The sequence below is a fragment of the Silurus meridionalis genome, chromosome 15, assembly GCF_014805685.1.
Source record: "Silurus meridionalis isolate SWU-2019-XX chromosome 15, ASM1480568v1, whole genome shotgun sequence".
In the NCBI taxonomy this organism is placed as follows: domain Eukaryota; kingdom Metazoa; phylum Chordata; class Actinopteri; order Siluriformes; family Siluridae; genus Silurus; species Silurus meridionalis.
This window is the reverse complement of record NC_060898.1, coordinates 22,367,776-22,511,954: the sequence shown is the minus strand read 5'-3', so window position 1 is coordinate 22,511,954 and position 144,179 is coordinate 22,367,776. Positions and strand designations below refer to the sequence as shown.

General features: G+C 40.3%; 6 protein-coding genes across 10 annotated transcripts; 3 read left to right on the top strand and 3 right to left on the bottom strand.

The window, feature by feature from the left end:
* Nucleotides 1-14,021: 14,021 nt before the first annotated feature.
* fgfr4 (fibroblast growth factor receptor 4) lies at nucleotides 14,022-23,799 on the bottom strand. The gene is made up of 21 exons (XM_046868035.1): nucleotides 23,048-23,799; nucleotides 21,760-21,940; nucleotides 20,072-20,253; nucleotides 19,844-19,982; nucleotides 19,719-19,757; nucleotides 19,317-19,580; nucleotides 19,124-19,222; nucleotides 18,869-19,035; nucleotides 18,645-18,768; nucleotides 17,821-18,011; nucleotides 17,549-17,687; nucleotides 17,265-17,458; nucleotides 17,024-17,169; nucleotides 16,818-16,939; nucleotides 16,608-16,718; nucleotides 16,314-16,504; nucleotides 15,574-15,696; nucleotides 15,255-15,325; nucleotides 14,915-15,052; nucleotides 14,732-14,837; nucleotides 14,022-14,636 (listed from the first exon to the last, which is right to left on the bottom strand). Exons 2-21 carry the CDS (start codon nucleotides 21,848-21,850, stop codon nucleotides 14,460-14,462), a joined length of 2,814 nt encoding a protein of 937 aa, XP_046723991.1. The 5' UTR covers nucleotides 21,851-21,940; nucleotides 23,048-23,799; the 3' UTR covers nucleotides 14,022-14,459.
* Nucleotides 23,800-77,888: 54,089 nt separating this feature from the next.
* On the top strand, nucleotides 77,889-104,842 carry nsd1b (nuclear receptor binding SET domain protein 1b). Of its 4 annotated transcripts, none has more exons than XM_046867878.1 (23): nucleotides 77,889-78,177; nucleotides 79,974-80,638; nucleotides 82,393-82,534; nucleotides 83,179-83,318; nucleotides 83,443-85,339; nucleotides 85,424-85,536; nucleotides 85,621-85,909; nucleotides 88,202-88,302; nucleotides 88,398-88,446; nucleotides 89,224-89,384; nucleotides 89,529-89,636; nucleotides 90,504-90,627; nucleotides 90,733-90,933; nucleotides 91,708-91,887; nucleotides 91,989-92,145; nucleotides 92,818-93,023; nucleotides 94,305-94,417; nucleotides 94,504-94,773; nucleotides 94,859-94,975; nucleotides 95,063-95,204; nucleotides 97,338-97,444; nucleotides 98,970-99,171; nucleotides 100,547-104,842. In XM_046867878.1, exons 2-23 carry the CDS (start codon nucleotides 80,273-80,275, stop codon nucleotides 101,062-101,064), a joined length of 5,703 nt encoding a protein of 1,900 aa, XP_046723834.1. In that variant the 5' UTR covers nucleotides 77,889-78,177; nucleotides 79,974-80,272; the 3' UTR covers nucleotides 101,065-104,842. The 4 variants fall into 4 exon arrangements, with proteins under 4 accessions (XP_046723834.1, XP_046723833.1, XP_046723832.1 ...); XM_046867877.1 differs by lacking the exon at nucleotides 77,889-78,177 and adding an exon at nucleotides 78,412-78,518; XM_046867876.1 differs by lacking the exon at nucleotides 77,889-78,177 and adding an exon at nucleotides 78,528-78,775.
* On the bottom strand, nucleotides 104,779-110,564 carry rab24 (RAB24, member RAS oncogene family). Its single transcript, XM_046867885.1, has 9 exons — nucleotides 110,428-110,564; nucleotides 110,039-110,185; nucleotides 108,040-108,108; nucleotides 107,859-107,937; nucleotides 107,660-107,727; nucleotides 107,156-107,255; nucleotides 106,703-106,753; nucleotides 106,042-106,101; nucleotides 104,779-105,954 (listed from the first exon to the last, which is right to left on the bottom strand). The coding sequence occupies exons 2-9, from the start codon at nucleotides 110,153-110,155 to the stop codon at nucleotides 105,890-105,892; spliced, it is 609 nt and encodes a 202-aa protein (XP_046723841.1). The 5' UTR covers nucleotides 110,156-110,185; nucleotides 110,428-110,564; the 3' UTR covers nucleotides 104,779-105,889.
* Nucleotides 110,565-110,762: 198 nt separating this feature from the next.
* On the top strand, nucleotides 110,763-116,370 carry taf9 (TAF9 RNA polymerase II, TATA box binding protein (TBP)-associated factor). Of its 2 annotated transcripts, none has more exons than XM_046867882.1 (7): nucleotides 110,763-110,893; nucleotides 112,571-112,652; nucleotides 113,511-113,647; nucleotides 113,724-113,858; nucleotides 113,933-114,014; nucleotides 115,743-115,853; nucleotides 116,014-116,370. In XM_046867882.1, exons 1-7 carry the CDS (start codon nucleotides 110,858-110,860, stop codon nucleotides 116,178-116,180), a joined length of 750 nt encoding a protein of 249 aa, XP_046723838.1. In that variant the 5' UTR covers nucleotides 110,763-110,857; the 3' UTR covers nucleotides 116,181-116,370. The 2 variants fall into 2 exon arrangements, with proteins under 2 accessions (XP_046723838.1, XP_046723839.1); XM_046867883.1 differs by lacking the exon at nucleotides 110,763-110,893 and adding an exon at nucleotides 110,936-111,160.
* A 546-nt stretch (nucleotides 116,371-116,916) lies between these two features.
* Nucleotides 116,917-136,768, top strand: siah2l (seven in absentia homolog 2 (Drosophila)-like). Its single transcript, XM_046867880.1, has 2 exons — nucleotides 116,917-118,306; nucleotides 135,574-136,768. Exons 1-2 carry the CDS (start codon nucleotides 117,863-117,865, stop codon nucleotides 136,123-136,125), a joined length of 996 nt encoding a protein of 331 aa, XP_046723836.1. The 5' UTR covers nucleotides 116,917-117,862; the 3' UTR covers nucleotides 136,126-136,768.
* A 3,454-nt stretch (nucleotides 136,769-140,222) lies between these two features.
* rbmx2 (RNA binding motif protein X-linked 2) lies at nucleotides 140,223-143,066 on the bottom strand. The gene is made up of 6 exons (XM_046867881.1): nucleotides 142,922-143,066; nucleotides 142,603-142,718; nucleotides 142,210-142,261; nucleotides 141,641-141,770; nucleotides 140,869-141,040; nucleotides 140,223-140,757 (listed from the first exon to the last, which is right to left on the bottom strand). The coding sequence occupies exons 1-6, from the start codon at nucleotides 142,924-142,926 to the stop codon at nucleotides 140,336-140,338; spliced, it is 897 nt and encodes a 298-aa protein (XP_046723837.1). The 5' UTR covers nucleotides 142,927-143,066; the 3' UTR covers nucleotides 140,223-140,335.
* Between the last annotated feature and the right edge of the window lie 1,113 nt (nucleotides 143,067-144,179).

Genomic DNA, 144,179 nt, shown 5'->3' with positions numbered 1-144,179 from the left:
GGAAGGAGGAAAAGAGGAAGGCCAGGGAGGAGCAATTTGAGCAATTTGAGCTACAGGAGCTCGTCTGTTGGATCGGATCACACAGACCAGCCTTCGCTCCTCATGTGCATCAATGAGCCTCGGCCGTCCATGACCCTGTCGCCAGTTCACCGCTGTTCCTCCTTGAAGCACTTTTGATAGATACTGACCACTGCAGACTGGGAACATCCCACAAGAGCTGCAGTTTTGGAGATGCTTTGACCCAGACGTCTATAGCACGATTTGTCAAACTCGCTCAAATCCTTACGCTCGCCCATTTTTCCTGCTTCTAACAACAACTTTGACGACATAATGTTCATTTGCTGCCTAATAAATAATTCCACCCACTAACAGGTGCCATGATGAAGAGATCATCAATGTTCTTCAACACTCATAATGTTATATTGTCAGAATGTAATGCCTGATTGGACTTAAAATATAACTTAATATGTATATTTTATTTACAATCTCTTACATTTTATATTACTTTAATCTTTGCTTTAATTTTACTGTAAGCAACTGCAGCCCAACAATTTCCCAGTGAGTATTCCAATAAAGTATTCTGATTCTGATTAGTGACTCAAAAAACCCCAAATGGGACTATAAAATTTCAAAATTGGTTCAGTAAACAAATATAATGTTGCTACAATCATTATAATATTGAGCCTAATACTTGCTTGTTAGTTCATGTTTATAAAATCTCTACCGAAATGTCTGTGGATTTTATTTTATATTTCTTATGAGATACAAAGACACAGAGCTGTGATGATGTCGCTCAAAAATGACACTCACTGCATTTTAGTAGACGCCCTTATCCAAAATAAATTTTTCTCAATCATGCAACTGAGCAGCTATGGTGTTAAGGGCCTTGCACAGGGGCCCCAGAAATGGCAACTTGGTGTGGATGGGATTTGAACCCAACCCCTTAACCAATAAGTTACCTCCTCTGCAAATTAGACCCTGGAGATTATTCTGAATTTAAAACAGAATTGCTGTAACTAAGGTGAAAAATATTTTCTCATACCGAAGCAATGCTTTTGTTCCCATTTTGAAGGGCTCGAGGGTTTTACTTTTCCTTATTTAAATCAATGCCTTGTCCTGTTCCAACACTGGCTGACCATTGTATTGGACGCTTTTTGAACCACTTGGGCTTAAACGGTTCAACGACCGTTCCGACCTTCTAAACATCTACTTCTGACTCAAGACAAATCCAACTCCAGACTGCTTTTAAAAAGATTATATCCTCTACCAGGGGTGATAGAAAGGGCAGGAGGAATTGGACGGTGCAGGAAGGATGTCGGCATTTGCCCAAGTGACTGTTAACCGATATGACCAGCAGTCCTATCCCTGAGTAGTGAGCAAGAAGCGTCGAGAATATCCGCAATTCCTTTTCATTGAAGAAAATGGTCAGTAAATCACAAATTCAGATACTGACCAGGGTGGAGGTTTGTAGAGGTTTAAAGCAGCATCCAATTACTCAGAAATCAGCAGAATCACTACTGTGTTAAGCCGAGCTTTTATGCGTTTGCTTAAAAATAGGTTTAGACGTCTGTTTTTAATGAACTGTGTTCATCTGAAATTTAGCATTAAAAAAGCCTGATTGCAGGTAATTCAGGAGGAGGTGCTGTTCACATTATTAGTGTGACATAGAGGATGGGTGAATTAAATAAGATCTTACTCAGGAGGTATGAAGGGTGTTCCGTTTAAACCGTCGGGACCCTTCTTTAAAATAGACTGGCAAGATGTAGCCTGAAGGGAGGTCAGCAAGGCAGGTTGGCACAGCCTCGGTTTAGCACGAACACTGAGGTCTGACATCTTTGGTGTAGGTTGAGGAGCATATGGTAGGCCAGCTTTTGTCTTCATGTGTAAGAGCTGGATGAACTTTTAATCTGTTTTTACTGTAATGTGTGTATTGATAATGCTGGATCTGGTTTGGACAGAATTAAATAGATAGATAGATGAATGTATGGATTGATGGATGGATGGATGGACTGATGGATGGATGGATAGATGGATGGATAGATGGATTGAAGTTTATTGTAAATATATAATGTGCAAAAGCTGATAAGTGCACTAAGTATATTTATATATACTGTCAATCGAGTAAAATATTTAATTGCTATTAATCGCGTGATTGTCATGAGTTAACTCGCAATTAATCGCAACTTAATCACACAATTGTAATAATTTCTAAATGTGCTTTAAATTAATTTTTTTCAAGTTTTTAATTCTCTAATCGTGCGCATGGACAAATATCACTTTATGCAAATGTGTCAAATGTATCGCTTTATGGAAACGTATGTTCATTGTTAGTGAAACCAAACTCAACATAGAGCATGAAGACAAAATATCATTGTAAATGTTTTAAAGTAATGATGGTGTTTTAAATCACGATAATTTATCAGGACACCAAAAGGAACCTTGGCTATGTTTCCACATGGACGGTTTTAATTGCCAGATATGTGCATCTTGTTGATTTTGGTGCTTGATCTGAGACTTGGAGCATCAGTCAAACAAATGTTTAGTAAGTTATTTTTTATTTATGTTTTCAATTTAAAAAAGTCACAGAAATGCACATTAATAAAATTTGTGCGGTTAAATTAAATTTGCATTAATTATATATATATATGTGTGTGTGTGTGTGTGTGTGTGTGTGTGTGTGTTTGTGTTCTATCTATGTAAGGCACAATAAGGAAGCGCTATGGACATATGGGACATATGTGTTGAAAACAAGCTACAAAGTCATAGCAGATCCCAGAGCACTGATTGTGTCTACTACGTTTCCTAAAGCACTCATTGTGCAGTGACTGTGCAAACTGTTTTTTTGGGTGCCATAAGCCAGGAAATCCTGGATTGGTGTGCTGACTTGGCTAACAATCTATTGTCTGGCCATGGCTTCAGTGGATCTATTGAAGCTCTCTGTCCGGCTGTAAAATTGGGAGAGACACGACTCCGACTGAAAACAAGATGCTGGCCTACTGGGCAGCCAAAGACGAAGGCTTTGCAAGTGGCGGTGGTGGGGGTGTTCCTGTTACTTCCTTCACTGGATCCCAGCTTCCTGCCTCAAGCTATTGCGTTTCATGGTGCATTTCCTTACTCTGTCTACAAACATTCTGCAGTGTTAAACATGGCCAGATTACCATAACAGTCGCTCTGTCAGCGGTGGAGACATTTCCTGAGGAAGTGATTTGCCACATAGACTTTACCTCCTACCAGTAAAGACAGAAGAAAGAAAAAAAACAGAATATCTCAGTGTGCGCACAGATTGGGAAAGATGAAAAAACTAATCTTAATTTGGGAATCTGAATCGTTTTGGGAAAGGCATGAGAAGAATTTAGCATCTTTAGCCAGATGGTTTATTTTACTGTGGACCATTTTAAATAATTTAAGAAGAACAGATTATTCCTGATATACGAGCTAAACAATCTGTTGCTTGTTTTGTCCGAGCATGCACGGTCATGTTCTAGTGTCTTGGTCCAAGGTAAATAGTGGAATTTCTTAATAAAGGTCATGAAAAGTGATATGGATTTCCAAACAGATCGCATGTTTTTGCTGATAATAGCTGTTCAAGAAGGTAATTAGGTAATGAACGTGCTGCACTGAATTTGTGTTTGCAACCTTAGAAAGGTTAAAAATGCTGGATATGAACGTATACCATGGGCCTTTTCGCTCCTTTCATTTCCCATCACCTAACTTTGATGCTGTCTCCTGCTGTGATCATCACACACAAGGACTCTTCATTCAAAATGACCGCCGTGGACTTTCACAGTATGGGGTTTTGTGAGATGCTCGGCCAAAAGGCACACCTTTCTGTCCACTTGTATAGAGACAAAGGCTGCATTGAGTCTGTTGTACTTGTCTCCGGGTCTTGACCTGCAGCCCCGAGTCTTGAAAACAACAGCTGTGTTGGAGTGGTAAGGGAGGCTTGGGACTGTGGCCACGGTCACACATGGGAGGCCTGCTGTTCTTCTGGACACAGCCGTCCACCAACAACAGGAGGTGACAGGCAGCATTATTTCTGAATTAACCCCAGGAATCTTGGGATCAGGTTGGGACAGAGTGTTGGCTTCAGCACTTCTCTAGAAATGCTCTGTTATTTGTACATGAGGTCGATTGTATGTCAGTTTATTGTCAAGTAAGAAGTCTTCTCATATCTTCTCATATCTACATTTTTACATGCTTTATTTTACCTGATAAATAATTGTATATTACATTAATTAATATTAATAATATCTCTTAAAAGAGGAGAAATAAAATAATTGATTGAACAAAATCACAATGAATAAACAAGCATGACAATTATAAGAGGCCCATTTCTCTTTCTTTTCCCTCTCTCTCTCTCTCGTTTTCTCTCTCTCTCACTCTTTTTCTCTCTCACATGTGCAGAGCCTCATTGCCACAGCCTAAGCTTAAAGATATTTTCAGCTGTCACTCCTGGCAGAATAAGTGTGTCTTTGTTTCTCAAGTGTGGTGAAAAGACTGGTTTGAGTCTCAGCCGGCGTTTCCACCCCTCCCAATTTCTCGATTCTGTGACGTGAACTCACTACTATCCCTTACCTGAATCGAGGGTCTTTGTTAGACCATGATACCTCACTAGGAACACAGAGGGAGGCCTGCAACAGGATCTCAAAGTTCCTCTGCTGTGGATTTCGCCAGGCTGTTTTTTCTGTCAACACAACACTTGAGTGAGTGAAGGAGTAAAGTACCTTTGGTATTACTGATATGGGAGGGCAAGTACAATTTAATCCCCTACAGCCTTCTGAACAGAGGCAGCATAGAACATTTGTTTATTCATCTTTAGTAAGTGCTTTATCCCATGAACACTGGGGAAAAACACTGTCTGCAAAAACACCCTGGATAGGATGCCATGTCTCAACTTAATCACACCTAATTCATTAGAACCAATAAACTGTACCTACCAGCATGTTATTTTAGAGTAGGAAGAAAACCAGAGAACCCAGAGAGAACCCACAATTCTCAAACTATTCACGCTGAGAAAAAAAAGTTTTCCCGTTCTGATGTTTTTGGCAAAACCTGATAGAATTGCTCTCACACGACTGAACATGAATGTATATTTGTATATCGGTGTTCCTAGCAAAATGTGACGTTAGATATGACAGATGATCTCTGTATATCATGTTCTTTTCTTTCTAATCCCTTTGCCACAAGAGTGTTCACATGTAGAAGGTCCATACGAACATGGCTCTGGTTTTGTCGATCCAGTCAATAGCCAGTTTCTCAGTGGAATATTCCACAGGTAATTAAATGCTCTGGTGCTAAAAAATTAAGTTTATGGCTTGTGGTGTTTGGAGTAAAACAAACACATTTGATGGTTTTCCCATTGAGCTGTGAGAGGAGAAACACTGATTGCTCTTCATAATACAAATATTCTTCACAGGCCTGCTGCCCATGACTGAAGTGTGTCCATTAATAACACAACCAGCAGTCTTTTACAAGTAAAGAAAAGAGTGTGTGTGTGTGTGAGAGAGAGAAAGAAAGAGAGAGAGATTGAGGAGAAATGTGATATGAAGAAGGATTCTGAAGCTACAGCATATAGTTTACATTAAATCAAAAGCAGTATTTTATAGCAATCACTTACTTTGCCTAGATAGATAGCTAGATAGATGAGAGCTATATAGCTAGATAGATAGCTAGATAGATAGCTAGATAGATAGATAGATAGATAGATAGATAGATAGATAGATAGATAGATAGATAGATAGATAGACTGAAGAATCATGTGAGAGAAATGAGCAGTGCATCCACATGAATGATTAGTTTTCACTTTTGATCCAAAGTGCTACATGTAAGATGTTAGATCTAGTAAATAAATGACGATAAAATGCAGAGATGGGATTTAAACCCGATTGGAAGTGAAAACGGGAAACGCATTTGATTCTGGTGGTAATGATCTAATTCTGTGGAACATTCGAAGTTTGAGTCTCCTGAGAAGATAAAGACATCCTTTTGTGTGTGTGTGTGTGTGTGTGTGTGTGTGTTTTGTCTTTTTTTATATTTATTTACTCTCAGGATCTTTGTTGAAACCCAATCCATTTTTGCTCGAACCCAAAGCTTGCACGCGAAGACCGTCATCTCTCCGAACGTACTCCTTCACTACAATAGGAGAAACCACAACAAAAACAAATAGGAAAGGGAAAAGCTTAGGTTTCTGTGCTGACCGATATACAGGCCATCATACAAAAATACAAGCCTATACAGCTTTTCCAGTCAGAGACAATGAAGCGTTTTGACAGTGAGAGAAAAAGAGAGAGAAAGGAAGAGAGAGAGAGAGGGAGCAATAGAAAGCCCAAAGCCCATGGGACATGGCGCTGGTAATGGCTTTTGACGCGCAATTCTTCCATAATTTGGCGATTAATGGGTGACAGATGCGAGTAATGCTTCTGTGCGTGTAGCCGGCCTGGGGAGGATGGAGCGGGAGTGTTCAGGGGATGAGATAATGCCTACAAGAGGAAAGGAAGCCACTCTGAACCCCATCTTCAACACACACACACACACACACACACACCCCCACACACTCACACATACGTGCCCCGGTCCTCACTTGCGGCTGCCCCTGTGCACTTCCCAACAGATGTTCATCATCTCATCAGTTGTGAGTCATTCACCAGCGAGGTCAATATCAGTGGAAAGCTGTGCTCCTGTCTATCACCCTGTCCATGCTTGCCACAAACAGACACTGTACCAACAGATCGTGCTCATCTGTGCAAGGACAGGATATAGAAAGTGTAGAAAATGAAATAAAATACGCAGGGTTTTTTTAGAAGCAATAACACGCCTCTCCTCCTGTTCATATTTACTCAGGGGGAAAAAAAGACCCTTAAAAAAAGCGAACGCTCCTCCTCACCCCTCCACAAGTGCGTCCAGTATATTCTTGGCGTGACTAATACGGCACTTAGTCGCCTTCGCCAGAGGTTATGTACACTTTATAAACCTCATTTTTATGCTCCTCAGCAGAACAGAGCGTGTTTTGTGGGGTATTCGTGTCCCGCGGTTTCGGAAAGGGTTCGCTTTGCTTGTTTCTTTTTGGGTCTTAAACGACTCAAACGTCCAAAATCTGTGTATCAGGGAAATAAAACTGAAGCATCTGCTGAAGCGTAATTCTTTTTTCTTGATATTTCCATATGACTGGTATGCTGTGTTTAAAAAAAAAATTGGTTACGAAAATTTCATCCTTCTGGGGACAGTTGGTGTTTATTAAATTTTTTTATAAACATTTTTTTGATACATTTTATTCAGCAAATGAAAAAAAAAAATTAAAGTAGGAAAAAAAGTGTTGGTTCTTCAGGTTAATATTAGATTAGATTTATGTATAGCAAAAAAAAAAAATCTGTTTATTAGAAATGGTGCATAAATAATGGAGGGTCCTCAAAAAGATAGTAAGACGAGCTATGTGTGTGTGTGTGTGTGTGTGTGTGTGTGTGTGTGTGTGTGTATACACGCTGGCAGACATGTGTCTGGTGTGCTAAATGCTGAGTAGATTTCCTGCAGTGAGTTGCAGGGCTCCGGATCTAAACCCAGCGTTCCCCACTAATCCCCTCTTCCTGTTTTGTGTAAATGCAGCACTGCAGAGGAAGAGCAGGATTTATTCGATAATTAGGCTGATAATACCTTACAGCCAATTACCTGAGATGGCGAAAGGAGGGGAGTCGTTCTGCGTGATATAATGCGTACGTGTGTACATCTGGATGTGGGTTCGTGCGCCAGTATTTGCTCTAATGCTGGATGTGGGTTTGAGGGGGTAGATTCTCCATCTCAGGGCATTTCTCACTGGAGACTTGTCACATGTACATTACAGCACGGTGAAATTCTTTCTTTGCTTATCCTTACGATATAAGAAAGCCGGGGGTCACCACACAAAAAGGTTAAGGGCCTTGCTCAAGGGCCCCAAAAGTTGTAGCTTGGCAATACTGGGGCTTGAACCCCCAACCTTCCGATCAGTAACCCAGAGAGACTTAACCACTGAGCCTCCACCTCCCATTAAATTATGTGATCGACATTGCACAAAAGATGCTTTAGGGTCTGAGTTCTGTGGCAGAAAACTGATGAATGTAACAGTGTGGAAAAACCTTGTGTGTGTGTGTGTGTGTGTGTGTGTGTGTGTGTGTGTGTGTTTTTCAAGGCAGGGCAGATTCCTGAAGATCACACACCCCTCTTCACCAGATTTATACCCTTGACACGTTTTTACTTAATGGGTAGTACTCAAGTACACAAACCAGGTAGTTGAGTGAAATTAGAGACACTCAGTAAAATGTCACTCCAGTAACAGTAAAAGTGTCCCTTTACACTTTCACTTGAGTAAAAGTACAAAGTTTTTGCCTTCAAATGTACTTAATTATCCAAAGTACTGATTTATTATAACTATAATGTTCCTGTTATTGTTTTTATCACAAGACTCTTTACTTAATCACCTCAGTTTATGTGTAAAGACTCGAATGTTACTCTCAGCACACTGATCTATTAATAGAATTATATTAATGACTCAAACACTGATTTCTATTACAATGACCATGAAAAAAAAAATCGCACAAATAAACCCACGTGTGTTGCGGCGAATTCGAGTCTGGAGTTTCTTCATCATTTATTCCTCTCTAAATGTTCTGCTTGATGTTGAACTGATGCTGAACTGTATGTTGGTGATCAGTAGATGCACCAAGCGCTGATCAGAACACGTGTAAAACAGAGAGTGAACTCGATCCTAAATGGTGACTCGCTGCGTTTCACCAGTTACGTTTTTTATCCAAATAAATAAAAAGGAATGACTGATTTCACAAAATGCGGTTGAGTAAAAAGTCAAATGTTTGATTTTGAAATGTAGTGAAGTTACAGTAAAAATGTCCCAAAATGGAAACACTTCAGTAAAGTACAGATACGTGAAAAACCTACTTAACTACATTAACAAAGATTTAATAGAAGGTAGAAAAGCCTGAAATGAAATAATTTATAGACAGCTTTCTAATGTATGCAGATATATATTTGCCTTCCAGTTCCGCACCTGGCCGAAATAGTCGAGGAAGTTGTATATTTTCAGCTGTTTTGACAGGAACTACTGCCTGGCCAACATTTGTTGTTTGTTTTGTCTTTACACCTTCAGTAAATGGTGTTTAAGGGGTGAAGTGTGCCTCCATCCCTCCCCCTTTTTAAGGTCAGATGTTTTTCTAATTATCTCCTGCTACTAACATCTGATCCACTTAACCCCAATACTGTTCATGATCTTGATTTTTTTTCCCTCTAAAAAAAACCCCTTCAGTCACAATCTTTCACAGTCACGGTCCATTGTTAGAAGATTCGGTCTAGAGCCCGGCTCCTCAACAGTCAGCTGGATGGGAAGCAACCGTGTTGCAAAGGTTTGGCTTGGATCTTGTCACCGTTCCCCATGCACGCACGAGCGCTTCATTTGTTCAGGGCTGCAAGCGAGATCATATCGTGATGTTCGGACTCGCAAGCTTTCATTTACCCCCTCATTGCCGTCTCGCTGAAGAAAAAAGAAACATTAGAGTTGGATGTGGAGGAGATGGAGGCGCCAGACCACGTCATGCTGTGGGAACACTGATAACCGGGGCGGCTGGGAAATCGTAGCAGGCCGTGAAAAGCCCTAGATCCTGGACACGTACCCTTCCTCCTCCAGTCTGTGCATGAAATCCAAGCCAAATCAATTATGCTCCCAAATTACAGAGCAATAAATAACCTCCTGAAGAACTGTTGAGTTAAAAGGGCCTACTGATGATAAAGATACACATGCTACTACAATCCCTAGCAACATACACATCATCCTCATCATCATCTCCTCTACTGCCCCCATCACCTCAGTCTCTTATTTTCCCCTTGCAGTGTAGATTATCCCTCTTCCCAGTTCTCTGGTTTCATCATGTTCTGTTGTCCATGACCTTGGGCTTAGCCTTCTGATATGTGATCCAGTTTGTAGCAGGCACCCTGCTTCGACTATGGCAGACCTGGACTGGGAAATATTTATCTCCTGGCTCTCAAATCATCGTGGACCGGGAGTGAGACGCGGACATTCCATAACCCTCTGCTTTTTCGTTTACAGATAGTGTATCCCACCGGAGTTACAAATCTGCAGCTATCACAAGTTTCCAACATATCTTGTTTTTTCCCCCCCACAGAAAATAATGAGGTAGAGTTTTTTCCCCCCTATAGCATGACATTCTGGATTATTGGGAATATTTCATTCTGAGCCGGTTCAGATTGAAAGCATGTGTTCTACGGTTATTTTCAGCTGCAGAACTGCAGAAGCTCGACGTAAAACATATCAGGGTTCTCGGCTTCGCACACCTGTGGGGTTGTTTACCTTTTGCACTTCCTGGGTCCACACACTCCAGGCATTATCTGCGAAGGAACTGTCTATTGAAAAGTGCTCAAATGCTTCCTGTGATCAGCAGATAGCGAGAAAAAGAAAACACACACAGATAAGGCATTGTGCTCTTGTCCGGTATGAGGCTCGTCCAGTCGCTACGAGGTTGAACATTAACAGCGACGTTCGCGTGAGCTGACATTTTTTAGTACAGGCAGGTAATGAAGTTTGAGTGTGTGTGCATTTAGAAAGGTCTGTGCAAGATATTGAATTTTTTAACGTTTTCAAGCCTGATACTGGTGTACATTTCTGTTTAGACATGATATTGCTCAGGGTGATGGTGTAACCTGAACCCTACTTTGCAATACATAGGAAATGAACACTACATTTCCGGACATAATTTCCCAATGTTCTCAGAGTCAGGAGCAATGTCCTCTTTTGACTTACCACTGGCAAAATCCTATGTAATCTGAGCTACAGAGCATGTTATCAGCTGTGTACACAAGATCTGCACGTTAAATTTCTTCCCGCTTCCAGGGCTTTGCACTGAAACAGGATCATGATTGATAATACAATGCTGTAATCTTAATTGGAACGGAAATAAGGGGGAAATTAAACGAGCAGCTGATGTAATGTAATAAAATGTAATGTGATGTGATGTGATGTAACCGACTCTGGCGAGTCGAGTCCAGATAAACACTTTGGGTCCTTCAGATAACCTCGCTGCTGATACGGTACCCACTTGAACAGGATATGAATAACACAAACAGACGAACGTGGAGAATATTAGGAACGGCTGCAAGCTCCGATTTGGCTCTTTAAAAAAAGAAAAAAATACTTGACGGCTTGATGTCGGAGTTTCGGTGAACTCTGCAAGTTATTACTAAGCCCAAGTGAAAACAATTTACAGCAAGTGAACCGTAGACGACTAAAATGATTTCCTGTAACCACAGACTTCCTTACAGGATTGATTTTAGTCAGGTGTGCTGTAAAAAAAAAAAGGCACTGCCTTGTCATTTTCCCTACCAACTCCACACTCTGTTAACTTTATGCTAATGACCATATGAGCACATCTTTTTGAGGGAAAACTGAATAGTCATCTTTTTTTCTTTCCTCAGAGAAGTTGACTAAATAAGAACAGTTTGGTGGTCATGCCTTATTCACAACAAGAACACCAAGAACAACAAGAAGTAGACAAAAAATGCTAGCAGCTAATCAATTCTCAGTGCTTGCAAAAAGCTTATTTTGTACAGGCGGCGCCTTATACTTATCAGGGTTTCTACAGGTTTCAAATTTAAGCTGTATTAAGACCATTAACAATTACATTTAAGACCTAGAACACATCAAAAACACAAGCAACTGGTCTTACTGACCAACTGACCACTAACTTCATTTATTTTTGTTCAAGCCAAGTATCGCTAAACTTGCACTTCCCCATAGCTGAAAAATAAAATCCAGAAAGCCGATTGGCTGTTGCATGTTGATCTCATTTCTAATCGTCATATACAGCGAATTATATTTTGACCAGCAAAACTACAACACCACGGAAACTAAGAAACAAATAGAAAAGTGCTGCATTAGCATTTCAGTGAGGTAGTGTTACATGGACATTGTAAAATGAAGACCTGTTTAAAATGATTTAAGACCTAGAACTTGGACATTTTAAGGCCCAAAAATGTTTATTTTTACATTTTAGTCTTTTTACGACTCTGCAGAAAACCTGCTTACATTAGTATTAGCCAAATTAGACCAATTAGTTTTGAAACCTGCGAAATTATTTATTCTCCAATCTTGTTTAAATGTTGCATGAACATCCATTTTTCCCTAGTGAACGTTGGCTGACCAATGACAGCCCACTCTGGCTCATAAAAAGACTTACTCTATGTTCTTATTGGTCTTCTTTCAGTCTGAGCATGGAATTTCTGTACATGTTCTCCATGTGTCTGTTTGGGATTCCTCCAAAGTTCTTAAGTTTCTTCAACCAGGTTCTTTTATGCTCACTTAGTTAGTCTACAAGTTCTGCTTTATTCTTTTAATAGATTGCTTATTAAGAGTTTTTAAGCCCTAGTGAAATTAACAAGAGGATTTGTCACATGACAGAAAATTCAGGGACTTTTTTTTGGACAGGCATATGATTTAGACAGCTGTATTTAACTAAGCTAGCTTTCTAAGATAGCCATGTCTGGTTTGAAATGTAAATAACAGATATGAAATCACTCTACATGAAGTGGTCGGGGATAAGTGTGTATTTTAGCGATAACACCCGAGGTGAGGTCTGTGCATGGACATCACGTGTGTAAGTATTAGAAATACCGAAAAAATCTAAAAATCAAACAGAGAGTTATTATTGTGTGATGTAGAATTTTCGATTGACACCAAGTAGCATGTTGTAGCACATAATCGGATGCTTGCAAGTAGTTTAAATTATCCTTTATTTAATATAAAACAAACACAATAAACAAATAAATTAGATATTTCTAAAATAATTCTCTCAATTGAAAAATGCATAAGAACATTGTTGATTGCTATAAAATTTTTATATGGAGTACATAAAATGGAATGTCATGCGGTTCATTGTTTTTCTTCTCTGCTTTCTTCATCATAAACAATTTGGGGTTATAAGGCCTCAACGTAAACGATGTGAAATTTCTTTGTTCAAGCTGCACTGTTAGGTAAATCTGAGCCTTGGTCATTGGTCATATATATATGTGTGTGTGTGTGTGTGTGTCTGTGTCTCCAATGTCATTATCATATATGTTGGTATATATATATATATATATATATATATATATATATATATATATATACCAACATATATGATAATGACATTTCACCCCTCCATATAAAAGTGAGAGGGCTGGCTGGTTGACTCACAGAAGAGCCGAATATTCCCCGAAGGATTAGGAGGAGCATCGCTAGCTTTGCATTAAAAGCAATGAGAAAATTAACTTGAGAAAGCTGCCTTATTAGCTTGCGGGTGAGGCCTCACATTCCCTGAAGAACACAGCAGAGTTTGCATCGAAAGGCCACCATTAGCATTTGTATATTTAAAAGATAGTGGAGTAGAAAGATGGGCATCTGGATCCATTACCATAATAAGGGGCCACCTCATTTGCACGCAGGCTCAGACAGCTCCCCAATCACCCTGTCCTATGGTTCCACCCATTACAGCTGCATGGGCTTATTGTCCAACTTGGCCTTAGCTTGGACCCTGCAAACAAATTCTGCTAGGTAGAAGGTTACAGCCAAACAATAGAGGATTCTCCCATTTTAAATCAATGGACCTCAAGGGTGGTTTTTACATTCAACCCGGTTCTTTTCTCTCTGTGCTGTATAGCTACGGTGGGACAAGGCCTGGCTTTTGTTACGGGAGCGAGTTGTTCTTCGAGCTGTGCTTGCAAACATGCCTACACATAAACCCGACTGAATACAGCTTTGTAACGAGCTGTAAAGATATTGTGACGTCAAAAAACATCCCAAAGTGATGTCGGATTTCTTCACCCAACACCTCAACTTCATATGCTTTCTAATAATTTATATAAAAAAAGGTACTTGTCTTATTCAATGATATGTACATAAAATATTTAAAATTTCACAGGAAATCAAAATTCAGGCACGTTGCTGCCACTGCAGCGATTTCACCAATGCGAGATCCTGAGATTTAAGACAAATCTTTAAATAGAAAAAAAAGTAGAATAATCTTTATATAGAGAGAAATTTATATGTAACAATGCTAAATCAACTTTTATATCAAAATAAATGTTCTCTTTTTTTAAACAAAAAAAAAATTATGGTTGAAACTCCTATGCTGCTCAGATACTTTTACATAATAGTTACAATAATAGTTTTTACATAATAAGCAGCATTCATTCATTACAAAAGAAACTGAGTTTAGCTTCTTTACCAGGCAGTCCTGTATTAGAAACCTGATTATTTGAGGCAGCCGTTTTTGTCACCAGGTTTTCTAGTGCCAAGCATTATGATAATGTTCTTTTTTAGCGCAGAGCAATCAAAGGCCAAAGTCCACTCCTCGTGTGACTGCTTTGTACCGCAAGTGTTTTAAAGGTGATCTCTGATATCCATAAACTGGAGTCCTCTGCCGGATGAGCCCTTATCGTAGCGGTGTCTTCATGTCTAGCCGAGAGCGAACATCGTGATAACCGAGCAGGCACGGATCGGTGGACAAGGCATCGTGGGTAAACACTGAATCATTGTCTGAAGAACAAGAGCTGGAAGTGTCCTCACAAGATGGGGAGTACTGTTCAAAAGGCGTCGACAGGTCGAGGTACTGCAAATGTGAACAAGAATAATTGAGTGACTCCCCGAAAATATATATTTTTTAAGGAATTGAATACTGTTAAGAAAAATGGTAAAGAGATTTACCTCATCTGAAATAGACAGCAGCACTCTGTCCAGCTCTTCTACCAGCTGCTTGAAGGTTGGCCTTTGTGTTGGAACCGCATGCCAGCATTCTCTCATCTTCATGTAGCTGGAAGACAGTAAACATTAGAATAATTAGCTCAATTTTTATATTATATGCTTGTCAAAGGAAATTGTGGAACTTACAGTTCATGTGTGCAGTTGGAGGGTTTGTCCATGCGATGGCCTTCTTTCAGCAGCTTGAAAAGCTCTTCGACTGGGATTCCGGGGTAAGGAGAGCCTCCTAACGTGAAAATCTCCCACATCAGGACTCCAAATGACCAACTGTGGAGGCAAAAAGTGGCAGGACAAGATTTAAGGCATGCGTCCTCTGTTTTGGTGACTGCAGACAAATCAAGCTAAAAATGTGGTGTCTTTCTGAAGGCTCCATAGAATTCAGGATTGTTTGATGACGTGGATATTCCCCGCACTGGGGATTCCGGGTCAGCTGATTACTTAGTTTTATGGTTGTTAAGATTAGACTTACACATCGCTTTGGTGTGTGTAGACTCTGTCAAACAAGGCTTCTGGTGCCATCCATTTCACTGGCAGACGTCCCTAAAATCAAACCCAAGAAGACAGTAAGCATGGCAGCCGCATACAGGACAGCTGAAACAATCCACAAAAAACATGACTTCAGTCTTTCCATAATCCTCCCCCAACTATTCAATTATCTCCCATTAAACTGCCTGCCAATCAGCAGAGACACAAAGAACATCTGTCTTTAAAAGCATCTAAACTGCAGAAGACTTGTCAAATTACTAACAAGAATCAGAATTTGCACTGGATTCGTTTTAGCTGCTTACGTTTGTGGTCTTCTTGTAGTAATCGATCTGATGCACACCTCTCGCCAAACCGAAATCGGCAATTTTCATGACATTATCCTCTGTAACGAGAACGTTCCTTGCTGCTAGATCTCGGTGAATGCACTGTAGAGGAACAGAAAGGACACAGTTCAGTGAGCAGTCTGAAAGAAAAACTACACAGAAACTAAACAAAATGTTTAATGTATATGTGAAAATGGAAGAATGTCTAAATCGACATGCAGACAGACGTGACACTTTCAGTAGATGCTCCAAAAACAAGCCTGGCTTGAAATAGATGTGGGCTTCGGAGAAAAACACCACCGGATTGTTTGCTCAACTTGAACGCATATTATTACGCGTATTTTGGTTTTCATTTTAAATAGAAGCGGCATTTGGGGATCAAAAATAAAAAGTGGGGGACGAAAAAGCCCCTGGTTTGCGGCCCTTAATGGAAGGGTTTCAGACAGCTGCATTCTTAGCAGGCCACAAAGACCTAGTAATATGATCTTGTGCACAGGCGGATCTGTGCGCCTGCATGCTAACAGATTTATGGCAGTGCTAAAAAGGACAAAGCCCACAGAGACCGGACAGACGCAGTGGTAAACACAGCACACCACCACTCCAGTGAGGAATGCCTGGCATCGTGTGTCAGACAAAGGGACGTGTTGATAAGACATAGGGAGAAAGGGTTAAGGGTTACGGGGCAGTTTTATTTGGGTATTGAATGACAAACAACTCACCCTTTTAGAAGCCAGGTACTCCATGCCTCGTGCCACCTGGTAGGCGCAAGAGAGCAGGTCCTTAAATGTGAGCTGCTCTTCGGGAACCTTGGTCACGTCAAAGGTGTAGTCCATTCCCGGAGGACGGCGTGCACGTAAGTACTCGCGCAAGCTTCCTTTAGAAGCATACTCAACCACAACATAGAGTGGACCTACGGAACCAGAATGCAAAAAGTTAATGAGGGAGTCAATGACGCATGTTGCACCTTTTCACACTTGTCTTCAAGCAGACATGAGGTCTGCGGGTAAACTGACCTTCCTGAGTGCAAACACCAAGAAGATTTATGATGTTCTTGTGCTTGTCCATGCCCTTCATGAGCTCCATTTCAGAGATAAGGTCAGCCAAGTCTTTGTCAGTCGCATCATCTGGAAAACAAGCCACCCATGTTTAGGTCAGCTCGTGTATATATACATATCGTATACATGTATGTCACATATGTGATAAGCTATTTCAGGAATATGTACCTTTCAGCATTTTGACTGCCACAGTGGTTACTTGATCTGGATTATCCTTGTTTATCCCATAAGCCTCTGCTCTCACCACCTGACCAAAGCAGCCCTCGCCAAGAGGTTTCCCTAAAGTCAAACTTAGTAATAATACACCATTGTCAGTACACCATCAAAGTTCAATGGCAAAATGATCAAAACGGATAGTGTCACTTGGCACATACTTGTCTCTTGGGAACTCCCAGTCCGGATCGTAGGGAAGCTCAAACTCCATGACTCCAGCTAACATCGGAGAGCAGCTGGAGGAAAGACGTGCCACTCTCATTAGGGAAGCGCTGGACTTCCCAGAGGAGTTGGACTCGACCGAGTACTGTGATTCCAAGATACGCAGAATTAGTGTAAATATATTCAAAATAAATATGCAATACATCACACAGAATGATTTAACACAAGTTACTATGTCACCTGTCTGCGAAGGGGAAATTTTGAAAGTTTCTGCACAGGGAGGGCATCAAAGTGTTCCCTGCTGGGGTGCGTCTGCATTCGGCACAAGACCACAATCACGATGGCCATCACCAATGCGAGGAAGCCAGAAGTGTAAATAATGATGTCTGTATACTTGGTTTCCATAAGGTCCATCTCTTTGGCCACTTCTTCCTCTGTTAATAAACACATTTGTGGTGTTAAATTCGATTAGAATGTGACTTATGAAGATAAAGAAGTTGGATAAAACATGGTAATGAACCTACCAGATAGGACAGTGAGCCATGCAGACTGGTGCGAGAAGCCGATAGAGTTACCAGCTAAACACGTGTACTCTCCAGCATCCTCCATTGTGATGTTCGTCAAATACAGGACCTCCACCTCGGACATGTTCAGGCTGCCTGTCTGTAAAGAAAAATCAAACCGTGTGAACACAGACGTTATATCATCCTCACGTGTTAATTTGAAACCACTAGACAAATGTGGCCAGCCAGAAGAGTTTTAAAGAGAAGAGTTTTAAAAGCCAGCGGTTTTGTACCTTGAGAACTTTGACGTAGGGTATACCATCAGGCCCATACCGGCTGCCGTTCAACTCAACATGCTTTAGCCATTGAATGTGTGGCTGCGCATCACTGTAGACCTTGCACTGGAACTGGGCATCCCCTCCAACCACTACTGTCATGTTGGTTGGTAAACCAGCTTGTAAAATGGGTCTGTGAGGAGAGCGTTCTGGAAGGGGAAAGATTAGGACATTGGTCAAAAGGTGCAAAACAACTATTCGGAAATTTTCCAAACCTCCCATCCTTGTTTTATAGGGTTAAACATTCTAACAGCAAATTCTATTCAGATAAGATCCAAAACAAGGAAAGAGAAAGTACTGCCTCCAAAAGCTTGAGGCATGCACTAATTGGTTCCATTAGGGAATGCCACAGCCAAGCCTATGTACTGGGATGCTTTGTACTGGGATGCTTTGAAGTCATCGATCCTCACTCCCTGCTTGCCCCTTTCTCTTGACAGAGACAGCTGTTGACCCGGCACCAAACCGCCACAGGTCAGGTAGAAACCTTGTCTTATTGCCTTGACAACTGTTTATCCAAGAACATATAATCTAAAGCTAAACCTCCTATTGTGCCAATAGTTGTTTCCCGTTTCCAGTGTGGCCCTCAACGAACCCTGTAGCTTACGCACTTTCCCTGTGGCTATATCCGAGTTGTGATTGGTGCCTGTCTTGCTGTGAGACGCCAGCACTGTGGCTCCCCAGTTTAATTCTTATTACCCCTGACAGGCACAGAGAGAAAGCCAGCTTTAGCCACTCTGCATGGAGCCAGACCACTGTCTACTTTATGCACAGAGTCGTCTTACCCAACACATCGAGGAGGTAGCTATGAGTGATGGAGCCGTATTTGTTCTCCACCACACAAGTGTAGTTCCCACGGTCTGAGGGCACCACACTCTCCATGACTAAGCTCCAGTGCTGATGCCGCAACTGTAAGCAAGAATGACACAATTAGGAACATTGTTGTTTTGGGCCGATTTCTCTGTGTGCAAATAGCTGCATTGTTCATGGACGGTCATAAATAGTTCACCTTGATTCCTCCAATCCTATGCTCTCCTCTGAATTCTCTGCCGTTCTTCATCCAGCGGATGGTGGGCAGTGGGCTTCCTGTAGCTGGACAGCGAAATTTAACCGTGTTTCCAGCTGGGACAGCGTAAAGCTTTTTCTCCATCCTCTGAACATGGGTCCAGTATGGGCCTAAAGAAGAAGCAGTTTCATGAAACCCACAGTTTTCTTTACAAATATGTGTCATTTTTAATAAAAAAACAAAAATTCCAACACGTACCTCTGGAGAAGTAGACTTGCTCATTTTCTGTCTCTGTAACCGAGTCTTCTTGACCATCATCCTCATCATCATCATCATCATCCCCTGATCCAATAGCATCTGCACGGTTGAGTGTAAATGTAATTAAACCATACTGTTAATGGCAAACATTTAAAATGCAGAATGTTAGTGTTATATGTCTAAAGTAACATACCTGCCACAGTGATGGTGAAGTTCCGCAGAGCCTCTTTGGAGCCACGGATCATGCAAACATAGACTCCCGAGTCCTCGTACGTCGCGTCTGTGATTTCCATGACTCCTGCTCTTATCTGAATTCGAGCGCTATGTTGGATTCGCGCATCACCTTTGAACCAGTGGATTGCTCCAGGACGGTTTGTGTCACAGCGCAGTTTGAGCACATCACCTGGTTCTAGCAGGAGGTGTTCTGAAGTTTCCTCACTCAGCTCCTCTGACATTTCTGAAGAACAGAGGATAGAGATGATAATTGCTCCCATGGTTGATTCTTTAACTAATGTATAGATCTGGATCTTTTTATTCATCAAGACCCAAAGCAAAGTAACTACCAAAAACTGAAAAGTTCTAGGGTTTCTCATACCTGTTGGGTTCTCAGACAACTGATCCACAGGAATGATTTCTAGAAATAAAAAGAAGCAAGGCTTAATATCTGACCTGAATGTAGTATTTACATTAGTTTTGAGTGAACGAATGAAAGGGCCTTACCTGTTAAGACTTCCAGCCATGCAGAATTACTTGTCCATCCAGCAGAGTTTTTCCCTGTGCACACATACTCTCCTGCATCATCTGGGGTGACATTTACTAAAGGAAAAACGTTGACTTTGGAAATGTTGTCTTGAAGAGGCTGCAGGGGAAACAAATCTTCAATTACACTCACTCTCTCATGTGGGGAAAAAAATAAATACAGAGGTGCTCTTTGAATCACTTCCTTACAGTGAGGGGTTTAAGAAGCGGTGATCCGTCAGGCCCCAGGCGATCCCTGTCCTTCTTAAACCACTGGAGACGTGTCATGGCTGGCCGATGGACTTTACATACCAACTTCGCCTGGCCTCCAACTAATACGGTGGTGTTCTCTGGGAAGCCTGGCTGAAGGGCTGGCCGGGATTCTCTGGAATCTGGGAGAATATAAAATATGAAGCTTTTTAAAATAAGAACATGATGTTTCTACACTGCAAAGGCGGTGTGATTTATTAAAAACAGAACTGCCTCCTGTACTCACTAAGCAAGCAATTAATGTCTGTCTGCTGACAGGTGCTCCAGCTCTAAACCCCTAAAAGGTCCAGCATGGGGTTGTTTCGGGTGTGTGTGTGGGGGGGTTGTAAAGTGACAGAAGTGAGAACCAACCTACGGTTCTCAGTGGAAGTTTGACTTCACAGCAGTGTTCCTGGCAGCCCAGCAGTGAGTCTGATAAGCATTTGTGCAAAGAATCCCTAAACCAGCAATGTCACCTCCACTGCTGAGGCACAGCATTCTCCCACCGACACACTAATGAACTTCGCTGAATGAAAACGAGGTCTGGCCTGAATCTGACCCCATGAGAGGGTGTAAATTGTCATGGGGGAAATAAAAGGCAGGCAAACACAAAACACACACAGCTTTAAAAAATAGGCTGAATGGCTGATTCTAAAGAACATGATGTTCAGGTCTTTACATCACATGGAGGGACGTGTTCTATTCTGAACATGTTGAGGAAACACCACAATATCAGTAGTATGGAACATCATCTCCTTTAGATGAAATTTACCTCTAGATTAATTGATTGATCATGATAAAGATTTGATCGACATACTTTAGCTGTAATATCGGAGAAATCACAAGATGAGAATTTTGTGAAATTCCCCGGAATATTATTTAATACCTTTCTTTGGACTTTTTTTTTATAAAATAAAATATAGAACTAGACCTTTCCTGGCTGTCCTGACCTTTCCTCTGTTCCTCTATTAAAGTAATATAGTTGTCAAATGGCTATAATTTTCTTTTGAAGGTGCTGTTAGGCTACACCACAGGGTCTGCTGGACACTATGCCCAAGGTAAACCACCCTGACCATGATAATCATACCAACTCCTCAACACTCTCTTTCCAGTACCTCTGCCTGAAATGATGATGATGAACTCTGTAAGCCACCGCTGCTGCCACTTAAATCACCTAGATTATCCGAGACCACAAGCACTTGATAGATATCATAACAGAACTTGAATAGAACAGAGTACCTTTGCATCAGCTATGCAACCAGGAGAACCCTGTATTTGTAAAAAGGCTCCCCCAGACCTCCCCACAATCCCCTATCACTGGCACCAGGCCAGACAGATTTACACTTCCGAGCCTGAGGGATTTGGCAGGATCAAGTAGCCCTGTTTACAGCTCAAAAAAAATCCGGGATTTCTTTCCTCTCCAAATGATTTCATCCGACTTCACTTCCTCTGGACTTAAGCTCCTTGAGATCACACTTCACTTCGGTGCTCCTTAAAAAAGCTTTCCATAAATCAAATCAAACCAAAATCTAAATTGTTTCCAGAAACCAAAAACTCTTCCCAACAAAAACTACAATGCCTTACAAACATCCTGGACATAAAACACTCCATAAATCATCATACTCTGTTCCACCATGTCCTCCATTTACCTTTCAAGCGGACTTCTTTCGTCATGATGCTCCTCGATAAGGCAAATTCAGCCAGGTACATGGTAATGAAGAATCTACAGATGCTCCCCATTTTGACGAGGAAACGTATGTCTGGTGACCGACTCAAACGCTGACTCCAGGCATTGGCAACCTCGGGGTATCTCTCTGTAGTTGAAGAAAACTGAAACACAAGCAGGACCGAGATTAAGTGTGTGAGACGTGAAGTGAAGTGTGTGAGACTGCAAGGCATTAAGACAGGAACAGCACTCTTTCACCTCTAAAGCCCATTTGTATATGAATGGCCAGCAGGTCCAGTCACACTAGACACATTGTCTACCTGATCACTGCTGGACATTGTGCACCGCTTTCCATAAACATGAATAATTAGAAGCACAAGTGCAGAGCAGTTACAGGCTGTTGTTTGTAAAAAGAAACGTGCATAATGGGCCATTTGTACACTAAATAGGGTTCTGGAAATGCCAATAGCCCATATCAGGTAAGCAGAGCTGGCTGTTGGATTGCTGATTTTATAAAGCTCAAACAATGGATGATTGATACTTTACACAAGTAAAATGCCCATTATTTATTTATAGGTTTCCAAATAATCAAGAGGAATGCTATTGATTAGTTCTGGGTTTCAAACACGTGATCTCTGCATGAAACCTTCAATCATGCAGAATGTCGTAAGCTTAAATGTTGTCCTCTGTAATTATGCTTTTTTTTTTTAATGACTCCTGGAAGGAAAGTCTGGCAACAGTGCAATCTGGCAACAGTGTCCGAAAGCAGCCTTGGACAAGTGGCCATGCTCTTTCCCTGTACCCGGCTGGGATTTTCACACCAGTGTGAGAGTGAGCTTTAAGATAAATATACCCATTTACACGTGTGAAACCAGTTGGGAGTCTGAATGGAGCTTTGCTTTGGACGGGGCACACGCACACACCCCGAGTGATAACTGAGTTAGCAGGTCAAGGAGATGATCTAAAAGAAATAAACCACCACTGGAACGGTGACATCTCCAACTGAGCTCCTTTTGGGACAAACCCCTGACCCCTGTTTTTGTTTACTATTTTTTTTCCCTCTTGCATCTGATGGAGTATTCCACAATTTGTGACACCATGTTTTGTTTATGCACAATATAAAGAGCCTACCAATGAAAACAGAGATCCAGCAACCATACTTGAACAGTGATCAAACATCTGAAATAGATGTGCTCTCTCTGAGATCACTCTGAGATCTCTCTGAGATCTCTCTGAGATCACTCATTCTGTATATAAGATATTTCACTTACCCTTTTTCCCTGGTGCTCTTTAAACGGTCCTTAGAAAAATAAAGAAGTGTTCTCTAAAGTCGGGGTCTAGATCCTTATCCTCACGACTGTTTTTACGACTTCAGAAGTTTGTATCATCAAGATCTTTGTGCGTAAAAATCCGCTCATAATACAAACTCTGAACGTTTCCTCCTTTCAGAAATCCATTACTAAGATCTCCAAGCTCTGCGTGAAAAGCGACCCAGAGAGAATGCCCAAAGTCCAGCTGTCCTTGCTTCTTCTGCTTGGAGATATCTTATATATTTATTTTTTCTCCTCCAAATCCTACAAGAAAACGCACGGACTTGACTTCACGCTTCACTACGAGTTCCCTCCTGGAGTAAATAAAGAAAAGGAACGCACACACACACCCGCACGATCCGTGTGTTCTCTTCAAGTCTTACAATGGGACTCCGGGTTTCCTTCTCTCTGTTGCGCACCGCGGACGCGCGCGCGCTCGCTCACGGATTCTCTTTCTTTCTGTCCGTCTTTTTTTTTGCGCACTGGCGCAAATTAAACAATACAATAAAAAAAAAAAAATGTCCCCGGGTGTTAAATTGCTGATGGACGGTGCACCCGTGTGTCTCTGTCCCTGAGGTCGGTGGAGAGAACTTGACACGAGAAGAAGCAGGAAAGCACTGGAGCGCGAGCGGCGTTTCTCTAACAGCCAGGGGGCCAGCAGTGTTCTGAGTGCAAAGATCTCTACAATGGACTAAAAAACGAGGGAGGAGAGGGTGGAGGAGGTCGGAAGAAGAGGAGGAGGACGAGGAGGAGGAGGGGGAGACTTAAAAAAAACCCCACACAATTGCCCTTCCACCCTACCCCTATCCACCCCTGGTCGTATTTGAGATTAGATCCGTAATAAGCAGGATATGTCTCCAAAACTGCTATGGATAAAAAGTTATGGTTTGATTGTCATGCCCATTTAAAAAAACGCAAAATTGGACAATTCGGTGCATGCGCATTAGGTCTGTTTGACTTTATTTATTATATATATATATATATATATATTTTTTTTTTTTATATAAAATTTATATTTCTATTTAAATGTTTATCATCTACAGTAGTTTCATCTACAGACTGTCCAACATTTAAATAGAAATAGAATAATATATATATATATATTGTATATGTGTATGGATATGGATATGACAGCGATATTGACAGTTCAGAGGGATGTGATTGTCACTGAGGAGTTTATTATAAATGCACCATATAGACGTCACAATAAACGCAATGCGCCTGAATAAACAGTTTACTCAGCATTATGGCTCGTGATTGGGCTTTGTGGCGTGCTAAATGAGCAGGGGGGCATACAATAAGGGGTAGGTGAAGTTGCCTTTGAAGCGCACGCGCGCTCGCGCCCGTCTACTGTATTCACTCAATGGGCCCCCCTTTTAATTACATCATTGCAGTATAGCGCGCGCGGCCCAATAATCCTTTTAAGGTGGGGAGGCGTTCACATTGGCCCCTAATTGATTTATTAGCGGAGTTTGAAACGTCCCCCCAGTCTTTCTTGACACTTTGTTAGCTGCGTGAATGCCAGTTGGTTTAGGTTCAACCACACAGGCTGAATACACATGTTCAGAAAGGGAATATTTCTCTACTATATTCCATCCTGGAGTTTAAAAACATATTCAGGACAGTTTTTGGCTGGTTCCTTAATGTTCCTCTGCAGTTTTGTAAAGTAATGTGATTTTTATGATCATTTTCTGCTAGGGAACAACATGCACTAGTCAAAATGCATGCACAGATTCAATACCATCTTGGGCTGCTTTCTCAAGGTTCCTCAGCAGAACCCTTTTGTTAAATAATGTGATTTTTATTTTAGTGGTTTGCTAAGGAACTACATGCACAAGTTAATCACTGCTCTATTCACACTTCACCTGCATGTCTCTTTTTGTCAGTCAGAGGAATCCAGAGAACCTGAAAGAAACCCAAACAAACACAACATAAGAAACTTTCAAGGTCATGATTGAACCTACTATCATGAATTGGGATCAATGTTTTTCTGTAAGGGGCAACACTATCTGTTATGAAATATGTTATCATATTTATTACTAGAGTTGGACCGGACGTTTAAACTGAAGGGCATTGAACCCAAGAACAGAGAGGTGTATAAATAACACTGCATTTTTCCAGGAATAAAAAAACACTTGCACAAAGCCAATAAAAAAAAAAACACTAATTCAAAGCCAGTACTTTAGCCAGTACATATAAATATAAATACACACACACACACACACACACACACACACACACACACACACACACACACACACATATATATATATATATTTATGTATGTATTTATTTATTTGATAAAAATAACTGTTGTGCATGTAGGGAGTCAATCTATCTATCTATCTATCTATCTATCTATCTATCTATCTATCTATCTATCTATCTATCTATCCATCCATCCATCCATCCATCCATCCATCCATCCATCCATCCATCCATCCATCCATCCATCCATCCATCCATCCATCCATCCATCCATCCATCCATCTGTGTGGGTTTTTGCCATGATCTAATGTTTGCACCTGCTTCTCATGCCAAATGGTGGATAGGAAAATTAATTGCTACGAGATGTGAATGTGTGTGTGTGTGTGTGTGTGTGTGTGTGTGTGTGTGTGCTATACTGTGATGTACTGAGTGTACCATTTCTGGGTGTATTTTTGAATTATGCCCAGTGATCCTACAGTAGGCTCAGGATCCACTTATCAGGATGAAGCACTTCCTAAAAGTGAGTTAAAAGCCTTTGTTTAAAGATTAAATCATCATTATATATGTATGTGTTCTCTTTCTTCAGTTCATCATCCATTTGCTTCTTTATTAGCAAAAGTCACTCCTCTGTGGAGTGTTTGTGTTTTGATTTGTGTGAAGAAGTCTCTCCGGGTTTGGCTGCTCCCAGCTTCTAGGTGTAGGTGTGGTGATAAATTGAAGCCATGAGGCCCAAAAAGAGTGGGGTTAAGAGTTCCCAAGAGACAGATCTGAGAGGGGGATTGTGTTTGAAATAAACAGTTTCTGTCATTCCTCACTCAGCTATGCGTTATACGTGCTTCCCGCTGTCTGCTTCGCCATTTCCATCCGGTGCCCCGTTTTACTACCAGCAGACAATCGTTCACTCAAACTGTCAGTCAAGGAGGTGAGGATTTGACCATCTTATAGCAGATATAAACACAGGACTCATAATTACAATGAGGGTACAGGTTGCACCTAAAATCTCGAAACGAAAGGTGTCAAACCAATTAAAATTCCCAGAATCCCTACAGGAATTCCTGCATCGGAACTGGGTCACAGCATTGCCAGCTCTTCAGTTCGATCCTAATCTCAGATTTCTTTTATTGTCTACTTGGGTTCTCCTTCCATCTCTGAAAAACATCTCTAAACTTCGTGTCTACACCAGCCAGTACGAGGTCCTGCCATTTCACCCCAGGTTTATATATACAGTACAGACCAAAAGTTTGGACACACCTTTTCTTTATTTTCATGACTATGAATATTGTAGATTCACACTGAAGGCATCAAAATTATGAATTAACACATGTGGAATTATATATGGAATTATATACATAACAACTGAAAAATGTCATATTCTAGGTTCTTCAAAGTAGCCACCTTTTGCTTTGATTACTGCTTTGCACACTCTTGGCATTCTCTTGATGAACTTCAAGAGGTAGTCACCTGAAATGGTCTTCCAACAGCCTTGAAGGAGTTCCCCGAGAGATGCTTGGCACTTGTAGGCCCTTTTGCCTTCACTCTTCGGTCCAGCTTACCCATAAACCATCTCGATTGGGTTCAGGTCCGGTGACTGTGGAGGCCAGGTCATCTGGCGCAGCACCCCATCACTCTCCTTCTTGGTCAAATAGCCCTTGATGCCTTCAGTGTGACTCTACAATTTTCATAGTCATGAAAATAAAGAAAACTCTTTGAATGAGAAGGTGTGTCCAAACTTTTGGTCTGTACTGTATATAGTACTATCAAATGTCTGCTCTCTACTTCAGAACCTAAGCCTTGATGATGCATGATGATGCTTTATGGTGTCTACTTTTAAATGGACATCAGGATACACCACTAGGTAAAATGAACTGGAGATAGAGAAACATTTTTTTAAAAATGATCCACAACCTCTACATCTCTTTATCTATATATATTCCTCCATAGCAATACACTCTTTTCTACCCTTCTCTTTCTGGTCCTCTTTGGCGTCCTTGAAAACCGCTGACATTCCGCTTGACAATGGTAGATTTTCTCCCTGCAGTTGCCCTCTGCTTCAATCTCCAGGGCCTAGTATTAAAGCAGACTGGAGCAACAATCAGCCCTCCCAAATCCCACTGCCTGGCCTTTGTTACAGCCTACTGAATGCGAATGCCCCATTAAAGCCTATTATCTGAAGCTTCTCTGTTGCCCTGCAGATTCCCTCCTAACCGCCCCTATGAAAAGAACTCTATTTCCAAAGCTTTGGTTGGCCCTGCTAATCAGGTACAAACATTAGTATCCGCATATTACTTTGGTGTTATAAGATATAGCGTTAATAAAATAGAAAGGACCAAAGAGGGAGTTTTTTCAAGTCTCCAGAGCAGTACAACTTACAGTTATTTAGAGCCACACCACTACACCACTGAGGCAACGGGGTGGTTATACAACACATCTCGACTCTTATATTTTCTTTCTTTTGCTTTCCAAGTGGACAGTTTTATTGTTATCCGGGTCAGACTTTTTTCTTCTTTTTTTTCTTTTTTTTTACAGCATCCTTAGCTAAAGTCAAAGTACACAAATAAATGAGGAGAAAATGGAAGTTGTAAAAGTAGATAAGGCCCTGAGTCATGAGGACATACAGTCAATACAGCTACGTGCTGAGATAAACAACACAGCCTTTGGTCATTTATAATGTGATATAATCCGCAATGTGAATTTTCCTACAACATTATTGTTGTCCAGTGGTAGTTTTCTGTACAACCAAATTCCACGACTCTAAGCCAGCTAGGCTGTTAGCATTACCGATATTGACATTATGATATAACACAATCTCTGGGTTTTATCTGTTAAAACATTGACCTGTATGTCATTCCAAAAAATAACTAAACAAAATAGCAATATTATAAGTTTTGCTGCTCCTAGTGGCCAACACGAGAACTGCAACAGGCACTAATATCGGCCCAGTGGGACAAGAATCACTCTGCCCCATTTTCAGTAGAAAAGCAGCAGTGGACAGGGCAGTTAATGTCAGGGTTATGCTAAATTAACCTAATTTGAATATATATACTAATGCTGTCCTCAGCACTAATCACGAGCTAATGTTTGTGCAAGGGCTTGGCCATGTGTCACAGCATCATAAACACCATATAATATCTGATCCAGTAGCACACATTGTGCTCTTTTACCTGCAGCTTGTAAATCAGAAGTGAGTCAGTTGCCTTCCCAAATGACCTCCAATGACACTTTCAGCTTGTGATAGATTAATTATTAGTGAAAAGCTTTACATGAGCTGTTATTAAGCTCCTATTTGGGGAAAGTAGGTGTGGCACTTTGAGGGTGGAGCTTCCATCATATTTCCAGGTCGAGCACTCTGTGTTGTTATTAGAATAAATTTATCCCCCTGGTCTGACAGTGATACATACAGGAACTGTTCAAATGTATGTTATATGTAGGGTTTCACCAATTTATAGAATCTAATGAGGCGGAGTTTGTGTACTGAATGTACAGAAATGTGATATCTTGAGTATATTGTATATTTTTCTATTTCTATTTCAATTCTATGGCTGTGATAAGGTGGTAGATCAGTGGTTAAGGGTTTCAACTTTGGCTCAGAAGGTCACAAGTTCAAATCCCACCACAACCCAGCTGCCACTGCTGAGCCCTTGTACATGGCTCTTAACTCAGGGCTGCTCAGTTGTAAGTCACTCTGGATGAGGACGTCTGCCAAATGCCATAAATATAAATTCATGATTGGAAATGAATGAGCAACTCTCAGGCAAAAAAAAATGTAAGTTCTAAGAGACTGGTTGAATGGAAATGAACGCTTGGTGATTCACGTACTCAAGATCGACGTTGCCTTCTGTAGCTTGCATTCTTGTCCCGAAAGAAAGTTCTTTTGCGGACTGGCAACAAATCAACAGCAACATTCTCCTTGTCCTCTCCTCCTCCCCTTTCATCTGATTACATTAAGTGATATGCTGGATAGCCTCTGGCACCTTCGCCTGTCCTTTGAAAGCCTTTCGAAAGTATTGATACTTGCATGCTTATGCTAATGACCTAGCTTGCCCAATGCTTGCCTGCACTCCGGGGGGACAGTAGTGTGAATAATTAGCCAGGGTGAGCAGGCAGTAAGCGTGTGAATGCGAGGTGGAGCTGGTCGCTCATTAACTAAAACACTCAGTCTTGGCCTATTGTCTCTTGTTTGTGTTAATTATTACCTGGCCAGGGACTGACAATAGCAGTGATGGAAAGGCCAACTTTTGTAATGCAAGTTGCCCTCTGCTGCCAAAACACAGGCCAAGAAAGTCCCACACCCAGCTGTTTTTCAGAGATAGATATCGCTCCAGCCACTGTTTTCCCTGGGTTTGTCTCTCTTTTCCCTTTCCTCTTTCTCTCCGCCGCACGTCAGGAAAAGAAGAGGAAGAAGAGCACTCGGCGTGAACTTTTGACTAATCCAAACCAGTTTGTAAAGGATCTCTTAAACCAGGACCATATGTGTGAATTAGTGAATGTGGGAATTTACCAGAAGGAGAAAAAAAAACAAATGAAAAATAAAATCACCTGTAGAATGCATGACTTTTTGGTGCGTCATTTAATCAGAAGCAAGAATGTGATGAGGAATGAAAAATAAAAAAAACCTCCTTCCCCCGTCTTAATCTATAAAGCTTTCACTAATCTAAAGTGTGTGTGTGTGTGTGTGTGTGTGTGTCAGGGGGGTGGGGAGGATGGTTAATGATTATTCGGAATTCTCAGCTCTCTGTGAGTGAGTTAGATTAATGCACCATCTCATTAAGACGGCACGCCATTGTTCCCGTTCTTTTATTGTGTTTTTATTAGCATCTCTTTAACTCATATACACAACGGGGACAGCATCCGATTCTGTGTGTTATTTTCTTGCTGGACGTACAATAAATGTACTGCTACGAAAGACAAAGTTGTAGCGCAAAGTTTACATACATCTGGTAAAGCCAATTGAATTAAAATGGCTGCCATGATGTTCAAAATGTTCTTCAGTTGAACAGTGGCTCATTTTGTGAACAAAAGAGAAATGTTCAGTTTTGTAAATTTTATCTTCACAAACTGGAACCACATTGTCATGGATGTTTCGGTAAACCCAAGCATTCGGGCAATATCCTCAAACCCACTGTTTATGTTCATAAAACTAGCTCTGAAGGGATCAAGACACGAAGAATGGAGGATGAAAAACAAAGAGAGATTCAGCTGTAACCAGATCTCCTCCACACTCGGACACAATTTGCCCTTTTTGAGACTTTCTGTGGAGTAACTAAGGTCCTTATTTATTTATGGGACATTTATTTTAAAAAATTTGTTTCTTTATCTAGACTCAGAGATAACATCTCAGATGAGCCTCTGGATGGTTTCTTTTCGGATCTCGCGCCAGACGAAATCGACGCCTTTCCGTTTTAATCAGCTTTTCAGATATGCCTAATATAAACTTCTGAAGTTACTTAGTGAGGGAGGGGTGATCTGTGTGTGTGTGTGTGTGTGTGTGAGGGTGAAATCAAATCAAGCTCTTCTCACATACCCGTGATCTTCTCCCCTGTTCATTAAGAAGGTGTCTTCTGAAGAATTTAAGCCTGTATTTGACAATGTCAGACTAGGCTTTGTTTGTGTCGAGGCCTGGCATTGGGGAGTTCAAAGGGTCAATGGGCCTGGTTTAAATGAAAGGGTCTTCTGGGTTCTTCTTCAGGTTTCCCTGCTGTGAAGTATCTCTAGAGGTTATTCAGGGGGATCAGCTCAAAGTAACCCCCCACCCCCACCCCCTTCCCCTCCACGAGCTTATTAGATCAGGTCGCGCCAGAAAAGAAGGAGTTGGAGGCTGCATTGTTTGGCCTGATTAAGAGCTTCTCATACTTTGTGAGGGCTAAAGCAGAGAGTTGAGCCTGGCTCTCGTCTCCCAGCCCTCCCTTCTCTTTGCTCATGTGATACATTATTGTGGGACACAGTGGATTTCTTCCTTAACCCTAAACAATGGGATGCGGTGAGATTAGAGCACCTGAGCTTTAGCCCCACTGTGATGGTGGCGGAGCTCCACAGGGATCTGTACTGATCTTAATTACGGAAATTGTTACAATACTCTTTATTTGAGTATTGGATATTAAATTAGATTTCAAAGAAATTTTAAATCTCTCTTCTGCTTTCATCCAAATGATGACCGTATGCTATGTACCAATCAAATTAGCTCTGATTAGCATTCAATCAGGTACAACAATGTAGAAAGAAAATAAAAAAATGTTTAATGTCATCATTTGTTTTGACCTCCTCCTCAAACTGCAGTTTGGCTGTTCTACAGTAAACAAAGACTCTTCAATGCTTTCTTAAAAGTCATGCACATTCATCTAAAAAGCATGTTGAGGTCCATTTTGCTAGCTACATTAGCCTGATTTCCTTGCTAATCACAGGCTAGACTAGCATCCACCTTTGTAGCTAATATCACCTGGAAAGACAGGAAGTATAATCCTGGCTAATGTTAAGTTTTTTCCCTGTTGCTTTACTTCTGATTAATTATTTTGCTAACATCTACTGTTAGTCATGAATATGAGCAGCAAACTGACAGAGAGTGAAAAGAGTTTAAAGAGCAAAATGGTGTAGGTAGAGAGATAGGTGCCCTATTTTAATTAGGATTTGTAATTAATATAAATATGATTAAATTAGATGTTAAATTAACTTTTTTATTATTTATCTATACTTTTATTTAGGTAGGATTCTCTGTATTTTTTTAAACCATATTTAAATTTTTAATACAAAACAGCTATGGTGTGGTTATGCTTTTTAAACATATTGAGGAATGAATTAAGGGCAATTACAAAAAAAACATAGAGTTTGGCTACTAGTATAATTTAGTAAAACAAAATGTTGTTACATCTATGGGACAATTTAGTGTGTATTAATCTCACATGCAAGAAAGGCCATAGCTCAGTGATTAAAGCTCTGGGTTACTAATCAGAAGGTCATATATTTAAACGCCAGCACTGACAAGTTGCCCCTGTTGGGCCCTTGAACAAGGCCCTTAACCCTCTCTGCTCCGCTCTTAACAAGCGGAGACATTTTATTTGTTGCTTTTCATCCCATTGGGGTGCAAGTCCACTAGTGACAAGAAGAGCGGATCATTTTAGTTCATTCATCAAAATGAACAGATCCTTTATTTAGTCATTTAGTTTGTTTCTTTCCTTTGATAAGAAATAAAATAAAATTTAACATTTTCAATAAGCCGATCCACAACACGTCTAAATACACCAACTATCACTATAGTTCCAGTTTATATATATAATATATAAAACTGTATAGCATCTATAAGAGTCACATGATAAGAGAACGAACGACTCTGACAGGGACACACACATGATGATTGACTCGGTTCTGTCAGCCTTCAGCGATTTCGTGCTGTTTTGCTTATTTGCGTCCAATAGGAAATGAATGAATCACTCTTTAAGACTCTGAATCACATTAAAGAGTCGTTTAAAATGAGCATGAACGACCCGTTACTCCTATCCACCACCGGCCTGAGAAGATGCTATGCTGCAGACAATTTCTTTCACCTGATGGAACTCTAAACAGGTTTTTATTTACTGTTACATTAATGGCATTTGGCAGACGTCCTTAGTCAAGTCACGTCTCAAATAACTCAAAAATGTAAAAAGATCAAATAAAACTTTATACCTAATCATAAGCCAAATCAATTAAACCTATTTAAAATTATCCAGAATCCATGAGGACTTTATATGGAATATAAACCATAGATCCAGCAACTGAGAACACATTGTTTCCCTCTAAAAAATGGGTTAGGTACCTTGGTTAAGGGCACAGCAGTGGCAACTTGATGGGGCTGGGATTAAACTGACGACTTTTCGTGAATTTTCCACAGAGTAACCTCTTCAGATTTGAACCAGGTTACGTCTCTATGAATGTCAATTTTTGGGAAAAGAATAATGCCTGTCATGGAGTGGAGGGAATTAGGTGATATCTGGTACATGGGTTCATGAGTCTTAGTGTAGGGTTCAACATTTAGCAATATGATGTGTTGTTAAAAACGTTGTACACATGAATGGTACTGCCGGTGTATTGATGGATTTCATTCTTCATTTTTATTATCTTCTTTATCTTCTGCTTCTTCTTCTTTCCTACTTTTTTGCCTCTTATGATTTAAGCAAAGCTTTTTAATTTTATTTGAGCAAAAAATGTATGTTTAATGATTAGTTATTAGAGAACTATTATTTACCACCAAAGCAGTCAGTTTTTTCTTTACTGTTCATTTGCTGTCTCTGGTGATTTGTGGCGTTTGGGGTGTCCACATCTGTGCCTCATTAGCACAACAATAGGAGCGCAGCACCTCCTGCATTAATGAGTGATCCTCAGTACAATACAGCCGTGCGAATGTTCACCGGCTTCTGCAGTAAGTCCATTTAATCCAGTGGCATCTCTTGTCCTCCGTTTACCAAACTGAATTACATCAACTGACATTCAAACTCTTCTAGAAACCATCACCCTCTATGTGTCGCACCAATGCAGCATCTTATTCGGTTACTTTAGATGATACTCCAGTGAGACAGATGGAGCAGGAACCTAATGGCTAGAACTGCAAAAAAGGTCAAGCAAACATGGCTGACATGGCTAACAAAATGGACAGATTTTTTTCTCAATGAATGAGAATTTTCCTGATCTCCACTCCAGCCACTGCTTACAACCTCTGGGGTAACCATGGACAATCAACTGTCCTTTTTCTAAGCACTTTTGTACATCGTTCTGGATAAAGGCGTCTGCTAAATTCATCTTTAAGGCTCTCAACAGGGTTTCAGGCTGATGGTATCTTAACTTTGTAAACCAGTGTTGATTTTATTCATTGTTAGAGGTTCTTTAGTATGTCACTCTGAATAAGGGCATAGGCTAAATGTTGTTAAATGTCAGTGCGGTAAAGGTAAATGGTACATCCTGATGTACAGTAAAAAAAAAATCCCAAAACTGTCACATGCCGCATGAGATATGGAGCTAATAAGGAGCAACATCCTGATGGCTGGAGGTGCTGAGTGTTGGATGGCTGTTAGCCCCCTTTGGCCCTAAAGTTCAGAACAAGGTGCTAATGTTCATCAGCAACAAAGCAAATGATTCACGACTGACTCTACCACATGAACGGTCAATTAATGCACTTGGATGCCAGTGTTTATTGCCTTTTCCTAAATGAACTGGGGCCTCTCGCTGCCCGGGATGGGATCTCCATCTCCTCCCCTCTGGCAATCAAATAAAAACCAGCGACGGCTTATAGGTTTGCTGATCTGCAGAAGGCATTCTGTGTGGTCTAGATCTAGGGGGAGGGAGGGGGGTAGTGGAGGAGGGGTTGGGTGAGAGAAACATCCGACTTTATAGGCTTCAGTAATCGCTAGGCGTTAAACTGAACAATTAGGCTCTGACTATATTGTCGCTGGTTTTATGGCACTACATTGAGCTGCCTGTAACTTGTACTTTATGGTCCGTTTTGCGCCCTTCTTTCTGCTCTGTCTGGTGTGGCTGATGTTTGCAGCTCGGAGAGAGAGAAGGAAATTGCAGGTATAGATGAACTAAGGGGCTTAGTGCACCTTAACTGACTAAGCATGGTTAATGAAACATATCGGCGAGCTTAGGGGGGGTGGGGGGGGGGGGGGATTGTTGTCGTTGAATGGTTTTGTCAGGTGAGAATGGAGGCTCGAGTGACAAGCCTCAGGCGGAACGTCACTGGAGTCAATCAGGCTTAAGCAGCGTGTGCTTGCGGTATGAGACTGACAAGATCATGGGTGCTCAAGAGAACAACGGAGGTCCCAGACAGTGTATCAAATTCACTCAGCTGACCCTTATATTAATGCAAATTAAGTGCAGTTTCCAAAAAGAATTTTCTAAGTGCATAAAGAGTATAAAGAGAGCGTCCCAGTCTGTGAAAGAACCCTTGATTGATAGCTTGGTTCTTCTGTTTCAGAGTATTTTATATACACTCCATTGACAAAAGTTTGGCCATAAAATTAGTATATGCTTTTTGAGCATCACATTCCACATGTAGTCCCCATTTGCTGTTTATAATTCCCTCCACTCTTCTGGGAAGATGCTCCACTAGATTTTGGAGTGTGGATGTGGAGATTTGTGTTCATTCATCCACAACGGTGTTAGAAAAGATCTTGTTGTAGGTGAGAAGGTAAGGAGGTTTGGCGTGCAGTCAGCTTTCCAGTGCACCACAAAGGTGATCTATATGGTTGGAGCTCTATAGCAGGAGATCTTCCACTCCAACCCAAATTTTAATTCTAACGCATCCAAAGAAATCCTGTACATTTGGAAAATAAATGGAAAACATGGAATAGTACATTTAAATTTCTCTCTTAAATCTTTCTAAATGTATTTATAAGCCAGAATTAATGAATATAAATATGCCATTTTAATGTGGCCTTTTACTGTGTATTAAAGAGATTGAAGAAGAAGAAGAATGATACAAAAAAACATGAGTCAGTTTCAGGTGCTCTCTGGAAGAGGTCAGAGGTCACAAGTGAATAGGGAATAGATCCTCATTTTTCTTGTTCTAAATAAGTGTCTCATGCACGAACCTCAAATGAGGCTGAAGGTACTGCAGCTGCAGGCGGACCCCCCTAGGGGCCTCTGGAAGGTGTTTGCAGCAGGAGGCAGATGATCTTCTGTTACATGGAAAAGGACGTATCTTCTCAGAAGGGCACTGAAGTGTTAAATTATTCTCAATAGTCTCTTCATTTCATAGCTTTTCTATAAATTAGTCTCGATTAAATTTTTTATCAAACCTTTGCCAGGGTCAAATGTATCTGTCCGTCTACAGTCTTTTTCTTTAGCATTAACTCCATGTTGCTTGAAGCTGTTGCTTTAACCATTTAAACTGCGACTTGGCCACGCCAAGTCCCCTTAGAAGGCATCCAATAATGTCAGCATTTTCATGTCCTTCTATTGGATTGTCTGTAGCAAACTGCACAATCACAAATATATTCATGTGGATTAATTCGTTGTTTTTTATTCCACAAGGACTGACAGGACAATGTGAGGAAAATCGCCAAAACAGCTCAAAACTGTTGTTAAGTTTAGACTTTTGCGTTTTCTTTATAAAATTTGCACAAAAACATACAATTTGCCTTCATTTCAAATCCCCAGGAAACCTGTAATGCACAGGAAAAAACTCAGTGAAACCCCCCGGGGGTTAATGATCAGGTTAATGATCAGAAGTCCAATGTCTTAATCCCTGAGCTACAACTCCCCCCCCTACTAATATTATATCATCATATCAATTAAAAATATATAAATATGTAGTAGAGATGTGCATCTGCATAACTGAGGCCGATGCGATTTGCATCTCAATGCATAACCGATGATAAGATGCATTAAAGTTACACGTGAAGCAGTTACTGATGTGATACGATGATTTCGCCCTGTTAGGATGCAGTGTGATCCGATTTAATTCGAAAAAAACATTTGATTCAACACAATTCGGTTCAATGTAAAAAATATATAATGTTATGCAATTCATTAGACAAACAGAAATAAATCTACATATAAAATATTGGGCATAAGTATAAATTCGCTTTATAAATAATTTAACTATAGCGCATCTACTAATAATTATATAGAAATAAATCTTTTTTTTTTTTTTACGTTATATACATATATATCTCAGGAAAAAAGTTACCCAACAATTAAACCCAATTTGTATCACTTTTCCTCTCCATTTCTGGCTCCAACCCACTGACTATTTTCTTCTTATTCACCAGATTCTCTATTTGCTTGTGGTTAACAAACTTCTTCGGCGGGTTTGAATTTTATTTTATGCCCATCTCTCCCTTTCATTGTGGCAGATTTCACAGAGCCAAAAAAAGCTAAAGGATCCGAGGCAGCTTTTTGGTAGTTCCCATTAATGACCACTAGATGCTGGACAAACAAGCTGCATATTAATGGCCTACTGTAACGTGATGATGCAGAAAACAACTCAAAATAAACGAAACAGTACTTTACATCAGATTTTTTCAAAATGATGTAATACTTTTGTATAAAAATGGGTTGAGTATAATTTGAATGTTAAAAGATTAATATTTGGCTTTTTTTCCACTGTTAATGTTAATGTACAATTGTTAATTTTAGTCTGATTATATCATTTGGAACACAGTACACTCTTTTTGCATTTGTTTTTGTTAGTGAGTCATACAGAATCGTGAACCCGAGCTATATCTGGCTTGTAAACCGCAGGCTCCTGACCCCTGATCTAGCTGGCGATAGCTGATGGCAGAGCAGCTGATTGCTCTGTAATGGGCTGTGATCTTGGGTTTGCATTCGCTTCTGCATGCCACGTGTCTGCGATCTCAGTCTAGCCTGTACTCCTGCGAGCCACATGTCCTCCTTTGTATCGTTTCACACGCAGGGCCCAATAAGTGCTTCCAGGCGTTTTTGCAATGCACTGTGACGCAGATTTTGGTCAAACGCCGCATTCTCCTGCTGTCCGGGCGAAAACACTGGGCTACAGCCGTCCCCTCCAAATGACATTAATTATATATAATCATGCCTATTAATTATCTGTGAAATAGCTCTTAACTGGCATCACAGGATGAACTGCGTTGAGTTTCAGTGCTGTGTTTTGTTAGCGAAGTTCCGGAATGGGCACGATCTTCCGGACGCAAAAGTAGCACGAAGAGAAAACGTGGCCTAAGCGATGGCAGCTGCCACGCTTTACATGGCAAATACATAAACTCCTGTTGATCTCTTGTGGCTCTCCTGGCATGTCTGCACACAAACAAATGAAGTGGGAAGAGCTTCCTGTCAAACGGTCTGGCCATTCGGATGCAGATTTACTTGGATTTGCAGATTCTCAGCAAATCAGCTTTTAACATATCAATTTCCAGGAAGCATCTTTGAAGTTCTTTGAGGAACTCATCATTATGGTACGATAATGGTGTTCTCCTGAATCTCTACACGATTTGAATTTCTGTTTCACGCCCAGAGCGCTAGGGGATGAACGAAACAACACCACGAGTCACAGGAATGATTGAACGACTGCGGGAAAAAGACAGATGAAGAGGGGGCTCTGGTAGTGAACTGAATGAGTAAAAAGGGGGAGGGGGGGAAGGGAGCACGGCTCCGACCGGTAGTGCTGGAGCACCAGGTGGGGGCCCTTTCAGCTCAAACTGACCTTGAAGGCAGCTGATTAAATTCCCACTTCCTCTCCGTGGGTTGCTTCTGCACAGCTAGGGCAGCGGGAGTTTATCCTGCTTGCACCTCATTCTACTCGGACCTACTTTTGGCAGTCAATGTACTTTTTGTTCCACCTTTACTCACATGGTGCGCAGCGTTTCATAGACACAAACGGGAGAGGAAGAAGCAATCGTGTATAACCAGAATTAGCAATTAGGACAGTGAACATGTGAAACATAAGAAATTCTGAATGGATGCGATTTTTCTAAAAACCTCCTGGATTGGCTTCAGTGTCAATAAACTGCAAGTCTATTTAAGCCTATAGTTTTACTACAGGCAAAAAAAAAGCATTGCTTAAACACTATTCCATGTCTAAATTGTCTGAATTGAATATTGAGTGTTAAGTGAAGTGAAGTCCGGACCTCTATGTCCCAGTGGCACAGACTACTAGGCACCATAGAGTTCTCTTAAATTTATTGGCCTCATTTAAAAACCGCAAGCTCCACGTCTAGCAGCCTGACTGTGACTGAGGCCCCTCCGTCTAAAGCCTTGGCAGTGAAACTTATGTCTAGCAACGTCATGAACGCTGAGCATCGGCGAGCGGTAGACAAACAGAACCCAGTTCCCAACTTCTTTACTGCAGTAATCACTTTAAAGGAGTGCACAGAACAGGGCTGGGGTGGCCTCCAGGGCCCAGTGCCGAAACCTGAATGGGGGCTGAAAGACAGACGAACAGGCTACACTTGGAGGAAATGGCCCCCTGCTAAGTGCTCCCTGACAGCCGAGAGTGAGCCTGGCAATAAAATGACGTTCAGACTGAGCTCTGTCTCTCGTGGACATTTTGTTGCCTGGACTGGATTGGAGGTATGATAAGCTTAATGCGAGCAGTTTACTCACAAAGAGGCAGCCAGAGTATTTGATAAATGACTTCGGGGCTTAAAGTTGATTTAGTGATGATGGAGAATTCATGACAGCTGGAAATGGGCTGTATTTGGAATCGGTTTACTTGACTATTAGGTGATTAAGTCCATGAAGGGCTGCCGTAAACAACGCAAATGACCCCTACATAATGTCTGTAAACCGATACACTATAACTATAGAGCGGTTTGGCTTTAACCCTTCAGAGCTTTGGCTTGGTATACAGTTCTTCGGTCCTTCATTTATTTTCACTAGCAGCTTTATCTCGGGAATCCAGGGAATAATGGGTGTTAGGTGGATGCTTCACACTCATTCACACCTTCATGCAATTCATTTCAGAAAATTCACCTACTGGTATGGGAGGGAAACAGAGACCCTACAGAAAGTCCTGCACATGTTGCTGGTCAAATCAAGATCAAACCAAAGACCTATTCTATTCTATTCTATTCTATTCTATTCTATTCTATTCTATTCTATTCTATTACTAGACTGCTTTTAACAATGGACATGGTCCAAAAAGTAGCTTTTCAAAATAAGTAGATTAGAAATAAACACTTTACTATCATAAATTAGTCCCTATCATTTTATTCCTAATGTTCGATCCAGTGGAAACTGGTAGCTAAGTGGTTCAATGGTAGCTCAATGTTAAAGGCTCTTGGTTACTGATCCGAAGGTTGGATGTTCAACTCCTGGTATCGCCAAGCTGCCACCCTTGAGCAATGCCCTTAACCCTCTGTGCTCTAGCGTTGTTGTAACAAGGTTAACCCCAGCTTCATAACATTGCTGGGGTTTTTGAAGAGAGAATTTCACTATGCTGTGAAGTTTATCCCTAATAGACAACCCAGTGGAGTCAGTGGCAGGAATAACTGGCTGAGATGGTCTAAGGAGGCAACCTTGAGAGGAACCAGATGCAAAAGGGAACCCGTCCTCATCCAGGTGACACAGAATGTCCATTCATTATCGTTCCATCATTATTGAGGTTATCAGCTGTTAACTGATGGACACATGAGTGTAGAAGACAGTTTACATTAATCACAGTGCAAATACATCTTCATGGTTCTTGAGTTTAACCTTCCACAGTAATGTTTAAAGCAATGTTTATTCATAGGTTATTCAGAGACCAAGAGGTTTCACACAAAGTAATTGTACTCATGCTAGTAAATTGTAATTACATTGTATGTAAGTTGAGTGGAACGTCTCTGTTAGAAGTTTAAACCAGTGTAAGATATCTTAACGTATTCAGTTATACTTGGAGTCACTTTGGCTGGCTTTCTGAGGCATCTGAAAGTATGGTTCTGAGAGACTCAAACCACAATTTTCTGCTTGCTGAAAAAACAAACATGGAGTCAGAAGGGAAAGGAAGGAATTGTAAACACTCTTCGCCCTCCCCCCTCCCCCTCCCTCCGCCCCAAACCCCTTTAATTGTACACGATGAGCGATGAGGCAGATCAAATTGTTTTCACCATGTGTTTGCCAGAAACAGTGTTGTGGCAACACCCTGACTTTTTTTAATGCATGTATTTGTCTTGTTAAAAAGTGGCAGTAAAGAGGCTTTGGATATGCGCAGACGATTTAATAAAAGCATTTATTGGCTTCTTTTTTTCAACTTGTCTTTATTTGTGCAATTCCACAGAACAAAGTGACTGGGATTGTGGGATTAAACCACCCAAAGAGAACTTCCCTCAGCCATTGTTTGCTATTTATGAGATATGTGATGGAGAACAAGTTTCGAAATGTTCCCACAATCTCACCACATCAGACAGACAGGGTGACACCCTATTTGCAAGCGGTGTTGCTCTGTTATGTTATCCGACATGATATGATGTACTTAGCAGGGATTTTGTGATGGACTGACCACACAAGGCAACAAAACAACATGGTATACGCATATCTATGTCAGGGTGGATATCTGGAGTGTAGCCCAGAAGCATTTGGAGTGACAAGAGGATACACTCGATTGGATGCCAGTCCACCTACTGTCATGTTTCTGAAAATCCTGGAGGAAACCCACATTGATGGATGCAGGTATTAATTGCTGAGGCTTCCACCAACCTGTCGACGTTTCTAAAACAAAAGTCTCTGTTTATTCAAGTTTCAACCCTAAGGCACATTACTTAGTAACTACTCTGAATTACTCAGTAACTACCTGAACTTCATGGGAAAGATGTGTAGCTAAGATACCGACAGTTACTTGGAGTTTTAACGGTCATTAATGGCTTTTTTGCACAAACACATTGACATCGTTCATGCATTTCTGGGTCTTTAGATACAATCGCATTTATGGTCTTTTAGGGCTGCATGAGCTTCCATAAGTGATGTTTTAGCTATGTATGGATAGACCTGAAAAAGGCCATCAGGACTGTATGCTTCATCATACCTACTAAGGATCTCAGTAACTGAGGTTGATGTGATTCGCATTTCAATGCATAGCCAACAATACGATACATTAAAGATACATATAGAGCAGTTACAGATGCGATGCGGTCCGATTCCCCCCTATTGCAATGCAGTCCGATCCGATTTCCATTCGATTAAATGCAATAGGGGGGAATCGGACCGCATTGCAATAGGGGGGAATCGGACCGCATCGCATCTGTAACTGCTCTATATGTATCTTTAATGTATCGTATTGTTGGCTATGCATTGAAATGCGAATCACATGTGTTCGGATTCTTTTTTTTTAATTCCTTTGTTTCAGACAGTTAGCAAGTCAGCAATTTACTTAAGTGCCTTCTGACTTCTAAAACATGGCCCCTTTCACAAAAGTAGTGCAAAACAAACAGAACTAAAAAAAAAGAAAAGTTGAACTAAAACCAGACGTTCCTTTCTTGTTCTGTTTCCAAGGAGTTGCAGCTCTACCTCTGCCATGTTAATCTATATTTTATGTGACTCTCAGGACACGCCCCCGGTCTCTGTAGTGTAGTGACACTTCATATTCACGTAGCACTTTTTTTTAGTTAAATAGTCTCCTGGTTGTGTAGGACCTTCAGACGATGAAAGCAAATAAAGTCAAAAATCCTCCAAGATCTTTGGAACAACCATAAAACACACAGCATTTTCCCCAGGAGCATTGCTGAAGCTATAAAAGCGAAGGACTCACAGTAAATATTGGTGTCCCTTTATAGGCATTTAGAAACAATTGATTATTATTAAAGTGTCTTTGGTTTACAGGATGCAGACAAAGAGGTTCGGAAAACGGCGTGTTCGTTCCGGTTCACGCCGATATGTATTATCGTTATTATTTCATTTCTGGTTCGATCGGCGAGAGAAAGAATGCAACCCGAGGCAGTGGATCAGACCGCATTACAGTTTGCTCCTGTTTGAGTGCAGAAAAACTCCAATCCATTCCCCAGTAAACGCCTGAGATGTTTAAGAGCAGTGCCAGCTGCTTGCGGATAGCGTGTGGAGAACGAAGGCAGGAATTATCCGGATACAGGAAGATCTTTTCTCCCTCGGCAGGCACACACATACCCCGAACACGCATACAAAACCATGTTCCGGCCTGAAACGACCTGCGTTGGCTCAGGTTCCCATCTTTCCTGCCGTACTCTTTAATCTATGGGCGAGAGAGATATCCTCATTCTCCCGCCCTTTCCTTCCAGTAAAACACAGAGAAGGAAAATGAGATGGAAAGAAGAGAAGAGAGAAAAGAGAGAACGAGTGAGAACTTCATTATTAAAACATAGATATATCCAAAACGTTACCACATTCCAGGCCAATCAAAGGTTAAAAAAGTAAAAACGTACTGTATTTTTTTTCTCTAAAGGAACAAACGTAATAACAGGATACTGTGTGTGTCAGAGAGAGAGAGAGAGAGAGAGAGAGAGAGAGAGAGAAGTGGAAGGGATGAATGTGTGTGTTTGTGGTGACTGAAGGTTCTCCGTGTTTCCAGGAGTTTGTGGTTATGGGCTTCTGTGAAACGGGCGACAGGCTGACTGTGACGTTTCACATGCGATCCTTCCAGATCCGATTTCTTCCATGTTTCACTGAATCAACATGATCCTGAATCGTTCCTTTTTCTCTCTCGTGTTCGGATTCCATTTTGTGGAGGAAACGTCGATCATCCGACAAAGTGACAGTAACACAATGATACGTCGTGCTTTATTCTTCAACCAAATACTTTTTATCCATTTATAGTTACATTTAAAAGCCCTTTCTTGTAAGGAGGGTGCTTTTTACTTGTCGCATGTACATTACAGCATAGTAAAATTCTTTCCTCGCATATCCCAGTGATCTTATGAAGCTTGGGTCAGACATATTACAGAGCCCCCTGGAGCACAGAGGGTTAAGGGCCTTGCTCAAGGGCCCCAAGAGTGGCAGTTTGGTGATTCCGGGGCTTAAACCCCCAACCTTCTGATCAGTAACCCAGAGCCTTAAACACTGAGTTTACTGTCAGTGAACACCATAACAATGATCCAACTGTAATAAATGGATCTTCAGTGTTAAGGCTGAGGTTCCTTTTGAATCTGGTTCTTCTCAAGGTTCCTTCCTCATGCCATCTCAAGGAGTTTTTCCGTCACCAAAGAACAAACGTATACATTCTTTTATTAACGATTTATCTCTGTAAAGCTGCTATGAGCCGACGTCTATTGTTGAAATTTACACAAATAAAAATGAATCTAATTGAATTGAGTTCTCATATGTCGAAAAGAGTCAAGTCCTTTTTTTGACTCTACTCTAAACTACAATCACTGATACTGGAGACTCCCTTCATTAAGACGTCACCACATCAATCTTTTTTACCAACTGCAGAGAAATACTATAGAAACGATAAATAATGGATTAGATCTAAAAGCTTAATATATATAATATATACATATATTTTATGATACACCTGGAACACAATCATGTGGTTTAAGCAAAACCCCTCCACACCTTCAGTCAGCATTGATTATATACAATACATGAGCAAAAGTTGGTGGACACCTGACCATAAGATTACAGTATGTTCTTTTTATATTCCACGTTTAGTCCTCATTTTCTCTTATAATAAGCTTCACTCTTCTGGGAAGATGTTTCCGGTAGATTTTGTGGAGATTCGGTTAGGTGTTAGTAGTGATGTAGGTACAGAGCTCTATCGCAGGAGACCTTCCAGTCCAACCTTCATGGAGCTGGCCTGTGCACAATGTCATGCTGGAACAGGTTCAAGTCTCATAGTTCAAGTGAAGAAAAGACTGAATGCTTTTGCCTCTAAGGACGTCCGATCGATCTTTGTGCTTCCAGCTTTGAGAAAGAACCACACATGGGCAGAAAGGTCATGTGTCCCAATACTTTTTGTCCATATAGCATATTACAGTTGTACCTTTTTAGCTTTCATAACACACTGTCACGCCAAACATCTCCATTCATTTACCCATACATCTCCCCACACTCCTTTATTTATTCCTCCGCAGGAAGCTCATGGATAAAAAAACTCTCATCTCATGGAAACATCTCTTTTGTCAGAGTGTCAGAATTGGCAGATGAAGACAGTACACAGAGATGAAGGGGAAGTTGAGAAGGTGGGGGTTTGGTGTGGGGTGAGGAGGCCCAGGAGAAGGGCCTTCTCTCTCTCTTCTCTCTCTCTCTCTCTCTCTCTCTCTCTCTCTCTCTCTCTCTCTCAAAAGATAACTGGCCGATGCTGAAAGAGCGAATGAAGACTTAATGCGCCATTCCAGAAGATTTGTTCCAGCAACATATGTAAAGGGTTTTTGCTTCAGCTTTCATAATATATATATACAGTATATAGTTTTCTAGACACTAAGAACATAAGATTCTACCGTGTTTCTGAACATCCCGTTCCACATTGAGTCCCTATTTGTTGTTTTAGTAGCCTCCACTATTCTGGGAAGATGTTCTACGGCTGCAAGTGTGTTAGTAAAGTCAGGTAGTGATGTAGGTGAGAAGGTGAGGGGGCCTGGGGTTCAGTGTTCACATTCATGCCAAAGGTGTTCAATATGTTTTAGAGCTCTATAGCAAGCAATCTTTCATCTCCAAACCATAAAAAACATATATCTTAATGGAGCTGGCTTTGTGCAAGGAGGCATTGTGCTGCTGGAACATGTTTGGGTCTCCTAGTTTAAATGAGTGAAGAATTTCCTGCTACTGCATCCAAAGACATCATATATAATCGTGTGCCTCCAAGTCTGTAATTACAGTTTGGCGAGGAACCGCATGTGGCTGGAAAAGTCAGGTGTCCCAATACTTTTGGCAATTTTTGTGTTCATATTGAAAATCCTGGATCAGATTCACATGCACATTTTATTTCTGCCCATCTCGGCTGTGTTGTTGCTTCTGTCCCTCTTTTCCGGCCTGGAAAAATACACACAAATGATCTTTTTTTTCTGACTCTGAGGTGGTCTGATTATTTTATCCAGTCCAGATTGACACCTCTGGCAGGCAGATGCTAGATCATGTGTTGTACTTTAATCCGCTTACCACATTACCAGCTGAAACGCAGGCATCCCTTGTGAACACTTCTCACACCTTGAAATGTAAATATTCACATAAATAATACCAAATATTATACCAAATATTATAATGACAGCCAGATGTACACACACTGTATTCACACTAAGCACAGTATCCTTTTAGTTTTTTTTCGAAATAAGCTGCATGAGTTCTGTCAAGTTCTTTACAATCCACCATTTACATTCAATATAACGATAATGCAAATGAGCTGATGACGCTCTTTCTGTTCTAGTGTGGCGCAAACACCCGCATTAGTCTCCAGACGCAAAATGTTATTCCAGACGTCATACCGGGACACCAATCCCATTCAGACGGGGATTAAAGACTCTTCCCTTTAAGGAACAATGGAAGAGAACATTACGGGGGTTTGGATCGCTGTTGACGCAGGCGGAAGGGAATCGTACGCGATTTATCCAACACCAATGACATTGTCTATAAGCTATCGTGGATTCGCTTCATGTAAAATGAATAAATGCGATCGCGGCTTGTGCCACACTTCAAATACGACCAGGCGACTTTTCAGTTTTATAGGCTGCAGTTTGTCTGGGAGCGTTTGCAAGGTTGTGACACGTGCTGTGAGAAGTAGCCCATGAGCTGATTTATGCCCCAGATCTTCTTTTGTCTTGGCAGTGAAGTTTCCACGCTGTTAAGTGTCTCCAAGTGACCGCAAAACAAACCGGCGTTGTTTGACACTCTGTTTTGTCACACAATTTTTTTCTCTCTTTCAGTTACGGGTCGCTCTTCACTCTGTCTGCTTTGTCTACAGGAACCATATGCATCACACCACTGACAGTGAATGCAGGATAAACGCAAAACGAAGCAAAATTTCAACACCGAATATCCATAAAAGTAAAATTCATCTTGTGTCCATCTTGTGCAATCGAATGTTCAAGGATCATTGTTTAAAGATGTGAACGGGATCCTTGAAGCTACGATCGCCGTTTAATAAAAACAACTTCCTCTGCAATTATTTCAATTGAGACCCGACATCTTCTGACCTTGGAAAAATAGGAAGGGACTCATTTTATTGTGGTTTGCTCTGCAAAGAAGTAACCGGTGCAGTTCTCCAGTTGAAACATCGTTTCATCTCCTGCCGGGGATCTCAGGACAAGCCAGCCACTAATGAAAACCTTCCCTTTCCACTTAACAGCTCGTAGATAAAGGGAGGAACTCTAGAAGGCGAAGGAGCAGGCCAAACGCCCTATTCGAATCTTGGACCCTTCGACTGAGTAGTAGCTACGGAGGCAATTTTCATTCCCTGTGGTGCCAAGTGACGATTGCTAAATAATATCCTGTTGGTTTTTTTTACCGCTTCTTAGAATTAAAATCCCGCAACTTTCCGGCGTTTTTAAGCAAATGAAGATTTGGTTTCTGTATGAAAGGGATCCATCCGGCCTTATGCACTAAAAGTTGCGCCAGTTCCAGTTGTTCAAGTTTTCTGACCTTCAAAGAGAAGATGTCGGACCTACGAGGATCCTGAGATGTACCAGCTTCAGCTGTATTCCTCCATCATGACCATTTCATACACTGAGAAATCAATAACCTCTTTCTCAATACTCAAAAATCATTCTACATATGCTGTTACTCCATCGTTAACCCTTTAAAGGCTCTGGGATGTGAGATTTGGTGCTGAATCAATAATGATCTCAGATGTCGATCTAATCTATGGGTTGCTCAGGAGCTGCTTTGAGATGATGTCCATTGTGAAAAGTGCTATAGAAATACTTATTTGGGTGATTACTGCCATGCCGTGATATAAAAAAAACACCACACAAACACTCATTTTCTATCCATCACTTGATATGCTTCTCTTCTTGCTGTACTCTCCACCTGACTCACTTTTCCCTGAGTTGCTTTGAGGTTGTCACGCAAATTAATTGTGCAACCGCCATTAATCGGCTGTTGGTGAACAAACCAGCGATCAAAGTACAAGATGCACCAAGCGCCTATTAAAACGCGTGTAAAACAGAGTGTGCTCTCAAACCTGATTGGTGAATCGCTGCGTGTTTTACCAGTTACGTTTTTTAATCCTCGTAAATAAAAAGGAACGACTGATTTCACTAAATGTAGTTGAGTAAAAAGTCAAATATTTGAAATGTAGTGAAGTTACAGTAAAATAATTCCCAGGTATCTTTTTATTAGAAAGGAAACTGCCATCGAACTTAATTGTGTTCATTGGGACTGTTATGAAGGCTGCACACGGCTCATAGTGCGAGAGAGTTCTGGTTAAAGGAGGCTCAGGGGTGGCCTGTGGCCAGGCCGGGTGATAATGAGGAAGCTGTTTGCTTTTACAGCACAGGCCCAAAGCTGCGGGGTTTGGGGACAGCTGAGACGCTGCTGACAGGGCGGCTGGAGATTGGTTACGTTTTAGGGAGCTGTTGGGCAGATATAGGGGTTAGAGGCTAAAGAGAGGGGATTTATTAGAGCTGTAAATTACAGTGAGGCGCCTTTGGCTCCCTCCCTCTCTCCCTTCTTCATTTTTGCCTGTTTCCTTCTCCACTATGCTTCCACAAAGACAGCTCTCATATTTATTTGCTCAGCTTGGTGGTGGTGGGGGGTACAAGCAGACGAGCTCTACCCCTCCAACACAACTGACCCCCAGGCTCAAAGAAGCTTTTATTCCTGTGAGCGTCAGGTCTCTGTAGTTAAAAATGGTACAATGATGGGTAGGAAAAGTCAGAAATAATTATTTACTCAGACCTTCGTGTATGTCATTCGCACGTCGGTTGTGTAGCAGCCAGAGGCAACGCATTTCTACATCATCTCTAACACCTAACCCCGAACTTATGCTCGGAAAGAACGGGGCGTTCATATCATCCAGCGCGAGAACGCTGACAAGGCACGAGGCATTGCATAAAATCCTCCCATCACAGCCATTCATCGGGATACATGTCGGAAATTTCACGTCACGTCACGTCACGTCACGTCACGACAATCAACGTTTATTTGGTGCAATCAATCTTTGAACGTGGACTAGACTAGGTGATTTCTTTCAGCACTGAATAGACACACTGTATTTGCTCGGAAGAAAGGAACCACTGTTACCTCTGCACACTTCTCCGAACTGTAAGAGTGTTTTTTTGTTTTTTTTTATGTAAACGAGAACGACTTTTCGCGAAAGTCGCCACTTGTAATTAGGACGGAATTTGGCCCGTGCTGTGAAGCATCACTTCGAAAACAAGACCCTCTTTTCAGGGATATTTTTACTATTAACATAACAACTAGGAGGAACGATTTTGCTGTTGGTTGGACGGATTAAAGGATGTTGGTTTTGTAGCCCGCGGACGCGAGAAAAATGAAGCGACTTAACCCTCAACTGCTCAGTTGTAAGTCGCTCTGGATGAGGGCATCTGCCAAATGCCATAAATGTAAATGAAGAAAAGTTTGTGGACACCTGATCATGAGATTGGTTTGTGGTTTTGGAGCATCCCATTCCACATAATTCTCCATTTGCTTTTATAATAACTTTCACTCTTCTAGGAAGATGAATCCACTAGATTTTACGGGGATTTGTGCAGATTCGTTCAGCTTCATTGTTGTTAGCAAGGTCAGGTAGTGATGTAGGTAAGAAGGTGAGGAGGCCTGGGGTGCAGTCAGCGTTCACATTCATCCCAAAGGTTTTCAATAAGGTTTAGAGAGCTATAGCAGACTAGTCAAGATCTTCTACTTCAGCCCATATAGACATTCCATCATCACATTCCACATTTAATCCCAATTTGCTCTTATGATTCACTCCACTCTTCTGGGAAGATGTTCCAGTAGATTTTGCACGAGATTTGTGAAAATTTGTGCTCATCCCAAACACAAGGGAAAAGTCAAATCCTGATGTAGGTAAGTTGAGGAGGCCTGGGGTGCGTTCCAATTCATCTTAAAATTGTTTAATAGGGTTGAGGTTAGAGCTCTAGAGCAGAAGATCTTCCACTCCAACCCATGCAAAGCATATCTTCATGGAGGTCATGCCACTCTAGAACAGGTTTGTATCTTCTGGTTCGAATGTATAGAAAATTAGTGCATTCAAAGACGTTGTGTGCAATTGTGTTCCTTTAATTTTGTGGTAACAGTTTGGTGAAGAACCACATCTGGATTGAAAAGTCAGGAATACTTTTGTCCATATACTGTATTTTGTCATATTGAGGCCCAAGGCTGAAGTTAGGTGGTGAGAATGCCTGAGGGAGAGAATATTTTTGCGGGGAAAGGTCCATGGTGTAAGAAGTTGTATTTTGTAACTATTATCAGAAAGCTGTAAAAAGAAAGCCGTTTTTTTGCATCATCGTGGTTCGTCCCTGATAGATTAAAAAGCAACTAGTCCATCAAAAAGTCCTAATTTATGCATGACCACCACTACAGTTGGACCACACAACCAATGCCTGGTACTGAGCCCCAGGCCTATAAACTGGGTGGTACATTGACAACCTGAACCCAAAATACTAAATAAATATAGCCTTTCTGACAGCTTTTCAGAAGGAGGGAGCTTAATATGAGCTACTTAATGCAACAATAATAGGAAATTTCGACCCTGCCAGAATACCAGAACCAGATGTTAAATTATATATGCTAAAAATAAATGGCTATATCTTAATCGGTTGAGGTTTGGAGAGCCGGATAATGTCAGGAAGTGAAATCTTATAACTGGAGCGTTTGGGAGGACCTCAGACCATGCTCTCGGAAGTGTCTATAAAACGAAGCTCAAAAATAACAAAAGATCCGTAGTCAGAAATATCACATTACGTTAATTACTGCTAAAATATGCAGAAATAAATACAGAGTTAAAAAAGAAATCTCTAATTTGAACGTGCCTGACGTTAAGGACAGGTCTATTAATGTTAAAAGAGTATTTCTGGTCCACATGTGAGATTTGTCCAGCATCCTGCCCAAACAGCAGGTCTACACAGGTCTACATGTCAAACCCTTCACAGAGAACATACTGTGTCTTACTGACAAAGACACTCAGAGGGCGAAACCAGGAGCCCCTCAGGGAGGCCTAATTGCTCCTCAAAAACCTAATAAACACTGATTATGTGCATAAACGTCATTCTGTCAATGATTTATAACTAAAACCTTGTGTCAAAACAGTTGTGACGGAGCCGAGAGCGAAATGACTTCCAGTAGTGCGATGGTTTGTGGTCCCACACGCAGATACACAGTGGGTTTTTTGTTGATAAATTCAAGAAGGATTTTTCTTTTCAGTTTTGGACAAAAAATAAATACATTTTCCTCATCATGAAAACAAGTCAAATGTCCCCACAAAATCAAGGCTGTGTGATATTACTAACTAAGTGGGGATCAAATATATTCCTTTACCCAAAAAAACCCTTTGGATTAAAAATATATGTATTTCCTATGTATTTTATTGTAAATAAATGTATGTAATATTTCAAGATACAAGATTATAAGAAATCAAATGATATGTTAGATGCTTTAATTTGAGTCTTTGAAGTTTAGGCTTTGTTGTCGTTTTTCCGCGTTTCTTTGGAGCGAATGTATAAAATGAGACAAGCCATACAATAAAACAAAATCTAAACATGCTTAGAAATATCTAAAAATAGGTTTGATAATCATATATTTGGTTGAACTGTACATTTGTAAAGGAGAATAAGCCGAGTCCATTGCTTGAGTTCATGCGGCGCTCTTCAGCACTAACACTAAAAGGGATATGATGATGTAAACATGGCTGCTGATGTTCTCGAGTGTTACAGCATGTATTATCAAAAAAGGAGCGAGTCTTCCTCTGATGCTAGCCCTCTGGGATCCTATCAGCACTGCCTCTTTATCAGCGCTGCTGGGGAGAACGGGATACGGTGTGAGACGACCTGGCTCCTAATTCTAACCAGGGGCTTTGGGTGACCATATCACAGGGAGATAAAGACATCCGGAGAAGCCGGAGGTGAAGGAGAAGGAGTGTTAAGAAAAATTAGACAGTATGATTAATTATAACGGATGTTACGATGTAATTACTGAGATTACAGATTCCTAATGCACTTCAGCCATTTTTAAATAATAAAGCCATATGATTCGCTTACAATCATATCTTTAGATTTTATGCTAGCTTTGCCCCTAACATGGCAAAAGTGCAAAAAAATACCTGAAAATCCTACTTAGTATCTTCACTTTAAAAGTATATTCCAATATGACCTGAGTAAAAGGATTCGAGTGTTTTGATTTGAACAGTACTTGTTATTCAATGGACAAATAAAATGAAAGTAAATCACTTTAGATAAAGTAAAACCGAATATTCAGAGCTGAATGTGATTTGAAGAAGAGAGGAATAATATTTTTTATCCAACTTTAAAAATTTCAACAAAAAGCAGGTTCTAAAAGTTTCTCGAAGCTCTTTTTGGATTGAAAATTAGCTAAAAAGTCGCTCCCAGAGAGCAGATGTTGGTCAGGGAGTGTTTAATGACATCTTTAACAGAGGTGCAAAATGTAATTGGTAACGCTGATTGTCCATTAAAATATAGTGGAGTAACAAGTACATCTATTGGATCAGAAATGTAGTTGAGTAAAGAGTAAAAGTTGCTTTTTAAACAGGCTGAATCTTTTAGTGTTTTTAAATCTGCTCTGAAAACGTACTTTTTCAGAAGTTTATTTACTTACTTTTCTTATTTATTATTATTATATTTATACATTTATTATTATTACTATAATTATACTGTAAGTATATATAATACTGTATGCTGAAAGTAGCCAAAAAAGCCTTAAGTACAGTAAGGAAGTACATTTACTCAAATACGCTGTCTATTCTGTCTATTCAGGCACCATTCTCTCCTGCCTTTTTGCCATTATCACTATATAACACTTTACACCGAACACACAGACTGTCTAACTTCTCGTCCGTGACAAGAATGCTCCACTGAATTCCACAAGAAGAAAGGGTCAGGAAGAATTCTAGGCTCTTAACCTTTGCAGAAATCTTTCTGAATGACTGGAGGGTGACTGATTACAAGGTTCAGAGATGACCTAAGTGCCTGGTTTTGCCCATGAAACAGCGCTGGGGTGGTGTGAGGGGGAGAGTGAGTGGAGGTCAGCAAGAAGCAGGCCAGATGAGCCGGGAAAGCGAGGCTTATCACTCTGGCCTTCCCTAGCCAGATAAGCCGTGGCATGTCCTCTCACCTACCTCCCTGGAGCTGACCCTCAGGGAGAAGATAAGGCTGGGCTTTGATGAACAACAGGGGCGGAGGGTGTGGGTGTAGAGAAAAGGGAGATAGTGGACTGAGAATGAAGGAGGACGTTTTAGTATTCATGGTACCCATAGAAGACGATCAGCACATGTACATGTGTAGACGTCTGTAAGTCATTTAAAAAAAAGTCTCAAAAAGGTGGTCAATCTGCAGTTTTTTATTACCAACACCCACCCAAGCTGAATAGCAAAAAAATGCCTGCCATTCTTACAAAAAATCCAAGGCTTGGAATGAAAGATTAGGGTCTGGAAAGAGGAGGGGGGAGATTGTTATTTTTATTTATTTTTTTTTACAACAGCGCCAGCAACAGGCAGCCTGTCTGTCTCCATCTCGCCCGCTTAATTAGAAACACAACTGTAGATATGTAGTGCTTCTGCTGAGCAAAGACGTATTCAGCAGTGATGCGAACCGCACTGTGGTGGTGGTGAACAGAGGAAAACCCATATCTCTGAGCTGAAAGGCAGCCTTCAAGCCGTCCAAAAAAGTGGAGTTACCGTGACCTGGCTCCCGCCATGTACCTAATGGTTGATAGGCCACTCTATTTATCCAGCAATGCCATTTCTATGGCAAAGGAGAACACAATCCAGGCTTTTAAAACTATTATCCTGGCAGTGGGATAGGATGTTAGATAAACAGGTAGAGGGGAGGACGAGGGGGCCGAGAGAAACCAATTTAATCTAATGTGTTTCCTAACAAAGAGCACTTTCTTTTCCTTTGCCAGACCTTGTGCTTGCATGTCAGGCTAACACTCTAACCAAAATAATGAATGACCTTTTTTTTTTTTACTTTCCTGTCCATTTGTGCCATTCTGTAAATTCAGGTGTCATTTCAATTCTGACCCCACTGACGTTACATCCATTAAGAAAGCTGGCAAACCGGTGGAGACCGTAGTTTAAATATACATTTTGTTACTGTATCGTGATAAAGTTTAACACGTGTCCCTTCTGAGCTAACGATCTAAGCGCCACGAAATGCGCAAGAGGATGCGAGTGCAAAACATATACAGGAAGTCCCCGAGTTATGACGGTTCGGTTTACTTACTTATTTTCGATCTTACAATGAAAAACGATGAATAAATATTTTATGTGTTGTACTGTTCACCATTCTATAAGACTTCTGGGTAGGCTCGACATACGATAATTTGAAGTTACGATGATGTCATCGGAATACGCCTCCATCGTAAGTTGGGGACTACCTGTGAATATATATATATATATATGCACTGATTGAAAACGTAGTTCATGACATCCTCATCCTAATATTGATGTTAAAACGTGGGTTTAGGAATAAATATTTTCTATCTGTTCATTTTTCTTCATCACTGCGACTTGAACCTTAGCACAGTTGTTGCTGCCAGAGAGGATAATGTGCATTTTTTTCAGAAACTGATAATCTCATGAGATTTCCTTAAGTGTGCACACAGAATGTTGCAAAAAGAAATTCTGTTTCTGTGGGTGGCAATGGCTTGTTGGTAAAAGAGAGGTCAGGAATGGATAGAAATGGACAGACCGGTTCGAGCTGACTGGAAAGCGACAGTGCACCACTCGTTACAACCGTGATAAGCAGAAAAACATCTCAAAATGTCAAGAATGATGGACGACAACATCAGACAAAAAAAGAAAATGCATCAGGACTCAGGATCGTCCTGAACATGTATCTGAGGCTACAGTGAGATTTTAAAAAATAATATTGAAAGCATAATTGAAGGAATCAACACTAATAAATTGAGCAGTAACTGAACAGGAAGACATGCTAACACTTCACTAATGCTAATCTAGTGTATTGACACAAAGCAGGTCATTGATTGAACACATCTGCACGGACGCTCGGCTCCTTTCTGGATAGTTTCTGCCCCACTGGTCATTGCCAGGGGTAAATCAGTAACCCAGACAACACAACAGCCAGATGACACCAAACAAAAGAGTTGGATGGCTGGTTTCAGTCAGGTGATTAACATGAGAACTTCTCTCTCTCTCTGTCTCTCTCTCTCTCTCTCTCTCTCTCTCTCTTTCCGTCTCTCGCCGACTGCATGTTGCTTATGCCATGCTGTTTTCTTTTTTCCTTCTTTCGCTCGTATTGTTCTCCTCTGGGACAGAACCTCTCTTGTAAAATTTTATGATGTCTATAGCGCGGAAGAGGACGTCGAAGACAAGCAGAGCAGACAGACACGCTAAAACTGCCGGGAGTATATTACTAGTGACGCCAAGGCTTCCTCTGGAGCAACAGGAGCTTTTATGACGTGTCACAGTCAAGTATTAGCGTAACGAATTGTTAGCATTTAGGAACTAATGCGAATGGATGAATTGCGAGAAATTTAGCTGGTACATCAGCTAAAAATAAAAAATATTTGATTTAAGAAGATACAGATTAGAAACAAGCCTTATTATATAAGATAAATACACTTGGTAATATTTCTTGAAATACGAAAACATATTGCGGCTTTGGAAAAGAAAAATGTCTTAAAATAAGCATTAAAACACAATTGAGTCTAATTCACTTAAAACTAGCTTGTTTATTATATTTTTTAAACAGTTTGCTTTTGTGTGTCTTAAATTCACTAAACAAGAGAATTCCTCTTTATTTAAGAATCACCATCATTATATGTTCTGTCTTAAAATAAGACGAAGCTTTTAAAAAAAACAAGGTCACTATTAAAATCAAGATCACGCGTACATGTGTATAGTCAACAATTATTTATTAGACCTGTAACATACAGTGGTTACGATGCAAAAACAAAGTGATTATTAAATGCTTTTCAAAATACTTGAACTTATTGCAACAGTAATGAATGTATTTTGTCATCACTGAACACTGAAAGATCTTCAACATGAGAAACTGAAATCAAACTACAGAACTACTTACTGTAGTAAAAAAGTAATCTGTATACAGAACAAAGTTCCAAAAAATATAATAATCATGCTGGATAATGTTTGGAAAGAGTGTGAAAACTTCATACTGCAGACTCTTATCATTTGTTATTAGGTTGTAAATAAATGTGTTGACATAAAAAAAGAAGAATTTCGAATAAATATTGCTAATGAACAAACCAAACCCTAATTGTGATTATTGACTTAAAACCAGACTAAAATAAAAAGATACAAGGCCTCAAATGATGTATTTGATAATGAAGCTGAATTTTTTTACTAATTAAGTAAGAAAAAAAAAGATAAATAATCTTGAAACAATCAATAATCTTACACAATCTGCTCTTGTATAGTATTTTATTCGTAACATACGATCATTACGATTTTTATGGCTTGAAATCAGCTTTTCAAAGCAACATTTTTTGTGGGAAAAAACTTACCAAGTACAATGTTGTGCAGATTTTTCTTTGTTCGACTGCTTTTAAACAAACAAAATTAGATGATACTTGATATTGTTTCTGGTGTGAGGGTTTTTCCCGACACATTTCAAGCTGGTAATTTACTTATTTTATTGGCAGTTATTTTTGCATATGTCATGTGCTTATTTCTAGTTAAAAATCTGGATCAGATTGAGATCTAGAATCAGAATTGTGGATCCTTCATACCATGCAAATTATTGAAACTTAAATTTTTTCCGATACCAGTTTACGTCACATGTTTCACGTCTCGGAAGCACTCCAGAATCAAAGTCATCCACTTTGCTCGAGTCACTAAGATAAGCTTAAGAGGCAGGACATGTGTTAATGCGGGACTGGAGTTGTCCTTTTTACACACCATACGCCCAAACCATCCCTCCCACCACCATCACCACCAAAAATAATCCTTTACTGCTGACTGGTTTCCAAGGTTTCCTCTAGTCCTTCTCGCCTTCATGGTCAACAGTCCCCCCGTCCTTTACCCTCCTGGTAGGAAAAATAAACTTGACCCCTCAGATAGCAGGAGGTTCCTGGGGAGAGTTGACACCCTGTTCTGCCTGCTCTGAACCTTCAGCCTTTGTCCCCTCTTTAGGGTGGCTCCCAAGTCGGCCGTGGCTGTTTACGCAGGTGGAGAGGTCACATATCTGCTGAGCGTCGGGGGAGAATGGAGACTGGCTCAGTGGCTCGCAATCTCGTATCCGCTTCTGCATCAGTGAAACCATTCAGAAGCCCTGAAGTGACCTGTTCTTTATCTAGAGAACGTCATATATCACTGAGATAATGGATTCGTGGGTCGCTGATTTTTATCTTGCATTACAGCATCAATGCTGCAGAACGATTTCAATCCTCAGGCCATTATATAATTTGTCACTGCAAACCTTCATGTATGTGTTCTAAATGTTTCTTTCTTTCATTTTTGTAGGCCACATTCGGTGGAAATGATGCTTGATCTTTCTAGAAATACTCTATATGGACAAAAGGTTGTGGACACCTCGCTATAAGATTGTGCTTTTTAAACATTTAGTTCCTTTTGCTCTAATAATAACTTTCAATCTTCTGGGAAGACGTAGATTTTGTGTAGATTTGTGTGAGATTTAAAAAAGGTGTTAGTAAAGTAAGGTACTGATGTAGGTAAGAATGTGAGGAGGCCTTGTGTGCAGTCACATTTATTCCAAAGGTGTCCAGGTGTTGGAGCTCTATAGCAGGAGATCTTCCACTCCAAACCATGTAAAGCAGATCTTCATGGAGCTTTGCATCTCCTCGTTCAAGTGAAGCTCAAATTTAATCTTATAGCATCCAAAGACGTCCGATACAACCGTGTGCCTCCAAGCCTGGAGAAGAGTCATGGTTATTTTAATAGAAGTGAAATTTTATTAAAATTAATTCAAAAAGAAAAACAATCTAATATGATGTTTGTACATTTGGGAATAAACATATATTTATTTTTTATATAAAATAGTTATAAAGCAGGAATAAAGCAGGTCCTGGGATTTTTTTCTCTTTTTTTTTATCAGTCCCTGGAAGCATAAATGGAAGAACTGCTATTATATAAAGTTTTAAACCCACATTGGATTAAATGGTTACGTAAATACAGCAGTTGTTCTGTTATTGGACATATCGAGTTCGTGTTTGTTTGACAAAGATGCTGAGGCTCTATTCCAATTTCAGAGTTATTTTCTTTACAGCTAAACAATGTCTCATTTTTCAGTCCATGGCGTTCGTCAGCTCGACAAACAAACGATACCAAAATGATCCTAAATCCTTGAGCAAACATGGTATGTTTTCAAAAAAAAAAAAAACCTGAGTCGTTCCTATTTTGGAGACTTAAACACTTAAACGCTTTCCGTGTTATTGTTACTCGAAATTAACTAGAGGCTGAGGAAAGAGAGAGAGTGAGAGAGAGAGAGAGAGAGAGAGAGAGAGAGAGAGAGAGTGAGAGAGAGAGAGAGAGAGAGAGAGAGAGTGGAATTGTGTAGGGGTGAGAGGTTAGAGGTGAAAAAAAAACCCTTATCAATCCCACATGTGTGAATGAATATGAAGATGAGTATTCACTGGACTGGGAACTCAGGGTGTTCCTACATTCCCCTCATCATGTCTGTCTTGAACAGAGGGAGTCAGAGCAGTAAAAACTTGTAGACTGTGAACGTGGAGAAGGCACGATACTCCCCTCACCACTTCATTAACTCGTCATATTGACACACAGAGCCAGGAGACGATGAAGCTAATGGTTCTACAGACCGTTACTGATGAACTCAAGGGTTTAAAAAGGACAGAACTGTACCTCAGTAAATGCAAGAGATTGGAGATGACGTAAAAAGAAATACTAAATTTTTTAAACTTCAACAAGCCAAGAATGTGTCTTTCTGGTTAGCTAATGGTTTATGACCGTGGTATAATGAATAAAGCGGCATTAGCGACGTAAACTAGCTAGCATGTTTTTTCTTCACTACTGTTACTATTGCATCTTTCTTGAGCACTCTGTGTATTTTTGCACACTTCCTTTTTCCGTCTTCCATATATTTATAAAAAGTACTTCATGCTAATTTAATTGTCATATAAGAATACAGTAATCCCCCGCTTTACCGCAGTTGGAATCTCACGCCCCGGGTTTATCACGGAGTTGCGTTTACCACATCGCTAATTAGTTTAGCTGATTTTCCCGGTCTCTCGCGGAGAGCACCATAGACCAAAAAACTTATAGGGAATTGTTTAAATGGAGTTTTATGTTGGAAAAGTAAAATGTATTAATTAAAATTATTATTCATTTTAAAATGAAGTAAAATGTTAATACAGTACAGTACTGTATATTTACGTATTTTTGGGGTGGCGTCCGTTTATCACGTTTTTTTGGTTATGCGATGAATTGCATAGTCAGTGTGGTGTGTGTGTGTGTGTGTGTGTGTGTGTTAGGTGGGTGAGTATGGAGTAGGGCTGGGGGGTGGAGGGGTGGAACGTATTCTCCGGCCCACAGTTCCGGCAGGAGGAATGAGAAAGAAAAACAGCCCTGTGTCTTGTTGCTGGACTGAAACGCAACGCAAAACACATGGTCCCAATTTCACGGCTGTGGATGGAGAAGTGCGGGCGGATGTGGGGGCAGGAACAAACATGCAATCTGCAGACATTAATACCTCAGTAATAGTCACATTCACTTAAAACCAGGAAACATTTTTTTCATTCTCTCTCTCTCTCTCTCTCTCTCTCTCTCTCTCTCTCTCTCTCTCTCTCTCTCTCTTTCTGTCCCTGTCTTTCTCTAAAAAAACATAAACACTCAACTCTTGTCTTACATGTGATCTGTTTTTCCCACTTTCATCTCCCTCAATTCTCACTTATTTTAACACACATACTTCCTGTTACACTCTCTCTCTCTCTCTCTCTCTCTCTCTCTCTCTCTCTCTCTACTTTACTTACAGTAAACTGCTTCCCTCTTGCCTGACCATGTCCTATAAGGCAGGAAGCAGCTGTGGGGCTCTTCAACCTCCACACACTCCGGATGCTCAAAAAAAACAGGTTCTTGTGGTACCTTCGTGGTAATTAGGATGGACAGCAAATTTTTTTTTTTCTTCAGTAACCTACTTATGTAATCCCGGCGGTCGTGATGACTGAGTCGTGTACGTAAAGCTGCTTTTACAGCCATCAAATGACAGGTTATAACAGAACATGTCGGGTTTCCTTTATAGTCCTTGAGGTCTTCTGTAAATTCCTTGCTACGGCTTTTAACATTTATACATACAAAAGTCTCATCCTTGGGTTTTATTGATCGTTCCTTAAAATATAAGTGACGCTGGGAGGTTTTGGTAGTTAAACTATCGTGATGTATGTGCAGTGGTGGACAGTAAGGAAGTAAATGTACTTGTTCTTGTAGCTTTTTGTATCGCTAATTTGCTGAAGTATTTCCATTTGGAGAGACTTTTACTGTAACTTCACTACATTTCAAAGTCAAATATTTTAAACATTAAAAACAAAACACATAACTGGTCAAACACGCAGCGAGTCACCAATCAGGATCGAGTGCTCGCTTTGTTTTAAACTTGTTTTGATCGCCGCTTGGTGTATCTACTGATCATCAACATACAGTTCAGCATTAGTTCAACAGAACATTTAGAGTTTAGAGAGGAATAAATGATGAAGAAACTCCAGACTCGAACTTGCCACAACACACGTGACTTATTTACACGATTTCTTTAAGTAGTTAAAAAGAAGGTTTTGGGTTCATGATATTTGTAATATAAATCAATCAGTGTTTAAGTCATTAATATCTTTCTTTTAATAGATCAGTGTGCTGAGAGTCACATTCAAGTCTTTTCACACAAGAGTCTTGTGATAAAAATGACAACAGGAACATTATAGTTATAATAAATTATAGTACTTTGAATACTTAAGTACATTTGAAATCAATTACTTTTGTATTTTTACTCAGGTGAAAGTTTAAAGGGACACTTTTACTTTTACTGGAGTCACATTTTACTGAGTGGATCTCTAACTCAAATACATGAGTATTTTATATATATATATATATATATATATATATATATATATATATATACACACAGCAATACTACTTGTCCAACAGCTGGTGCAGCATGGCTTGGCCTGGCAAATTTCCCATAATTCTTCACTTCAATATCAAACCTCACTATTTCCCCTCTCAAGCGAACTTGTAAACATAAGTTTTTTAATATCAGTACAACATGCATTTCAAGTTGTATTATATTTAATTATGTTCTTCGAACACAAGTTCAATGTAAATGCTTCTATGTGATCCAGATGCAGGGAATACACTTTGCAAAAAATAGTATCATGCCATTTCTAAGCAATATATAGTACTCAACCAAAAGTGGGAATTAAAACATCGGAAGTTACTCAAAATCCACAAATACAAGCACCAAGGTGAGGAATGAAAATCTGTTGACCTGATTTGTTAGCAACAGTCCAACCAGTTAACAGTGAGAAAGTACTTGAGTAAATATACTTCTTTATTGCATTTTTGGTCTATTTTCTAGTTTTAATGAGTAACATAGCTATTAACGACTTTTACTCTCTACTTATGAATCAACAGATGAATTTGTACTTCATTACATTTTAATGGAAAATGAGCTTTAACAATTACATTTCTCACCTCAGTCGAACATGTCATTAAACACTTCCTGACCCACATCTGCTGCCTGGCAGCTACTTTTTTAGCACCGCTGGCCACATTTTCAGAAAAATGTAAGTTTTTTTTTTAAGTTTTTGAAATAATAAAAAATATTTTCCCTCTCTGAGACAGAAAACTGCATCTAATCCCGGACGGCTATTTGGTTTTATTTGATCTAAAACTACTTATTTTTATTTTATTTGCCGATTGAATTCTAACAGTTCTTCTACTTTGTGGCAGGAGACTGTCATTTTATTTGTTAATTAAATATCCTTTTTTTAAAGTTTGCTATTGCTACCTTTGGCGTGTTAAAGACGTTGTTGTGTTGATGGTCAATGAAGTGTTGATTTACAATTGATTTGTATTTTAGGCAACAAAACCTCATAAATCAACTGTTTTGGTGTTGAGGACGAGTGCATCTTTGAGCCTATGTTTAATACGAGTCAAATACTCAAGTTCTGTTCAAATCAGATATTTGAAGACTTTTACTGGAATTGGTAACTTTGTAACTTGTAATTGAATAAGTTTTGCAGTAGGATATCTATACTTCAACTCAAGTATCATTTTGCACATCTGGATAAGTGATTAGTGATACGCTGTTTGATCGATCTGAAGCAAATACTCTTGTGCTACTTTCTTCACTGTTAATGCTATGAGCAGCCATGTAGATTTGTCACTAGCTGATCTCTAAAACTCTGGAATAAGAAGACCATCCTGAGTCTGAGTAAAAATGAGGGTTTCCTTTCTTGCTTTTTCTTTAGTTTGAATTTGTTAGTGTAAAGCAGGATTCGTTTTATGCAGTATGAATGATTTGTAATGTGTTATAAAGGGCCAATGTGAGTACTTTTTGGAAACATTTTCAAGAAAATCCTTTTATCAGGGAAATATGAATGCTTTGAGCTACTGAATAAATTGAGGTTTTGTGAAGATTCCTCTAGCAGGTTGCTGACCCCTGTTTGGCAGTAAGGAGTGCCAGCATGGGGGTAATTAAAACAAACTAGCACTGCTTTCTCAGGTCCATCCCCAAACAAATGTCAGCTCGCTTGTCTTTTCTATACATCTGGGGGAGAAAGAATGCCATTGTCAGCAGGCTCCAGAAACACGAAGTGACATTTGCAGTGTGATGGAAAGAAATCCCTCCCGGAATCACCAGGACGTGACAAAACCTCTGAGCTGTGATAGGCAGTGTAGCCTCCAATTGCACTCATCAGCCATCTTTGTTTGCTTAAGCTCTTAGAGCATGGCCACTTTCTCGCCTTGTCGGTGTTTGTTTATCCTTCTATTTTGGCATTAATCTTCTTGTGCTGTCCTGTGGAGGAAAATTCTCAGCTGTTGTGTCAACACCAGGGGAGTAAAAGCACGTCTCAAGTACACGAACATTAAAGAATAAACCTTCAATGGCTTGGTTATAGCAGAGGACAGTTTAGAGACAAAGTGAGAAAGGCTTGATTGAGATGGTTTGGACATGTTCAGAGGAGGGACATGGGGTATATCGGTAGGAGAATGCTGAGGATGGAGCCACTGGGAAGGAGAAAAAGAGGAAGTCCAAGGAGGAGGTTTATGGATGTGGTGAGGGAAGACATGCAGGTAGTTGGTTTTAAAGAGGCAGGTGTAGAGAAGAAGATTGTATGGAGACAGATGATCCGCTGTGGTGTCCCCTAAGGGGAGCAGCCGAAAGAAGAAGAAGAAGGCTTGGTATAGCAGAGGAGAAGTGTTGAATGGACAGAGGAGCTGTCAGAGTCAGTTTGGCATGGATTCACTGAGGACAATTAACATATTGGACAGGCTCAACTAAAGCGAGCCATGCTTGGGTGAACAATGGCCAGTCAGCAAAGCAGTTTGCTGTTCATGCACTATATACAGGCTGGGGGTAAAAGATATAATCACAGAGAATAGTATGAAATTTTGGGTAGTTTTTTCTACCCATATTAATGATTTCCTTCAAGACAAATTGAAAATGTTACTCCTCTTTACTGAACCTGACACATTTGCAGTCTGGAGCATAGAATTTAATGGCCAACTCATATATAGCAGAGTTCCAAAGTACCTTTAGAAATCTTTTTCAAAATTGTTGAAAAATTTGATCAAATGAGCGATTAGTTAATAAATGCAGACATAACATTATACCATTATGACATTATAACATTCTAAACAAAGAACACTGATTATCACTTCATCATGGCACCTGTGGTTGGATTTATTTATTAGGCAGCAAGTGGACATTTTGTCCTCAAAGTTGATGTTAGAAGCAGGCAAAATTGGTGAGCATAAGATCTGAGCGAGTTGACAAATTTTAACATCTAGACATCTGGGTCAGAGCATCTCCATAACTGCTGCTTTTGTAGGATGTTCCTGGTCTGTAGTGTTTAAAGGTGCTCCAAGGAAGAAACAGTGGTAAACCGGCGACAGGGTCATGGATGGCCGAGGATCATCGATGCAGGTGGGGAGCGAAGGCTGACCAGACGAATTGCTGAAGAAGTTCATGCTGTTGCTGTTTGAAGGGTTGCGACTGTTTAAGCAGCAAAAGGGGAACAACACAATATTAGGCAGGTGGTCATAATGTTATGTCTGATTGGCGTATATTTGTACGTTAGTATGTGTAGTAGAATGCTGCCGTGCCCATATTTGGGAGGTGGTTGCTTAATGGTAAGGAACTGGATTTTGGATTCAAAGGACGTAAGTGTAAATGCCAGCCACACCAAGCTGCAACTCATGGGCCCCTGAGCAAGACCCTTTAGCTGCTGAGATGATTGAGTCTTCCAAATGCTGTAAATGTAAATGCTGTATGTTCTGTTATGGATTCGCTGCTTCAAAATCCTGTCTTACAAACATTGTCACAAAGCAATTACAGAAATCGGATTGGCGTGTTAAGGGAAGAAAAATCCCTAACATCACATGAGGAGTAGAATTTAAGAGAAACCAGGCGCAAACAGGTTCCAAAATCTGTATGCCGTGATTGTAAATTATTATGTTATACTGTTGTCAAAGGGCAAATGCAAACAATACACTCGCACGACAGTCTTTACCATCACAGCAACTACTTCTGAATGGTGTACAGCGAAGGGCTTAAAACATTGCAGTTCACTATATGTCCTTGAACCCCCAGGCCTGCACCTGCATCTAAAAGAAATGAAATTCAACAGAATGCCTGAATAAACAAATGTTTCAGTAGCGTAGAGTGAGGCTGAGATTGAGGGTCCTAACATTATTTTAAAAGATATTCCACAGATGCTGTTCTTGAATGTAGTCACTGTCATTCAAGGTACTAATAAAGAGCCTGCCCTTTCTGCACATGTACAATAAGAATAGCCTTTATTTGTCACATACACATTACAGCACAATTAAATTATTTCTTTGCATATCAGAGCCCAAAGTCAGCCATGATACTGTACCCCTGGAGCACGGCGGGTTAAGGGCCTTGCTTAAGGGCCCAAGAGTGGCAGCTTGGCGATACCGCGGCTTGAACCCCCGACCTTCCGATCAGCAATGGAAGACTACCAGTATATTTTGAAACCATTTATATGGTTTCACTGAATATAACACTGAAGTCAACATGTTGATTTTATGCAGCACTGAATAAAAACATATGCATTATGACTAAGATGCATTTGCAATTAAATGAGGTTCTGATCGGAGATCGTTTCAGACCAGAATTGTCAAAATGTTCTCAGAAATCTTGTGGATCATCAGGGTAAATATAATATATATATATATATATATATATATATATATATATATATATATATATATATATATATATATATATATATTTTTTTTTTTTATCAGAAAATCACATCTATTCATGAGGAAGTCTGCAGATTCTTGTGAGTACCTTGTGAAAACCTGCTTTATTTTGATAGAGCATCGTTATTTACATGCCGATAGATAGATGGATTATTAAAAGATGGTCCTTACAAGGATGTCAGTGTCCCCAAATAGGTAACCTGTCCTTTAAAGGGGTTGTGGCCAAATACCATGCGCTACTCCTGATTTCCCTCAACCACATCACTGCCTCCAGTTTAAACAAATATGCCGCTTGCTGAGGCCCTGGTCAAAAAATATAGATCTTCCATTTTTAAAAGTAGGCACACAGACTTTATAGCCATCCCTGAGACCACAGTTGCTCCACTTTGATTTCTTATACAACGATGCCATATGAGAATGATGTTGAACTGAAAAAAAAAGGAGTCTTGTCGCAAAGAATGCAAACTGTGGAAAGCCAACAAGGCAGTAAAACTTCATGCCAAAAAATAAAAATACGTAATAAAAAGTTTACTGGATTTTTTTTTTTTCTTCTTCTCATATATTCTTGACATTTTCTTATGCCTGAGTTATAGAGCCAAAATAAAAACTGGTGTGGCCAATTTAATTTAAAATGAGAATCTGAAATAGTTTTATGGGCCATCTTCAGAAATAGATGTTTTCCTCTTCATAAAAACAAAAACAAACTAATTTCTTTGTAACTGCTGAAACAGAAATGTAAAACTGACCGGTATCTTACAAGTTTCATCTACAGCGAAAATCAACATTCGTATGACCATTCTTGTGGGGACAAGAAACTCAAATAAAGGATATTGGTTACTGCTGCTCGTATCTGAAAAGAGGCTCCATTACCCACCTGATAAAGGCAGACATTAGAGATGGCTTCATGACTATAACCTCAGGGTGTGTTTCTCTGAAAACGTCACGAAATGGTGTAGTAGTTTTGCACAAAGGGACAATTAAAATGGTTTAAACACCCTACAATTGCTGTTCAGAGTATCTCCAGGACCTGCACAATTGAGGAAAAAGAATCAGTCAACCATCCTGTTCAATGGAGTTGTTGAATGGGGCTACCTGATGTGAACAACGTGTCTTAGATCTAATCTTTGCTGGAGGGCTCGAGGGGTCAACGTAACACTTTCTACTGCTCCGAAATCACTGATTAAATATAATCCAACTAGGGGTGTCCACAACTAGGTATTTACGTAGTCGAATCAGAATTGTCAAGTCTTGCCTACAGTCGACTGATAGTCAAATCAGGTGTGTGTGTGTGTGTGTGTGTGTGTGTGTGTGTGTGTGTGTGTGTGTGTGTGTGTGTGTGTGTGTTTGGTTACGAATCCTTATAACATTTTAAAGCCATGATGTACAGAACATCAGACAAACATATAAAAGAAAATGTATTTAGGTTTGGATCAATAAAGCTAAAAATTTACACATTAATCAAAAACAAATTTTCAGTATGAAATTTGAACAGAATTTACCTTTTACAGAATCTCCCAGACTCCTGTTTCGGTCACGAATCACGGCTAATAATCCAAAAACTTAAATTTGAAACCTAAATTTATTCACACACATTACAAATATTTATTTAAAGCTTTTTTCTTTCCACATTCTTATTTATTACATTATCACAAAACCTGAAATCAGACATAGAACCAAAATGCTATGATCCTCGTTTCACAACACCTTTGTAAATGTTCGAGTTTGGAAGTCAAAATCAGGCTTTTCCCATCAAAAATTTTGACTATTCACCCCTAAAGCCAACATAGTATCATAATATCCAGCATTAGAGTTGTAACAGAATGAGCAGGTACTGTGTTACAAATGCAAAAAAAAAAAAAAAAAATCAATAATTGATGGCAACCCATGTGGTCACGACTAGAGGTGACCATCAGGATTACTCAAACCCAAGGAGGTTTTTATTCATGCAGGCGCATGTAAGCAGTCAGATATATCGCATATTACCATGCGAGGTATCTAAAGAGTTCGTTCGTTCAACCATAGTAACTAAATAATGATTGACGGTTGTTTGTTCATGTTTTGGGAAACAGAAGCGGCTATAAAACTTATTTACTTTCTTTGGTAAATCTGGAATGATTATCAACACAATTGATATAATTGACTACTCACTATTTAAACACCAGGCTTCCTTTACAATTTTATCATGAATAAACAGCCAATTAAAACTATTATTCCATCCAGTGGCTGTGCAAAAGCTCAAAAATCAAAGGTGCACATTGGGAATAGGTTTGGGTTCAATGCAAATCAATATCAATCTGTTCTGATCAGCTCAAACCTGTTTTCGATCCAGTGTTTGCTCCTGGTTGCGAATCAGAATGTTGTAGGTTTCACCAAGGATCACCAAGCTGTCACAGTCAGAGCCTTGAGCAAGGACCCTTGACCCAATCTGCTCCATTGGTGGTACGTATATCATGGGAGACCTGATTCTCTAAACCCCAACTTTCTAACAAACTGGAATATACAAAGAAAAGGATTTAAATGTACTTTAATGTATATGTGACTGATAAAAACTTCTTCATGTTCTTCATGTGGCATCTACCAAGATGATCATGCCTCCATATACATTGCACAAGGGCTCATAAAAAGATGAGTATGAAAAGGATGTGTTTAAACCTCCAGTACAAATCCAGAGACTCACAATGAATTACATTTTCTTCTCCAATTCATCAATTACAATTAAAAAAATATATATTTCCTTGTTGATGAATGGTCTAAATGGTTCCAATGTCTATGTGAATCAAACTTTCTGTCAAATGCTGAGTTTCTAGTTTAAAGATTCTAATACAATTACCATTTAATTAATTAATCAAATAACAAATTGTAATTCAGTAATTGCATTATAATAAGTTATTTTAATTAATGAGTTATTGATTTAATTACATTGTATTAAGCATTTATAAGCATAACATCAATGCTTTCACGATTTTATCTGTGCACGCTGTACATGCTTTATAGAACCCAATTTATAAATTTTCCAATTTATCAATTACAATGGATTGTTGATGAATTGTCAAATTGGTTCTAATATTTTTGCTAACTTTTTTTTATATAAATTAAACAAAAAATTCTATTTTTCTTTGGTCTTCTTTCCGAGTTCACGCTTTTATCTGTGCACTTTGTACATGCTTAAAAAAAAAAAAACACAATACACACATCTTAAACAATAAATGTATGAAAATACGATTTTCTTTTCAGTCCCTCGTTTGTTGTCACTAAAATGATATATTTGTCGGCTTTTGTCTTTCTTACCGCTTGCAAACAAATGGACTTTAAATGTCACATTTGCATGGCAAAATATGATCTTTACATTAGTCAAATAGACACATTTGCATAAAGCCAACGCAATGAATAAAGCCTCTATCACCACAGTGCTTCTTTTCTTTGAGTGTGTACGTCTCTCCACCTCCTGTCTATTTGCTTCCGCTCCAGACTGCCTCAGCCGGGACGTCTATATTGTCTGTCTCTCACTCATTCACCCACACCCGGTGTCTTTGTCTTTTTTCACTGTCTATCAAATCCAGCCCTTATGTCTTGACAGAAAGTTGTGACATCTTTGTCTTTCTTTTGCACACACACACACACACACACACACACACACACACACACACACACACACACACACTTGCACACAATAGCTAGGTCACATGCTGGCTATAAGCAGGGCCTCAAAGAAAGTCACCACTGGGCTTCTATTTTAACCCTGAAATCCTGGTGCTGCAGGAAAACCTACTCCATGTAGTTTTTCTTTTTAAAAAGATCTCTGAGTTCAATTCTTTTATTTACACTTGTATTCACACACTCAACTGAGCAACGGGATAATAACTCATGATTAATATTTGCTAAATGCTACATTATACACTTTTTTGGACACATGCTGTATAAGCAAGCTGGACTTCTCTCTGGACGTAAGTGAGAGAGACAGTCTTAGATCCATATACTGGCCTGGGGAGAAGAAGAGAAGCTCTCGGATCATTCTGCATCTCCAGCTCGATGACAGCCACAAAGCCGATTGAGATTGACATCTCAATGCAGGGGCCGGTGCCCGTCCTTTACAAGCACCATTTCACGGCTTTGTCCTTTTCCCAAAACCACCATCACCATCACCACCTCCATCTCTTCCCCCCAAAACCCATCCAGCCAGAACCCAACTGTGCCTCTTTATCATCAGACGCTCACATCAGGTTGGCAAGACGTGGCTGTGGGGAGGTCCCCTCATTATACCCTGCTGGCCTTCAATTGGCGTCAAAACCGGCTTGTTCCATATACTTAGCTTTTGCATACGAATGGCCGGGCCATTGTCTGCCCCTAAATACACATTAAATCTGTCTGAAGGTGCAGTCATTTATTTTCCTTTTTCGTCCCCTTCTTAATAAACTAATTAATTGGACAGCTCTGATTTACAGGCGGAAGACATCTTCAGCGCTTAATTTTGTTGTTTTGTACGCTTTCCCACTACCGTGCCAAGTGTCTGACATGTAAGGATAGGATGTTTATAGTATTGCCAAGAGCACAGTGCAGCCGTCCCTGGGCCACTTCATCCCAGAGCCAGATGAGATTTCTGGCATTTGTCTCTGGCAGTTGCTAAATAGATTCGTCCAATTGGGACAGCCTGTGGCCAGGGACACACATTCATCATCTAGCCCTCAGGTCAGCCTTTGCGGTAGTCCAGACGGCAGACGTTGCACAAGGATCGGTCACTGATTGGACAGGCCCGAGTCAGATTTTGTGGAGCTAAATGAATGGGCTCGAAAAGTTTACCTTATCTTCCCAAACCTCCGCACCACCATTTCCTTTTCTGATGTTAACTCACAATTCTAAAACTCGGTCCTGTCTGTTAGACCTTGATTTGTGATTAGACTGAAAAAAATTTATTTCAGAAGGAAACATTTAAAAAGCAAAAAAGTAAGGAAAAATCTGGAACTGCTTTATCTCTGGATCTTTGACGTTTTTTCAGACTTGATAGTTTTGGGTTAAACCTAAACTGCCCATGCAGGACAAACACATAAAAGGAGTCAATTTAAGTTTCATGTGAGATCTTGAATAGTCCAAATGGTCTCAGCTGTATTCCACCATATAACGGATCTAAAATTAATTTGCAAAAAAATTCTCTTCTGTAAAAATGCACATTGTCCTAGATAGTTGAGTGGGGCTAATTGTTTGTGGCATACCCCATGGTGGGTATTGTCCATCTGTCCATCTACTCTCACTTTCACACACAGACAGATCAAACTGCCTGTCTCCAGCCCACATGCCGGGCACCTTTGGGGCAGATACCCCGAGGGGGACTTCGTCTCCCGGCTCGGACAGCTGTCATCCAACCAGTGTGGGTTTATTTGTTCCCGGTTTCCACTGAGTTCCTCACACAATGTCCAGATCAAGCCTCTGGTTTGAGGCCAGTGGGCTCCCAGCTGCACATCAAGCCTCTCATCTCGCCTTGGTTATTCCTTTAATTAAACACTTGGAGAAATAGCTCCTGGAGAGACACCGCCACATTTCCAAAAAAGCTTGGCCACATTCACCAAGCCGCAACCTCCTCCTCCACCACCACCCCCTTTTGCCCTTTCTCCTTTTCTCCACACCCTTGTCGAGGGAGGTGGCAAGCTGTTCTTCGAGCCCCCGGCTCATATACATAATCCTACTCTTCTCCCCCCACTGCCACCGTCCGCTCTTCCTGCCATCTCAATGGCGCTTCGCTCCTTCAGCCCGGAGAGTCTCAAAAGCAGCCCGCACCTCCCGTTACAACGGGCCCGTGGGCGCAGTGAGAAAATGAAGACCTCTGCACCCCTACAAATCCCCAGGAATTTCTCATTAAGAACAGGTCCCGGGCCCCTGAAGACCCCCACACGCACACATTCCCCTCCCTAACAAAATGTCTGAAGAAGTTGACCCTCTTGCTTGGAAGAATGGACTACTCGAGTCCTTATGTGTGTTATTCACCTTGCTCCTATTCTCCACATACAAGAGGCTTCCCCTCACCAATGGTACTTTAGAAAGCCCTCAAGACTTCCTCTTTTTTTAATGTGTGCATGCAAGCAGGAGAAAGACCATGGATGCAGCAGAATAGTCTGGTTGGGGTTTTTTTTTTTTGTTCTCCTGTACGTGTGTTAGTTTGGGGTTTTTTTTGTCTCCAATACATGTATATATTTTATGTAGATTATGGACAATATACTGAACTTTAAAACTCACTTTCATTCATTTTTTAACAAATGCTCAGTTTAAGAAAGTGACTAACTTTTATAACTGGTTAGTCTGTAAAAGAACCAGACTTGATACTAATACTGATGAACTCATACATCTTTATCCATGTACTGTGTTAGCCAGCAGAGCATGTACTTCTCAACAGTTTCTAGCATGTAACATGCGTATGCAGAAATGTATTTACTCCACCTAGTGGACAGTTCCCTTTTCTGTTCCTATTTCAAAGGTCCTGAGAAGCAAACTCGGAAAATTGCTGCATCCAATATGAAATTACACCAGATAATAATAATAATAATAATAATAATAATAAGAAGAAGAAGAAGAAGAAGAAGAAGAAGAAGAAAAAGAAGAAGAAGAAGAAAAAGAAGAAGCCCTTTTAAGGGAGTTGTGGTAGCTTTGTAGGCTCATTGATCATGAGTTTTAATCCCAGCCACACCAAGTTGTTACTCCTGGGCCCCTGAGCAAGGCCCTTAACCCTATAGCTGCTCAGTTTGTATGGATGAGATAAATGTAAGTTGCTCTGGTACATGAGCGTTCCTCCAAACTTTCAGAAGCAGAAGAAGAAGAAGAAAAAGCATCAGATCACACATTTTTGCTGATTTTACAGCATGACCTCTGCAGGGGGACTGTAAAATGTGCATATTTAGAAGCCAGGAAGAAAAAAACAAAAATGTGAAATTGAATCATGTCCTCTGTCGTTTGGACCGGGTTACAGTTGTTTGGATCCGTGTGGCATGAAGAATACAGTTTCCTCTACCGCACGCAGTAAAATTGTATGCACATATCATCGGCTCTATGATTAAGGTTGACCTTTGTGCAGACTAAACTTTTCATGGAGAATGGAGAAACGAGGATATGTTATGTGCAATATGCTTATTAAGGTTTTTATTTTTTACATGTGGCTTCAGTGCAGATGCAGAAGACTCTATAATGAAGCAGATGCTTCAGTATACACTGTGGTTTTCCTGTGGTTTTACAGAAGCTTATGGCAGGTTTGTCCATTTAGAAAAAACGGCTTTGGATCATCTTCAGTGTCCCTGATCAAAGAGATTATTAATTGTACATGCCATATGCCACGCAGGACCAGCTTTCGTGATTCTGACGTACCTCTGTTAGGGTTTGAGGGAGGCATTGAACTGAAGTGGCTTCAATTGAATCAAATAGAATCAAATGAACTGAATTGAATGTAGTTGAAATGAGAGAATGTATGTGTGAGAGACAGAGCTGTCACAAGTGGAGACAGCTGACAGCTGGGGTAGTGCAGGGTCAGGGGTTGGGGGTAGAGTGTGGAATCTGAACAACACACACACACACACACACACACACACACGGTATGACAAATATGATAACAAAATGAACCATCATATATTACAGAATCTCTGTTTTTACTGGATATTTTTGTAGCGAATGGATCATTCAGTTCAAGTCTTTTATATTTTTTATTTATTTTATATCATTTATTTTTGTTTGTAGAGCACTTTTAACAATGGACATCATCTCAAAGCAGCTTTACAAAGAATATATAAGTTTAGTGCTTATAAATTTGTTCCTTACAAGTGTAAGTTTGTCCCTAAAAAGTGAACCAGTGGTGACTGTGGCAAAGGAAAAGCTCCATGAGATGCCATTAAGAAGAAACCCTTGAGAGGAACCCGACTTAAAAGGGAATCTCATCCTCATCCTCAGCACCGAATATCCATTCATTACAGTCCAATCATTGCTGAAGTGTTCAGATATTCACTGATGGACTGGAGTACAAAACTGTTCATGATCTGAAGCCATTGTAGCTGTTAATATTAACTCTAGTCCAAATCCATCTTCAGGGTTCTTGAGTTTTTAGGCTGTGTATATGAAACCATTCTCAGCAGCATCGAGTGAGAACTCCATCCAGAGATAGAGCAATCAGGGCAGATCAGGCAGGTCTGGAATGAAGAAAGGGGACAGGATCACTGGTATCTCAGGAACTTGAGCAAGAATTTGAGAAATGTAGCAATCAGAGATTGGAGATTGGACTGGAACTCTGTAGACTGGAAGATTTATAGTTTGAGATTTGATGATTTGCAGACTTGGAGAACAATGACTGGGAAATCCATTATTAGAAATCTGTCTATTTGGTGATTTGGAAACTGGATACTTGTGAAATCCTCTGTTTATTGCCTTATTGCCCTTTTTGGAACTTTCTCTTGCACTTTCAGTTCCATGAGGATTCACAAATGCAGAACATCTACATTACACATACATGTATACCGGTTGTTTCTTATGTTCGATATTTCATATGTTGTACATGTTTATTTACACATTTATGATATGTTTAATACGACCTGCCACCTTTTGAATGTAAAGTAAAACAATATTACATTTTAATTTCACTATTATCGTTTCTATGGGAATTAAAATAGTATTGATATGTTCTGTCATCTTTTTTTCTCATTCCTGTTGAAGTCCCTGGATCCCTGGATGGGCATTGAAACCAGAAGAGCTCCAGAAGACCAAAACATTTTTGTTGAGTCGCAGCGCCCCCCACCGACCCTATTTATGGTTGCATTCTGCTTTTTGCACATCATTTACATGCATAACAAGACAAAAAATAGGACAAAGATTTTATGGAGGAAGCTGAAATTACGGCTTTGACAGCTCCATAAACCACTCTTTACAACCGTGCTGAGCAGAAAAGCATCTCGGAAATTCGAAAAAGGTCAGATAAAAGGTCAGCCACTTCTGTCAAGCAAAGAGAAGGCAAAAGTGGGAAGGAAATATTGCTCACAATTCCTTCAGTAGTGGTGAGAGGAATAAAAACAAAACCATCCCATGTACACGTCCAGTCTGGGAGGAAAAGAAGTCTCGTCAATGTTTTAATTGCAAACGTAATTCGGTCGCCAGTAGGGGGCACTAAAACACAAAATAACACAATAAAAGGTGTTGTAACGTCTCCTCCAGTTAATGGGGTTTTGTTAGGTTCGATTTTTTGGGTTGTGTCCAATCTAAGGTTCTTGTTCACTAGTGACCAAAATGCTTGTAGAATTTAAATGAAATTACTACTGTAACCAGGATAATAACTTCATTTTCAAATGGATGTAAACAGAGCCAAGGTCATAGCAAGGTCAAACATCTGAAATAGGTTTTCTTCCAATTTGTCATACAGAAATGTTTCTAATAGAAACCCAAGGACTGTTTCATGGCTATCTAAGCCTTTTTCATTAGTAAGTGAATCAATCCATAGGAAGTTCTTGTTGCAATATACAATAAATCTTCTTCGTCTTATAGCTGCTCCCATTAGAGGGTCGCCACAGTGGATCATCTTTATTAGTCCTCTACATCTGCCTCTTTCAAACCAACCACCTGCATGTCTTCCGTCACCACATTCATAACCCTCCTTCTTGGAATTCCTCTTTTCCTCCATACTCAGCATCCTTCTACCAATATACCCCATGTCCTTTCTCTGCACACGACCAAACTATCTCAGCTGTGCCTCTCTCACCTTGTCTCCAAAAAGTCCTACCGGTACGGTCCCTCTAATAAAATCATTTCTAATCCTGTCCTAATCCTTATTTTCGCCACTCTTGATGAAAATCACAGAATCTTTAACGCTGCCACCTTCAGCAATATCCAAAAAATATGTCATTGAAATGTAGAATGTGTATCAATTCATTTTTGCTCCCGGCAGATGAAATAAACTCAATGATTACACAATTAGAGTTATATTTGGTCATGGGTTATTTTAGGTTTGTTAATGCTATTTTAGACATTCGAATGAGTACCACTTAGGACTGAACTTGTTTCCAATCAAGACGTGTCCATCGACTGAAAACCATTAGTGCAGGGGTCCCCAAAGTTTTTTTCTCTTTTTCTCTTTTAAAGAGATATATTGCCTATTAAAAGAGCATTATTACTGTCATAATGACCTTTAATTCATATTTACTGCTACTGAAATCAAAACATTTACATATGCAAATGCATATGCATATGGTTTGTGGCTTAATCTAACAAATACTTAGGCTACTGTAATAACTAGAGGTTGACCGATTTCTCTTTTTACCCAAACCGATAGGTTGGATCATACTCGCTGATAACCGATAAATCAACTGTTAGTTTTTAAAATGGATACTGGAAAAAACAACTACTTAACGCTGTCTCTAAAATAGTACTGAACTTTATTTATTCCAAAAATAAATAATAAAAAAGTAATGAATGATGAAAATGTGCTAAACTGAATAAATATGAGTATATTAATTAGTAAATATAATGATATATTCAACAAATTTTAATAATAAATATAATACAGCGCACTCTGTGCAGCGCACAGTCTCATGTGTAAAAACAAACAGCATGTCGTGTCCGTGCTTCGCCTCTAGAGGCCGCTCTCGTAATGACAGCGGACCGGAAGCCGGAAAAACTATCGATATAGATTTTTTTCCCGAAATCCGATAGTTCCAGCTATCAAAATTATTGGTGCCTCGACTTCTATTATTAACTAAGAGAAATTTCAGTTTGAAAAAGAACCTTTATTATCAAATACAGAAATTATGTAAGTAAAACATATTTAAAAGAAAATTAGCAAAATATGACTGTAGTTTGGGGACCTCTGTTTTAGGAAAACTATAAAAACTATTTTTTAATAAAGCTGTTATTTGTCCAAAAACAGCCTTCTATTGCAAACTGATTTAACTTGGAATATATAATAACTATGTTATTGCTCAGACCTTTTTTTGGCACATTAGACCATTTAAGATATGTTTAATAGTCATTGCAATCTTGGGCAAACCTTCCAGTACATTATATCAGGTTATTTATCATCAATTTCTTTCAGCAAAATCATAAAGCATCTGTCTGTTTGCAGACGACCAAATAAATCTCAGAGCTTCAATGTTAAATGCGAGACCAAAATCATTCATTAGTTCATCTATTAGTTTTCTGTAACTGTTCAGTAACCTTCTGCATAAATTCTCCCCATTTCCTTGTGGGATTCCTCTCAGTTCCCCAGTTTCCCTCAAGTTAGGGCTGTCAGGTCTTTTTTGCGTTGTTTTTGCTGTCATTTGTTGTGTCATTTATTGTATTTTTTTTTTACATAATATGGGCTTTGGTTTCATCGATAACATTATCGATATGGTTTGTGTCTCTGATTTTGCTCATTCATTGGACACACTCAAACCGAGAACCCTTACACACATCTTCACAAACCCCTCATGTGTATGAATATGAGTGTAAACATGTTGCCATATGTGGAATTTTTGCCTGATATTTGTGTGATCTGGATCTACTACAACTCTGACCAGAATAAAGTGATTAGTAAAGATCATTGAGTGAATAAATATCAGTATGAAGTCTATTATACCCTGAAGTGGCGATAGACCACCATAGCCTGACAGCTGGCCAACACCTCTCGGAATTACATTTTCAGCCTTTTTTTTGATAGCCAAGGAGGAGGTTTATCGATGTGGTAAGATCCATCCGTTACTGCCACAACATATTGCTCTTCCATCTCAGAATGACTTCTTCCTCTTTACTGGCAACAGTGGTCCTTGCTCAACCAATGTTAGACCTTCTTCCAAACATTGGTATTCAAACCAAAATCTTGCCCAAACATTTGATGAATAAAATGGAATATAGTTTTTATTAAACTGAAATGTGCAGTTGTAGTATCATTGTCCTCCACAGGAGTCGCTGTTCAGTCAGTCAGGTAGTCAGCAGGCCTAATCCATTTGAAATCAAACACCACTCTACTGCACTGAGTATCTCACACTCCAGGTGGCGCACTAATTCTCCCTCACTATGTAGTACACTAGAGTGAGTTTTCAAGGGGCAATCAAGTTTGGGTTAAGGGGTGGGGCGAAGCAGGGGCAGTTTTCTCACCCACAATAAACCGAAACTATCATCAAAACTAATGAGATTATAGGATTATTAGTTATTTAAAAAAAATACTCCAAGGGTTAAAGGGTTTTGGGTGTCAAAGTCCCAGATAGAAACAACAAAAATATGGAATAATTGTCTTATTCTTGGAATAAATAGTCTAAATTTTGCACTTATTGATGGATTGTATTAGTCCTGGGCTGGAGGTAACATGGTGGACTATGCAAAGATGGAGGCTGGTGGCGTTTCCTCCATTTCCCCCACCTCCTTAAAGACAAACTGCAGGAGTGTCGAGCAGACGGTGGGCAAAATCTTGGGGCATGAGTGGAAGCGCGTGCAATTAAGTGTGGCACTTTCATTCTAAAGGCGTGTTAGGAAGTGCGTGCGTGGTGAATTTTACGCACGCGCACGCATGCTTTCTGTGCTGCGTGCATATATATATATATATATATATATATATATATATATATATATATATATATATATATATATATATATATATATGTGTGTGTGCACATCTGGATTAAAAACCCGTTTACACCCGATCTCGGTTTGCGTGTCATCGTCCGCACGCGCTTGACAAAATGGCCTCCTTCGACCTTTGATGCAGTCGCACAGAGCTCGCGCTCCTTCTCGTCCAACTCCAGCCTCGTGAACTTCTCGAGATGTTAACACTTTGTGGCCTGTTTCGGTCTCAGACTCCATTTTGAAGCGAGCAAACCCATAACAAGAAAACAAAAAAAACCGTGAATCCAACGTGCGCATCATACAACAAAAAAACAAAACAAAAAACACGCAATAAGCTTAATACCCCGAGTCACGTGCAAACGTGAGCCGCGTGGACCTGCGTGGGTCTGATTGATGACGTGACTTCAAAGCACTTTTAAAGGTATATAACGTTGTAGCGTTTGTGTGTATGCATGTGTGTGTATGTGTGTGTGTGTGAGGAATCATCATCATCATTATCATCATCATCATTATAACCATCATCATCATCAACATCATGGTGGCAGGTGTGTGTGTGTGTGTGGGTACGGTGTTTTAGGAAGTGTTAAAGTAACAAATGTAGCGCAGGACAGCCAGAGCCGCGACGGATTGGCTGTTCACACACACACACACACACACACACATGACACACACTCATACACACAGGCAGGCAGGGGCTCGAGACACAACCGGGGGCAGGTCGACACGCCGAGAAGAAACCATCACCGTTTCAATGGAGAGAAAGTAAGAGCCCCCCGGTAACGTGTTCGTGAGTCCGGTGGCGCAGTGTGTGCGTGTGAATGTGTGTGTGTGTGTGTGTGCATGTGTGTGTGAGTGTATTTTGTTTAGAAAGGGGCCGCTAGCGTCACTGTCAAGAATTATGCGCTCAGGTTTCTCGGCCTAGTGATTTGCTTACACACACACACACACACACACACACAGATACATTGTTTTGGAGGAAAAAGGCCGCATGTCCAAGAGCGCGTGCGAGAACGTGAATGGTAAGATTTTTTAGACGCATTTAATTTAATAACGGGATTTGGACGCAGGTTGATCACTGTAAGGTGTGTGTGTGTGTGTGTGAGGTGAGGGTGAGGAACACTATACGAGGAGGCTAAACATCCATGAGAAGAGGAAGAGGAAGAAGAAGAAGAACCTCCTCGAGCGTGCTGTCTTTCCAAAGCGCCCGCGCGCGCCGACGTGCGACAACCGCATCTGAAATTCATGTGAAAATAAACTTCTTCATCTTCTTCATCTTCTCCTGCACTTCCTCTCAAGGATGATGAGAGGATCGCGCGCATTCGTCAGCAGTGTGTGTCATACATGTGCGCCAAGGAGCACGCAAGGGCGGCTGCACACACACACACACACACACATACACATACACACAACACGCGCGCCAGAAGTCCTGCTGCATGTTCAGCAATGTCCATGTTCAATATTCCTAAACACTTCCACAGGTTTTCTCGTCTTGTCTACCTGAGGTCTACTGCGAACCCTGTGAGATGTGTGATGACCTTTCTGAGCACACTTAAATTCTTGTGAGATCCTGATCACAGATGAAGACCCAAACCTAAACCAGGTTTAGCAGAGCAGTGCATCCTATAACTTTAAGCTTTGATTCAGGCATGTTGATCCGTGTTTTTGCTTGTGGAAGTTGCATGTTCTTCTCGTGTTCCTAAAGATTTCAATCGGGTTCTCGTGCCTCTTAAAGACAAGCTCAGGATGTTGGTTACACCACTTCTGCTTCCAGATGAATTTCGGGCAAAGAAGTAATTTTTTCAATTTGGAATTCCCTGAGATTCCTTGGGTGTCCTCAACCCAGAGTTCAGAGCTTTGACTTCAGATCAACATGGCTGCTCACAGCTTGTGGAGTGACAGCATTCAGACACTTTTACATGCGTTCCACTACATTTAATTGTACGCTGACTTCCGAGGAATATCGTAAACATTTCATGAAGATGACTAGCTTGATGCTAACAGAAGGATGTTAGCATCCATGCATTTTCCTTTCACTTTGTAAGGAGTTCCCATTTCTAAGGTATTTCGAACGGAGTGTAGATGTTTCCTGGGTGTGAGTGAGTGTGTGAATGCAATGTACTGCCATTTTACATTGGAATAGGTTCTAAAAGAAGGTCGCTGTATCTAACACACCTTAATATATTGATTTATTTCATTATTGTGTGAATTATTTTACAGTTGTGTCCGAGGCAAGGGGCCGATACGGATGCTTGAATGATCGGACGTCCTCCAGAAAAGCTGAACATCTTCATTCTTATCATATGGAAAACATCACCTATTGCACTTGTTCTGAAGCTCAGCCTTCAAGTCTCGCTTCCACATAGCGGAATCCAAAACGAAGGACTGCTGACGGTTCTCCAAGGACCTCCAGACCTCCAAGGAAAACTCTCTGGATCTGATTTAGAATCCACACAGTCCACGAGTACGAGTAATGAGTTGACTCAATGGCACTTTAAGCTTCTTGAAACGTACAAAACATGGACACAGCTTTGCCTGATTCTAGAACTGAAGATAGTACTTGCATGTCTCCTCCCAGTCCGGCGTTCAGTCTCGATTCGTCCAGTCCGTTCGCAAACAGCTTACATTTTGAGTCGATTTTGTTCGAGGATGAGGAGGAAGATGAAGACACAGGCCTGAGGTCTTTGCCTGAAAAGCCTTGTAGCAGCAATACAGAAGATACAAATCTAAAGCAGAAATGCAGACTTTTGGATAGACACCATGGTCCATCTAAAGGCAAAAAAAGAACAAAGGCCTGTAGGTCAGGAAAACATGACTTGGAAGAGTCAGAGCATGGCGACTACGATCCAGGATCTCTGGAGGGCATCCGTGATGACGAAATGGCGGCAAGTTCTTGTTCTAATTTTTTTTGCTTTTTCCTATTTTGCTGTTATACTAAACTTCAATCTTTTAGGAAGATGTTCCACCAGATTTTGTGGAGATGCATTCTGTTTAGTAAAGTCAGATTGAATAAGATTGAAGTCAGAGCTCAGCAAAATCTTCAACTCCAAAGCTTGGAAAATTTCATGCTACCACATCCAAAGACGTCCTGTGCCACTGTGCGTCTCCAACTTTTAACAGAACCACATGGTTGAATAGCAGATGCAATATTTTTGGTCCAGCAGTGTAACTTGGCTAGTTATTAGCAATTTATAAAACGATTAGCGCACTGTTAGCATGAAATTTGAATCTTTGGACCTAAAGTACTAAAGTGCTGCTGCATTTGGTTTCTTTAGGTCAAGATGAAGATTGTGTTTTTAATTATATGGTTCAAGAGCTCGTAGTTGTTCTGTTGGCTAAATACATATTAAAAACGTGTGATTGCGATGCAGAAAAAAGTGTTTTCTTGTCCCACAGTGCAACAAGGCACAGGAAACATACGCGTAATAAAATAGTAGTAAATGTAATATAAATGTACGCATATACAAAAATTTAAAAATCTGGAATAAATGTGTTTATAAAAAAAGATTTTCATGGAGAATTTTTCCATTAAATACAGATGTATTGTGTACCTGATTAGCTTACAAGCTAAGCTAAGCATTTGTTCTATAACTTGTGGTACGTAGGTTTACTACTTCATGAAATCTAATTGAGTCCAAGTGAAGCAGCACACTCAAAACAGACTTCATTCAAGTTCTGTGCTGGATTTTCTTCGTTTCAGTGGAATATATTTAATACTTAAATTAAACAAAGATGTATTTCATTGAGCTGAAACTCCCATCCAGTAGAAACCTCAAATTCAAATGCTAGAAATAATATAATCAGAGGCTCAGCAGTGTAACTATAAAGCTTATTTTGTGTCTGTATGTTATGTAGTTTACCTCAGAGGCCTTGAATTGGATTATAGAAACATAATTAAAGGTTTTTGAGAGATATCTGAAACTCTATATAGATTTCTATGCAACAAACTTGCAAAAAAGGCAAAAACACACAAGAATTGGACATTGAATAACTACAAGAAAAGTTCTGTGGAGTCCAAATGGGAAATTTTTATCTTCACCAGAAGAACTTGTGAGATAGAGAACAGAAGAAGATGTGATCAGACTCCCTCAACCCCCACACTCACACATGGAGGTGGAAGTTTAATGTTTTGGGGTTGTTTTGGAGCAGGGAAGGTTGGAGACTTATTCCAGAAAGTGAAAGTGAACCAACATCGCAACCATTCCATACTTCAACACCATGCAGTTACGTCTGGACTGCGACTGCGTACAACAAGACGATGATTCGATGCGTACGTCTGAGTTCTGTAAGAGTTATTTAAAGGCAAACAGACGTCTGGAGTGATATCTATCATGGAAAGTTCTGCCCAGTCACCTCACCTAAATCCTACTGAACTGCTCTGGGATGAACTGGATCTCAAGAAAGAATCTCCAACTAGTGAAGAAGATCTTCGGCGTGTAGAGTTCTGTTCTTTATGCTAAGGGAGGATTTTTCAATGAACGTAAAGTGGAACATCTGGACATTTCAAGATTCGTTTGGTCAAAAGTACTCTTCATTAAGTTAAATGAACGAGTTTGTTGCATAGAAACAAAAGGAAGATGCATGGTTTTATTTCTTGTATGTTTTATTCACTTCAAATCTTTTTTTTTTCTGTCAACAGATAAACAATGCTAAGCCGAAGCCTCTTCCACCAGTAAAGTACCTTGAAGGTGAAGTTACCTGGGTCAAGTTCAACCGTAGGCCTTGGTGGCCATGCCGCGTGATCAGCGATCCTACACTGGAAACATATCACCGAATAAAAAGTAGGTTCATTTACTGAAGTTTCCTGCAACACCTTAAATCCTGATCTGGAATTCTAATATTGCAAATACAATATGCGGTGGAATCAAAAAGTTTCGAGTCGAATGGTGTAACCACGTCCGCGATTTCATCATGGGCAAGTTAGAACAAAGAGCAAACGTGAAACTCTGCATGAATCTGGGCAAATCTGCCACAGAGACGTTCGACTTGATGTACGTTTGACATACGGCGACGCCGTGACGAGTCGTTTGAGGTGTTTTGAGCAGAATGTGCGCTTCAAAAGCGCATCACTGGAAGACCTTCGAGGGGCTCGAAACCATTTGGAAACCCTTGCAAGACTTCCAGGACACATTCCAGGAGTGGCAGGAGAGCAAGGGGACTATTTTAAAGGTGATAGTGTGTAGATAAATAAAGTACTTTTGTGTAAACAGAGCAAGTTTTGAAACTTTTTGATTCCACCTCATTCACATTAGAAAGCTCAGTGTGGACTTTAAGTGCCAAACTTTGGTGTGCTGGAATCGGTTCCTAATTTGAAGATTGAGGTCATACGTGAGCCAAAAAAAGTACAAGAAAATTGACTTTTTTAACCTATAGTACTAAAACCCCCAGCGTTTTATTTTTCTTTCCTGTGCTGTGGTTTTGTCAGAGTCGAGCGATAATCCCTGTCGCCAATATTATATTAAGACGTTTGGGAAACCTGAGGAAGAGGCCTGGGTCTCTGAGAAAGCCATGCATATATTTGTTGGTGAATATCAGTTTCACAATCTCCCCGGTCCACAGCGAGGGGTAAGACCAAGCTGAGACCACTTTTACCTCATTAATGTTTTTTTTTCTTTTCTCATTTTATCACAACATTTGACCAAACACCTTTAACGAATTAGTTATTGTATCTTTTATATTCCTATTCTAGGTGCCCACACGCTTTCTGAGCTCGTGGAGTTGTAGTGTTGCTGAGGCTGAGGCGCATTTCCTGGATAAGCCCAAGATACCCGTTCTAATGTCCGAATTAGAAGAAACGAGCTCAGCTAATGGAAAAACGAAAAGTCAAGAAGTCAAGGTGTCTAACTCCCGGTTGCTCCCGGGAATCCCTGAAAACGGTTGCCAAGCCAATGGGAAGATTTCACATAAAGACCGAAGCGCTTTGAGCAAGTCGAAATGCAAAAAGAAGCCAAAGAAGTCCTCTGCTGTGTTTTTTACAAAGTATGACAAGTTAGTCTGTGGAAAGACAAGCGAAGACGAGGTGCTGGATAATCCCTATTCCGACATCGACTCCGTGCCGCAAATCCGCCGATGTTCCAAAAGCGATGGCCGAGCCTCACAGAACGCCACTCCAGATCACCCTGTTAGACAAATTACAATCCAGAACGATAAAGATGCAAAGAAGAATGTTGAAGTCCAGGGTGGTTTGTGGTTTAGCAAAGCTGGAAAAGGACAAACTAGCGGGGTGTTTAGTCGTGCAGGAATTAAGTCTGTCAATTGCTCTTTTGGTAAAGTATCATGTAAGATCAAGATTCCTGAGTCTGGAAGTTTGAAATCCAGAGACACCGGATCTGAACAGCAGTATGTAGATTCTAAACAACCCCTCGACAAGAGAGTCGCATGTCTTCCGGCTAGCAGTCGATTGATGACTAGAGCGCTGAAAGCAATGGAAGACGCTCAGCTACAGCCGCCATCTAGCCAAGATCTCAAACAACATCTGTCAAGTAGTGAACCTGAGAACGATAAATGCATTACGAGATGTGCTTCTACTGAAAAGAGAAAACTAAAACCAACCCAGCCAAACTTTTCCGCAGGGTCCAACGTAAAAGTGGACAGGAAAGCTAAAATTGTTTCCAAGGCGTCTGTAGATCCGTCCGATCTGGAAGACAACGAAGTCAAATTGGAAGACGAATCTTGTTTGATATCCTCTGAACTGGTCGGTTTGAAATCGTCAGAGTTAAAACAAGAGAATCGAGGGAATCGGGGGTCGATGGTTTCTACACCATCTCCGTTCCGTGTAAATATTCCAGAGGAGAACGACATGAGAGAAATAACCTTCAAGTCACTGGAAAACGAGACAAATGGAAAGTCTGCAACATTTCGTCCGGATGTGAATTATAAATACAGCACGTTCCTGATGCTGTTGAAGGATATACATGATAGTCGAGAAAAAGATGGCCGACCCTTAGTCATGGAGCCGTTACCGCCAAAAAAGCTCATTAAAGCAGAGCCCCCTGTGATTTCAGAAAAAGTTCAAAAGGCTAATACAGGTCGTGTTAAAAATGATAAAGATCTGTGCACGTCGTCAGGTCTGAAGAAGTATGGGCAGAGCAAAAGTTCTAGCTTGAAGTCCAAACAAAGAAAAATAACTGGCAAGTTTGGTCCTGATATGAGGGAGGTCAATGGTTGTGTTGTTCAGCAGGGTCCGAGCTTCTCTGTGTTACCAAAACCGGTTAAAAAACCTAGCAGAAAAAGTCAACCTGCTGTTAGGAAGAGCCGTAATAGCATTTCTCTGCCTTCTGGGTTGCCAGAACATGCGAAATCAGATAAGGCGCCAACAGTGGGGTTCAAGCTCCTCACTGAGGACTTGGAGAATAGTTTTTTTGGAAGTGTACCTAAAAAACGCTGGCAGAAGTTTGAACAGGACAACAGAAAGGCGGAGGCGGAGAACAAAAGCGATCAAGGACCAGGACGTGCGCACATATTGCTTTCAGAAGAGAAAAGGACGGTGGAAACTGGTGATGAAAAGACAGCACCTGCTTCATCGATATCCATGAACACAACAAACATCACTCCGAATGCCTGTGAGATTTCTAGTTTCCCCACAGGTAAGATAAGGGCTAGAGGAACTGTTATTGTACATCCTAACACTTTTGTCTGTTTTGTCACAACATTAAATTTGTCTTTTCCAGAGAGCAAACGCATTAGAAAGCCAAGCAAAAGACTCATCGAGTGGACAGAGGAGTACGATCACATATTCGCCACTAAGAAGAAACCCAGGAAGCAGACGGAACCTTCACGGAAGGTACTTTTTATTCAGCTGTTTCTTTTTTTTCTTACTGTTTGTTTCCTGAATCTTTAATGGATCGTTTTCCACGGTCTTTCTCAGGTTGTTAAAAACACTCCTGATCACATCACTGAGAAATTCTCAGCTGCAAAGCAACACCTTGAACCCTGTGCAGAACCCTGTGCACCACATCCCTTACCGGAAATTCTGACTCCTCCTCCTGAAGAGAGGTCTAAAACTCCCCCGGTGATAGAAACGACTTCGTGTCAAGAGAGTCAGGAGATGGCTGTGGATACTCTGACTCCGCCTCCGGAAATAGAAACGTCATCGTCTTCATATGGAGAACATTGTTTCAAGGAGCAGCTTCTAATTCAGAATGGTTCCCACATCGGTAAGTAGATCTGTATGTAGTGTGGGGGTGTAACGGTACACAAAATTCACGGTTCGGGGCGTACCTCGGTTTTCAATTCGATTCGGATCAGATTTGGTACAGAGGGCGAAAGAAATGCAAAACATAAAATTGCTTGTCGTTTTTTTATTAACGCAGTTTATTATTATCGATATTTGTGAACAGTTTACATTTTTACAACAATTTTTTATAATAATGATACAATGTTATATATTGTATAATATATAATATTATATCATAATAATAATGTTACAATATTTCATAAAATTGAAAAAATCGAATCAATGCAATACACTTTTTATTATATTAATTAAATTGAGTAATCAATTAAATTGGCACAAATTAAATTGATTGAATAAAACCATAATCATAAATCAATGGAAAAATTCAATTCAATATTTTACATTCGTTAGAACTGTATAGATGTGTATACAAGTGAGTCTAAGTGTGTTTTACTTTTAATATTAATTATTAATTATTAATACTGTTCTACTTATTTCAGCATACTTTCACAAATGTCTATATTTCTTCTATCCTTCATTTTTTCACTCCCTCGATATGCGCAATTGTCATGATTTTAAGAGTAATTCTTGGAGAGGACGTTTAAGAATCCGTATCGCGAGACTGTCGTAAAGTCGGGCGTTGCCGCAATTTCGCACAAAACAACGCACCACAAGTCGTATTTCCACAGTGACACTGTGCTAACTCTAGCTTGTAAACTTGTGGTCCGCCACTTAATACGTTCCTGAGAAAACTCAGCTTTTAACTATGTTCCGGACATAAAAAGGATTGGATAAAACCCTGTACCGAAAACGTTCAGTACAAACGCATGTCGAAATCACACCCCTAACGTAGAGTAAAAAGATCTCAAAATTTAGTAATATACTTTGTCCTTCAGAAGAATACACCATATGTCCGGAATATTGTGGGCACCTAACCATTAAATTCATACTCACATATGAAGCGTCTCATTTCAGATTAACTTTATTTTATTCCTAAGCTCCATTCTTCTGGGAAGGCTTTCATATTATTTTTTGGGGGCGTGGCTGTATGTTCCTTTAGCCAAAAGAGCATTAGTGATATGGTGAATGGAGAAACGAGGTGCTGGGGAAGTGGAACTCGCATTTCTCCGCTTTGAGGTAAAGGCTGTTCTGGAGGAGGCGCTGGAGTACTGAACGAATCTCCGAACTGATCGAATCTCCGAACTGAACGAGTTTTTCCTCTCTAACCTCAACATTGTCATGCTGGAACAGTGTTAGTAAAGTTTAGTTCAACTGAAAAGAAACTGTATCCACAGCATACAAAGGCATTCTGTACAATTGAGGGTTTTGAACTTCATCTCCACAGTATGAGAACCATATATGGGTGTGATGGTCAGGTGTCCACATGCTTTTGGCCGTATAATGTTCATAGTGTGGATTGTAATATGGGTTTCAAATAAACCGTGAAGGACTTCAACCCCCCTGTTGGTAGATTCAAGACTCTTTCAAGACACAAGCCCTCGCTCGAAACGGAACTGCCGCTGTCTATCTGAAGTGGTAACTCATTGGGAAAGAGGTTAAACTGCTGATCGAAAGGATATGAGTTCAGATCTCAGGCCATGTCCACACTACTACGTTTTTATTTGAAACCACATATTTTTCTCTCCATTTTGGTGTTCCGTTTCCACTGAGACGTCATTTTCAGTCAACATAGATGTAGCTTTTTTGAAAATGCTCTCCAAAGTGGATAACAGAGGCTTTCGAATACGGATTTTTGAGTCATTATTCACAGGAGGACAATTTTAGCTCATGTGCAGTACAGGGATGTACGCGTTTCGGTGTGGATGAGCAACTTTTTTTGGGAAACGATCGAACACAGAAGTGTGGACACGGAGTGTTTTAAGATGAATACGGTGTTTTCGAATTTATCCGTATTAATGTAGACACAGCGTAGGTCTCCTGGTGGTCTAGTGGTTAGACACAGCGTTAGCCAAGGCCAATTCTCAACTGATTAAGTGTATAAATCCGATAATTGTAAGTCGCTCTGGGGATATGGGTGTCTTCAAAATGCTATAATTGTAAAGTTTTCATTAGGGCTGCAACTAACGATTACTTTGATGATCGATTAATCGGACGATACATTTTTTCGATTATTTGGATTAAAAAAATAAAATTGTGTTGATAAAATGCTGAATAAAAACATCATGGTGTATTTTGTTTTTGGTTGTTTGTTCAAGTTGGTATTTGACCTCCCATGTGTTATTAACGTCTTAAATGTGTCGGTGTTGTTTAGGCGATGGCGTCTGTTTAAGCACCAAGAGGCAACGGAAGCCCACTAAGAAAATTCTCGAGAGTTCTATCGAAGCCGAACCGATCCTGATGCCAAAAAAGAAGGTTTGTGCAACCGGACTTTGACATTAAACACATTTTCCTGATATTCATCTTCAGGCTCAGATGAATTATTTAAATGGAAACCAATTCTCTGCTAGGTAAAAGCCCAGAGGAACTGTTCTTCAGGACATGCTCCAGCTCATGCAGGTTGGTAGGTCCATTTGTGAATATTTAAAAAAATTCTGGTTCATTATAAAAAAAAAAGTAGTAATCCATTTTAGTATGTGAATACAGAATAGCTTATATCATGTTCATCACGAGTAGCTATAGAGTAGTACTGCATCCATCATATCTCTAAAGAGTCTTTAGTTTTAGCAGATTTACATCTTTACGCTTCTCTCTGAAAACAGCCGATCTTCTAGAGGTGGGTGAATCTAAAAAGTTGTGGTAAAAAGCTTTTCAATACATGTTGTACAATTTGTACGATTTATTTGATTTTGACTACAGCAGGATGTGTCTATACGGTAAGTTCTCCTTCCCTCACACTCAAAAAACACATCTTTTGGAGATGTTCTTCTCGAGCCAGTCCTGTGCAGCGATGCAGAGGACTCTCGCGACCAAATAAAGCACGGTGGTGGGTGTGCTCTTGGTGTGCTCTGGTTGGAGAAGGTCTTATACGAGGAATTCCTCTCTTCGTGTCTCTATCAGGACTCTATTTAAAAGAAAAAACTCTGAAGTAGCGTATTTGGCACAGAAATACTCTTTCGTATGTCCAAATCTTTTTTTTTTACTTGTTACGTATTTGTCAAATTACGAATTTTACTAACAGAGCCTTATATGGAGCCTTATACATCTTCAGAATTTATTTTTCAAGTTATGAATATGATAATATCTCCCATAGTCACCACACATTTCTCTCCTGTGAACTTGTGCTTCACCAGGCCATGGTTTCTTTTCATGTAATTCCTATTTTGTCCAAAATAGGCTTAGGACAATCGAAAACTAAGAACAAGCAGCCTGCCGTATGGACTCCTGAAGAGAGCGTCCCAATTTCCTGCACAGCAACGGAGGCAGGCATCACGCCAACGAACCCTGACACGCTTAACCCTGAGACAGCCAAGGACCGGAAATGTGCTAAAGCTGAGGTCAGTCCTGGTTTCTGTGATCTCATGCAGGATCTGTAAAATTATTAGTATATTATAGCTGCGTTTCATGAGCTTCTGACTGTCCAGGTTAAATCAATGCTTAATTGTTTCTCAACTTAAAATATTCCTTGTTTGTTTTTTTAGAAATTCGACCCTGGTGATGAGTGCCCTGAGACGAAAAATGAATCTGCTTATAACAGACTTTCAGTGGAGAAAGGGAGTGGTGTATTACTGAAAGACAGTGTTTGTCAGGTCAGTTCTCTTTAGAGGGATTGTGGATGTACATTTTGGTAATGTAGGACAACATTAATGGAAGCATGGTCTTGAATAAAACATTATTTGGAGAAGCTACACAGTCATCCGACATGCATTCTAACAGCTCGGTTTGATGAATCATTTGAGCTATTAACAAGGGTTGCCAGGTTTCCAAAAAAAAATCTCAATTTACCACCAAAATTCACACAAAAGACCAGAAACTAGGTCAAAAAACTAGGTAATTGGAAATAGGGCACATATACATGTTTGGCTTTTGTTTGGAAATCTGTGGTGCGCACACATTTCTGACATATACAAATTATGCATCCACTCTTTCTTGTTTTGCAAAATATCTTTCAATAGAAATGTACAATAGAAACGGGTCTGCACCTCACAGACACTTACACTTTGTCGTTGTTCACAGAAATATATTAGATTCAATTCTAAATATTTGATCTAATCAATAAACCTAATATATATCAAATATAACAATTTAAAATTTTCAAATACGAGAACTTGATGGCTGCGGAATATTGTTTAACAAGTCCACATTGGCATAAAACATCACAAATGAAAACCATGCTATTATCCTCTCTCCTGCTCCACTTTCAGGAAAAATGTTCAGAGTGTGTTCATGGGGCAGCGTGAGCCCTGCCCCCTGTTGGCCTCTAATAAGGCTTGTTGCAATTCATATGTTTGTCCACTAGGTGCAATAAGAACTCTAGATGTATGAATAGAGTTGTGATTGAGGAGACTGAATTGCAGACATAAAATTGTTTTAGAAGAATTGTTCTGTTATTATTGTGCTTTTACGGAACATTCCTTTCCGGAATATTCCTTCATTCCTGTTTCCTGTGTGTGTAGGTTTGTGAGAAACAGGGAGAACTTCTCCTGTGTGAAGGCCAATGCTGCAGAACATTCCACCAACAGTGTGTCGGCCTGACGGAGCCTCCAGCCGGAAAGTTTCTGTGTCAGCAGTGCACTTCTGGTGGGCGTTGACCGACTCAAACAGATGCCGCGGTAGAACAGTGGCATATCTTATGTTCTATGTTCATATGTTGCAAATGAACTGAGAGGTGTGTTTGAATTCAAGGCCTCCACGAATGCTTTATGTGTAAGAAGCTCGGAGATGACGTGAGGCGCTGTATGGTTCCTGCTTGCGGGAAGTTCTACCACGGAGAGTGCGTCGCCAGCAACGCCCTCACAGTGCCCTTAAATCGAGGCTTCCGCTGCTCCCTCCACGCGTGTCTCGCCTGCTTCATCTGCAACCCGAACAACCCTTCTATTTATAAAGGTCTTCATTTCTCAGTCATACAAATGAGTAACTGCAAAAGGTTTATTAAATATCCCAAGAAAATGAAGAAATTATTTGTGAACCTTCAAGTTTTCACTTCATCGCAGAGCAGTTCAGTAGGATTTAGGTGCGGTGACTGGGCAGGCCATTTCTTGATAGTTATCACTCCAGACGACTGATTGCTCTCTAAATAACACCCACAGAACTCAGAACTTGTTGTACGGTGAAGTCGCTTCCAATGAGCTGCAGCACAGACGGAATTGCATGCTGTTAAAGTATGGAATGGTTGCCATGTTGGGTTACTTATACGTCTTTAAGCTTCCCTGCTCTAAAACAACCCCAAACCATTAAGCTTCAAACCATTACGTCCTTCTGTTAAAAACAAAAATGTCCCATTTGGACTCCACAGAACGTTCTTCCACTCATTCACTGTCCAATTTTTGTGTTTTCTTTCCCTTTTATTGAGGTTTTTTGCATAGAAACAAAAGGAACATGCATTTGTCTCAAAACCCATAAAACACTTGTGTTTTTACACTTTTCACAAACACTGCGTATAACATATGTAAATAAGATTATCCATGTTTGTTTAATGGTTAGTCAAATAGTTAGATTTATATATCATTATATTATTATTATATATTTATTAATTCCCTGACAGGTTTCTTGTGCCGGACATCAGACTTAGTTAGAATTCTATATTAACACAGTACTTATTGCGATAGTTATTTAGTCTCCGCTGGGAAATGACCTCCCTGAACTCTTCACTCTCTGCAGGTCGACTGATCCACTGCGTACGATGCCCCGCCGCGTACCACGCTGGTGATTACTGCATCCCTGCCGGCAGCGTCGTCTTGTCCAGTAACAGCATCCTGTGTCCTAACCACTTCACGCCACGAAAGGGCTGCCGCAATCACGAACACGTCAACGTCAGCTGGTGCTTTGTTTGCTCCGAAGGTCAGTCTTCATTACTTTTGGAGCTTTAACCGTGTCTGCTGTGGTGTTTGGGAAGGAAAGTGCTGATTAAACTTTTCTGTCTGGGATCTTGGTGATGTCAGGAGGAAGCCTGCTCTGCTGTGAGTCCTGTCCCGCAGCTTTTCACCGCGAGTGTCTGCACATCGACATGCCCGAGGGGAGCTGGTTCTGCAACGACTGCCGAGCTGGCAAGAAACCACACTACAAAGAAGTGGTGTGGGTCAAAGTGGGCCGATACAGGTCAGCCCCAGCTCAGACAAAACGCCACCTTATCTGCTGTACATTGTATGGACAAAAGTATTAGGACACCTGACTTTTCCCAGCCAAATGTGGTTCTTCCCCGAATTGTTACCACAACGTTGACGATGTCTTTGGTTGTGGTAGCATGAAATTTTCCCTTTACTTGAACTAGGATACTCAAACCTGTTCCAGCATGACAGTGCCCCTGTGCACAAATGAAGATCTGCTTTCCATGGGTTTGAGTGGAAGATCTCCTGGTATAGAGCTCCAAAACCTTTTGGGATGAATGTGAATGCTGACTGCACTGCAGGCCTCCTCATCTCACCTACATCAGTGGTAAGATGAGGACCTGACTTTACTAACACCCTTAATGTTAGTAAAGGCTAACATTCATCCTTAATGGCTGAATGAATTTCCACAAATCTCCACAAAATCCAGTGGAACATCTTCCCAGAAGATTGGAGGTTATTATAACAGCATTTAATGTGGAATGGAATGGTTAAAAATGCACATATCAACCTTATGCTCAGGTGTCCACATTCACTTATATAGTGTATAATAAACATGTTATTAAAAATATAAAAATATTATGAAGATTCACATATTGAAAGCATTTGAGATGATCACATGATCGTTGTGGTTTTGATTCATTGATTGTGTGCTCTGTATCAGATGGTGGCCTGCAGAAGTCAGTAACCCTCGAGACATTCCAGAGAACATCCTGCGAATGAGGCACGACGTCGGCGAGTTTCCGGTGCTTTTCTTTGGTTCCAATGACTACCTGTGGACCTATCAGGCTCGGGTCTTCCCTTACATGGAAGGAGATGCCAACAGTAAAGAGAAAATGGGAAAGGGGGTCGACTCTGTTTATAGGAAAGGTATTGATAATGTATAAAGACGATTCATGTTAACGTTACCGTTGTTTGCCAATAAAGCGTAACTAATCTATGACATGATCTGTAGCACTTCAGATTGGTCTACAGACACTTAAACCACTTCAGTGCTATATTTAAATCAATGATAATGGTGTCTGCTTGAATAAAAAAAAATTACATTTATCTTATTCGGCAGACACTATTAGAGCATCGATGGGCTTACGGGCCTTGTTCAGGGGCCCAGAGGTGACAGCTTGGTCTGGCTGGGATTTGAGCTCATGATCTTTTACTCTAAAGTCCAATGCCTTAATCACTAAGCTACCACCTTCCCCACCTTCATATCTTTTCTCATGACTCCGTTGACCAGATCCATCCGAACCCTTGTGGTCATTAATGCAGGACTTTTTAAATTTTTATTTTATTTCTAAGTATTTGATTGAGCGGATGTTTTAAATATACTTAACAAACAAAACTCTGGTGTAGCAACACTGCGATAACATGCCTGCACAACTACAGGGTCCTGCATGTAACCATGAGATTGTGTTTTACCCATGACCCTGTGGGTTTCATCTCAGTTCTCTGGTTTCTTCCCACTTGTCAAAAACAGGGAAGCTGATTGGTGGGTTAAGTGAAATTGCCCTTGCATGATTACTTGTGATGGACCGATTATGTCATGAAGGACATAAAGAATGAAGGACCCTCAGAAGGTTGTTGGGGAGCTGAAACGTTTTTTTTGAGACAAAACAGTGAATTTCCTTGTTTTTGCTTTTCGCCAACAGTTAAGCAAAAGTAAACAAGCAGATGGTGACACGGGAGGGACTGAGGAGTGCATTTGTTTCATTCATTTCCTGATAAATGATTTGTCGTTTAGTCCATTAAAAGCTCCATACGTGCTATTTAGCTTGGGGCATGGCCCAGTTATTGCCCACAAGTGTATTCCCTGTGCATCTGACTGAGATCTACCACAACCCTGACAAGAGTAAAGCTCTTGCAGAATATGAATAAAAAATGAATGAAAAGTAACTTCAAAGGCTTAAAAGTACTAGATGTGTACCTTAAAGTCAGAGTACCACATAATTGTTCCTTTCTTTAATGGGGATTGGGTCTGTCCATAACAGAAAATGACACAGGGCGGAGCGACTACCAGTATTGTCGTAGAGATTGACATTTTCTTAATATGTCTCTAGCATTGTTCAGCCATAGGTTTGGGGACCCTTGCCTTAAAGGTTTCTCTCTGTTGCTGGAAGAAGTGGCATAATTCAAATTGTGTTTTTGGGTTTCCAGCTTTAGACGAAGCTGCTGAAAGATTCCGAGAACTGCAGGCAGAGAAGGAACTCCGGCAGCTCCAGGAGGACCGGAGAAATGACAAGAAGCCTCCTCCTTACAAACACATTAAGGTATTAAACCACTACCGAAGTGTTTTTTTTTTCTAACTTGCCCAATGTAGAAACACTTCAGACCCGATCTTACCCGACTCTGAAAGGTGAACCGACCGATCGGAAAAGTGCAAATCATAACGGCCGACTTGTCCGAGATCCCACGCTGCAACTGCAAAGCAACGGATGATAACCCCTGCGGCATGGACTCCGAGTGCATCAACCGAATGCTGCTGTACGAATGCCACCCTCAGGTCTGCCCTGCGGCGGAGCGCTGCCAAAACCAATGCTTCACCAAGCGCGAGTACTCGCAGGTGGAAATCTTCAGGACGTTGTCTCGAGGCTGGGGCCTGCGCTGCTATCATGACATCAAGAAGGTAGGCTTTGGAAAAATCGCCTCAGTCCAGTCTGCGTCAAACACAAATCGTGTCTAATCCGTAGCTTTCCCCTGTTTGGCGTTAGGGCGCGTTTGTAAGCGAGTATGTTGGCGAGGTGATTGACGAGGAGGAATGCCGGGCTCGGATCAAGCAGGCGCAAGAGAACGATATTGGGAATTTCTACCTGCTGACACTAGACAAGGTGACGCCCCTTACCACTTATTATTATCTCTATTTAAGTAAAGTATGACCTGAAACCACTCTCTCATGCCAAATATCGCTCTGGCAGGACCGTATTATTGACGCAGGGCCCAAAGGCAACCAGGCCAGATTCATGAACCATTGCTGCCAGCCAAACTGCGAGACCCAGAAATGGACCGTCAACGGAGACACACGGGTCGGACTCTTTGCTTTGGTGGACATTGCTGCTGGTAAGGAGTGTGCACGTTTCTAGCTGTATGTTCTACAACTACACCTTCTTTCTTCTTCGTTAGGGGTCACCTTAGCGGATCATCCGTCTCCATACCCCCTGTCCTCTGTCCCCCTGTCAAACCAACAACCTTCATGTCTTCCCTCACCACATCCATAAACCTCCTCCTAGGCCTTCCTCTTTTTCTCCTGCCTGTTGGCTCCATCACCGGCATTCAGTGCAGTACCCCATGTCCCCCCTCTGCACGTCCAAAATATCGCACAACCTGTCCATCACCACTGCAAACAGGAAAGGGCTCAGAGCCTATCCTTGATGCAGTCCAACCTCCACCTTAAACCAGTCTGTCGTTTCTACTGCACACTTCACTGCTGTCACACTGGCATCATACATGTCCTGCACCAACCTCACATGCTTCTCTGACACATGACTTCCTGATACAATACCACAACTCCTCTCTCCACCCTGTTGTACGCTTTCTCTAAATCTCTAAACGCACAATGCAACTTTTTCTGACCTTCTCTATAATTCTCCATCAACATTCTCAAAGCAAATAATGCTTATGTGGTGCAAACAGATGGCCACCTCTTCTCTTAGCCTGGCTTCCACTACTCTGTTTCTCTTCTTACTAATCCTATTCACTTCCTGCATTACCATCTCTACATCATCCACCCTTCTCTCTCTCTTATTTTCTTCATTAATCAGCTACTCAAAATACTCCCTCCACCTTCTCAACAGAGTCACCTCACTAGTCAACACGTTTCCATCTGCATCCTTTATTGCTCTAACTTGCAGCACATTCTTTTCAGCTCAGTCCCTCTGCCTCACCAATCAAATATACATAAAAATATAATTATTCCATATATTATACACCAAATATTATTTCATGATCTGTCTGAATACTTGATTCTGATTGGCTCACACATTCTCTCTTATATCTCTTATATTTATTAAAACTTGTGTAAATTATGTTGTGGTCAACCGATCCATCTGTTTTGCACATTATTTGGCACAGATAGTTGATTGCTGGAACTATCAGCTATCTGCAAAAATCCAAAATAGTTTTTCCGGGTTGTGTTATACAGTACTCTAGCGGCCTCTAGAGGCAAAATACTGACACCACGTGCGATTTATTTGATTAAAAAACAAAGAATAAAGATGCTGAGGCTGTAAGAAGATCAGTAACACTCTGAAACTGAGATACAGTACAGTGGTCAGGGTCATACAGAGGTTTTCCAAGATGGGTTCCTCTTAGAATAGACCTCACAAGGGTCCATCAAAGAATTCGAGTCCTCGTGCTGTGCGTCGGGTGCAGAAACGGCTTCAAAAAACAGACACATGAGTTCTGCAGGGTTGCTTTAGAGGTTGCAGAAGCAGAAGGTCCGCTTATGTGCTCAGACTGTACGCCACACACTGCAACTAGTCAGTTTGCAGGCCGTCCTCCCAGAAGGACGTCTTATCTCAAGCTCACAAGAAAACCTTCAAACAGTTTGCTGAAGACGACCTGTCCAATAGCATGAATTGCTGTAACCATGTCCTGTGGTCTGATGAGACTAAGATAAACTTGTTTGTCTCAGATGGTGTCCAGCATGTGTGGCTCACACAAGCGCAATGTTTTAATCATCTAGCAGCTCCGTGATGTCATTATGGAGAAGTGAAAGAGAATCCCAGCGATGACCTGTGCAGCTCTGGTGAATTATATGCCCAGGAGGATTAAAGCAGTGCTGGATAACACTGGTGCTCACACTAAATAGTGACACTTTGGACACAGTTTTGACATGTTCACTGAGGGTGTACTCAATTTTGTTGTCAGTTATTGAGACAATAACATCTGTATGTTGAGTTATTTTCAGAGGACAGTAAATCTGTACTGCTACACAAACTGCACACTGACTACTCTAAAATATATCCAAGTTTTGTTTCTATACTATTGTTCCTTGAGAAGATATAATAAAATGGTTGCTGAAATGCGAGGGGTGAAAATCATTTTTGTGAGATACTGTATAAGGTGATGATCCACAACGAGTTGTTACACCATTATAACGATCTAAATGCTTCACCTTAAGCCTTTCTGAACACATCACAGCTGTGGAGTATCACGTAATTATACACTTATGTGTGTATCTTTTCTCTAAAGGCACTGAGCTGACATTCAACTACAACCTGGAGTGTCTGGGCAACGGGAAGACCGTGTGTAAATGTGGTGCGCCGAACTGCAGTGGCTTTCTAGGTGTAAGACCAAAGGTAAAAACAGAGGATTTTTAAGTGTTTAATCAGAAACCTGCAATAGTACAGCATTCGTCAACTTAAAAGTGAAAAGTCAGACTTTTAAGCGTTACATGAGCTACAGAAACATAGTCAGTTTTATAGGTTTCAGTGCTGGATGAAGTACACAAACCATGTATTTGAGTAAAGTAGAATTTGACTCCAATAAAAGTACAAAGGTTTTTGCCTTCAAATGTACTTAAGTATCAAAAATACTATGATTTATTATGGCTATAATTATCCTATTATAATTTTTTGCTCTTTGCTTAATCACCTCAGTTTATGTGAAGAGACTCGAATGTGACTCTCAGCACACTGATCTATTAATGACTCAAACACTGATTGATTTCTATTACAATTATCATAAACACAAAACCTTCTTTTCAACTACTTTAAAAAGCAAATCAGGTCACATGTGTTGTGACGAGTTCGAGTCTGGAGTTTTTTCATCATTTATTTATCTGTATTTTTATCTGTATTTTCACTACATTTCAAAAAATCAAATATTTGACTTTCTACTCAAATACATTTTGTGAAATCAGTTGTTCCTTTTTATTTATGAGGATAAAAATGCAGGTGACTCGCTGTGTTTCAGGGTCGAGGTTCGCGCTCTGTTTTGCACTTTTGATTGGTATCTACTGATCACCAACATACAGTTTGTTACTGTCCACCATTTGGTTTCAGTTGTGTTTGTAGGTTGAGTATAAATCCTTCAGTGGTGGATGAAGTTGTTCCTTTACTCGAGTAAAAGTTCTAAAAGTTCTCACTTTTGAACGGACTTCAGTATGAAAAGTCAAAGTAGTGATGTATGAAAACTTGATGTGAATAATGGATGTAGTTCAGTCTTTTATTCTCCTGCGAGAAAGAAAGAAAGGTGCTTTATACTTGTCACATGTACATTAATACATTTATAGCATTTAACAAACGCTCTTATCTAAAGCGACTTAGATAAATCTCCTACAACTGAGCAGCTATGGGTTTAAGGGCCTTCCTCAGGGGCCCAGGACTGGCAGCTTGGTGTGGCTGGGATTTAAACTCATGATCAAGTCCAATGACTTTAACCATTAAGTTACCACCTCCCGTGTACTTTTTCAGCGATGTTATGAAGCTTTGGGTCAGAGCACAGGATCAGCCATGATACAGTGCCCCTGGAGCACAGAGGGGTAAGGGACTTACTCAAGGGCCCCAAGAATGGCATCTTAGCTATACCAGGGCTTGAACCCCTGACCTTTTGATCAGGAGCTCAGTGCCGTAACCACTGAGTCGAACTTCCTCATATAGCAGACCTTTATACGGAGAGATTTTTCTAGTCTCACACACACACACACACACACACACACACTTTCACCAGAACCATGAGTTTACGCTCGTACTCTCGCCACAGGTTCTCCTTTCAGACTCATCATGTTTTCACTCTAGAGTATTGAGGAACGGCATGTTTTTCTGTAATGTAGTAGACAAAAAAGTCTTTTACTTTGTAATGTTCTTTTAAACTTTTTTTTAGAATAACCCTCCTGCAGATGACAAGGGCCGTAAGATGAAGAGGAAAGCTCACGCGAAGCGCAAGTCACAGCAAGAGCTGACCAAGGAGCGAGAGGACGAGTGCTTCAGCTGTGGAGATGGTGGACAGATGGTTTCATGTAAGAGACCAGGATGTCCAAAGGTGTATCACGCAGACTGTCTCAACCTGACCAGGAGACCTGCAGGTCAGTATCGCATCGTTTCACGTCACGTCACGTCACGTCATGTCAATCCATCCAGAGTGGCTTTGAATTTAAATGTTTTCCATGACAAAACCCATCACACACCATCACCAGTTTACAAATAAAACAATTATCAAACATCATTAGCTCATTATCATCAAACCAAGAAACCAAACTAGAAACTTACTGGAGTCTTCAGGATTATTGACGTCCTGATGTCCAGCCACAGATTCGATTGCTTCATGCATCACTGCACATTTGGCTGATGAGATAATTCATTTTAGACAGATAGACCACTCAGCTTATCCCAGAGGGGAATTTAGTAGAGGTTAATTAATCAGCACCAACAGTTAATCGCTGGAACTATCTGAATAAATCCATAGTTTTTCCAGGTTGCATTATACAGCACGAGAGCGTCCTCTAGAGGTGAATTACTGACACCACAAGCTGTTTATTTAAAGTCTTTTTTTATGAATTTTGGAAAAGACTTTTCTTTTTTTATGTTTTTATTTTGTTTCAGTTTAAATGCATGTGTTTTGTTTTTCTCAATATTAAAGAATATAATGAATATATTCATATTTATACCAGTTGAAGCATGCAGAAGTTTTAGAGAGATGGCAGTGGAGGTTTTAACCAGATTGATTAACAATTGTGAGCAACAGTATGGTTTCATGCCGAGGAAGAGCACCACAGACACATTATTTGCTTTGAGAATGTTGATTGAGAAGTATAGAGAAGGTCAGAAGGAGCTGCATTGTGTGTTTGTGGATTTAGAGAAAGCGTACGACAGGGTGGAGAGAAGAGTTGTGGTATTGTATGAGGAAGTCTGGTGTGTCAGAGAAGTATGTGAGGGTGGTGCAGGACATGTATGAGGACAGTGTGACAGCAGTGAAGTGTGCAGTTTTGGAGACAAGGTGAGGGAGGCGAGATTGAGATGGTTTGGACATGTGCAGAGGAGGGACATGGATTATATCAGTAGGAGAATGCTGAGGATGGAGCCACCAGGTTTATGGATGTGGTGAATGAAGACATGCAGGTAGTTGGTCTGAAAGAGGCAGAGTAGTAATGACACGGATGATCCGCTGTGGCGACCCCTAATGGGAGCAGCCGAGTCATCTAGCACAATGACAAATAATTGTATTATTTTTTATTTTTTTTTAATAAATAAGTAGTTTTTTTATTCAGTATCAATTTTAATTATATTATTATATCGATTGATTATTCAGTTATCAGCAAGTTCCAAACCTCTAGAATTCCGTACACTGTTCCTAATAAAGTGGCCACTGTGTGAATGTGAATATCAGAAAAGATGTTTGCTTTGCAATTCTTTATTTCTTTGTGTGTGTGTGTGTGTGTGTGTGTGTGTGTGTGTGTGTAGGGCGTTGGGAGTGTCCTTGGCATCAGTGCGACCTGTGTGGTCAGGAGTCTGCGTCATTCTGTGAGATGTGCCCGAGCTCCTACTGCGTGGAGCATCGCGACGGGATGCTCTTCATCTCCAAGCTGGACGGCCGTCTGTCATGCAGCGAACACGACCCATGTGGACCCGAGCCTCTAGAACCGGGCGAGATCCGCGAATACCCCCCCAAACACGCCGACGCTTACCCAGTGAAGGCGTTACCGCTTTATCAAAACACGGCACATCCTCCGTCCTCCGAAGCTCCGTTGATGTCCTCCAGCCCACCTTCCAGCCCTCCACTCCTTTACTCTTCAGTCACTTTTAACAGTGCGTACTCACCCATATCTTCTTGTGGGGAAGAAGAAAACTGGGTGGACCACGAGCAGGACCAGGACGTGGACGAGGACATTGTAAAAATTGCTGAGGAAGATGAAGACTGCAGTCGGTCAAAAAGAGGTCTGAAAGTTTCACTAACTTTAGGAATGCATTCAGATTTATAAGTATAGACGAGTAGACATGATTTCTTCTTCACTACAGAAACCGTATTAGGAAAGAAACTGGAGAAAAGGATCATCAGCTCTGGAGGATTTAGTTGATTTTTTTTTTATTTTGAAGTTTTTTGCACAATTTTTTCGTGCAATTTATTGTTAGATGTGCAAAGCATGAACATGTAATGACTTTGTACGGAACAAAGTGTTTCCTCGAGTTCGGGACAAAAAGACCCGGAACTGAACGTTTTTGCACTCACCACTTTTCTATGTTTTCTTTAAGAAGCCTGACTGGTTCCCACAGAGCCACAAACAAAATAGGCCAGATTCGATGCTTTTAAAACGTGTGGTCGGCACTTATTACTTTACAAACCCCTTTTAAAAGAAATTAGATTTATTTATTTCCCTTTAAATTTGTCATGTAGAAACTCCTCGAAGTCGAGGACTGGATTTGCACATTAGGTTCACCTGGAAATAAATCCATTGAGGCTTGAAGAAAATTCTGAAATATAGAGAATTCGAGGAAAAAATACAATAGCGCAAGACATCCTCTGAGGTTCTTGTGCGTCCAGTCAGTGTTTGACTTTATAATGCCTTATAAACGTGCACTCATACTGTAATGAGCTCCAATCGTGTTAAATTATTTAACACGTTCATTTCGATAATTAGGTTCGGCGTCTTAATCGGTTGCACAGCCATTTTGGGCAGCAGTTTGCACTCCTGAGATAGACGCTGTGGTGCTAAGAAGGCAGTGTGAAGCCAGTTATCTCCTAAAAGCCCTGATTTTAAGGAGAAGTCCACCCTGAAATACATTAAATACAATATGGACAAAAGTATTAGGACACCTGGCTTTATCAGTAATATGTGGTTCTTTCTCAAACTGTTAGCAAACAATTGTATTGGATTGTATCTTTGGCTGCGTTAGCATAAAATTTTCCCTCCATTGAACTAGGAGACCCAAACCTGTTCCAGCATGAAAATGCCCCTGTTATTGAAGATCCATGAAGATATGCTTCCATGGGTTGGAGCGCAAGATCTCCTGCGATAGAGCTCTAAACCCTACTGAACATGGGATAAATGTGAACGCTGACTGCACCCCAGGCCTCCTTGCCTTCATCAGAATCTCACACAGATCTTTAAAATCTTGTGGAACATCTTCCCAGAAGAGTGGAGGTTACCAGCACATGGCAATCTTTTGCTCAGGTGTCTACAAACTTTTGTCCATATAATGTACGTTTATACCGAAACATTCAACCAGCTTTAATAACACAACGGATAACCGTCAACTTTCTCGCAAAACTATTTCTCCGTCTAATGTGGTGTTAGTGAAAAATGTAGAAACAGCGACACCTTCCACAATGCACTGCATTGCAATTCAGCTAGGTAACAGACGGCGATATTCATATGAATAGTAAGGGATATTTTCGAATGACTGAACATACAGACAAGGAGGACGGAGCATAAGAGGGATCAAAGTAGAAAAAAAAGAGCCGCTGCATCACTGTCTATAGCTAGAGATGAAGTAACTGTCATTGTGAATATTGGGTAAAACCACTAGCAAAAGAAACGTCTATAACATTTTTAAATTTCATCTCAAATCTGAAGTTGAAGTTGCTGCTGAAGTTCATATGTTCATGATGATATGCAAGAAGTTCAGGGTGGATTTTTCCTTTCCTTCAAAAAGTCTTCGGCATTCACGTATCCAGAACACTTCGTCTATATTCCGAAATATAAACACATGGTTAGTAATTCACTCGATGGCTGAATGTGGTAGTGGATGTTAATCAGGGAGTCTTGGTCTTCTTCAGGCTGAACTGAAATGTCCACGTGTAACCAGCACTTTATGAGGAACACCACAGTAACGCTCCCGCTTTGCTTTCAGAACAGCCCCGATTCCACAAAAACATTCCTGTAATGATCATGCTGCTAATCTCCCAAAGGTGCTCTACTAGTGCTCCTGTTGTAGTACCTTGAACTAGTTGTTCATTGAAGCAGGTTCAGAGGACTTCTGTGGTGCCTCAGACATTTTAAAAGGTCATTTGTAGACGGATATGGATGCCAAAAATCAGTACCAGTACATGGATAGGGTGTGGGATTTGACTGGTTATTAAAGGGGCAACTATACACCAAATAACCATTCCCCATATCGTTACACAACCCCCACCAGCCTGAACTGCTGTCTCAAAGCAGGTTTGGTCCATAGATTCATAAATGCTTTTCCAAACTTCCAAATCAACTGTCCAGTTTTGTTAAGCCTGTCCTCAACTTCTGAGACACCACAGAGATCACATATGAACACTAAACCCATGTGAAATGCACTGCTGTCATGTGATTGGATGTTTGAATAAGCAGGGAGGAAGGTGTTCCTAATAAAGTGGTCAGTAAAAGTATTTTGTTGTAGATTAACACTATGCGAACCACAGAAGCATGGCAGGCTTTGGATTAGAAACGTACGGTCGAAATATTAAACCGTATTTACGCAGTTGTGCTTTTTTTCGTTTTTTTTTTTTACCTGAGGCTAATAGACTAGCAGCTAACATCGTGCAGACGTTAATTACTAAAGTTTTACTTTAATTACACAAGCTAATCATCGAGGCATGTAAAAAAAAAAAAAAAAAAAGCTAATTATGTAGCTAGTTCAATCTGCTTTTTTTTTATGGTCCCCACAAACCAAACTAATATATATATATATATATAGCTACTAGAAGTGATTAAGGGGGCCAAGCACTCACAAGAGACAAAAATCAGTTGTTGCCTCATTTCTTGTTTATGCCCCACACACACACACACACTTTAGGTCACATATCTAAAACAGAAACTATGTGACAAGCACGATATTGATATGTAAAACCTTCAGAATGTCATGATGTGGTGCAAACTTCCTAACTGTTTTAGTCTTCAAAATGGCTGACTTCCTGCCCAGCTGCCTAACATGATAGAAGAGTGCTTGGCCCCTTCTCATAAAATAATCGCATGACATAATTGTCTAGGTGCTATACGTTGTACGGTTAGAAAATTAGTATCGGCCATTTTTAAACTCTTGCTTAAATCCAGGATTATCAACCAGACGGTCATTAGAGTCCGTGTTAGCTTTACGTGTACGTGTTAGCTATTTTACCTCCAGGACAAAGCAATTTAAACACCAAACAAGACTTTTACTGAAGAACTCTAAAATCTCTTTTTAGCACCACCTGCTGGTGGAACACAGACTACACCCCAAAATGTGAACAAAATCCCTCTACCATCATCCGAGCACCTCTTTAAGTGTTGGTGTGATTACATTCTTGTGTGTCTATAGGTTTTGAAAAGTGGCTAGATAATGATTTATGGACAGGAATATCTGAATTGTATATCTGTACAGTAAAGCTGTATATCAAAGTGACACTACAGGCAGATCCTGAAGCTCGCTACATGCTTGTTGTACGAGTCGCTGCGGAAAATTTGTAACCGTAGCCATTGGTAATTTTTCTACTCGTATCCGAAGGCAAAGAGCCTGAAGGCCTCTCTTTGCATGTTGGGGGGGGGGAGCACTGTAGAGATGCTAACAGTGTGTCGTATTGCTTTTAATCTAAATTCGTCATGCTTCTGGACCTGAACGTTATGAACTTGTACACTGTACTATTGTGTCGAACCGAGCTCGCTGTTATGTTTTGTTTATTTTTTATTTCTGCCATCCTTCTGCTTTGCATTGCTTCCTCTTGGTGGAGAAAAAAAAGCAATCAATGCTGCCTTGTGAGAGCGTTTAATTGTCCTGTAGCGCTTTGTACATAATAAATGACAAATACAGAAAGTTTTACGTTCTGACTGACAATCTGTTGTCGATCTGCTGCTCACAATGAGATCCGTTCGTGTAGTGACCTGCGTATACACTTCTCAGGGGGGGGTTTGCTTCGTCTTCCTTTGGATCGGATCGGACCGCACAGCAGTGGGACGGCGAACACTGGGGTACGAGTTACGATAAAATACAGGCAGGCTGCGTTTACACTGAAGGCCTGCTGCATGGCACGAACACTTTTCCCGCTGGTTTGCGGTGTGTTTCCTGTGCAGGCACAATACAAAGCTGAAATCGGTAAACACAAACAATGTTTTTTGTTTTGTTTTTTTTACACACAATCGGAGCGAATTCTTCATCGCCGTATCGAATGAACAAAATAAAAAATGAATGTAAACATGAAAGTCATATTTGATACAAGAGAAAGATCAAAGGTCACTTCAAATAGCAATAATAATAATAATAATAATAATAATAATAATCCTGAACATAATGCGTTGAGTTAACATGGAGTCTGAAGTAAAAATCCACATTAATGCACAAATACTTCAGTTTTAATTTTGCAGTTTTTTTTTTCTACCTTCTTTAAACCTGCTATAAAAAAATTCAACACTGTTTCGTCTCATCCAGGGTCCTCAAACCCACGTTTTGACCTATAAATCATGCTGGGAGAGGGGGGGGAAAAGGCTACAAACCACAAATGCAAATAAATAAACCGAAGAGTGCGTTTGTGTGTGTAAACTCGGATCAACAACAACAAAACGTGTGTGTGTGTGTGTGTGTGTGTGTGTGTGTTTGGGGAGAACCAGAGGAACACGGCATAATAATCACTTCCATGCACTGCAGGTTCCACTTCTTCTTGTTTCTTCCCCATTTACGGCTAAAGAGTCTGCCGCCGTTCAATCTCGCGCCGTTTCGTTCGAGCGTCCTCGCAATCTTCGCACTTTTATCTGACGATACACCTGGAGAAACTAAACTCTCGGTTTCTGGGTTTTTTTTTCCTCGAGAAAAAAAAAAAAGCAAAAAAAAAAAAAAAGCCAGGAGACGTCGAGGTGAAGTGACACGTCAGTGATGACAGCAGGTGTAGATGTACGAGTTCTTCTTTTGGTCCAGGTTCACGCCTTTCTCCTCTGAAATTTTGTTTCCATAGAAAAACATGTTAGATTTGTGATCAAAAGAACATAAAAATATTCGTGAGATTGTGTTTTTTTTTTTACCTGGAAGAAACTCGAATGCCGAGTTACTAAAATCCTCGGCTACTTTCAGAAAAAGTGCGTCTGTTGCAGAAAAATGGGAAATGGAAAAGTTTTTTTTTCCTTAATATATTTCATGTCTTAACAGCTACAATTATTTCTAACAAGAGCTGTTGGAATTCTGATCATTTACAGTGTGTACACTATTTATATGGACAAGATTGTGGACACCTGACCAGAAGATTATGCTCTTTCTGAACATCCAATTCCACATGTCCACTCTTCTGGAAAGATGTTCCAGTAAATTTTGTGGAGATTCATTCAGCCACAAGGATGTGTGTTTAGTAAAGTCAGGTGCTGATGTAGGTGAGAAAATGAGGAGGTCTGGGGGACAGCCAGTGTTTACATTCATCTCAATTGTGTTCAATGGGGTTGGAGCTCTATAGCAGGAGATCTTCCACTCTAACCCGTTCACAATGCAGGCTTTGTGCACAGGAGCATTGGAACAGGTCATGTAAAGGGAAAATGTCCTGCTACATCCATAGACGTCATATACAATTGTGTGCCTCCAACTTTGTGGAAGAACCTCATATTGTTAGAAAAGTCGGGTGTCCCAATACTTTTGCCACACAGTGTACACAAACTTTTTAAATATCTAAGAATGAATCGCTTCTCTGCTGCTTACCGACGTTGTTTCCTGTTTTGCTGGAGGTCTCGAAATGCTGTGCTCCTATTTCTGTGGAGGACAAAGCTCTTAACGGGTTCTGATTAATGTTCACGCCAAATTACAGAACAAGTTACGACGTGGTATTAAAAAGGTTTTGAGACCAGTTCTGTAACACACCAACAGATGGCAGCACAAGGCTGCACGCAGAGTCACAGGGAGCACCGGCCTTCATAAGTCAGTGTGCCGTGTGCATTACCACGTCTGCTATTCTGACCACGTGTACACTCTGTAACCGAGCCCTCGGCACGCGTGGAACACCACGATCTCACTTTCACACCCACCCTACTTGTCAGATTTGGCTCATGCAGATGTCATAGATAAATAAAGTACTTTCTCGTAAACTCGACGATAATCTCGAAACCTTTTGATACCACCTCGTACGTGAAGCTGATTATAAAAAATAAAACGTACCTTCCACAAAGTCCTGTACGTCGTGGTAGTCGACTTGCCGTGCACTGCGGTCACCTTCGACCAGGTCGTTCTTGGTGCCGCACAGGTAGATCTTACAGTGCTGTAAGTAAACATACAAACACACACGGTGGATTCGGTCTACAGCAAAACATTACGTGATTATGGTCACAGGTTTTGGGACACCTGAACTTTCTAGCCGTATGCATTTCTTCTAGGGTTGAAACAATTCCTTGAGCAACTCGAGTAATTCGAATACAAAAAAAAGCTTTGTTTAGTCCATTTAACTACACAATGGAGCACAGTGTTTCCCCACGGACCATTATTCCTGATGCACCACCAATTTAGAGGAACATCTTCCCAGAAGAGTGGAGGTTGTTATAACAGCAAATTGGACACTAAATTTTGAATGGGATGTTCAAAGGCATATACCATTTTTTTTGTCAGGAGTCCACAAACTTTTGATCATAGTGTCTATATACTTAACAAATCTGAAAAGTGAAATACCTCCTCAAATGTCTGTAACTCCTTTACCCAGAATCTGGCTCTCTGGAAGCTGCTGTTGTCTGTTAAGTCTAGACAATCAATAAATCCGGATCAATACATCACGACTAACGTGCCACAACATGAATGAGGTTCACAGAATGTTGCTTTTCAATAAAATCCTTCAATCAGTTTAAACAAAAGGAAATGTAAAGAGCGGTACCGTAACACACGATGGCAGCTCGGGCTCCTCTGTAGTAAATTCTGCTCATGGCCTCGTAGCGCTCCGATCCGGCCGTGTCCTACAACGACGCAAAGAAAAAACCCATTGTTTATTGCGAATCTAATATTCGCAACAATTCTCATTAAAAAAGTAGCCCTGACAACAAAACAACAGGACGCACCCATATTCCCAGAGTAATCACTTTGTTGCCAACGTTGATGGACTTGGCCACAAATGCAGCTCCGATGGTCTAGACGAGGAACACAGATAAACAACATTTTAATCCTCACACCGAGCAGGCTTGTGATATAATGTCTACACTGGCATTTGTTTTGTTCACTCCGATTACATTACAGTCATTAGAATTATTATTATATTATTTAGACTCCTACATCTAATGGGAGATGTGAATCAAAACGATTTCTGCAAGAGTTTTAGACTCTTACAGTTTTAAAGACATTACCTGAAATCCCCTACGTCACCTCCAAAACTAACTCCTGACTGGCTTCATTACGAGACTGAGTATTTGTAAATGCGATGTAAATGATTAAACAAGTCTAAAACATCTTCCTACAACAGAGTTTCAAAGCATATACACACACACACATATATATATATATATATATAACAGAATATTTGTTACCTCACAGTGGCTATTTTCTCTCTTTACAGTTCAGACTTTTTACCTCACAGTTGCCCATTTTTTTAAATCTCACATTTTTTCACAGTTTTTACCTCACAATTCTTTTTTTTTTACCTCACAATTGTATATATGGGTAATACTGGTGTGAGATTTAAAAAATGTGAGGTAAAAAGTCTGAACTGTAAAGAGAGAAAATAGCCACTGTGAGGTAACAATATTCTGTTATATATATATATATATATATATATATATATATATATATATATATATATATATATGTGTGTGTGTGTGTGTGTGTGTGTGTGTATGTGTATATGCTTTGAAACTCTGTTGTAGGAAGATGTTTTAGATGTAATAAAAAAAGTCATAACTGTGAGATGAAAAGGTGGCAGCTGTAAGGTAAAAAACACAACTGTAAAAAGAAAAAAATAACTAGTGTGAGGTAACAAAAAAGTCACAACTTCGAGGGTAATAACTGGCAGCTGTAAGTAAAAAAAAAAAGTCACAACTGAAAGGTAAAAAGTCACAATTGTCAAGTAAAATAGACATAGTTGTGAGGTAACAATTTGTGACAAATGTGAGAAAAATCATGGGGGGGCAACTGAGGGAAAGATCACAAATGTAAGGGGAAAATAGCCACTACAAAAGAGTCACAAATGGCAAACGTAAGAAGAAAAAAAAAAAAAAGACAACTGTGAAGTGAAAGAGATGAGAACGGCAACAAAAAAGTGGCAACTGTGAGGGGAAAGGTGGCAGCTGTATGGTAAAAAGTCACTAACGTAAGGGAAAAAATTGCCAGTGAGGTACCAAAACAGTCACAACTTGCAACTGTAATAATAATTTAAAAAAAAACACACAAAAAAGACAACCATTAAGTAAAAGATGAAACTGTGCAGTAGCAAAAAGTGGCAACTGTGAGGGGGAAAAACGTGTATGATAAAAAGTCACAATTGTGAAATAAAAAGACAATTGTGAGATAAATAAGGGGGCAAATTGTGAGATAAAAAGATGCACATGTGAGCTAAAAAGGCAACTCTAAAAGGGGGAAAAAGTGGCAACGTGAGGTAACAAACCAGGCACAAATTTGGCAGCTGTGAGGAAGTGTCACAATTGTTTTAGATATAAAAAAAAATTGGCAACTGTAAGGTAAAAAGTCACATTTGTGAAGTAAAAATAAATAAATAAAGACAATCCTGAGGTAAAAATTGGTGCCAAATGTTAGGTAAAAAAGGGGCCGCTGTAAAGAGAGAAAACAGCCACTGTGAGGTAGCAAATATACCGTGAGGGGCAGTGGCAGTCACAGACGTGAGGTAAAATAATGAGAGGACAAGGTGGCAGCTGTGAGGTAACAAAACAGTCACAACTGTGCAGGGAAAAAGGTGTCAACAGTAAAGTAAAAAGTCACAACTGTGAGGTTTAAAATGAAAAAGGCACATCTCTGATTTAGAAAGTGGCCAACATGATACCATAAATTATAGATATATCGTAAGAAAGTAAAACATTTTGGCATTTTTTTGTTTTATATATTTATACTCACATTCTGATACGGTCCAACCAGGAAGCGGTGGTGAACGTATCTCTCAACTAAGCTGGTTTTCCCAACACTCTCCTTCCCCAGCATGACCACCTTGGCATCGACGCGCATGGCTGTCATGGTTGGTCGTTCAGGATGGAAAAAACAGAACTGGAAAGAAAAAGAGGAAGCATGAGGGTTGAGAGCTGCATGACTTGATGGAGCAGGTCATTTGGCAACTTGACTGACAGGTCTGGGGAAACGACATCTAACAAACAGGTGACATGAATAACTTCAATACAGACTATGAGACAAGATCTAAATAATGTGGTCTCCTGGTGTACCAGAATGACCTAAATCACAGCAGAGAGAAAAGTCACGTGGTAGTCAGCTTATGCTAGTTTTCTACTCACCTTGTCCTCAGTGGGCTGATGCTCGATAAGTAGGTTAAATAATATTGTTTGGGATTTTGTTTTGCTAACACTTTATCTCATACTGAAACTGAAACGACACTGTGTTAGCTTGTCTCGTGATACAGGAGTCAGCTACCTAACAGGTACACACAGACATTAGCATCCAGAACAGTACTAGCTGGCTAATCCCTTTGCCAAGAAAATTCCAGTTCGCCTCCTAACAGCATGGTCTCGCCTTACAGAACAATACAGGTGATCTTTTATTATTCTATCGTTGTCTATATAGAGATTTGAACACACGCGAGCTAAAAACAAACCCTCCTATCCAGGAACTGATTTACCCACAGAGGAGGACCGGTGGCGCAACCGGATATGACATCATTAATATGGCGGCCTGTAGGAGGAGCCTGTGAGCAAGTCGGAGGGGAAAATGGCGTCTCCGAAGACTGTTCCGAAAGATGCTCAGGTTTGATCGCTTTTTATAAATAAATGTGGTGTGTGGTGCTGTGTTTTGAATGATTTAGAAGCACGAGAATGAAACGCTATATAGAATTTAGTCTCAGTGCACAGATTCGCGTCTCAGAGCGGTAAATATTCGAGCTCCTCTCGCCTGGTGTGCGCTAAAAGCTCGGTCCCGGTTTGCTGTGTTTCTGGAGGTTTGCAGAAGTTTTGGTTTGTGTTTCTTGTGAAGCTGAAGATTACGTTGTAGGTGCAGAAAAGAGCGAAAAAGCAGGTTAGTGAGCTTCTCATCTGGTTTGCATTTGGACTTGTAGGGGTGAATGATTTTTTAGCGCTTTTTTTTAAACGATATCCAACGTGTATCGCGATATACCGCTACAATAGCGATATCGATATCTCAGGATATCGTATTGTGGAAGAACGAGAAAGGCGGGTATAAAAAGAAAGAAAGTGGCAAAGAGATGATGATGATTGAAGAAGATGATGCAGACACATGGAGGTAAATTAGGGCTGCAGCAATCGATTATTTTAGTAATCGAGTATTCCGCCGATTATTCGGTCGATTTAATTGGATAAGTTATTTTTCCTTATTAAAGAGACATTAAAAAAGTATGCCTAATTTTAGTTTTTTTCTTCTTAATTATGATTTATTTTTTTTTTTTTTTTTTTTTACAATTGCTACTTTATTTTTCGTAAACATCCAACATTTCTTGTGCATCCACTGGTAACCATGTTGTCGGCCTGAAGATCGAAGCTGTTGGTGTATGAACAAGGTTCTACTGTTTCATCTGTCTTGTTCCGTTTCCTCCAGAGCTGATTGTTAGACAAAGTTCTCTTCAGAGATCTAGGGTTAGTTTGAGGCCATGTGATTCTCTTGATTGTAGCCAATTTAATTTTCAATGTGTTAAACTTTCTGGTACTACAGAGGGGATGACTGCCCAATTGGCTAAAAAATAGTCAGACTTGTAAGAGAAAAGTTAGAATTGGGCAAACTTTTTTTTAATGTGGCTGAAACAGGATTCCATGGGTGTTTACTTGTCCAGAGTGCTCCAGTTTAGCGGGTGGTGCGTCATTTATAATGGTCCGTGGGGAAACAGTGCTCCATGTGAAGTTAAATGGATGAAACGGTGCATAGAGGCAAATCTTTTTTTTGCATTTTTGTATTTGATTTACTCCAGTTACTCAAAGAATTTTCAGTCCTAGTAATAACCATAGAATGAGAGAGAGGTATAAATGGAGAGAAACGGTGAGAGGTATGGGCTTAAATGGAGAGAGTAAAAGTGATGGGTATGAGAGTGAAAAAGGTGTATATAAACAGAAAGAAAGAATGAGAGAAATTGTTATAAATGGAGAGAGAGAGTAAGAGAAGGATTGGTATGAATGGAGAGAAAGAGAGATGGGTATGATGGGGGGGATGAGAAGAATGGGTATAAATGGAAGGAGAGAAATTAATAAGAAAATAATAAGATGGGAATAAATGGAAAGAAAGAATGAGCAATTGGTAAAATTGAGAGAATGAGAGTTGTGCATTTACACAGAACAAGAGAAAGATGGGTATAAATGGAGAATGGTTGAGAGGTGGGGAAAGAGAGTCAGCAAGAGAAATGGAGATAAATTAGAGATTGTCACAGATTTCACTCATACTGTTCTGATGAATAAATCACAATTCTTCTGCTTCTTGCAGGTTATGATGCAGATTTTGAAGGACATGGGAATTACGGAGTATGAACCGAGAGTCATTAATCAGATGTTGGAGTTCACCTACAGTGAGTTCAATGCTCTCTATGTGCCTGGGATCTCCTTTTTTGGCACATAACCAATTCTCACCCATCACTTCACAAATTGCTTTACATTACACCAATAAATACTTCACCAATTGTATCACAGTTTACCTCAACAATTACATCACAGTTTACCTCACCACTTGTTAGACTGCATCACAAATTGCTTAAAATTACCCCACTAATTACTTCACCAATCACTTCACAATTTATCACATACTTCACATTACATTACCAGTCATCTCACCAATTACTTTACATCACCCCACCAATTACTTTACTGTTAACCTCACCAATTACTATTTACCTCACTAAATACTGTTTACCTCACCAATTACTTTATTATTTACCTCACCTTTATTTACTGTTTACCTCACCAATTACTGAAATGTTTACCTCACCAATTACTGTACTGTACAATTATACTGGCAATTGGTTACAGAGACACTGAGGTGACAAATGTTTGGTACTGTGTCATCACAGATGATCGCTTGTGATCTGGAAAATAAGCAAACTACAGGATGAGCCATACGATAGTCAATGCTTGTTAAAATTAAAATCGATAAAGTTTTAGAAAATCAATGCTAAAAAAAGTTTATTAACAATGTGATTATTATACTTTTTTTATTATTTATATTTCAAGATGGTTGAATAAAATTTTCAATGAAAGAAAAATCACATTGGGAAAAAAACACATAAGCTGCTTGGAGTTGTTTTATAACTATATAAATAAAGAACTAAAATGAAAAAAGCACAAGATGAGGACATAAATATTAAAATAATAAATGTGTATTTTTAATGTAGATTTTTAATACTACTTTTTTTTTCACTTTGCTTTCGTAGGATACGTCACAACTATAATTGAAGATGCCAAAATCTATGCCACTCACGCCAAGAAGACCAATGTGGATGCAGATGACATACGGTTAGCCATCCAGTGTCGAATGGACCAGTCCTTTACGTCTCCACCTCCACGAGATGTAAGTCATATTCTTCAAATAAAATCCTCCTGTTTAAGAACATACCGTATTTATTATGTCATTGTTTTCCCCACAGTTTCTCCTGGAGGTTGCCAGGCAGAAGAATCAAACCCCCCTGCCCTTGATCAAGCCTTACGCCGGTCCTCGTCTTCCACCAGACCGCTACTGTCTGACTGCACCAAACTACAAGCTCAAGTCTCTGCAGAAGAAGGTGGGGCTACTGAAAAGACTTCTGTATTTTGTGTGTGACTGAAAAATACGGTGCTGACGTTGATGTGTTTGTAGGTGTCCTCGTCTGCTGGTAGAATCACAGTGCCGCGCCTCAGCGTGGGGGCCGTCTCCAGTCGACCCAGCACGCCAACTCTCGGTGAGAAAAGTTCTAAACTTCTGACTAATCGGCAGTATAATTGACTAGATAAACAGTAAAGTAATTGGTGCAGTAAACAGTTAATTAGTAAGGTAAAGTAGTTAGTGAGGTAAATAGTAAAATAACTGGTGAGGTAATATAAAGTAATTAGTGAGGTAAATAGTAAAATAACTGGTGAGGTAAACAGTAAAGTAATTGGTGAGGTAAACAGTAAAGTAATTGGTGAGGTAAATAGTAATTGGTGAGGTAAATAGTAAATTAATTGGTGAGGTAAATAGTAATTGGTGAGGTAAACAGTAAATTAATTGTTGAGGTAAATAGTAATTTTTGAGGGAAACGGTAAAGTAATTGGTGAGGTAAATAGTAATTAGTGAGGTAAACAGTAACGTAATTGGTGAGGTAAACAGTAATTGGTGAGGTAAACAGTAAAGTAATTGGTCAGGTAAACAGTAACTGGAGAGGTAAACAGTAAAGTAATTGGTGAGGTAAACAGTAAAGTAATTGGTGAGGTAAATATTAATTGGTGAGGTAAGTATTAATTGGTGAGGTAAACAGTAAAGTAATTGGTGAGGTAAATAGTAATTGGTGAGGTAAACGGTATGTGCTACAGAATAACTTTCACTTAAAACACATAAAACGTAACATATTTATTTTTTATAACCTATAGTTACAAACACAATAAGACCACCCACTAAAAAAGTAAAAAAAAATCTTCTCTAAACCAAACTTTATAGTTGTTTCTGGTGATGTTTTGTTATGCACCACCTATCATTTCAAACCTATTGTTTCTAGCCAGGAGCATAATGAAAACAACTTGGTAGATAGAAAATGTAGCCAATAAGTGCATGTTTCTAAACATATATGGAAGGTTTATATTCACAATATAAAAGTGAGGGTTATGAGGTTGAATAAAATTGTAACGGCGTCATAGTTGTGAGGTAAACTTTTGCATGCTCAATTGTATGTAAATAATTGGCAACTGTAAATAAAAAGGTAATTTTGAGGTCAGAATAGTCACATTTGTGAGGTAAAAGTTAGTTTATTATAACTAGTCACAGTCGTGAGGTAAAGTCATAGTTTTAAGGTAAACTTTTGCAATAATTGTTAATATTTGGCAACTTTATATAAATAGTAAATATTTAGGTTAAAATAGTCACAGTTGTGAGGTAAAATGTCACTTTTGGGGTTAAAAAAAAAGGTTGTGAGGTAAAAAGTCACAAATAGTTGCAACTGTGTCTAAAATGTTTCGAGGTAAAAAAAAAAAGTGCAGTTGTGTCAGTTTGAGGTAAAAAGTCACAATAATTATCTAAATAGTCTCAAATGTGGGATAAAAAAAGGACTATTGTGGTGTAAAATTTCACAATCATGAGTAAAAATATGTAAATTGTGGAAAACAGATTCTCTTTTATTTATTATATTTTTTTCCTTAAAAATTTTAAAGAATTAATATTGGAATATTGCCATAGTTTTCATTACGATTAGACTGGTGTATTTATTTTAAACTCAAATTGTATGGCGCTTAAAAAATAAGAGAACGAGAAAGAAACTTGATGAAAAGAGGAACCCTTCTTCCTGTAGGCGATAGCAGGATGATAAATCATTACTCGTCTATCATTTATTCAGTGCTGAGTGAGTCGAAAGGATGTTGTATGATCTAAAGTATCTTTGTGAGACCAAACGTTTGTATCGTAGCACAAAAGTAAGATGTTTTCTTGTTGTGGTCCTCAGCTACCCCCTCAGTGCAGACGATGGGCTCTAAAGTGGGAACGCCGGTGTCATTGACAGGACAACGCTTCACAGTTCAGATCCCAACCTCTCAAGCTACATCTACTAAGACAGGTCAGTTCTGATATTAGTGATCTCAAGAGTCAGCTTCATTTAACTCAAAAGTAACACCTTGGGTTTTTTTTGTACAATAATTTATATATATATATATAATGTATGTATGTGTAAATGTATGTATTATTTATTTATTTTTTATTATTATATTTTTTTTTAGCTACCCCAAACACTCCAGGCACGGTCCAGAACGTCCTCATCAATCCCTCTCTCATCGGCTCCAAGAACATCCTCATCACAACCAACATGGTGTCTCAGAACTCATCCAGCGACTCGGGTTCGCTAAAAAGGAAGCACGAAGATGACGACGATTACGACGCCTCGTGACTGAATATAGAATAACCAAACATTTTGTCTGGTCCCTTGGTTCCAGATCAGCTTGTAAATATATACAATAATTTGCTTTCAGTTCTCGCAGCCTGGACGTTAATTCGATTATCACGGTAACTTTAGCGTGTTGTTTGTAAGTAAAAGAAAAAAACAATAAATAAATACGTTTTGTTACTTTTTTTCAGAATTATTATTGTAAAATAATTTCTTTTTTTGGTCTGTTGGAGAAATTAAGTAATGGAAGTAAGTACAAATAGAAATGGCTTCTATGATTGGTGTAAACAAACATCGAAATGGAATGACTTAATTAAATACTAGAAAATGACCAGTAGGGGGCGACAAACTTCAATTTTTTTCCTCCACATTCGTATTTTTCAAACCTCCTGGTTATGATGTGGATCTAAATATTTTCATGAAACCCTTTTTTTTTTTTTTTTTTTTTTTTTTTATAACTGTATAACTAAAAAGTTTCTTAAGCAATAAAAATGGTTCCTTTATTATTTAAATATTTTTTATCCCCCAACACACACACACACACACACACACACACACACACATTGATTATTCCAATATTCAATAAAAATTGGAATAATATCTATTATAACAACATCAAACCTTTCATTTGATAAGGTGTTGCTTTTTGAATCATTTAAGTGATGGAAAAATTATGGTCAGTCTTCACCTCTGAGACAATTATTTTTTTTTTTTTCTTTAACATACTTTTTTTTCCTTGTGGAGAGATGCACTATATGGGCAAAAGTTTGTGGACACCTGACCATAAGATTTGTGTATTTATAACGCTTTCTGCTCCAGGCATGCTTCATCATGGCTCATTCTAACAAGCTGGAATATGTGAGGAAAGAATTTATCTGTAACATCTCTTTCTTTCTCATTGGTGTGGGGTGACTGATCTAAATTGCTGGTTGAATCATTTCAATTATGCCCAGGTGTTCATCTCAGCATCTTGATTAGACACTTTTTAAACATTCCGTTCCTGATTTATTCCCCATTTTGCTGTTCCTGATAAGAACTCTTTTTGGGAAGCCGTTCTGCTAGATCTTTGCAGTCGTATGCAGGTGTCAGAACTTTGTGGAAATATCTTTAAGAAGAACATCCATCTTATGGGCGAGTTTCTTCCTAAACGTGTGTAAAGATCTAGTATTTTTGAGATCAGGTGCTGATAAACTGGGTTCACTCGGTGTTCCGGTTCCGGATTTGTACGATGAGGTTGAAGTTCCTGCTCTGTGCAGGAAGAGCATGAGTTCCTCCAACCTTATCCAGCCATGGAGTTTGTGCAAAGGATTGTCCGCGTTGGAGCGTTTTAGAGTACAGTGAAAGGGAAACTCTATTCCGTGTGAGAACTTTGTTGGAAAGATCTCCATGAAGAACATCAGCCATCAAATGAGTGCAAGTTCCTTCCTACTCCACGCTCCCGTCTTAGTGCGTACAGACTTGTGACGTGGCCTGCTCCGATTGGCTGGAAGTTATGCCGTCACGCGGAAACCGCGTCAAACAGCGCTGCGTCCTCGTTCTCACGCCGTAGCGGCCATGTTGCTTCCGCGGGGGTTTGAGGTGGAACTTCTCGACGGAAGAACCTGCGGTAGACGCCACCGGAGCGCTCATATGTGCATATAAACACGCCGTTCTAACGCGTTCTGGTCGCGCTTAACCGCTCCGCCATGAGCCGTCCGTCCTCCGCGGGTGGTGCGGCCGGAGGACTCGGAGCAGGCAAAGCGGGAGGAAACAAGCACGGAGGCTCGGGAGGCGGTGGCGGTGGAGGTAGTGGAGTTGGAGCAGGAGTAGGAGTAGGAGCCACCAGCGCTACAGCAGCGGCAGGCGCCCTGTCGGGCTCAGTGGCTGGCTCGGTCCCCGCGGTGGCAACCGTGGCCCTGCCGCACTCCGCCCTGGCCGGACAGTCCGCGGAGCTCACCGCGCTGTTCGAGTGTCCCGTGTGTTTCGACTACGTGCTGCCGCCGATCCTGCAGTGTCAGGCCGGACACCTGGTCTGCAACCAGTGCCGGCAGAAGCTTAGCTGCTGCCCGACATGCCGCGGCCCGCTCACCCCGAGCATCCGGAACCTGGCCATGGAGAAGGTCGCGTCCACGCTGCCGTTTCCTTGTAAGGTAAGAGCTGGAGCAATGGAAGACTTTCCTCCCCCCCCCGTATTTATGATGTTCTTCCACTCGATCCTACAGGTGTGTCCTCACTCCAGAGTGAACTTTGCTCTTCATTATTGCTCCAGAAACTCCTGCTGAGCAAAATTTCCAGATGATCCACAACATATAGAGGCAGCACGAGGTCGTTCCATGTTATAAGCACAATCATCTCCTGAGACACATGTGCAGAACACATGAGGATACACCTGACAGTTTCATTAGTGTACAGGAACATGGTCTACTCAGAGCCTGGAGATCATGATACAGATATATTTCTCCATCACTTCACTGTTGGTTTGAAGGAGTTCAGAATTAGTCATAAAACCAGATAATTTGGTATCGCAGGGATTCGGATCCCTGTCACACTGTATCTACGTGTTGTGATTTTAAAGTCGCGTGGATGATGTTCTTCTGTAACGTATGATTGCATCCCTGCTTGCATTAAACTTGTATCTTCTCAGTGCTGCCACGGGACTCTGTAAGCTGATCGTGATGCTCAGCCTCAGGTAGTGTTTCCTCATTGATGTTGATCTGTTAGGGAAGACTCTTAGGTAGAACTTGTTGCTTTGAAACCTTTGAATGGCATTAAAATAGTAATTATCTCTCTTTTTAAAATTGATATTTTTCATGTAATTCATCCTAGTGGACAGAACAGGAACTGCAATACTAAGCTGTGTCCCTTTGGGACAGGACTCACGCTGCCCCACGCTCTATCTAGAATCCTTGTAGGTGCAGGAGGATCAGCAGCAGATAGAACATTTTGAAAAGTCAAAGTGAAAATGCAGACCTTGTGTCTAATGTACAGAATTATTTCTATTTATTATTACCCATGGTGGCCTTATGCGGGTCGGGCTGGACTTGGGAAGAACTTTTTACCTTGTAATATTTAAATGCCATTGAAATTCTTCTCTTTAAAAAAAAAAAGATGATGTTTGACTGGTGTTCACAGATGTTCCCTCAAGGCTACGCACTGTTCCATTTAGATACAGTGGTGTTCTTTCTTTTTATTGCCCCTAGAGGACAAAATATGAACTACAATAATAAGTGGAGACAGGAATCACACTGCCCCATGAAGCCTTTTTATTGGAGGAGGAAAAGCAGCAGATTGGAGAGTTTGAAAATGAAAAGTGTAAATGCAGACATTGTGTCTTGTATACAGAATTATTTCTGTTGCAAAGTTCCAGTCAGAAATGCATGTGAACCATGGTGACCTCAGCTGAGGGGTAAAAATATCTATGTTTATAGAAATGACTAAATTTTTTTAGGAGTTAAATTTAGATCTTCATTTTGTTTGTGTACCCGAACAGGAATTGTTACCGAAACTAGAAACTGTACTACCGTTTACAAACCTTTCAGCTTGATAACTGCGTTGTTGTTGATATTTCCGACTGCGAGAGGCGAACCAGAGGTGTCTTTTAAAAATAAGACTTTTTGGACTTCTAGGAATAACCAGGGCTCTTAGAAACCAGGTATTTCTAAGAATTTTGGGAAACGTGACCATGAAACGAAACTCGAAATTCCATCCTCATCTCACATGAGTGGTGTCTTCTCTAGTCTCAGGTAGGACCTTTGCTTTGTGACAGGAACAACACAAAAAGAATGGACAGATTTATCACCAAGTGAATGAGTTTGAAGACCAGATTTGATTTGGATGTTTCCAACGCAGGCTTTCAGCCTAAAAAAATCAGATTGGAAAAATAAATCGGATTTGCTGCTGCAGTTCTGAGGTGGTCTCAAAGCCCAGTGTCTCGGCTGTTATTCCCATGCACGAGTGTGTATTCCGAGTCTGTTGTTGTGTAGATGTTGATATGGATACCACCTGAACTGACGGCGATGCTACAACGGGAACGCCCAGGGAATTTCAGAATAATAAACTGATGCGTAGCTTATACATAGAACTGAATAAATAGTTGTTGTAAGGAACGTGTTTTGAGTTGTCTTGATAACACGATTGAGGTTATTATCCGTTATTTGACTGGGTGGACGTCCGGTTCAGGAACTCGATTGTGAACTCTGTTTGCCTTTGTAAGGATTAAATGCAATGCTTTCATCCCATAACTTTTTCTAATAAACACTTCTTTAGGGTTTGTTTTTATCGTGTTTGGAGAAAAAGCTTGGTACAGTTTGACATGAATTGTGAAAGCCAGAACTTGTTTCTGTGGAATGCAGTACTTGGTCTATGCGAATAATGTGATTCTGTTCAAAAGTGGTCGTAATTGATGCATCATATGACCAAAAGGATTGAGAGACCAGACTTTTCCACTCATATGCGGTTCTTCAAACAGTTACCCTAAAATCGTACACAATTCTATAGAACGATTAGGAGACCCAAACCTTGTTCCAGCATGACACCTCTCCTGTGCACAAAGCCAGCTCCATGAAGATCTGCTTTACATGGTTTGGAGTGGAAAATCTGCTATAGAGCTCCAACCCTATTGAACACCTTTTGGGATGAATGTGAATTCTGACTGCACACTAGGCCTCCTCACCTTCTCACCTCAATCACTACCTTGGGGCTGAATGAGCCCAAATCTCCACAACCACACTTCAAAATCTAGAACATTCCCAGAGGAGTGGAGGTTATTATAAACATGGAATCCGTTGTACAGAAAGCAGGTAGTGATCTTATGGTCAGGTGTCCAACAACTTGTCCATAAATAATGTATAATAATAATATAATACTGTTGAATTAGATTTTCTTAGAGCCGGTTTGTGTTAATCAACAGCAAGAAAACAAACAAACCTGAATCATGTGGAGCCACGATTCATAGGAAACTTCACACAACACAAACCTGTGATTACGAGTTTCACCTACATACAGGTGCAGAGTATAGGGGTTAGACCCTGAGCCCGCTTTATGTGTATACACACGGGGCATTCAGAGAGCGTTTACATACAAATAAATACATTTATTTATATGTGCATGTAAAGGAAATATATAAATACATTAAATACATTTTATATTTTTTATATATATATTTATTTGCATGGGTAAAAAACGATTTATCTAAATATAATTTTTATAGAAGCATTAATTAATAGATAATTATTAATAGATTATTTAGGAAGTGACCAATAATTTGTGAACAATATTTGATATGTAGATTAATTTCTCGTCGTTAATCTGTTCACCGCTGCTTCTACGTGAATATGACGTGTCGCAACACTACGATGCGTGTCCTGAGAGTCACAGAATACAGATTAACATGGCAGAGGTAGAGCTGTCACTTCCTACAGACACATCAGGAAAAGAACGTCTGGTTTTATTTAATCTTTCTTGCACTACAAAGGCGTGTTTGTGAAGTGGCCAAACTGGAGACTCCTTATGTAAACGTTACATAGATTTTTTTTCTCTCTTTGTTAAATATCTGCAAATATCTCATTCCTTTAAAAATGACGATAGTAGAAGTAACGCTCATTTTCGGATTATGTGATGCTACATGAGAAGCCGGACGCTTCAGATAAGGACACGAGCTGTCTGGTCGTTGCACATGCTTCGTCTGTCCTCGATGTAGATGCACGGCTTTTCGCGTCAATCTGAGAAGCTCGCAGGTCTCACCTGAGAGCTCGTCTCTCACTCTATATCAGTCTCTCTCTCTCTCTCTCTCTCTCACTCACACACACACACACACACACACACACACACACACACACACACACACACACACACACAGGGAGATTAATGAGAGAACGTGTAATGTATTTCCGCATGAGCTGGATCAAAAGCCCATTTTAACACCGTGCCCTCAGCACTTTTGTTCCTGCGCTCTCTATCCAATCACGACTCTCTCATAAAATCTCTGAGCTCTCGATTCTCCTCGGCCGTAATTAATTTCACAGATGAGTTGCCTGCAGGGCAAATCGCTCGCCGATGGTGAAGCCACAGGGGTGTGTGTGTGTGTGTGTCAGCATTCCAGTTTCAGTATTTTGCAGGTAAGGTCAATTTAGTGCAGGGGTCCCGAGACGTATTTCCATGAGGGCCACATGTTTCCTTTCTTTAATGGGGGTCAGGTCTGTGATGGAAAATATCTCGGAAATGGAGCGACTACCAGTATTATTGTGTGGATTTTATTATGACTTTAAATGTAATTATTTACCTCCTAATGCAAGATAATCCTCCTAATCAGATAAGATTAGATATCGCCCATTAACAGAGCGTTATTACCGTCATGACAATTCTTCTCATATTCTTTGGGATTAAGATCAAAAGATTTTACTCACTTATGGTTGGTGGGTGAATCTACCAAATAATTAGGCTGCGTTAATCAATAGGTCGACCGATGGATTTTTAAATAAAAACGTGCAAAATTAAATAAATATGAATATATCGATAAATAAAAATTCAAAATAAATATAATAAAGCGCTCTCCGTGCGGTACCTCATAACTGGAGGGTAATGATTTCGAATTGCTGCCTTATGAATTGAAATTGAGTATCGTTTCAGGGTTAAAGAGTTAAAAAAAAAAACATCGATATCATCATCATCGTCATTGCGGGGTGACCCTGTTTATCCCTGGTGTGCGCTGAGCAGATTGCGGCAAAATGTATTGACCTCCAGCAGTGCGTGTGTGTGTGTGTGTGTGTGTGTGTGTGTGTGTGCGCGCACCTCAGTTCCTCACGCTCTACGCGTTAGCTCCGACGGGGAGCGCTAAGATCCTCCATAGCCAAATGGAGCTTCTCAACAATCCAGTTCCTGCAGCTAGAGCTTTGCATTGAACACCTCGACCAAACGGCAGTAATGAAGCGTTTAGTCTCAGGACCTGAGAAGGTTAAATCCTCTATGGTGTGGCTCATCCCGTTCCACATTTAGTTTCCATTTTCTCTCATAGGAACCTCCACTCTTCTGGGAAGGTGTGCCATGAGGTTTTTTTGTGAAGATTCATTCAGCCACAAGGGTGTTAGTAAAGTCAGGTGAGAAGGTGAGGAAACCTGGGGTGCAGTCAGTATTCACCTTCATCCATATGTATCCCAAAAGGTTTGTGGACACCTGACCATAAGATTATGGGCTTTCTGAACATCCCATTCCACATTTAGTCCCCATTGTGCCTGTTTTTTTTTTTTTTTTGTGTTTATTTCACAAAACGATACTGATGGAGATGAGAAGGTGAAGAGGTCTGGAGTGCAGTCAGCATTCACATTCATCCCAATAGTGTTTAAAGGTCTGGAGCTCTATAGCAGGAGATCTTTTACTCCAACCCATATCTTCATAGAGATGGCTTTGTGTGCAGGGGCATTGCCATGCTGGAACAGGTTTGGGTCTCCTAGTTCATATGGAGGACAAAGTTCATGCTACCAAATCCAAAGACCACAGAGGAAGAACCACAATTGAAAACGATTGAACAGAAACTCAGTTGAAACACACTTTTTTTTTTTTTTTTTTTTTTTTTTTTTTGTAGATTAAAATAAAAAGGTCTGCACTCAGGTGCTTCCTCAATGTCTTCCCCGTACCCGTATTCTTCCACACGATCACCTCTTCAGCATTTAAATCGTGGAACAGAAGCTTGAAAGGAAGCTGATTTTAATTAATGGCCCTGTCAATTGGCTGTTGCTCTCTCTCTCTCTCTCTCTCTCTCTCTCTCTCTCTCTCTCTCTCTCTCTCTCTCTCTCTCTCCCTTTTTCTCCTTTTCGTTCCATGGCCAACTGTGCGTGGACCTGCTGCCTGTTGTGTTACAGGATCTCTATTAATCTGAAACCATTTTGAGTGATGGAGCCTAAAACGGTGCAGGTGGAGGCAGAAATCACAGAGAATTGTGGCTCTCGATGGCTCCTGAGATGGAGAAAGAGAGAGGGGGGGGGAGGCAGAGGGGGAGATAATGGCAGACAGACAAAAAGAAGACGAGAGAGAGACATGCATTGAGGGAGAAGGGAGATAATGATAGATAGACAGAAAGAAAAAAGAGGGAGAGAGGGAGATGGACAGACACACAGAGAGAGAGAGAGAGAGAGAGACGGGCAGATATACAGACACAATGAGAGAGATGGACAGACACGGAGATATACATACACAAAGAGCGATAGACAGAGAGACAGACAAATACAGACACAAAGAGAGAGAGAGACAGACACGGTGAGTGAGTGAGAGAGAGAAAGAGACGTACAATTAGATGTCTGCCGATTAATCGGGATGATTTGGGGCATTTTTTAATTAATCAGCTTTGGCTTATGATTATTATGATTATTATTATTATTAGGCAGGACACACTAAACCGTGCGTGTACGTTCTGCGCTTGCGTTAGAGAGCAGAACTCTCCCATCCAGCAGGTGGCAGTACTCTGTATTCAGCATCCAAACAGGGAAACCGGGTGAGCTAGAACTGTGACTGTATAAAGACTGTATAAAACACACCACCACCACGTTCTTCACACAGACAGACGGAGACTTGAACTCGTTGCCGTGGGTAACCTGAGACCCGAGTTGAAGAGGTCACATGACTTCATCGCATGACATGATCTCCGTTCTCTGTGTGGGCTTGGAAACGAGATACAAAATCTTCAGCTTGCATTGATTTACATTTGAAATGTTGTCTTTTTTTTTCTTTTTCTTTTTTTTTACATTTTTAGTTTCTTCAAATTTTTTTGGGCTCATTTAAGTTTTTTAAATATTAGAACCCCCTCCCACATCTGCTCCACTTAAAGCCTGAGACATTGGGGGAAGTGAAAATAATTTCCGAATGCGTGCACCAATGCACATGTTCAGCCTTTGAGGGGTGTGTGTGTGTGTGTGTGTGTGTGTGTGTGTGTTGGCGAGCTGCCACTCTCTTCCCATCTCCCAAGTCCTTGAAGTGATCGTTGGTGTGATTGACAGCTGGCTGCTCGGTTTGTGGGGCGTTACAGGCAGAAGTCTGTGCTTCCTGGAAGCTGGATGATGATGATGATGATGATGATGATGATGCGCATGATAACGTCTGCACTTTAGATTGCTCTCAGGTATTGACCGCACCAAGAGAGTCGTAAATAATATGCAGCTCTCTGAAACTTGTTCACTGGTTAGTGTGTTGGAGGGAGTTTATTTTTAAAGGTGTTGAGTGGGTGCACTGAAAAATACGTAGCATGGATATGGCTTGAGATGCAGACGGCCTAAACACACAGGAACAGGAACATCAGTACCATTTCTGGTCATATTACCATGTGGAGTCAGCAGTGGTTTGTAATATTTCTAGCTGTGGAGTCTGGAACTGTTTAGTGGCAGAGGCAGGTCCTGGTTAAGGCTGGTAGTGGAGGAGTAGTAATGGTACCTCCTAGTGGTAGTGGCATGCTTTGGTTTATAGATGTTGGTGGAGCTGTTTGATCAGGAACTGCTTGTTGGTAGTGTCAATTCCGGTTTCTGTAGATTAAGGGAGGAGTTGTAAGGTCAGGAACTGCTTGCTTTTGGTTACCATGACGAAGCAAAAGAGCTGAATGGGAGGAGGCAGGGCTTCAAATAAACATTGGAAAAGCATGAAAGTCTTGTCAAAGATTCCGTTTCAGATTCTTGTGTGGATCGACTCATTTCTACATTTCGTCGCCAAGAACGTTCCCGACTGAGCGACAGCTCGCTAATTAAAACCTCAACGTAAACGTTGTTGATCTGGATATCGTACGGATTATCAGATCGTTATGCCGCACGGTCCGCGTAGGTCGATCTCGGCAGTGGAGCGCGAATTCTACACGCATCAGCATTTAATAACGTGCGCTCCATTTCTCTCCCCAGTGCATCTTTCATTTCTCATTAAGGAGGCCTAATTGAAACCCACAGGCTGTCTGGATGTTAGTACACAACCCCTCTGCCTCGCGGGGTGTGGGTATGTGTGTGTGTGAGAGAGACATGAGACGGAGAAAGAAGAGAGGGACAGGACACAGACATGAGACGGAGAAAGAAGAGAGGGACAGGACACAGACATGAGACAGGAGACGGAGAAAGAAGAGAGGGACAGGATACAGACATGAGACAGGAGACGGAGAAAGAAGAGAGGGACAGGATACAGACATGAGACGGAGAAAGAAGAGAGGGACAGGACACAGACATAAGACTGAGACATGAGACTAAGAAAGAAGAGAGGACAGGACACAGACATGAGACGGAGACAGGAGACGGAGAAAGAAGAGGGACAGGACACAGACATGAGACGGAGACAGGAGACGGAGAAAGAAGAGAGGGACAGGACACAGACATGACTGAGAAAGAAGAGAGGGACAGGACACAGACATGAGACGGAGACATGAGACTGAGAAAGAAGAGAGGGACAGGACACAGACAGGTGAGAGAGACAGGAGACTGAGAAAGAAGAGAGGGACAGGCCACAGACATGAGACAGAGACATGAGACTGAGAAATAAGAGAGGGACAGGCCACAGACAGGTGAGAGTGACGGGAGACAGGGACAGAAACGGAGACGAAAAACGGAGACACCGAGTGCAAATGCCAGCGTAGCCCCTTTAACTGTAACCTCGAGATTGTGCTTCCAGTCGCTCTGAGGCTAAAAATAGATTGCCTTTTCCACTGCAGGGAAGCCAAGAGGTGTCGTGTGTGTGTGTGTGTGTGTGTGTGTGTGTGTGTGTGTGTGTGTGTGTGTGTAAATAACACAGCAGCGGTGGCTTAAGTGTTTACAATGCAGCAGGAGTCACCGTGTCTATCAGTGAGGTAAAAGCCAGCGCTGGCCCTCACCACGTGATCTCTTGGCCCTCGCTGCAGGCACCAAGATGAAACGAAAGACATCTTGAAAATCTTGAAAGGGTGAAAAGGAAAGGCGTCATCTCGGCTGTCTGAATTCAAACCCGGCACACAAACGCTGTATTTGCTGATGTGAAGGAGAAAAGCTCAGCAGGTTCCTCACCATACTACAGCGTTGCACTTACACACCATTCCACACAACCGTCCTGTCCTCCTGACCTTCTCTGATGGAGAAGTTCTGACTCGACATATTCCAGCATCGGAGAGCTGCAGCAGGAGCTCAGAGAGTACAAACAGCCATATGTGGTTCTTGATCAAACTGGTACCACCAAACGGATCCGGTAACATGAACTTAACCCATGCTGTGTGTGGTGGAGGAGAAGTAATATTATCTCCTGTGGAGTCAGGAACTGCTTGGTGGCAATGACAATCTGAAACATGTGCTGGAGTGGAAGATCTCATATTGGAATAAATTTAATACTCCTCACTTTCTCACCTACATCAGTACCTGACTTTACTAACACACATCCTTGTAGCTGAACAAAATCTCCACAAAAAAAAACTCACCCCACACACACACACACACACACACACACACACACACACACACACTCTCCCAAAAAAAATAAATAAACGTGGGACTGAATGTTCAGAAAGAAGCACGTAGCAACCTTATGGTCAGGTGTCCACAAACTTTTGGCTGTATAGAAATATAGGGATTTAAAAATGGAAGGGATGCTGAGGGAACCACTTGCTGAGACACACACACACACGCGCGCACACACACACGCGCGCAAACACACACACACACTCGCACAGCGCTCCTCCTCCTCTTCGTCCTCACCCCCTCCAATCTTGTGCGAGCGTAATGCCAGTGCTGCAGTCCAGAATGTTTTTCTTCTCCGGAGGATCGCCAGATTTCAGCGCAGAGACGAGAAGAAAGGAGTGTGTGTGTGTGTGTGTGCGTGTGTAAGAGAGGACAAATGAGTGTGTGAATGTGTGTTTATCCGTGACGATTCGCGCTAACGTGTAGCTGTTGCTCTCGTCAGGCTTTCGGGATTTTTTTGTGTGTGTGTGTGTGTGTGTGTGTGTGTGTGTGTGTGTGTGTGTGTGTGTGTGTGTGTGTTGCTTTCAGGAGAATTTCTAAGAAAGCTGGAAAGGTCAATATGACAAGCCGTGTTTAAGAGAAGGAAAATTGATTTATGATAGGTTGAAAGTGTGTGTGTGTGTGTGTGTGTGCTGTGTGTTTTGGCGGTAGAGGAGAAACGCATGTCCTCTGAAGGTTTCTCCTCACAGTACTCGATACGTCTTTGTCAGCCGGGGAGGAAGCAAGAAGAGAAGACGGAGTAATTATTTACGTCTCGGTCACACACACACACACACACACACACACACGTGGGAACGTGTCGAGCGAGCGCAGTGTTTCTGAGCAGCTGAGGCTCCTGTTGTTTTATTTCTTCTCCGGATTATCAGCTATTTTCCGACGCAGATTTCGAGTTCAGTGCGATAGTCGTGTGTGTGTGTGTGTGTGTGTGTGTGTGTGTGTGTGTGACAATGCTGTGTCCTGCCTCCTGCCTCCCGCTCCTGAAGGAGCTCTCTCAGTGGCGGTGTTTGCTCGGTTGGCACGGTCAGCGTGGCGTGTGCGCCCCGAGCTCCGGCCGTCCCGTGTGTCCCACCAAACCTCTGGCTGATAGCGAGGTGAGTAACGAACCCCCGGGGACACGGCGTCCCTCAGAGCGTTACATCATTACATCAGACAGCGTCAACAATCAGGCTTTACACGGTCCTGTTCACAAACCGTTCATCGTTTCAGCGCTTCTTCGGGTCGACGGGATCCGAGAGTTGCAATATTATTCCGATTGAAAAGATTTACAAGGATGCAGGTTGTGAAATTTTACTGTTTTTACATCTGGAACGTAAAAAATACACAGTTTACTTTTTTACAGTATATCAGAATTGTTTTATTTGCAGAAATGAAGTTGTTTATCAGGGAAGAGTTGCTTTCACGTTTGCAAGAGCGTCAATGTCTTGTGTTTATTGCCATTTGATTTTATTATATATATATATATTTGCCATTTTATCATGAAAAATGGCAGAAAATCCCCCAAAGCTTGTTGTTTCATACCCACAAAAAAAGACTCGAGGCTGTAAAGGTACTTCAACTAAGTACTGAGTAAAGTGTCTAAATATTTATATGTAATAATTACATTTTTTCTTTTCATTTGGAAAAAAAAAGTCTTTTATTTAGCTTCTACTTCCTCATGATGGGGTACTGAGTGTAGATTAATGAGAAAATAAAATCTATTTAAATAATTGTAGTATTAGATTTATTTTTCACCCCCAATATCCCATATTATTACAATTTAAACTTTATTTTTTTAATAAAAAAAACTAATATTTATAGCTTCCCCTCGAAATTACTTGCCTTGTAAAAATAATAAATTTGTATAGTATTAAGAGTCAAATTATAATAGTTTAATTTGAATAGTCGAACATTATACTCCAGAAGAATTTCCCTTTTTTAAAATTATTTTATAAAAAGAAAAAAAAATTTTTATCTATACATTTGTCTTCTTGTATTTATATTTGGTGTACAAAAACTGATTTATAATATGATATCCTACATCATTAAAAAAAATAGGGTCAGGAAACATTTTCTGACACTGAACATTTAATCCTTCCAATATCTGATATAATTTTTCTTTCTTTTGATTATTTTTTTAATAAGGTTGGGAAACAATTTAACAAAAGTTTAACGTTCTCTCAGAAATCACTTGCTTTGTAAAAATCCGAAATATATATAAAAAAAAATTTAACAGTTTCAAGTTTAAAAGATTTTAATATAATTTACATTTTTTTTAATAATTTATTACAGAATCTAATGTCTAATCTACCGATTCTGAAATCCGATCCACTTTTATAATTTTTTTGTTTAGTTTATTTTTTACAGTGTAAATTTATCAGGTGTCTTTTAAATTTAACAGCTGGATAACTGCAGGGTTTTGAAAAAAATCAATCGTGAAATAGATCTGAATAATAATTCGGATTGTTTGGAACTGAAATGTAAACAGGCTCGCAAAAAAAAAAAAAAAAAAACGTTGCGCTTTTGAAGGCGGAGGTTTTTACAGTGTAAAATTTAGGGCTGTCAATCAATTGGCAGCAACTGCACACTTTTATGACAACTGACTTGAAGAAATATGGGGTTTTTTTCGCCTCCGCATTTCCATCACTCGTCTATTATTTTTCCTCAATTAAAAAAAAAAGGACTTGTTTGGGTTTGATTAGATCGCTTCAATCGGATTTTATGATCCATAACTGACGAGAGCAGAAAAACTGAATATATATTTCAATCCAGCGTACGATCTGAGCGTTTTCTCCTCCGCTGTATCGGTTTCATGGATCATGTTCTCATTGGTTCCTGACTTTTGCGAGGTTTTGTGTTATCACAGTGTCCACCACACAAATCAGCACATCCAGAGACGTTTCGCATTTAAGTTTTAACACCATGCGAGAGAGAGGAAAAAATTAAAAAAAAAAAAAAAACATAAAAAATGATAATTTATATGTAATAATATTATAACTTGAATTCATTAATTTTTTACTTTTTTTTTTATAAATAATTTTTAGCTGGATCTATGATTATTGAGATAAAATAAGAAAAATTTCAATTGTGTCTGGCCTCAGTATGAGTCTTTAAATTCATTTTATTTTATTATGTTTATTATATTAGAATTTTGTAAAAGAAAGCGACAGTTTTGTGTGTAGCTATGAATTATTTATTTATTTATTTATTATTATTATTATTATTATATAATGTGATTTTAAAATAAAAATCAGTCCAGTGTTCCAATACAGTGTCCTGGTCAGTGATGGGACAATGACTCTATGTTAAATCTGAGTGATTTTCCCATGATGCACCAGGGCAGCCTTTCAGCATGTTGGACGATGCACGATGGACGAGACTAATTCTGTAAGAGTGTGAGCTTGGATTCCGTGTCCTTCAAACCAGACCTTCTAACCTGATTACCTCAGATCTGAAACTTTTAGCCCGATTGCTATTGATTCCAGATTAGCTAGCTCTTCCCTGAGGAGCCATCCCCGAATACTGCCCTACTCTGCCCCCCACTGCCCTGCTCCACCTCCTGGTATAACACTGAAACCCTGCTAATGAAGTGGTGCAGTTCTGATTCCCTCAAACACCTTAGTTATGTAGATCATCACCCTCTCTATCAATCCTTCTATCTCTTTCTCTCCATTTTATCTCCCTATCTCCCTTTTCTCTTGTTCTCTATTTCTATCCATCTTTTTCTGTTTATCGCTGCCTTTTTTTTTCCTCTTTCCTCCTCTTCCTATCCCTCTTTATTTCAAATTATAATATAATTTTTTTCTCTTTTCTTTCTCACTTTTTCCATCTTTTGATTTCTTCATTTCTTATTTTTTTCTCTCCTTATCTCTCTCTCTATCTCTCTTTTTTTCCTTCTCTCTTTTTGTTATTGGAGAAAAGGCAGTAATGATATCATGACTGGTTCAGGTTTTCTCTCATGAGCCCTGACTCTGCGCGCATACACACACACACACACACACACACACACACACACACACACACACACACACACACACACACAGCTGACGTCTCACTGACTTCTGTAGGAAAGAATGGAGTAAAGGAAGGGAAGAAAGAAGGGAATCGGGGAAGGAGATTACGAACGTCTGGAAAAGGAGAGTTAAAGGAAGTGTGGAAGGAAAGAAGAAAACTAAAATATGGAGGAAACGGATAGGCTGAAATGAAGGAATGAAGAGAGCAAGGAAAAGAAGAAAAGAAGGGGTAAAGAGAGAAGAAATGAATTAAAGGAAATAAGCGAGAGACAATAGAAGTAATAAGAAGAAGGAAGTAAAAGAAATAAAAGACAAAAGAAATCAAAGGAAATGTAATTGCAAGGAAGGAAGATGGAAAGAATAGAATGACACAAAGGAAGGAGGAAGAGAAGGAATAAACAAAAGAGACGACGAGAAAGGACAAGAAACAATAGAATGGAAAGAACGGAAAGTGAGGAAGAAAAGGATACAAAGAGATAAAAGAAAAAAATGAAGCAAGGACAGAATGAAGGTAAAAGAAAGAAAGGACAAGAGGAAAGAAAGGAAGGAGGAAAAGAAAGGAGAAAAATAAGCAGAAAAGGAAGATGACGAGATAAGGAATGAAAGGAAGCGTAAGGATGAAAGAAACAAAGGAAAGGAATGAGGGAATGAAAGCTCACCTTTTATTGTTTTTTTTAAATATATAATTCAAGAAAGTGAACGTTTCAGAGCATTTTGAAGCCTAAAGCAAAGACGGAGAACCGAATTTTACTTTGTTTGCAAAAGTATTTTAGAATTTCTTTTGCATTTTAACAAAAGATCAGTTTAAATGAGAGAGAGAGAGAGAGAGAGAAAGAGAAAGGACTGAAACATATACAGTGTATAATATATTTATTTACAGTCCGGACTGGAACATGTTTGACCCCTGTATTAGGCTACTCTGGTTTTCTGACCTCCTGGGATCTGATTTGCAACTGAAACGTGGAAAACGTCAATAATTTAGTAGCCGAGCTCACAGACTTCACAAGGCGAAGTCCGAGGGTACACGAAAGCGAACGCGGAGAGGAGGCGTCCCCGGAGCCCTGGACTCTTTAGTAATTAAAATAAAATCGCTAGAAGGAACCTCATGTTGAAGTGAGAAGGGAAAGGGGGTCTGGGGGTGGGGGAGATTGAAGGTGGGGGGTCTGGATGATGGTGTTGGTTGGAGACAGAGGGTTTGGTGGGAGTCGGGGTCTGGAGATAACCACTGAGCTACCACAATAAAGATGGTTGATTACAACAGTAATTTTTATTCTAATACAATTCATTACTATTTTAGTGTTTTGTTCTCCCCCACCTAAAAAGCACTCTTTAAAATAGTACTGAATTGTATTACAATAAAAATTACTGTACTAAATCATGAAAGCATACTAAATGAACTAAATCTGAATATATTAATGAATAAATATAATTATGTAATTAATAAATTATAAAGAATTAATGTAATGTAGCGCTCTCCGTGCAGCATGCAGTCTCATGTAAAAACAAACAGCACGTGGCGTCAGTGATTTGCCTCTAGTGGCTGCTCTCGGAATGACAGTAACACGGAAGCCCGGAAAAACTATCGGTATGGATTTTTGCAGAAAGCTGATGGTTCTAGCAATCTGCAATCGGTGCTCAGACTTTCCATCCCACATACAGGGCTAATTCCTGTCATTCGTATCTTCTCATCCTCAGATGAAGTAAGTCAGTGAGAGAGAGAGAGAGAGAGAGAGAAACACGGAGGAAGGTTTTATCACCAACACACTGCTCGCAGGATTACTGCCCAAAATCCTGTCTCTCTCGCTCTAATTAAAAAAAGAAAGATAAGAGGATAACCAACCGATGGGGAAATGACATTGCCCCGGAATGATTTTTAGCTCCAAGACGTCGAAATCGTTCGAGTCAAAGTGGCTGAGGAATCCATAAAGGATTAAAGAGATGACTTGACTTTCCAAGGAATTTGGATGAAGAAAAGACCTTCGATAGGATGGTTCTTTTGTTATTCAGATGATGAAAGAGGTATCTCTGGGAAATGCTGGTGCAGACACTGGGAAACCTGTAGGATGATTGATTGAGGTGACCTGTTCTTCTCTCCAGGAGACATAAAAGTTAGACCTAACCCAGGGCTTTCCACTAGATTTTGGCGCATAGCTGTGGACATTTTAAAACCATTGTGGAATTGTGTTTATTCACATGTGGTGGAATAAAAAATCCATTCATGAGCGATTCGTTCATTTCATTGTCTTATCACGTGACTCCCACAGACGCTACACAACGCAATATATCGGTGACATAATTGTTACAATAATTATGGGAGTCACGTGACAAAAAAAAACTAAAGACATGGACCAGAAGATATGAGAGGTGAAGCTACACATCTTGTTTATCATAATTTGTCCTAAGCTGCGTTGTCATGTTTTCATTATTAGAACTAAAGTCAGAGTTGGTGTTTGTTGACGTGTTGTGGATCTGCTTACTGACAATCGGACAGTTTATATTATTTCTGTTCGAAAAAATGTTTACTAAATGACTCAAAAAAAACCAACAACATTTGTTCATTTTGATGAACGAGATTCAAAGAACCAATTCGCTAATATGATCCGATCTTCACATCAATACTTCGTAGGTGAATTGGGTAGTTCAGGGAGGTGGCAGGATAACCAACCAACCAACCAACGGAGAAATGACCGCCCCAGACTGAATATTTTTTTTGTGTTCACTAAAACCCTGCTAAGCTGATGAGAAAATACAGGTCCAGTTATCAGGGTAGTGCCGGATTTACTCGATAGTATTTGTTGATACTCGAGTCCAATCCCGTAGTTGTTGTTGTCTGTAATGTGCAGTGTGACCTTGGGTGGGGGGCTGTTGTAGAGTCAGACAGCGTTTCCTTGCATCATATTCGACATTCACCGGTCCTTCCCGCTATAATAATTAAGGAAAGAGCCCTCCTATCCACTAGCATAATTCATCTTCAGGTGATTGCCCTGGTCCATCCCTCTTCTACAGTTCTTAAACAATGCTTCCTACATTTAGAAGATAAGGAGCTGACCTTCCATGACCCAGTTCCAAGCGAGACTCCGATGTGGTGTAGGATGTAGCACACACGAACCTACCGATATACTGGCACTTTAACTAATTTATGGGCCCGTCTTTCTTCTCGGCTCCCTTAGCACTGGTTGTAACCTTTTATCCCTACAACTCCGATTTTGAGCGAATGAACCAATGAAGGATGGAAGTAATTAATTCATGTATGAAAAAATAAAGAAACAAATATTTTCTGTTTCTTAAACGTATACATTTGTTAAATTATTTTTAAATAGGATTTTTGCGTAAAACTTAAATATACACAATTAACCAAATGGGGTCTAACAAATGATAACTATTCATATTTTATTCGTTTAATTTTATTGAATGGATTTAGTTTGTGCCAATTATTTAATCAGTTATAAAAAAGTGTATTGCATTCATTTGATTTATTCTATTTTATTTAAAAAATTTTTTTTATTAAAACCAATCGGTTTATTTCAAATTGTGGAAAGATTTTGTTCACAAATGGTAATAATAATAATAATAAACGACGTTAATAAAAAAGACGGGGAATCCCCTCACTCGAACTGTACTGAAATGTAGCAGAATCATGAATTAAAACCCGTGGTACACGTCCAGAACCGTGAAGTTTGTGTATCGTTACACCCCCCAATTTTTATTAATTAAGTATATCCAGAAGATTGGTTTTGTAAGTCAGACTTTTTTGGAAGGTTCGAATTCTACATGAGGGTTATGTGATTTATACTGTAATAATTTTAGTTTAATTTCAGTTTGTTAGAACTGCACTATACAGAGGCATAGAATCAATTTATGACCCTTTGAATGAGAACACGATCCCCACAGCAGCCGTCTGGCATTTGATCTGTATATGAACGCAAGTATATTCCAGATGTAGCGTATGATCCCAGTTCTTATGTGCCTTCTTCTTCTCCCTCTCTGTAGTATGCATCGGCAGGTTGCCTGCTGTCGCTGCACCACAGCGAGAAGCCAGAGCACGAGGAGGTGTGCGAGTTCCGCCCCTACACCTGCCCCTGCCCAGGTGCGTCTTGCAAATGGCAAGGTTCCCTGGAGGCAGTCATGCCTCACCTCATGCACGCCCACAAATCCATCACCACGCTTCAAGGCGAGGACATCGTCTTCCTGGCGACAGACATCAACCTGCCTGGCGCCGTGGACTGGGTCATGATGCAGTCCTGCTTCGGACACCATTTCATGCTGGTGCTGGAGAAGCAGGAGAAGTACGAGGGCCACCAGCAGTTCTTCGCCATCGTGCTCCTTATTGGCACTCGCAAACAAGCCGAAAACTTCGCCTACCGTCTCGAGCTGAACGGCAACCGCAGACGGCTTACGTGGGAAGCCACGCCACGGTCCATTCACGACGGTGTAGCAGCGGCAATCATGAACAGCGACTGCCTCGTCTTCGACACCTCCATCGCCCACCTGTTTGCTGACAACGGAAACCTGGGCATCAACGTCACCATCTCCATGTGCTGAGGTGCACAGGATACCGTTTCCCAGGGACTGAACGTTGTAGCTCGACACCGCCGAGGGTCGAGTGTGTAAATGTGTCTTTGCAACAATTGTTCCTCACGAGAGAGCGGTTCAACACCTCCGGTCCACGAGCGGCGTACAGGAACGTGGCCTCGTGTACACCTGTCCACAGCCGAGACTCCGTACGCTTTGGTCCATCGGTGGGGGGGTTCTTGGGGAAATCCGAGCACGGCTGCTTAACAAAAACACGTGATGTGAAATATTTGCACTGACTTCCAAAACCGTATCACGACCGTACAGATGCTAGAAATGTGGTCTACACGGCGGGAATAAAGGTAACTTGACAGCACTTGTGAGCGCCCCCCTCTGGTCTGGCAGGCAAAATGCATGACTTCTTTCGCAGATTTCAGAAACATCTCACCACCAACCACCACATGATCATGAGTGAAACTTGAGCGACGTTGATGATCTGTCAGTGGGATTTCTCTACGATCCCCCTGCAGATTCTTTCTCCAGATCCTCCAGAGCCAAGGTTTTCGAAATATTTAATCAAGCGAAATAAATACAGCCGGTTTTGTCTCCACCCCCCCCTTTTTTTTTTAATGCTAATACCAGATTTCGCTGAAATAAATCCTCATATACTGTACGTTTCAGTCTTCATACTTGAATGTTTTGTTGTTTTTGTTTTAAACTGCTGAATGTTTTGAACTGGGATAATCTGGGGGCAACGGTAATCCGGTTCCTGATGACTGCATGTAAACCTCAGCATCGGGAGCAGTTCAGGGTTTCAGGATTACCTGCGGTTTTTTTTTGTTTGTTTGTTTGTTTGTTTTTTAACGATCAAGATTTGTAAATATTTACACAAAAGGAAATCGTCTGCTCTTGTTATGTCTCTTGAAATGGCTTGTTTTCGTCTAGCATGATTAGTGCTCCTGCTTTTAAAAAAAAAAAAAAGAAAAAAAAAACAATCTGACGTTTTTTTTTTTTTTTGTTTTTTTTTTACACACGTATCTAACATCAAGTTTTCAGCACCTTATTAATACACAACCCCCAACAGGGCTGAAATTCAGGTCTGTAATCCAGAATTTTCCAGAAGCCTTATTCATATATAACGGCATTATAGGTAAAAAAAAAAAACCAACCTCCAGAAATACAGCAGGAGCCGAGATGATGGTGGGGGGAAAAAATCCAAATCTCTACACAAATACCTCTGATTTCAAACATGTCTAAGTAAGTGGACTCTCTCCAGACCCTGGCGGTCTTCGCTTTTACAAAAGCCAGATTTCTTGCAGATTTCTTCAGGACTTCTCTTTTTGTTGCAATTATTTAATATGTAAGTGTTGATCTTTTAATTGTCTTTTTTCTCTTTTTTTGTCCACTTTCCATTTGTTTTTTCAGGCGTCGTCTTAGAATCGAATCTTAAAATCTTAGAGTCAGGTTTCTTTTTATACCCGGTTGTCATGGTAACTCGATATCCTTATCAAACAGGATGACTGGTAATAAGAGAGTGGAAGCTTTTTTTCTTTTCTTCTGGACGTTCAGGAAACCTGTGGCGATGCTAAACGGCTGAGAATCCCTGACTTAACAACACTCGATAATGATTATTTAACGACTAAATCAATAAACTTTTTACAATTTTATTACCAATAATAAATGAACGGATACTGATATTAAATACGTGTGAAAATAAAATATTTATTTATTCATTTTCCTTCCCGGGAAAAAGTATACTATCAAACAATTCATCACGATTTCGATTTTACATGGTCAAATCGCCCAGCCCTAACACTTTCTCCAAACGGACGTGTAATTAACGTTTTTTAATTGCTGTCTATCGCAACTCCACCAAATGAAAATCTGGCTTCGCTAGCTTGTATTTCGTTTTCTTTCCGTGATTTATACATAGACGAATGGAACAGGTCTGGGTCTCTTAGTTTACGAAAAGAAAAGATTTTCATGCAGACTCCAAATACGTCTGATACAATTTGTGTTTGGGGATGAGCCACATATGGTTCTATGGAAGTCAGGTGTCCCGATACCTTTGGCCATACTGTGTATATATGTGCTATCCAGTACATATAAATAAACGCTTGCTAGTCTGAACACCACGTCCTGCTCTCCGTCGGCCATAACGAGGTCGCAGAAACGTAAGAAATGTGTATAAGACGCTCTTCTGGAATCCACCAATAGGAGAGCAGTAATGCGATGACGCAATACGAAATGATTTTTAAAAAAAAAAGTGACTTCATCCTTTCTTTGCCGTTAAACAATCTTTTACGCGTATCATCGTGATTACGTCACTGCTGCTCGCTTTGTTCCAATCCGGCTGAAATTTTACACTAATAAGAGGGGAAAAAATCATTCCTGGTTTTTAAGCCTGCTTTAGATTAACAGTGGGATGTTTCCCTGAAGGTGAGAGTCTTTCGCGTTTATCGAATCGGCAGACGTTGTGAACCGAGGCGACCTTAAGATGTCACAGATGGCGATAATGTAAAGGGTCCCAGATCGGAACCTTGTAGGACAGAAAACCTTAAAAAGAAAAAACTATAATTCAATGCATAAAAGCAATAAAAAAAATAATACTAATTAATTAATTTATATATATTTATAGAATTTATTAATTATCCTCAGAACCTTCTAGAACCAAACTAAAATAATAGTTTATACTTTTTGCCTCTGCTTTTATTAATTAATTCAATAATTAATTGATAAATCTCTAAATTAGTGCTTGAAAAGCATCTATTTTAATTGTGCTTATTAATGATTATTTTTCTTTCAGACAATTAATTTTTTCCATAGTTCTATCCTAGGATACTGAGGACGATCAATCAATTAATTCATTAATTACCAATTAATTATTTATAATTAATTATATAAGAGAAATGATTACATGATGGAGGAAGAACCTCAAAGCTAAATCCTATATTTATTTATTTATTTTCTTTGTCTCCTCTTAGCTGTCCAGGACGCTTTACTTTCTAACCCCCGGCTGTGGAAGTGGCCACGGCACTGAATAAATTAATTTTGATGAAGGAAGCAGGTGGTTCAGAAACGAAACATGCCTCGATCTGAGGAAGGGCTGAGCGATACGATACGACCGTTAAAATATTTACATATTTTTCAAAAATTCACTGAAAAATAAATCGTAAAAAAGTGTAATTTTTAACGAACGTTTTTGAATTTGAAATGCATTATTTTTTTTTTTAACTAGTCGTAATATTTACGAAAAAGTGACTCGTCAAATAAATATATACGATATTAATTATATACCATCGTATCGTATCGTCCGTCCCCAACTATTTTTGATGGTCAGGATTGATGTTGTAAATCTCGTCCTGTTTGAGGAGAAAAAAAATCTTTCCGATTTATGCCTTAATACGCTGTATGGTCAAAGGTTTGTGGACACTTCCTGCTTCTTTTTAAACATCTCGTTCCACATCAAGTCCCCATTTGTGATCCACCAGATTTCATTGAGATTCGTTCAACCACAAGGATGTGTGTTAATAAAGTCAGGTAGTGATGTAGATGAGAAGGTGAGGAGGTTCCTGGGGGTGCAGTCAGCATTCATATTCATCCCAAAGGTGTTCAATAGGGTTGGAGCTCTATAGCAGGAGATCTTCCACTCCAACCCATGGACAGCAGATCTTCACGGAATAAATCTTCTGCTCCTGCATCCACCTTGGTGGTAACAGTTTGTGGAAAGAAGCACATGGTAGGAAAGGTTGGTTGCAGATTCTTCGCTCTTTTTATGCAGTGGTGTTCTGTCGCTTTGCTTTGTTTTTCTTTCTCCACTGATCATGTGATTATAGAGATTATTTGATTGTGATGATTCCTGTTGAGCAGGTACGAGATGTTAACATGCACATCGTCTGGTTTTTGTCTTTTCTTTTATAAATAAATTTAAAAAAATACTATTTGATCTTCAATAGTTCTATAAAAACAGTACCACTTTTTTTTGTTTTTTTTTGAGGGGGCATTTGTGGGTTTTGGGGGTAATTTCTGTACTAGTACCATAAATCTATTTTGCTTTTTGTATCACTGGTATGATTTGTATCAATATAATAAAAATATTTATATGTCAAAGGAGACGAGACACGAGAGTCTGTGAGTATCTTTAATTACCTTCAATATTTAAAACACATTGTGACATCACAACACTCAAAGGGGGTGGAGACTGAAAGAACAAAAAACAACAATAAACAGCATCCTTATTTTAGTTGCGTCTGTATTCCCGGTCTCTCCATTTCTCTCTGTGTCTATCTCCGTCTCGTTCTTTTTCTCCATCTCTTTCTCTGTGTCTCTCCTTCGTTCTGTCTCTCTCGCTATCTCTTTCGCCTTCTCGTCCTCTCTCTCTGTCCTCACGTAGACGCTGCTCGTCTCGACCCTTCCCAGTTCTTCTTTCCTCCTCCTCCTTTTCCTCCCTTTCTCCTCTCCTTCGATCCTCCGTTCTTTCCCTTGAGCTTCTAGTGTCTTGGCCTCTGGACTCATGCGCCCCCTTCAGGACGTATTTCTCATAACCGGCATCCTCTTTTTCCTTCTTCACCTTCGCGGCGGAGTCTCTCTGCGCGCGCTTTTCCTCTTTCCAGTCTTTTTTCTTTTCTTTTTTCTCCTTCTTTTTCTTCTTCTCTTTTTTGTCTGGTGAAGCAGATCGGAAAACACGTGTATTAAAGCATCTGGATCGGACCGCATGATCGATCTCTCTCTCTCTCACACACACACACACACACACACACACACACACTTTACCCTTTTTTGGTTTCTTTAACGGAAGGAGTTCCGGCTCCAACTCGGATGACGGCGCCACCTTGGGGGCACAGCCTTCCTCCCGGAGCCGTTTGGTGACATCGTCGATGTCCTCCGAATCTTTGGGTGGGCGGTAATTAGACACGTGATCCACGCGTATCGTCCTGCCTTTGATCTGCAGAGGAAAACGTGAAGAGGCGGGAAAACAGACACACGACATCACAAGTCAAATTTAAGACTTTTTAAAAAAAGATTAAGAATGAAATTTAAGGCCGATATCACGACATGAAACACACACGAGGAGCTTGAGAGAAAGAACGGAGGATCGGAGGAGAGAGAGAGAGAGATAAGGATAAAAAAAACATCTCCAGGACCTGCACATTTGGTTTTCTGGCATTAAGAGGGTTCAGGGGTTGGGGGCTCATAAACGTCTGAACAGGAGGATCAGTGTAAAATTACCATTTTGTTTAAGATCTCATACAGCTAAAAAAATATATCTTTGTGCAAAAGTTTACACCCCCCACCTGGACCTTAATGCTTTTTTTTTTTATATTATTTCTATTTAATTATTTTAAAGAACAAATGTGCAGTTTGACTGCTCGGGGCGAACGTCAGAATCGTGAACAGACAGCTACAACACTAAAATATAGTTAGATAATGTATAATTAATAACTAGTAGGCCTTATGAATGCTCTGTAACATGATTATAAATTCATCAGCAAAAGTACATCTTTAAAAACATTAAAAACACAAAGTGGATTATTCAGTTTTATACCTTTATGCCATTAAAGTTATCCACAGCCAGAATCGTACTTCTTTGATCCTCGTAGCACAGAAAGCAAAACCCCTTCGACTTCCCCGTCTTCTTATCCCTCACCAGGTTGATGTTGGCAATCTCACCGTACCTGGCATGAAGAAAAGACGCAGAACACAGAGTTAACGGGGATCAGGATGATGAGGAAGAGGATGATGAGGATTAATGAGAATGATGAGGATGATAATGAGGAGAAAGATGGTGATTAGGATTAACAAGAATGAGGATGAGGATTAATGCTGGATGAGGATTAATGATAATGAGGATGATGAGGAAAATCATAATGAGGAGGAGGATGACTGGGATAATGAGGATGATAATGAGGATGAGGAAGAGGATGATTAGGATAATGAGGAAGAGGCTGATGATTAGGTTAATGAGGATGATGAGGATAACGAGAATGATAATGAGGATGTAGATGATATTGAGGATGAAGATGATAATGACTATAACGAGAAGAAGAATGAGGATGAAGAGAAGTATGTGGATGAGGAAATGGTGTTAAAAAAAAAAGATCAAAGTGGACGTACTGTGAGAAAACGCAGATGATGTCTCCTTCTGTCAGCTCGTACGGAAATCCACCTGCAGGTTACAATGAAGGGAGAAATGAGAAGGAATTCAGAAGTGGGTTTTTAATCTTCATCTGCAGCGTTTTATAGGTAGGAGGAGGAGGGACTTTGAAACAGAAGGTCATGAGTTCAAACCCCAGATAAGGAAAACATCTGGATTTTTGGGAGACTTTAACACACACACACACACACACACACACACACACACACACACGTTACTTCTTTAGACATAGTTAGTAATCTAAAAAGGGCTCTTGTGCATTGTAGAACCCGGTGTGAAGAGTTGAGAGAGATCAGGGAAGATCTTAATGTGTTGTATTTGTAAAATGATGTGATATTTTTGTTCTTTCTCACCGATAAAAATCCAAGCGCTGTCCTTGTACTCTGAATGCCATGACACCGAGTCCTTAATGCCGAGATGAGCTTCTTTTTCATTCAGTTCATTGATGAGCTTTACTTTGGTGAGCGGACTGGATATAGAGAGCAAAACAAAAACACTTAGCCTGCTAGCTTCATCAACATGATCTCATTAATGGCTAAGTAGCTTTTTGCTAAGCTAACTAGCAGCACACGCGATATTTCTTTTACAGACATTATACATCAGGTTATACATTATTGTACGGCATGAATTGTACCATTTAAATGTATAAAATAGGACGAAACAGCGACTTACTTCATGTTAAGTTTATTTTCCTGCACATGGACTTCCGCCGGCCGATTTCAAAATAGCTGCGCATCATGATTTAATTCCGGGTGGAAACAAGGTCGGGCGTGTTCTAAAGTACCAAGGAACGACTAAATATATATATATATACATACATACATACATACATACATACATACATACTACACTTTTACGTTTGTACTACAGCATTTTGTAAGTCCTAAAAGGCCAAGTATTATATATATAAAAAAATTTGTGATTCGTTCATTTTTAATGGACGCGCATGAGCAAAGCTTCGCAACATCTCTGTAGGTTATGTACAGAAAACTAAATTCAGTCGTTCCTCTCGCGACTCTTTTAGTCTGAGTCGTTCGTTCTTTCATCACCTGACTCCTATAGACACTATGCAGTGCTTCTTCATCATCTACTTCCTGATGCTACCATTAGGGGGCGCCACAGCGTCTCCATACCCACCTGTCCTCTACATCTGCCTCTTTCAACCCAACTACCTGCATGTCTTTCCTCACAAAATTCATAAACCTCCTTCTTGATCTTCATCTTTTCTTCCTTCATGGTGTCTCCATCCTCAGCCTTCTCCTACTGATATACCCCATGTCCCTCCTCTGCACATGTCCAAACATTACTCAGAAAACAGATTTGAGTAGTTCATCCTCTCTGGTCCCGGGTTGGAGAGGAAGAATTGGAGCATTCTGCACAAAGCCCTGACCTCCTAAAGCACACTAAACATCTCAGAATCAGAATCAGAATCAGAATCAGGTTTATTGACCAAGTGTGTTGACACACACAAGGAATTTGGTTCCAGCTGTTTGTTACTCTCAAAAGTACAGACATAAATAAAAACCTATACAAGACAAAACAGACACGACAAGACAAAAACAGACTATACAAGACAATACAGACAATACAGACAATATGAGACAGTATAGACAGTGTAAATAATAGGGTAATAAATAGGGATACAGACCAGAGATGAGACTCTGTTGAGATGAACTGGAACTAGTGAGATGAACTGGAACTAGAGTGTTTTCTCGAAATCCCATTATCAGCACCTGATCTCGTAGCTGAGTGAACACAAACCCCTTAAAACTTGACAAGAAATCAAATTAAACCCGAGTTTTTTGATGCTCCAAGCCTTGCTCAAGGGCCCAGCAGTTCGATGGTGCTGGGATTTGAACTCACAACCTTCTGATGAGAAGTCCAACATCCTTACCACTGCCTTACCACCTTTCATTGTCTGATGAATGGG

What these genes read in the sequence shown, in the direction of transcription:
- fgfr4 (XM_046868035.1), bottom strand. Translation starts at nt 21,850, where the DNA reads ATGGGGAGCATCTGTAGATTCTTCATTACCATGTACCTGGCTGAATTT. An exon ending in CTTCACCATCACTGTGGCAG is followed by an intron (nt 19,223 to 19,316) that starts GTATGTTACTTT and finishes TCAACCGTGCAG; the next exon opens with ATGCTATTGGATCAGGGGAT. An exon ending in TGCTGTCTATTTCAGATGAG is followed by an intron (nt 14,637 to 14,731) that starts GTAAATCTCTTT and finishes TCACATTTGCAG; the next exon opens with TACCTCGACCTGTCGACGCC.
- nsd1b (XM_046867878.1), top strand. Translation starts at nt 80,273, where the DNA reads ATGGACACAGCTTTGCCTGATTCTAGAACTGAAGATAGTACTTGCATG. An exon ending in TCCGTGATGACGAAATGGCG is followed by an intron (nt 80,639 to 82,392) that starts GCAAGTTCTTGT and finishes TTCTGTCAACAG; the next exon opens with ATAAACAATGCTAAGCCGAA. An exon ending in TCCCCGGTCCACAGCGAGGG is followed by an intron (nt 83,319 to 83,442) that starts GTAAGACCAAGC and finishes TTCCTATTCTAG; the next exon opens with GTGCCCACACGCTTTCTGAG.
- rab24 (XM_046867885.1), bottom strand. Translation starts at nt 110,155, where the DNA reads ATGACAGCCATGCGCGTCGATGCCAAGGTGGTCATGCTGGGGAAGGAG. An exon ending in TGGTTGGACCGTATCAGAAT is followed by an intron (nt 108,109 to 110,038) that starts GTGAGTATAAAT and finishes TTCCTCGTCTAG; the next exon opens with ACCATCGGAGCTGCATTTGT. An exon ending in TGATTACTCTGGGAATATGG is followed by an intron (nt 107,938 to 108,039) that starts GTGCGTCCTGTT and finishes GCGTCGTTGTAG; the next exon opens with GACACGGCCGGATCGGAGCG.
- taf9 (XM_046867882.1), top strand. Translation starts at nt 110,858, where the DNA reads ATGGCGTCTCCGAAGACTGTTCCGAAAGATGCTCAG. An exon ending in CGTCTCCACCTCCACGAGAT is followed by an intron (nt 113,648 to 113,723) that starts GTAAGTCATATT and finishes TTTTCCCCACAG; the next exon opens with TTTCTCCTGGAGGTTGCCAG. An exon ending in ACCCAGCACGCCAACTCTCG is followed by an intron (nt 114,015 to 115,742) that starts GTGAGAAAAGTT and finishes TGTGGTCCTCAG; the next exon opens with CTACCCCCTCAGTGCAGACG.
- siah2l (XM_046867880.1), top strand. Translation starts at nt 117,863, where the DNA reads ATGAGCCGTCCGTCCTCCGCGGGTGGTGCGGCCGGAGGACTCGGAGCA. An exon ending in CGCTGCCGTTTCCTTGTAAG is followed by an intron (nt 118,307 to 135,573) that starts GTAAGAGCTGGA and finishes CCCTCTCTGTAG; the next exon opens with TATGCATCGGCAGGTTGCCT.
- rbmx2 (XM_046867881.1), bottom strand. An exon ending in ATCATCTGCGTTTTCTCACA is followed by an intron (nt 141,771 to 142,209) that starts GTACGTCCACTT and finishes TCTTCATGCCAG; the next exon opens with GTACGGTGAGATTGCCAACA. An exon ending in GTTAAAGAAACCAAAAAAGG is followed by an intron (nt 140,758 to 140,868) that starts GTAAAGTGTGTG and finishes CTGCTTCACCAG; the next exon opens with ACAAAAAAGAGAAGAAGAAA.